This window comes from Ictidomys tridecemlineatus, chromosome 15 (assembly GCF_052094955.1).
Source record: "Ictidomys tridecemlineatus isolate mIctTri1 chromosome 15, mIctTri1.hap1, whole genome shotgun sequence".
NCBI lineage: Eukaryota > Metazoa > Chordata > Mammalia > Rodentia > Sciuridae > Ictidomys > Ictidomys tridecemlineatus.
In genome coordinates, this window is record NC_135491.1 from 40,998,343 (window position 1) to 41,142,521 (window position 144,179).

The window sequence follows — 144,179 nt, forward strand, 5'->3', positions numbered from 1 at the left end:
CAGTTAAGCTTTTTAATGATGGGCACTAAAGCAATGCTGCTGATTAGATTCTTTGCTAATTACCTTCTGTTACTTAGATTGGATGTATTTCAGCAGAATAGAAACATCTATTCATAAATAGTTGTTTTCTTGGTAGCAATATGAAAACATTTAATTCTAAACTTAGAAATTACTTCTCAGGGTTGCACGGTCCAGTCCTCAGTTTGTCAACAAAAGGAATCATGTCCCATCCCAAACACGGCCACATGGCTTCCACCCAGCTGGAGTATATCTACTATATGGAAGGTGGTAAAAAGAATGCAATAGTAATATTTGAGCTGATTATGAAAAACCAAAAAAAAAAATCTGGGGAAAATGCTTTCTAAGGAGAGAATCTGAAATGAATGTGAAAGCACTGAGGTGAGATGAGCTAGTGTTGTAAAATAAAAGAGAAATTTGTCCAAGATGGATTTGAGAGTTAGGCAGGGGTCAGCTGGCAAAGGGAGTGTAGGCCCAAGAAAGCTATCATAAAAATTAAGTCATAAAAATTAAGTCTTAAAATCTGCACCCAATGGATAAAGGGATGTAGAGAGTAAGAGTAAAAATAAAAGCTACATTAGAAGGTTGTCAGAGACTGAATGTATTTCTTCAACATGTATATGAGGAAGCCATCGACGGACAAGTAACTGTAGTTGGAGACAGGGCCCTTCAGGAGATAACAAAGGTTTGATGAGGGCATCAAAGTAGAGTCCAAATCCAACAGGGCTGTCGTGCATTTAAGAGAAGTCACAACATGGGTTAAGAAAATATGTACACAGAGGAAAGGACCCAGGAGGATGAGGATGCAGAAGTAGCCTTTTGCAAGCCAGGGAGAGAAGCCTTAGCAGAAACCAATCTCTGTAGCCTCTTGGACTTGGATATCCAGCTTTGAAAACTGTAAAATATAAATTTCTGTGGTTTAAGGCACCCAATCTGTGTTTATGCTAGCCAAAGCAGACTAATTCAAAGGTTACCCAGTAACTCTGATATGTAATAAAGGTGGCTTAACTTATGTTGATTAATACCCAGATAGAGAGACATAAGCAGGTTTAAGACCAATGTTCAAGATCAAGCTATCTGCCTGCTAATGAACTGGGCAAAGGTTATAAGGTAAAGAAAAATGGCAATCACAGACCTACAGGTATATGGGTGTACCATTGCCTACTCAGAGACTCATGGAGAAGGAGTACTATACAGGGTGAGGCAATTGATATTTCTTTTTATGTTATGTTAACTCTGAGATCCCATTGGGGATATGGTAAACGATTCAGAAATACACATATTTGCAAGTTGCTGTCATCTCTTGCTAAAACACCAATATTCTACTGGCTAATTTCCAGTTATCCAGAATGTAAGACTTTCACCTTGAACTCAAAAATGTGTGCACATGTGCACATGCAAACACAGAGACTCTTTTCACATTTCAGTTGTATTAAACTATGACTACATTCCAGGATTGTTTTATTCCCTGGTGAAACAAAGGACCTAAACTATATTAAAATCTTACAGCCTAGAGGGTATGGAATGAGGAACAAGAAAATAATTAGAATAGAAGGTGCAAAGCGTTGCCCTGGCATTACATACGAATTGGAATGTGGCAGGGAAAACTAAGCTCCCTTGAAGCTCACGTCCTCATTCTCAGAACCTGTGAACACATTATATTATGTGGCCAAAAAAGAAGTAAGATTGTGGACCAGCTGACCTTACAATGGGAGCATATTCGAGAACATGGGTCCTTAATGAAGAAGAGCCAGAAGAAAGGGCCAGGGAGAAGCACCCTGAAATGTGTTTGGCTGCTGCTGCTGCCGTTGCAGATGGAGGTTAGTTGCCATGAGCTCAATAAACACCCTTGGCATCTTGAAGGTAGAAAAATCAAGGGAGTGGATTCTCCATTAGAACCTACAGACAGAACACAGAACATCAGACACCTTGATCTCCTACCAGTGAGAACAGTGCCAGATTTCTGACCACCTAGAACTCTAATCAATCTGTCTTAAACCACTAATATCATGGTAATTTGTTTCATTATCTCTACAAAATTAATACAAACACCTAATGCCGACTTCAAGATCCAGGAAGAATTTCTTTAGGAAGTAGCACCCAAGTTGAAGACTGAATGATGAATAGAAGTTATTCTGTCAAGAAAAATTGAGGTGGGAGAAGCCCAACAGGTGACCCCCTCCCTCCCCCCCGCAAAAAAAAAGACCTGTATTGAGGGGCATATTGAACAATTATATTTACATCATTATTCAGCAAATGCACCAAATAAATAGTTGACAACTCACAATTATGATCTCATTTAGCAAGATCTTCAATATCAAGACTTTATTACAAAGGCCATCATCATGAAGTTTTATATAAAAAAAGATGACTCCTGATTCCACTTTGATTATTCTTCAGATTAGTTCAAACAGTATTCATTTATGTAAATGTATAAAACAAGATGAAAAGCAAAGACTGCAGTGGCTGGGGATATAGCTCAGTTGATAGAGAGCTTGCCTTGAATGCATATAAGTCCGTGGGTTTAGTCCCCAGCACCACAAATATATATATATATATATATATATATTTAAAAATATATATATATATATATATTTTAAAAAGGATTGTAGCTAGGTGCAGTGGCATATGCCTGTAATCCCAGCATCTCTGGAGGCTGAGTCAGGAGGATCCTGAGTTAAAGCCAGCCTCAGCAATTTAGTGAGGCCCTGAGCAATTCAGAGAGACCTGTCTCTAAATACAAAAAGGCCTGAGGATGTTGCTCAGTAGTGGAGTATCCCTGGGTTCAATCTGTGATATCCTCCCTCCATAAAAAAGCAAAGACTACACACAGCTATGTCCAAAATGATTGAACTACAACCCTGTATTCATGCATAAGATGCCCAGAGCATGTTTATTTTATGAAGATAAGCACATACTTGAGAGTGTACTGCATGAATTGGCCTGTGAGAGGTGGACCCCCTGAGGAACAGGAAAGAGGATAAGTTCACTGACTAGAAAAGTTGATGAAGTGATCTGCAGAGAAACAACCAACGAAACACTTAATATATGAAATATTGAAATGAAAGACGTGGGGATGAGAGAAAATAATTTATGGAAATTTAAACAGAAAATAAATCCTCTGGCACAATGAAATCCCATTATGACACATTTGTTCATTTCAGAGTTTCTAATGTACCAGAAATTAAATCATACAATTTAAAATGGAACTTCTTTTAATGGAAAATGTGGTCTAAATGGAGGGTCTTCTCCACTCACACTGGTATTACCAAGGGAATACTGTTCTTGTTGATGCTGCAGTGCACAGAGCACCTGAACTATGATATAGTCTAATAAAAAATGTTTAGCTATTAAGTGACCAAGAAAATTAATAATGTGATAAGCATAGAAAATATTAATATGTGTGCTAATGTTAAGAATTATTATGAGAGATCTGCTATTGTACTCCATCTTTCTTTAAAATTCATGGTAAATATTTATTATTAAAATAATACAATAATTAAATCTCCAAAACTAATAATGAAGATGATTGTTTATTTTTGTTGTTAGGTACAACTGCCTTGACAAAGCCATGTGATTTTAGGTTCAAGGAAATAGAGATGGACTCACATTACTAGCTCTTCTGTACCTCTACCTATGAGAGTTCCTTAAAGGTCCTGGGTTTCTCATGAAGGGAGAACAGGTTATAGACAAAAACAAATGCAGTTCCAATCTCCAGAACCACTCCCAGCCCTCTTAGAAATCAATGATATTCATATCAAAGACTTCCAGTAAACAGTTTAAATGTGTTCAATGTAGGGCTCTATAAATAGACTAGACTCTGCAGCTGATTTTCATATATTACATATTCTATAGCTACTGCTTTTTATCATACATAAAACTGTTGCAGAAACACAGCCACAAACTTACAACTGTGAGAAGCTTATGATCTCTGTGATGTTGATTCTACCAGTAAATTATCAGCTATTTTAATCAATTACCATCTTCTGGTTGAATAGTGATCACCACTTACAAGTGTCATTACCATGGGTCACTTATGGATGTCATGTGATAGATTCATAACTTACCTGAAGTGATATAAAGCCATGTATTTCAGTCCTAATGACAATCCCTTTGTGTAGATATAGTCTGAAGTATATCCCACTTATTTTAGCAGTTAACATGTAAATTCAAATTATAGGTTTACTAAATAAATGTTAGAAACAAGAAAATATCTCAAATTATAGAATATGAAATAAATTTTGAGCAAAGAAGTCATAGTGTTTGAAAAAAACATAGTCATTTTATTGGGCTTACTTGTAATGGAAAGGACACCAGATCCTCAAAGCCAGATGATTTGACTTAGCATAAGTCTCTGTGGTTTTATAAAATTTAAACTGAAATCTAGTTGAAAAAAAAAATGAGCAATAGGGATTTGGAGATGTCTTTTCTTAGTTAGAACATGCAAACTATTAGAAGAGGAAGTTAATAAATGGAGTATGAATTGAAGGATGGTGGGAAGGCAATTATGAATAAATATTATTAATTGTGATACAATAGCCAATGTATTTTATGAGGAGCAGAAGGTAGATCAAGATGAATGTCCATAAATATTATTTAAGCTGATTGACTTTATAATTTTCCAAAGACATATTAAAGTGCATATGTCAGTTCCTTTGGAAATAAATTGTATATGAATTAAACACTTGGTGGAAAGAAACTTTATCAAATTATTAAATGTAGTTATCTGCAGTACTAATAGTACATGTAATCTGATGACAGCTAAGCCTTTTTTGGAGGGGTATGTTATATTTCCCTCCCTCCCTCCCTCTCTTCCTTCCTTCCTTTCATCTAACTAATTGTATATAAAATAAAGCTGATTGTAACACCTGCTCCATGAGGATAGACTGAATCATAAAATACAGATGCCTAGGAGATAAATAATATGCTCTATTATTTTTAGAGAAGCTAATACTTTACAAACATCACCCAAATAGTATGTAAAGGAGCCATTTTGGACATGGTCCAAGTTCAAGTTTCTAAATGTTTTGCTTTATGGCATCCTAGAGTTCAAATATGGTAAATTCAATAAGTGGCAGGGTCGATTGGCATCACTTTAGACAAGGAAAGCATTTTAGCTGCTGTGCTGTCTCACTAAGGAACCTTCTACCTTGGTAGAATCACATAACTTTTCTGTGATTCAAAGTCTTATTTCAAAAAAGAAACTAGAAAAAAAATGTTTGGAGGTTGACTCCCTGTACATGAATGGAAACCGACCACATCATATCATTCTGAAGGACTACACAGTTTTATTCTTTGAACAGTTGTTTTGTAGGTACCTAGGCAGAAAATCTGTAGCCCAAACACACCATCCTTACCTAACTCAAGTATTTGGTGTCTCACTATCTCAAGCAGCATAGAAGCTAAGAACATGAACGAACGTGTGCTTGACTTTTAAACCTGTTCTTTACATCTTCAAAAGACGAACAAAATGTTGCCTTCACAGTAAAAATTGCCTTTTCTGTGTAAATTAAAATAAACACTAAATCATACACACTCAGGGACACGTGAATAATCCAACCGAATTCAAGTCAAAATTAATTAAATTTCAAACTAAGACACTGTAGTTATTAAGTTCACATTAGGCATATTTGAAAGAAAAAATAGAATATGGTCTATGAATACTTTAAGATTAACATTACCTCTATCTTTTATGAACTGTCAGAATATAATAAATCGAATCTCCTTGTCTACTATGATTTATATTTCTATATATTGAAAATATATATATATTCTCCCCAGAAAAAGCCCTGAAAATAGAGTGTTCCTAACTCCATTTTGTAAAGAAGGAAGCAGGAGTAGAATGTGTCCTTTCGATTTATCTTTCTTTGTCCTTTTTCCTTCCTTCTTTCTTTGTTCCTTTGTAAGGACTATATTGTTTCCCCAGCATTGCAATAGTAAGCCCTGAAGACAAATGCTAGGCTGTTAGTGAAGGGATCTGGATTCCAAACAGCCCAATTTGTAAAAATTCAAGTGGCCTGCACCATTCACTACACCTCCTCAGAGTCATTCTGACCTCTCATCCTTCTGAATATATATCAAACAGTTTTTACTGCCTGCCTTGGACTTTTTCACCTTATCTGAGAATTACATGTAAAGTGTGTTGGAAAGGAAATTATCTGAGGCGGAATGAAAATAGATATGTAAATTCCATTTCCTATCACATGCAATACTGCATCAAAGGGATATAGCTTTTCATGTGCTCATTCCCAAAGATATATCAAGCAACAACTAGGCATTTTGAGAGAGCCATGAATAAACAGAGAATGCAATGTTACTGCCACAGGAGCTGATATTTCAGTGTAAGGAGAAAAATAAATAAAAGCAAATTGTCAGAATTAGTATGAAGGCTCTTAAAAAGCAGATGTGGTAAAGAGTGAAGCTGCATGTATAGGGCCACAGAATGAGTCATCCGAAATGAATCTAAAGAGATGACTTCTGAACTGGGCAGTAATTAATGAGAAGCTACCTATGAAAAGAGATAGTAATAGGATGATTGAAAGCAGAGAAAGAAGCACAGACAAAAATCTCTGAATGCCAAAAGTTTCCAAGATGCCAAATCGGTGTGGAGGAGAAATGACCCCAAGTGACCCTGCTTCTTGGTATTGATGCTCCTGGTTAAACCCCACCTTTTGAGTGTGAGTGTGAGCTGTGGCTTTCTTCTCACCAATGGAAAAGCTGCAAGTGTGACCAAATGCATCTTCAGTGATAACACTTGATCAAAGTGTATCTCTGTCTTGGTGGCAGACAGTTGCCCTTGTTTACCTTGTTGAAGAAAGAGGTATATTGGGGAAGCTCTTCTGATGGTAAACGGGGGATTTACAGCCAAACAGAAATTGCGAATGGTCCCTGGCCAGCAACCAGTGGGAACCTGAATCCATTAGTCTTGGAAGCAGGTTCCTCTTTGGCCCAGCTTTCAGATGAGACCCCAGTTTTGGCCAGACTGTTGATTGCAAGCTTGTGGCACATCCGGAAGCACAGGATCCAGCTAATCCCAGTCTTAATTCCTGGCCCACAGGAACACTGAAATAATAAAGGACAGTTGCCTTAGAGCACTAACTTTATGGGGATACTGTTAGAAACCAAGAGATAACCGATGGGTTAGCTTTGGCTGGAGTGTTCTGAAAGGGATTCAGGTGGAATGAGGTGAAGACGGAGACATCAACCTGGGCTTGGTTTTAGAGTGCACTTTGGTCTCCGAATAGGAGTTTAACTTATTCTCAATGCAGTGGACCACTATCAAAGGATGTTAAGAGTGGCCACCTGATCGGATCAGCCCTTTTAGAAAATCACTGTGATCACTGTATGATGAACATTGGTTAAAGATATAAAAACCCATAAAACCAGTAATTCACGACAGGGACAAGTGCTCTGAGAAGTCTGATGGTCAAATTAGCTTTGCTAAGGAAGAACTGAACTCACCTTTGAAATTCTCACAGAATGTGGATGGGCCAATAAGGAGTAGGGGAGGGCTGTTTTCCCAAAAGACAGTGGAATGAGTCAGCTATAACTTTCCTATGTTCATATATGAATATAAAATCAGTGAAATTCCACATCATATACAACCACAAGAATGGGATCTTAATTAGAGTAAGTTATACTCCATGCCTATATAATATGTCAAAATATGTCAATATACATCGTGTATATCTAAAAAGAACTAAAAAAAAAATCTGAGTAACTATTGATGTGGGAATGAATGAACATTACAGAGAGACCAAGGTCATGTTGTGACTATAACAAAGCATCCATATCAAGAAGTAAAATTGATCTGGATTAAGAAGTACTTCACTTTCACCATCATATGAGGAAAAAAATCCACAACCTTAGACTTGGAGAGTCTGATTCTCAGACTGAAATATTTATAAGTATTAATAACAAGCCTCCTGTGGAAGCCCTTCCAACTGCGGCAATGCGATCAAGGTAAATTTTTTTTATCATTCACAGAATGATAAAAAAACGAAAATACTGACTCTATAAGAAATAAATTTGTTGAGAAAACAGATTACGTGCATCATATGAAATATCCTGATGGAGTGAATCACATCAGAACACTGGATTTGCTTTAAACATGTGAACAATAGAAGATAAAATAGAATGGTCTTTAATTTTTTTACCATTTCAGTGTATTGGGAAATCAAACTGTAGGCATTTTCTTTTATTTATTTATATTTGGTAATGAGGATTGAACCCACAGGGGCTTTACCACTGAGCCACATCCTCAGCCCTTTTTATGTTTTATTTAGAGAGGGTCTTTCTCTGTTGTTTCAGGTCTTGCTAAGTTGATGAGGTTGGCTTTAAACTTGGGATCCTCCTGCCTCAGCCTCCCAAGGTTCTGGGATTATAGGGGTGCAGCACCATGCCCAGCTGAGCATTTTCCTTCTACACTGGGTGCAGAAATAGAAGAATGAAGAAGCCAGTAGAAAATCCATAGAAGTAAATATTTGAGAACCTGAATGAAGAAATGCCTCACATTGTACTGTAATAAAAATAAAAAGAATTTAAACAAACCAAAATAATTGCCTCCGCATGTTTGCATTCTTCTTTGTGGAAGGTAAAAAAACTCCTGCAACTATCTTCTGTTTAGACAGAAAGCACATCAAGCCTCATCATAGGTTTATGAGAAACAATGTTTACAAAATATGTCAACCTCATGAAACTAGGACAGTTCTTCATTAACACTCGGGTTTTTGACAGTTTCTGCTCTTGAGAGAACCAAGTCCAGGCATGAAAGGTGGATGGTGAAGGCTTGATTTATTGTCAATAGTGAGACAGTCCATCCTCCTGGTAACTCTTTGTGGTACCTCAGCTATGGAGAACACAAACCACAGAAACCAACAGTATGCACTTCACAATTTTTGCTCCAAGGTTCCACTTTAGACCTCAAATACAGCTCATTTTTTTGTGTGTGTGGTTTAAAGAAAGTTTGATGAAAGAGATTTTGAAGCAACAAAACAAAACAAACAAAAAACTAGGATTTGCTAATCTCTTTCTAAATTGGGTGCTTTGGCTAAGAAATCAAATACCTTACAGTAAATTGTGGTTCATTATGGGACACTTTATAGATTTGTACTGATAATTACATGTGAGTAAGCACCTAAATACTACCGTCAAACTTAATAGGTAATTTTCATTTACTTTCCATGCTATTTAATGTTTATACTATCTTTGTAATTCATATAATCTGATTTTAAAAAAGTAATTTAACATCTTCTAACATAAATGTCTAAATTTAAATTTATGTTATATATTACATTTTATAGAGTCTGCATTAATGATAATGAAAAAATATAAAATAAAATGAAAGTAAATCAAACATAATTTTTAGTGGTGAGAGATCATTGTTATTCATTTGTTAATGTATTTGATATGAATTTTACATCTAGTCACATGGCTGGGATAATGTATGGATGCTAAATTTACTACTAAATTTTATTCTTTTAAATTACAACATATTTTGTTCATTTTCTCATGTAAATATGTACATACTTGTATTCTTGTTTTATTTTTCATTGATAAACTCCAAGTCCCTGATACAGAACCTTTAGGTATTATACACACAACAATATTTATTTTGTGAATGAAATACTTATCTTTGTTATTCTATTGTTTGGATTTTCCACAGATTATTTAACAAAATACACATTTTTTAAACATATGTATGACAGTGGACCAATTTTTATTTCCTAAAATTTCTGTATTCCTAAGAGAATATTTGATACAGTTGGATTAACTGGAGTCAAAGTTTCAGATTCAAGAACTGGTTTTTTTATGTATTTATTTCTTAATTGACACAAGAAGCATATGAATTTCTGGGTGCCTTATGATATTTTTAATGCATCTATAAATTGTATAAAGTTCTAATTGGGATATAAATATATACATATATCTTCAAATGTTTATTATTTCCTTCCAGTTTCACTCACATTGTCACAAAGGACAGGATTTAATCATTTTCCTGGATCGATAATATTCCCTTGTGTATGGATACATCTACTTCAGCCATTTGCTGGCATTAAAGTTGTTTCCATTTTTTGGTTATTATGATTTGTGCTACAATAAATATGGAAGTGCATATGTCTCTTGGATATGCTGTTTTCATTTCCATTGAATATATACCAAATAGTGGGATTGTTGGATCTTATGATGATTCTACTTTTAACTTGTTCAAATACCTCCACAGTATGTTTTTATGATTTTATTTTCTATCAGGGTCTAATTTACTTTAAACTAATTTACATTTCTATCACTATGTGCAAGGGTTTTATTTCTCCAAATCTCCACTAGCACTTACAGTCAAGAATTATTTTCTTTCCTGCCATAATTACATAGGGCTGACATACTAGCCAAACTTGATAAATTATAATTAGAGAATAAATATTCTTGTTATTGTTAAAGTAAACAAACCCCAACTTTAATTTTCATTGTTTATTCTTATTCTTATTACAAAAACATCAAATCACAAATATGGGGCATAAAACAAATAATGCATATTTGTAAGTTATTCTTTCTATAAAAATATCATAGCAACCTGTGAAGAACTAGGTTTGGCAAAGATTTGCAAAAAGTAGTTAAATTCAACATTGCTGATAAATCCAAAGCACCTAAAGAAGATATTTGAATGGTCAGTAAATAAGTGAACAGATAGTCAATATCATTCATCCTTAGGATAACACATATAGAAACTAATATGAAGCACTGCTTCTACTTCACATCCACAGGATGGCTAAAATAAAACGACAATCACAAGTGTTGATAAGGATGTGGTAATATTGAAACTCTCATACATTTATTGTGGGATTGTAAAGTGGTAAAACCACGTTGGTCAAAAAAAAAAAAAAACTCTTCAGATGATTAAAGACAGGGTTACTATTACCATATAACCCAACAATTCCATTTCTGGATATATACCCAAGAAAATTGAATGTGCATGTTCACTCAAAAATTTACACATAGATATTATAATAGTTCCAAAGGGGAAACATCTCACTTACATATAAACTGAAAAACTAATAAACAAATTTTGGTAGGGGCCATATAATAGAATGTTATTCAGGCATGCAAAAGAATGAAGAAGTGATTCATTCCACATTTGGATGGATCTAGAAAACATTATGCCAAATGAAGTTCAAGACACAAAAGATCAGGTACTTTATAACTACAATATAAAGATGGGTCCAATATATGCAAATTCATAAGACAGCACATTAGTGATCATCAGGTGTTGATGAACTATTCTAGAATCAAATAGTGGTCATGATTTTACAACTTTGTGAATATGTTAAAATTGAGTTGTATAATTTTAAAAGGTGAATTTTGTGGTGTATGTGTTATATTTTAAGAAAGCCATTATAGAAATAACAAAAACACATTGTCTACATCTAGGGAAAAAAAACCCCACTGTGGATCCAATTTCGCATTGTACCTAATGAATTCTTTATCGAATCCTGTGCAGTGGCAGATAACTTAGTATCTCCACTGTTACATGACTCTAAGAAGTCAGATGAATGGGACTGTAGGTATGAAGCCATGCTTTAAACCATCATCCTCTAACTTTAAACTTGTCACATATCTCTGGAGTAGACTCTCACGGACACAAATCTACATAGTTTGAACAATCTTTGAAGAATTTTTGACTTTTTCCCTAATTCATGATATGTGTCTTTGAAAAACATGAGAAGTCTATTTAGCCTTAATCAAACCATGAACTGGAGAGGCAAAAAGAATACATCAGGAAAGGGGTATATTTGCTTTTGATTCCCTCCACATATGGATCTTAATGCTGGGCATCCTCCCCCATCTCCACCCCATCCGTGTATCTTAACCTGACTCAGAAATGTCAACCCTGAATTACGCTTGGGTGTTAACTCTTCTGGCCATTCTGTCTTTATTTAGGTCATCATCCCCACAGTACATGCCCCCGACTCTGCTCTGGCTGAGATAGCTTTCTTCCTTCCATCACCATGGTGCTCACAAAGTGTGTCCCAGTTTCCATTGACTGCACAAACTTTGAGAGGAGGTTCTCTTTGTGTGTTGCTTTCACCATCACATTCCTAAATCCTAGCAGAGTGTGTGACACCTGATCTATATTCAATAGATATCTGCTTATGAGATAAAAATGCTTAATGGCTGTAAGGAAGCGTATATCTATTAGAGTATTTGTGCCACTGGCCAATGTCTCAAGTCACTGACTAGTGTCTGATTTGACTGTGGTAGTATGTACCAACAGATAAGGGTCAGACTAATTCATTTTAACCACCTAAACAAGTTTCAAGGATCAACACACAAGTTTTCTCTCCTACATGACCTTTCCCAATGAACTATTAATCTTTCCATAATTGAGCTTTATGAGCACGTCAAGTCAACACTTTGAGAAATGTCAGGCATCTCAAATAAACAGGGACCATCCGAAAGGTGTGACAATGTCAGAAAAGGAGGAAAATGCATCACAGGCATTTCCTAAGGAAGCAAATATAAATTAACAATGACTTTATCAAGATTCCACAAGGAAAACAGATTTAATAATCACCTTCAGCCATTTCTCTATATACAGAAACACTATCTCTTCCTGGTATCTATTTAATTAAATAGTCTTTACACAAAATCAATAATTAGTCACTCTGAAGGCAGTTGAGGGATTTTAAGGTCAGTACAAGTCATAAACAGTCAGCTTTACTAAGTCAAACCAAATCACTGAATAAATTACAAAGGAAACTCAGAGTTGGCGGGGGGGGGGCCTCTATGGAACTTAAAGATGTTTCTAATTTGTATTTGTTATTCATAGGCAGTTGTGACAATCGAAAATCTGCTACCTTAACAAATAATAACATTGAAGTTAACAAACCACTTAGTAGCATGCAAATCATTGCTTTACAGGTAATTATCTTGGACACTTTCCTTCTTGAAAAGTTTGTAGTGACAAGAGTAGCAATGATTTATTACATAAGTATTCTAAACCAAGGATCCTGCTAGGCAATTTTCATAAAAAAATTTCTTATATATGGAAATTAACATCAGGGATTATAATTACACATTTTAGAAAGCAAAAAAAAAAATGGTCATGTTAGGGGAGAGATAACTTCATCCACATTATACAGTTATTAGTGGACAGAGCTGGAATTCATATCTAAGGGTGTTTAATTTGAAAGCCAAGCGTTTTCCTCTAGTAAGTTAGATCAAATGAACATATGAATAAGTGAGTTAAGGAATTATTTTATTTTATGGACATGATTCTACTTTGGACATAGTGGAATAATCACTTTATTTCAATTACTTTTTTAAAAATGTTGTTACAGAAATTTCAAACACTATATATTTGATTAGTCTCCCAGGTAAACGTAATTCATCATCAATACTTATCAGTTCAAGGATCATTGTTTTGTGTATCTCTGGATTATTTTGAGGCAAATTTCAGACATATCTTTTCATCTCTAAATATTTCACTTCATGTGTACAGCACAAGGGCTTTTATATTTTTTTAGTATTCACAATGTCATTTTCATACATTAAATAATAATTTGTTAACATTAAGCATATAATCAGTGTACAAAGTCCACAGGTATTCCATTGATATTGTACTGATTTTATGCACCAGAATCCATAAAAAGCCATATATTTGATTGTCTCTGTTTTCTCTCCCTCTTTTTTATTCCTTTCTCTCCTTTCTTCTTCATTTTTTTTCTTTTTCTCAGAACCTATATTTCCAAGTCAAATTAAATGTGTTCCATATTTTTATCAGCAGTTAGGTCTGGGTCTCAACCTCAGCATTATGGACACTTTTTATGTTATTTGGATATTTATTTGCAGTAGGCATCCACTTGTGTATTAAAAGATATTTAGTAGCATCTCAAGTTTCTACTCAGTAGATGGCATTAAGGCATTCCCAATTGTGACAATCAGTATTAATATTAAAAAATTAATATTAAACAATATTAATCCATAACATTTATTATCCCCATGATGAGATTTTCTTGCCTTTGACCAGTAGGGCCTCTTCATGGACTCCTTACTTTTGACCTAACTGTGGCAGTGATGATACCTTCCTTACTGCTTTTCTGTAAAGAGATATTCCACTCCCATCTTTTAAAATTCCTGTTTAGGTATAGAATAAGACACTTCTCCAAGGAGCTCTTTCTTAAACCAAAGCAACAACAACAAAAAAATCAGTACTTAACTTGTATTAGATATATTTTATTTCTTTGGATTTCTATAGATTCTTGTTTATGCCACTTGGCCAGGACATTAAGGAAAGGAGAAAATATTAATTTTTCTAAGTTTAATTTTAGCAGTTCCTATAAAAGGAAAAAAAAACATTGAAGACATGGTGCATGTTACTCATCCTAATAACTTCAATAGGTAATCGAGAGGGGGAAAAAAAGTAGCCAGTAGAGTACCCAGTTAATAGCTGGTGTCTCAAAATGGTTACTGCATAAAGAAATAAATGATTTCTAGTTAATTAGTCCCCATGACATTAACATCTGTGCTATCTCAGATATCAAATGCACATGGCTTTCACTAACTTCCTTTCTTCTTCCTTGACACTCTATGTGGGATGCAAAGAATGCCACCATTTTGAAAAGGTCATATATCTTCTTTATTAAAGGCACAAAAAAATACATTAATCCGGGTGGCTATGATTTTAAGTTAAAAATAAAGCTATCTGTCCACATTAAAAAAGAATAAGAGTCAAAGAAAATCACATTAATTTGCACTACCTGTAGAACAAATTAGCAAATGTTGTGACCATCTGTGAAAGACACCAGGGCCACATAAGACATGGAATTATTTAATGTGTTAAATCCATTTAAAATGTTTGTATCCTGTTAGTTCTAACATAATTACTATGTTAATTTCTGTGTGTTTTGCATATTAAACGGAGCACACTCTGGGAAGCTAATGGCCGCGATGTCAGCTTTTTATTAAATCACAAAATAAACATGCACAATCCTGCTTCAGAAGATAATTAGTTGGGTATTTCTGCCAGAGTTTAAATATTGGGTACGCTTTGAAGATTTGACTTCCATTTGGGGTGGAGGTGGTGCACAATCAAGGGGGCTTGCTGAGTGTTCACATCCTTCTCAAGGCAGGAGCACATGCAACGGGAAAGAATTCAAAAGTTTCATTTCTATGTTTCAGCCTTTGTCTTCCGCATCGCAGTTATAAAAATGACAAAATGACATTTATAGCATAGTTCTACATAGAACTATACTAGGTATGAGGGGATAGGATAGGGGAATATAAAAACCAGTCCCTTGGTGGAAATCACTTCAGCCAGCCAAGTTTGAAATATTAAGAGATGGAAACAACCCCAGAGAACCTAGCTTTTAAGCAGAAGTCACAGAAAGGCTGACCAGAAAGCATGGGCTTATTTGGGCTCCAGAGAGAACATGCCCATCTGCTAGGTAAAGACGAAAATAAATCATACCAAACAACATCAAAAGCAAGAGCAACACCAAATAAGCCTGTGGAGAGCAGGAGGCTCTCTCCAGTAAGCTCACCTTCTTCTCCCAGTGACCTCATTGGGACCCTGATCCATATAGGGTGCTTCATGCTAGGCCCTGGGAGCATTTAAGGTCAAGATCACTGCTGGAGGGCAGCAGAGTATATGGTCTGTTTTTTCTCATTCACTTCTCATACCTTTGCTGAGCATTAACCTGGGAATTTTTTTTTTTTTGTATGAGGGAAATGTGCTATTGTAGGAACTCTAATGGACTTATTTAATTTAAATGCCATTAAATAGAGTTTATATCATCACAGGAATGTCCCTTTAACTCTGAGACTTCATTTCCATTTGTATTAAGTGGAAGCAATACTAAATCTGTCATATATCTGATGCAAAATCAAGAGAGATAATTTATGTAAAGAACAAAGACCTACTTTTGGCATATGGTATATGCATTATGTGTATATAATTTATATATACTAGAGTTATAATTGCATTGTATTATTTGTTTACTTATCAGTAGTGGTTTTTTTAGGGGCATAGAAATGATTAGTTTTTTGTTTGATTGGCTGGTCGGTACTAGGAATTGAACCCAGGGAACCTCTACCACTGAGCTACATACCCAGAATTTTTAATTATTTATTTATTTATTTACTTATTTAGAGACAGGGCATAGCTAAATTGCTGAGGCTGGCCTTGCATTTGCTATCTGCTTCTGCCTCCTGAGTCTCTGGATTATAGTTGGGCGCCACTGAACCTGAGTTAGTTTCATTTTTTAATGCGATAGAAGAAAAAACTAAGATGGCCAGAAGCAATTTTAGCTTCTTGTGCTAAAAAAGTGTTGATATTATTGCTATAATAATACCAATATATTTTATTAAGTTTCAAAGCGCCTCTGACGTATAAAAATAAGTAATCATTTTATATTTTTATTTTATTATATAATTAATATTATCATTATTCAAATAAGTTTGTTTTCTTTTCCATTTTAGGCATAGTTTACATGTTTTGCACGATTTTAAAAAGAAATCCGGAATGATAGCATGAGTACTGGAGTAGATATATTTAATGATCTGTAACATGAGATCCAAAGTATTAAAGGCACTGACCAAAGCAAGTCGGTGACAAAGGGAGGACAAAATCCCAGGTCTCCTTGTGTCAGATGGTGACTTTCCTTGGAAGAGTGGAGTATTAAGTACATTTGTCCCTTCTGATTGGGCCTTTTTTCCATCTCACTCATCTTTCATTCTTTTTTTTTTTTTTTGTCTTCGTTCTTTTCATTGGAAGAAACTAAGAAATTCAGCAGGTGAAAAGAAAGTTTTCAGAATGAGTTTCATCTCTAACTTCTAGAATGAAGTTAAAACATATGTGGGTTTACATAAAATTTGTACATAAAATTATTCAAAAGCTTTCGCATTCATAAAAAATGCTTATTAATTTTTGTTGACTCAGGATCATTATGGTTTTCATCAACGATTACCCTTGGCTACAATAAAGTGGTGCCCATTGGCAGCATCCTCTAAGTGGATACTGAAGATTCGTGATGAAGCCTCCCTAAACCAGTGGATGCAAAATTAACCACCCTTCTACCAATGTCCCCAAATTATTTCCTTGCAGTTTAAATGACACCATTTTTATGCAAGTTTTCTATTGAATTTTTGTGAACACATTACTCGATTGTGTGGCTTTGGCTGACGGAACAAATTTCTTAAAACTCAGTGTCCTGGTCTGTGAATACAATACCTGCTTTAATACATCTGCTGAAAGGATTTAGAAGATAAATTTGGCCAAATAACTAGCACAAGGTCTAGCACTTACTAAAATTTTAACACCAAGGGGATCCTTCACCTCTGTATCCCAGATTCATTTATTAACACTGTTTTAAAAAAAATATTGAATAAGTCAATTTTATTTCTTGTTCCTTAATGATTTCTAAGTAAATTTCTAAACAATTACCGGCTGCATTAATCTAATCAATACTTCCTTGAATAAATCAGCATAGTAATAAATAATATCACCAGGCAGATTTTTTTTCTTTCTTGAACCTTTGTCCAATTGTTTTAGAAAACAAGTTTCTCTTGATCCTCGCTCCCCACCCCCCACAGCACTTGTCACTTTACCAAATTCCTTTTTCTCTCCAACTATTGTCACCTAAGATTTCCTGAGAAGTGGGAAGGTATTTTCTTTCAGAAGCACAGGGTTAAAATTTAAGGTCAATCTTCACAGATTCTCTGCCTTTGCCCCTGCCCAGTCAAATGTCAAAATTGAATGAGGTTTGACCTCTGGTAAAGTTATTTCTCAACATCCTTTTTAGAATCTCACATAAACAAACTTTGGGCAAACTTTTCTCATTGGTGGCTCTGGCAGAACAGTATTCTCAATAAATGAAGCTTAGCTTCTAACTAGGACTAGTCTCTTAAAATCTCTGGCTTATTTACAGAGCAGTGTTCAACATAGTGCAACATGCTCATGGGACCTGTGGGGTGGGACAGTCTGGGATCAAGGGCATTCTTGGAACAGGGAACTTTCAGTGCTAAAACTAGAAAAGTCGGAGGCAAACCATAACAAGAGAGTCACCCTACATTGGAAATGGCCATGAAGAAAGTAGTTTCTGTGGACAACACTTATTGTCATTAATGGAATCACGTGTTTATTATCCAGCTGATGTGCTCAGTTGAATTTTCCCCAGGATGTGAGTTCGTTGACTACAGAGACTTAGGTTAGGATTCCAAGTACTGAACGATGTTAAAAATTTTACAGAAAATGTCATTTTTTGAAAATGTCACAGGTGATAAAAATCAGACTCGTTTATATCTATCATAAGTTTCAAAATTCAGACTGATGTGTCATCATTGCTAATGTTTTCTATTCAGCCACATACTGCTAATCTCTGTCATGTTATTTTCTACTGACTGAAGTATTTATCCCTGTAGATAGGGCTTTAGATGATTCAGGCTTATGCTAAAAGGAAGTAATACCGTGGGGTCCAAATGCAGATGACTTGAGGGGTGTAATTCAGAGGACTGGCATCCATAGCCCATAGCAGAAGCTTCTAGGTCTTGCTTCTGGTCACTTCATTTGGCAGAAGGGCCAGGCTTCACCCACAGGGAGTTCCTCTCTTTCCATTTATGGCCCACTCTACTGGCTTGGGCACAGACCATGACCATTGAATTCCCTTTTTATCTAATAATTTCTTCCAAAGAAAATAATTCCATGACATGTCTACTTTGAAGCTACTATTCAAAAGTAGGCATGCTTTGCCCAAATTCATTGCAACATTTAATATATTAAATTAGAATTATTTAAATTCAGTCACTGACTATAAGGGTAGAAATGTTCGTGTGGATCTTTAAACTCTTGACATAGAGCACAATGACTGGAGGAAAATAGATCTAAGCACATATTAATTAACAATATTGCATGAGCTTTTGTAAAATATTAAATAGATGAAGGTTTTATTAATTGTAAGGCATAAAAATACTAGAAATCTTCTTCAGTACTTTCTTTTCACTCTTGTTCTTTTTTTTTCATTTTACTTGTTTTAAAAAATGATTACCAATTCAATCAATTATTTAAACTCAAACTGCTATTATTATAGCTTAAGTACTCGTTAAAAGAGCAATTTGAATGTGCCTAATTGCATTTTTTCTTTCGATGAAAATTGTTTATGTGTTATTGAATTCTCTTTGAAGAAATTTTAGGATCTGAAAGCAAAGAAATAGGAAGAACCTTGCATCATGGATTTTATATTTTATCTCTGAAAACTCACTGTGTAAGGTCAGGTTTTCAGTGTGTTTTCCTTAAACCTCTCTATGAAACAAGCTATCACATGGCCTGGCCATGGTAAAGCTTTGCAATTTTCTTTCAACATTGACTCTTTTCAAATTTACAGCAGTGCTGTAGCAATTTTGGATATCAACCTTAATTTACAGCCCATTTAGACAGGGAAAGTTTTACATGAAGTGGTAGTACTGATTCTACAAAAGTGATATTAGTGTCAGTAGGGTCTGTTTTTTCAGGAGTATTCTAAATTTCCTATATGTCCTGAAGTTCAAAAAATGGTTCTGTCACATATCAACTGTGGCCTTGGGCAAGCCTACAGAAATATGTAAGCCTTAGTCGGTTCTTCTGAAAATTCTTACAAATAACACCTCCAGTGCAAGCATTTCCAGAGATAAACAAGACAATATAGATTTATTGCAGAGTACCTGTTCTCAAGGAATGTGAGTTTACTTCTTTTCTCTATTTATTCCTAGAATTGTATACTCTTGCTGAATGCTGTTTCTCATATTTTCTCTGCCTTGAATTTGCTGCCTGTCATCTGCCATTCCAAAAGATGAGCTCTTTTAAAACATCTCTCTTGTATCTTGACTAAGAGAGGGGCTCTTTTTTACTCTGTTCCTAGACTCATTATTAAGCTCACTGTGATGAAATATAGGACATGTATCTGTTAATATTCTATTTCCTTCCTTTTCTATGCTACATAGATGAATCTTTATTATTTTAGAATATACAGTTATTGTCCAAGAGATAATAAGTGCTATGATTTCAAATATTATTTCTTATAAACAGATCTAGTTTGTATGACCATAAAATGGCAGTTTTTTTTTTTTGTCAACTTAGAAAGTATGTTCCATTCTGGCCCTTTAGTATTTTTTAACATTTTATTTTTGAAAATTGACTGTTAAATATTGTGGCAGTACTGAATAAAAATGAAAAACATGAACATACAAATGCCTGCACCACACTCATGTACACACACATACACACACACACACACACATACACACACACACACTCTTTTGGCCTAAGGAATAGAATGTACAGAAGTATTTTATCACACAATAGGCAACACAGCCACCAACAGATATGAAAATTTATCTTCTCTCTCTCTCTCTCTCTCTCTCTCTCTCTCTATATATATATATATATATATATATATATATATATATATATTCATGAAGTCATTGTGTTTTAGATCTAGGGGGACCTCACTGATAATAGAAATTAAATCCACAATTGGGAGTAGGATTAAACAGGGATACACAATCACTTGCTAATTTATTGTGGAGAGAAAGTATTACCTTCTGTGCATTTAGTGGAAAGTCCTGATAATGGCCAACTCGTGTTCTAATATCCCGTAAAGTTTCTGAAGGGCCATTAGATAACAGTACCCTTGGTCTTTGTAACAGTACACAGTGATTAAGTCAATTGGTTTGTTGACAAACACAGAATAATAGCTAAAGCCACTCTTTTACCACACAGTGAATTAAGTTGCCATCTACTATGTGCCAAGTATGATTATTTAAGACATTGGGGATACACTGTTGGGCAATATAGAAAAGAAATCCCGATTCCCATAGTTCTTGGCTTGTAGAGATTCTGAAAAAGAATAGACAAGTAACCTAGAAAACAGATCCCATTTTCACAGATTGGGAGGAAAGCAACACGTAAGATGAAGAATATGAGGGAAGAACTGCTCTAATGTGTTAGGGAAAGCTCTGAGAAAATGACTGCTGAGGTGATAAATGCCAGCAGAGAAGGAGTCAGGCTTCCAAGATTCGGGAAGAAGTGAAATCCAGAGATAGGGAGGCAGAGGGGCAAATATGTTCAGCAGTACTGAATCTCTAGTCTTAATGATCAGACCAGTGCTCTGTCCCAAATCAATTCTGTTTTCTTTCTTACCTGTTTAGAGAAGGTGATTTTAGATAATATTCTATCGATGTGAATCCCATATGTATTGATACTTCCTATGTGACACTGCAAGGACCCATTCCATTTATAACAGGACATCGGGTTTCTCTACATATCCATGATGTTAGGAGTTGGCAGAGGAGACTCTTTGTCATCTGTCATCTCACCCTGTTCCTGCCCAGTGCATTAACATACTGTTTGAGCAGCTGGAACTCTGTACTAATGAGGTCAGTTGCAAATGCAATTCTTGTATGCATCACTTGGCTTTTCATATTGTTCTGGCCCAAGGATTCCTCTCCAACTGATCACAGACTCATTGGGTCCCTCCAGGGCAGCGACTCCATCATTCATGTTCCTCCTTTCTATTGTGCCTTTCCCCTCTATGCTCCACGTTCCTATTCTAGTACCTTACACAAAGTAGATGTTCAATGAATAGTTTCTTTATTATTATTTTCATCTTTTTTTATGATTTCAAAAGAACAACATGAAAAATTGACTTACATCATAGCTTACGATTTGTGAAACATTTCTTTGACAGACTTAGCGTTTCTCCGGGATCCTATTACTTAAGACTATCACTCCATACAGTGTCATTTCCCTTCTCTTTCCTTTAAAAAGCATTTTGTTGAACCTGACCCTTTGGTTCGTATTCTTTCATGCTCAGATCCACCTCTCCTTCAAGGAAAATTCACATGACACCTCTTCTGTAATCTGTTCTCTCTTTTTCCTCAATAGCCCTATAACATGTTGCAGCTGACCATACTATGTTTCCAGTATCTGTTACATCCTGCTTTGTGTAACTTTGTGTAAATTTTGCATATCTTACCTCTTCTGAAGTTTTAAGCTCCTTGACGACTGATGGCATCTCTGAATTCTCCTTCAAACCTCCAAAGAATCCATCTTTCCAGGGACAAACACTAGATTTGTACTCATTCAGAACTGGATTCAAATATACATATTTTTTCTCTACCTTCTTCTTTAAAAGAAGAACAAGAAAACTCAGTGTCCTATGATTATGTAAGATTTAGTTTTATCATCTGAAAACAGTGTGCTATAATCTTCAACTCCTGGGCTAATCACAACACTAAATGCATTAATTAACATATATAAAGACAGTATTGTATGGGATTCTAGTTCTACTAATTATTAACTCTGTGATTAGGAGAAATATTTAACATCAATTAACCTAAGGTTTAACTAAAATAACTTTAGCTATAAATATTTTTTTTAAATGATGTTTCCAACCTTTTAAATTCATTTTGGAAATTAAATGATGATGAACATAAAGTATCTAAAGTACTTAATTCTCAACACACTTAAATTCATCAACAAAGGTAATTTGTTTATTTTGGTTTAGTTTTCATTATTCTTGTATGCCAATTACAATATGGATCTCATGGAGGAACTCACCAAGTACTATTGAGTACTATAGTTACTACTTAAATATTTATTTATTATCATTTATATGTTTGGATGATATGACAGGCCCTCTACATAACATTTGTGACATTAAAGTGAACCCCAAAGATATAGTTGATGCCAGATGAAGTTTATAGGTTAGGCAATAAAATATACATTAAACATATTCTCTCTCTCTCTCTCTCTCTATATATATATATATATATAGTACAGAGCTACATGCATTCTGGATTCTATAGGTAAATAACTCTGAAAATAAAAACAATCAGTTTCCTGAATAGATTCTGGGTCAGAAATCCTATCCTACAGAGTAAATGTGTTCTCCTTTTTTCTACAGGAAATAAAACATTAAATTGGGTAACCCAGAGAGTTTCTACATTTGGTTTAAAAATCAATAAATTCAAAGAATGCAAAGCACATTTACTGGGCAAAACTCTCTGAGAACTAAAGCAAATGGACAAAGGATTCATTCCTAGCAGTTTCCCTCACTTTTTATTGCTTATACAAACTGCTTTTGCAAGATGTACTTCGGACAACTGAATTATGAGCCTTAACTTTAGAATTGTTCATCAATTTATCTTCTGTGACTCAACAGGATCTGACCAGAAGCCAAAGTCATAATTCAGTTGTTCTAAACATATAATATCAAGGGAGAAACATCCTGCAAATGAAAAGTTGGAAAACACAATTCTGTGGAAGCATTTTGTTTTTTTTCTTCCTCTTACTTTATGAAGAAGATTTTCAGACCTTCTAGTCTAGAGTTTGTGTCAGTGGAGAAAGATGAATTTAGAAAAAAAAGTAAAAGAGAGAGAGAGAAGGAACTTTCCAAGTTGATATACCTATTTTATTCCCAAGAGTAAAAATAATTCATTTTCACTGTATGGATAATAACCAGTTGATATTTCACCTCTCTTTTAACTACCTCTTGTCTTATAACTTATCCAATTTCATGTGATTTTCTTTTTGCAATTGTCCTTTAGAAAAAAAAAAGTCATACAATACACACATTTTGTGCATATTGAAATAGCAGACATTTTAAACCAGTAGCATCATTACATGTTAATCCAGTGAAATCAGGAATAGTGAATGTTCTTATTGTTCTTATTGTACTCACTTACCTGTTAAAATTAAGAATACATATTAATAGTTTGTTTCTCTGAAGTAATTAATACTATTATATTGGCATTGTGTGCAATCAATATATGCTAAAGAAAGAAAAGACAGGGAAAAAGGCAATCCCTGATTTCAAAATTAGACATCATCTACTATGAACATCTTATTGAAATTCATCCCTATTTTTTCTTTTACTTTTTTTCTTTCTTATTGTGCTTTTTACTAGTGTTTCTATAATGTTTGTATTATATTTGTATATACTTTGTGAATCCTGTTATTTAAATTTGAAATTATAAGGGTTGTGTTTTCTCAAGGTATTCCTGAAAACATAATTTTCATGTCTGTTTCATGATCTCCTAGAATGTGTTCAGGTGTGACAGGAAAGAGGTGAGTTTCTCCATCCCTTGGACTCCTTCTATCCTCACTTCTTGTTGGAACAATATCATTTAAGCACGGTGATTCAACAAACTTGTGCTAGGTGTGGTCATCAAAGCTTGCAGGAGGAAAGTAGGATGCCTTAGGTGGTTCTTGTTGAAAGACTCCAACTAATGTAGCTAGAACACAGTGTCAGAGGAATGAAATGGGACTTACCAGTCGATGGACAAAGTAGAACAAAGCTGGACTCTAAATGGAAAGGGGAAAGAAAGGAGGAAGAGATTTTCAGCCATAAGCATGTAATTTTAGGTTATTTCTGAAGATTAACTGAACTCAAAGGTCTTCATACCAACTGCAAAATATATGAGCACAGAAACAAATATTTGTATTTAGACAATAGGTTCTCAAATGATTATTCCTTGATTGCTTCTTTACAAACTCTAATAGTCTTTAAGTCCTTTTTAATGTGAGCTAATTCATATTTTGTTGCCACTGAATATTATTTACTTTGATATGTATTTACTTAGTCTACAAGTCCGATATAAGCCAGTACTTTAAAATTGTGTGTGCATATAAAGATGACAGACATTTTTAATGAATGGCATATTGACTTGGAAATGTCATTAAAACTTGTTCCATACATTCATGGAACAATCAAACAAATATCAACCAAAGAAGTGGCATGAATTTATAACACAGACACGAAGTGCACCCATTTCAAAAATCTGTTTTGTGCCATGGTTTAAATTCCTGATGAACGAAAAATGTCAGTCGAATCACCCAGTGCCCAGGAAATGCAGGGAAATGAGTAATTACTCATCATCTGGTCAAAAGCTTTCTCAGCAATCAATGTAAGAACAATTAAAAGGTTGGGAGGTGGGGATGGAGGTTGTTCTTTGAAGGAAAGTGCTGAACCAAAGGGAGAGTCCCTTGGAAATTAATTAGAACCCAGTTGGAAGTCAAAATAAAGATCCTAAATGATCCTGTACTCCCCACCCATGTCATACAAATGGAGCTGGAAATGCATTTTCTGATACCCTCATCCTGAATTAATCATTCCTGCCATGGTACACACATGGCAATTTGCTTCCAACACCATTTGGAGTGCATATTGCACTGGCTTCTTTTAAACTGAGTTGTATGCTTGCCTGTCTTCCTTACTGAATTATAAACCCTTCCAGGCTGAATGTTTATCTGTGAGCAAATCTCTAGTCTGTAGCATAATAGCATAACTGTTCTGTATTTGATAGAAAGCATTTAAAATTAAAATGTTATGTCTTTGAACATAAAAGATTATATTTGAGAAAAATGTATAGAATATCATCTAAGTCTATTTATGATTATTGCTGATATCACCCATTTTTATGAGAAGGGAAGTCATATGTGTTTATATTTGGGAGGAGAAGAAGGCAGACAAAGAGAGAGAACTGGCTCCTATTGCCTTTAAATTTCTTTTTTAAACTTACTCCTCAATATGATATGAAGTGGGTTATATTGAGCAATTATCCAGATATATTAACTTGTTTGCCTTTAATTAAACATAGTTTATATTTTTAAACATATGAGTGATTCAGGACAGCAGATATAAGAATAAAGACTATGATATAAATATAAATAATGAACTGTTTAAAACAGAAAAGACTAAAACATAAAGACCAAACCAACCTGCCACTTACAATTTCAGATTTTTTTTAAAAAGTATTTTTAATTGAATTCTATTTGGTAGATTTGGGCAAAAGCAAATGTATTTCCACTTCTGAAAACAAAGTTACATCCTTCTCCAACAATTAGAATATCAATGATGAAGTAATTATTATTTGGGTGTATTAGGTTGATTTACTACCACCAAACTATGGAGCCTAAGAGGGTTGATATGATTTCTTTTAGCACAATAAATGTGACAAAAAGAATAATGATGTTGAAAACTAACACTTGGCATCATATGATAGCGTACAAAGCACTTGCACATAGTTTGCTAAGTAAAAACACCTGAAACTTGATGAAAAGCACATTTTAAGTGCACCCACTCCCAACCCCCATACACCTATTTACCTATTTACACTATTTGGTAAATACCATTGGATGTGTTAAATAATTTGACTACTTATTACTACATGACGCGTATGTTCATCAAATCATCACATTGTGAACTTTGAATATATATAATTTTTTATCAATTAAATATTTTTAGAAAAGCCAAAGAACAATAAAAATATGTGTTATAATAAAAAATGTATGTTATGTATTAGGCATTGTCTGTCAGGAATAAAACTAGTTTTGATAGATTATGTCATTAATTTTACCTTATTAATGTAGGTAATATTAGTATCCTGAGTTTAACACAGGAGAGAAAACATATCTCAGAATGTTGATTTTCCAAAGGCTACACAACAGTTGTGGGGTTGTGGTAGGCTTTGAACAAGCACATGGTAATTCCACAACCTGCTCTTTCTGGTGCTGTTGTATTTTACCTTCTTCACAATGATACAACAAAAGTTTTGTCCTGAAATAAAAATTTAACGAATATTTACAATCTGTTGGCCTTTTAGCCAAATCTTGAGATGGTATTTTATCTTTGTAAAAGTAATGTAAGTTAAGTAGCATTACACTTATTGTGTGTATGATAGAATCTGACTCAGGACTTTGATAACTCATAGCCAAAAGTAGGATGGTTGATATTCCAGCTGTTGTAGTCTAACTTTGGATCTCTGAGTCTTTTCACTGGTTCTTTGCATGGAATACAGAAGGTTTCAAAAGTAGGAAAAATAAAAAGGAAGTGTCCAGATATAAATACATATATATATACATTTTTAGGTGGGCAAGAATTAGGGAACTTTGATCTAGAAAACCTAGAGACACTATGGGAACACTTTGTTTCAACAAGGAAGGGTCCAAACTCATGATCTCTGCAGTCAAGTTTTAGTAATCCTACCATAAATGACTCAGAAATAACAAGGTTCTTTGTTTCCTTATTTGTTTAAAGGGAGCAATGAACAAGCATATAGTCAATTAGATAAAACTGATTGGCACAAATACAAATATCAAACACTATGGGAGAAATGATAATTGGACATTCAGTCTCTCAGATTTTTTTTTTTTTTACCATCTTTGACCTTGAACCTTAAAGACTAAACTTCCTACAGTGACTAGGGACTATTTTAGAAACAAGAAAGACCCCTGATTTTATATGACAATTGTGAAGACTCCATCTTGTTTTCACTTTGTTTCATTTCTTCTCTTTTTATACCTTTGCTTTATTCTATTGGCTTCAACCTTACTGACTCTTGTATGACCTGTCCTCCGGTATTTCAATTTTAGGTGGTCTGTAAGAATTTCTAGTCGCACATTCTCTTGGTGTATCCTACTTCTGGCTGTGTTGAATTGTGCAGGAGACCTACTGAAAGTCTCCAAAAAATTCAGGTCAGCCATCTACGAAAATGGTGGGTTGTGTTTTCCCAAACCCTTTGAAGTTGGGAGTGAGCAGGCCGAATGGTAAATATTATGTATTAACTTGGAGAGTGTTTGGAGAGGAGAATAATATTTACCTTGATGAACTTTGAGTAAGCAGATTATCCTCTGTAATTTGGGTGGACTTCATCTAATCAGTTTAAAGCCTGAATGGAACAAGAAAACTGGCTTTTCCAAGGAAGAAAGAATTCTCCATCAGGCTGCCTTCTGACTGCACCTGTACCATTGGCTGTCCTGGGTCTCTGCCTGCTGGCTCTCACTGAGGATGAGGATTTGCCAGTTTCCATAATTGCTTGAGCCTATTCCTTTTAATAAGGTTATTTTTATAAAGATGCACTTCCTGTTGGTTCTGTCTCTTCAGAGAGCCTTTGCTAATACAGCACAAGATGTTTTGTCAAGGAAACAAGAGTTGGCATGATACGTCACTCTGGGTGAAATTTTTAAGAAAGAAGTCACAATGCTTCAGTTTATTCTTGAGTCACTGTGATAAAGGTAGATGTACATATGAATTGTCACAATGAATAAGACTCTTAACTTTAATCCACAAAACTGTCTTTGTATTAGTAACTGGGATTCAGGGATTTTCGTTTAGACTATACCAAGTCTGTATGAACTGGTACCAGGAAATAAATTCTACCTAATTCTGTCCTTTAAAAATGAAAACTTTCTGATTTCCCTTCAGGTTTTCCCACCTCAACACTTAATGTGAATAGATTCAGAATTCATGAACATATATACAAATCATAAAAACTTCCAAGATGAACATTTATTTTTTTAACTTAGTGTAACATTATGCCCAGGGTGTTTCATCATTTCAAAGTTTAAGCCTCTTCAAGCAACCAATTATTACCCTTTTTTTCTTTCTTTCTTTCCTTATTGTTTTTTTTTTCACAAAGGGAAATGAGCTGTAGATCTTATACTTCATAACATTATATATTTAACGATGTCCATGAAGAAATATATATTTGCTCAAATGTGATCTGCTTATTATTTGTGTTGTTCAAATGTAGCATTAAAATCAACCTTTTCAGTTTTGTATATGGGAAATGCAACTTTTCACTTTCCAAAATCAAAGGCTAGAAATCACCTGTTCTAATATTCATAAAGCATCTTTGACATCTATTTGCACTTAAAAACATCCTGATATGATAAATATAAGTGCATCAGAGATAAATGGGCTGAATGTCAGAAGTTGAACATTTTAAACAAAAAAGACAAGAAAGAAAAAAATGAGGGGATGTATGTTGCGCTTTGCTTCACATAGAGCATTTGGAAATTTGCCTGACCTCTCATTTTTATTTATTTAAATTAACAGCAGCAGCATTCATTGCCATCTGGCCCCCAGGCACAGTGAGCTAATTAAAAAAAAGAGCTTCAAAATATCATTTAAACCATTTTAAATAATTCACCCAATGCAAGTGTTGAAAAAGCATCATTTGGATTGACAAACCAGAAGAACTAGGCCCCAGGGGTCAGTAAATCTGGATTTAGCTAGAGTTGTGCATTGAACAAATTTGATCAGGACTTCCCTGGGAATAAAAACACTTTCCCAAGGAAGAACTTGGGGTGAGAATGGAAGAATGGCCAAACCTAATACTGAATGAAAATATTTAGGAGACTGCTCACTTTGTCTTCCCAATATAATCTTCAGATTATTTTCCCAATAGTTTCAGATTTTCGTCTTTGAGTCTCTGCATATTAATTCAATTTGGAATCTTATTCTACATTGGAATACACACTGTGAAAGTATCAGCATCCTATTTTCATTGCCCATTCTTTGATTGCTCATTGAAGACTTTTCATTTACTATGAAATGTCTTGAAGCTCTTGTGAAAGGTGATGCTAAAAGAATAACCTTAATAAGTCATCTAGTTCTCTCAGCTGCACACATTTTGGCAGTGAAGGAATATTGCTTTCCACCATCTGTGCAGAATAGAATTTTAATTTTTGCTCAGGGTCAGTTAAAATGTACTTAAAGCACAATGTGTATCTAGGCTTTCATTCTTACTCTAAACCCTTATTATGCATTGTTTGGAATTTAAAGTGGTTGCACTAAAATCTTCTCTCTCTTCTGCAGCTGACATATTGTTCTAATAAAGTTCAAGATACATTGTTTTCAGTAGTAGTTGGTTATTTCATTTTTAGGGCAATTTAAATCTAACAGCATTTTGTGTGGCTCATTTTTAAAATGTACCATGAGAAAGGAATAATTTAAGAATGCAGGAAAATATTATACAACATAAAATGTAACCAAGGGACTTTTGTGTACTAAGAAAAATTTTTCATGGCAACCATTTGAGACATATTATCAATCACATTTTGAAAGATGAGAAAATCAAGGCTCAAAATGGATACACAACTCTTAAGATGTAGAACCCGATTATTAACTTAGGTCAAGGTTGTGAATATATTCTGTGAATTGCAGAAATATGTTCCAGTAATTTCTCTCATTTTTGGTAGACCTGTATACATTTGGATTATGTGACAAAGACTGTATTATGCTCTTTGGAAAGAAAACAACCTAAAACAAGAGACCTTCCATTTTGAGACTTTCTAAGTAAATCTTCCAAGTTTGCACCATAGGAAATATTCTTTATATTAGTGCAAGAATAATGCTTCTTCTCAAACACAACACTGGTTACATACTTCTTTGTTTGTCTCTGTTTTATTCCTGGGTCTACAGGATTTAGTTTAAGTCATTTAACATAATAACAATAATCACTTTTACCCATTTTTACATCTTTATCTCCAACATGCTAATGTCTTTATGTCTTGTGTTTTAACTTCATTGACTGACTCGTATATTCCAGAATATGATTCTTCTAGAATTTGGCTCAGTTCTGATTTCTCTACCTGGTTTTCTTTCCATAATTTTAAAGGAAAGCACTTACTCATTTATCAAATATATTTTGAGGTGAAACACTAAATCTTTGTCATGAATTATGTTCTTTAAAGTGTAGAAAACTAAAGAACAGGCTGAAAAAGTAGATGAAGAGAAAGAGTGAAATTTGTAGTAGGAATCTTTATTCAATAAGTAGATTTTAAGCACTCATTTAGAAAAACCTGTGTGGGATGAAAGATGTGTTAATCTACTTCACTATAGTAACCATTTTATTCCTTTATGCATTCTACAACATCATGTTGTAAACATCAAATTTACACAATAAAATTTATTTTAAAAAAAAAGTTTTGTGAGGGACAATCCAAATGACTCTTGAAAGAAAACAGCAGGAAGCCCTTCAGTAAATATTATGGCAACCTAAGGTAAATAAATTCTATGATCGTAAAGATTAGCTAGCTGTGTTTTGTGAGGGAAGATCATTTTTTAAATTGGGTTTTCATTAAATTGGTAGACATTGATCCAGAAAAATAAACAGGTCATATTTGCTTCCTTTTACACAAGGAAAGATTTTAATAGAAATTCGACGTCAGTTCTAACAAGTGCACTTTAGTTATTGCTAATAAAAGAGAAAAACATGGTTGTGCACATTTCCATCTTAGTACTAACTGTTATGACACACAGACACACGCACTTACAAACACGTGTTCTTTTAAAATACATTTTATTACTTACAAACACAAGGTAACTGATATTATATTTTCTAGATGTTTCCTTTTCTTCTTCTTTTTAGTTACAGTAATAATTAACATTTATTCAGACTTTTTTGTTTGTTTGTTTCAGTGAATGCCCTCATTTTATCTCTGAGAAAGAACACATAATAAAACACATAACAAACAAATAAAACTGAAAGCAGGATGTAATAAACTCTAGAACAATATATGCATTACACTGGGATGGGATTAGCTCCTTCTGAAAGTGGTAGGGTTTAGTGCTAGAGATATGAGTGGACCCTCAGGGAATTGCTTCAGTGGAATTCACCCAAGGACTGACACTAGGAAATAAAAAGAAGAAAGCAAAATAGAAGAAAAGGAAGATGGTCATACCATGAAGGAGAGCTAGAAAAAGAGGAGCAAGATTAAGGTAACCAGAAAGAAAACGAATATATACTTTTCCAAGTGCCTCTACTCCCTGCATCTCTCCCCACCCCCACTCCTCCAAAAAATCTTGCTTATTCAGGGAATCAATAAGAAATCAATGATTTGCAAATGTGGAGGAAGATCAGGCAGACGAAGGTCCATGATGATATTGGGAAAATTCAGAAAGACAGTTGCTCTGCAGAGATGAATCAGTCCCCCAACACCCTTACACACACACACACACACACACACACACACACACACACTTTCTGTTATTGTTTTGGGGCTGTGTATTGTGAAAGATAAAACTTGGAGAAAATAAAGTTAGGGAACATGGGTCTGTGTGTCCCGGGAACCTGAGAGTTGGTTACACAATATAGAACAAAACCCCCAGTATCAGAAATGTCAGTGGGAAGCAATTATAAGCCAGGAGGTCTTTGTGAGGAGAAAGGGCTGCAGCTGAGATGATGGCTACCATTTTTTTCTATTTTACAATTTGGAGGATGAAACCCAGGGGCACTGTACTACCAAGCTGCACTCCTCAATCCATTGTATTATTTAGTTTGAGACAGGGTCTCACTAGGTTGTTGAGGCTGGCTTCAAACTTGCTATCCTCCTGTCTCAGTCTCCAGAGTCACTGGGATCACAGAAGTGTGCCACCACACCCAGATGTTGGCTGCTACCACGTATAAAGAAGCCACAACACAATGTTACTAGGAATCGCAGCATTCAGACAAAATGGATATGGATCTGGGCAGTTCCCAGTCCTAGGTGTGTGACCTTGACCTTGACATGCCGGCATGTCCAGCCTCACATATGGCATCTAGTCCCTTCATCACAGCACTCCACTCCCCTCTCCCAGTTCTGCTTCTCATTCGCTAAGCCTTCTGCCTACTAATCCTTGCTTTGACCTCACACCCTACCCCAGCCTGTGTAATGGATTTAAAATGAGAGGCACAATCACAACCCTCACGTGTAATAAAATATTTTCTAATAGCTGTATTGAAAAATTAAATAGTAGTTAATCTTAATATTTTATTTAATGCAATAGGTCCAAAGCATCAGCATTTTAACATGGAATTTATATTAAATATTGAAGCATTAGCAAGGTATTTTACACTCTTTTTATTTTTTTCATACTAAAGACTTAGAAATGCATCATATGTTTTGCACTTAAAACACACTTCTGTGTGCACAGCCCACATTTCAGGCCCTGCTTCAGCTAGCGAAGCTCCAGTGCTTGCATTCAGCAGTGCCTTTCCTTCACCTCTCCTTGGGAAGTTGTTCTAATCCACTGTAATGGCATAGAGGAAAGCTTCTCTTTCAGGTCAGATTTTTGCCTCCATAGTATATACTCCACAGTGCTCTGCATGCCTTTATTATGGTAGTTTCATGTTAGCAAATTACTCTCAGTGCTATCAGTTTAAAAGCTGTCACTCGCATTAGATTAAAAGCTCTAAGATCCCCCTTTATATGGACAGTCATCCTGTATCCATAGGGATGGGTTCTGGGATCTCCTTTGGATACCCAAATCTGCAGATGTCCAAGTCCTTTGTATCAAAGGAGAAAATCTTTACCACATTCACCTCTGATAAAGCATTAATCTCTAGGACTTGTAAAGAACTCAAAAAACTTAACACCAAAAACAACAAATAACCCAATCAATACATGAGCTAAGGAACTGAAGAAGAAATACAATTGGTCAACAAATATATGAAATATTTGGGGTAAAAATGGGAGTTCATAACTCACTTGAAACTAATGTTTGAAATATGATATGTCAAGAGCTTTGTAATGTTTTGAACAAACAATAAAAAAATAAAATTAAAAAAAAAAGAAAAAGTGTTCAACATCTCTAGCAATTAGATAAATACAAATCAAAACTACTCTAAGATTTCATCTCACTCCTGTCAGAATGGCAATCATGAAGAATATAGGCAACAATGAATGTTGGTGAGGATGTGGAGAAAAAGGTACATTCATTCATTGCTAGACTGCAAATTGAGCAACCACTATGGAAAGGAGTATGAAGATTCCTCAGAAAATTGGGAATGGAACCACCATTTGACCCAGCTCTCCCACTCCTTGGTTTATACCCAAAGGACTTAAAATCAGAATACTATAGTGGCGCAGTCACATCAATGTTTATAGCAGCTCATTTCACAATAGCTAGACTATGGAACCAACCTAGGTGTGCTTCAATAGATGAATGGATTAAAAATTGTGATATATATATATATTTTTTCCAATGAAATATTACTCAGCTTTAAAGGAAAGTGAAATTATGGCATTTGCCAGTAAATAGTTGGATTTGGAGAATATCATGCTAAGCGAAATAAGTCAATTCCACAAAACCAAAGGCCAAATGTTTTCTCTAATATGTAGATGCTAATTCACAATAAGGGTGAGGGGCATTAGGGAAGAATAGCATTACCTTAGATTAGGTAGAGGGAGTGATGGGAGGGGAAGGGAGGGGATGTGTAGATAGGAAAGATAGTAGAATGAAACAGACATTATTACTATATGTATATATGTGACTACATGACCATATGTACTCTCAGTAAAATGAGAAATTATATCCCATCTATGTATGATATATCAAAGTGCATAAATGCATTCTACTGTCATGTATAACTAATTAAAACAAATTAAAAATTATATTAAAAATTGAATAATTAAAACAATATACTATAACAAAAAAGTATATAGTAATTGGTAATATGCATAATTCATTGTTTTTACTATTAAAAAACAGGGTTGTGCAACTACCAAAAAATAAGTCATACTATTCATATATGTTCTATGCACATTCACCTGTGTCCTTTAAATTATCTCTAGATAATTTATAACACCTAATATAATAGAGATACTATGTACATAGCTGTTATATTGTATTGTTTAGGGAATATTGTAAAGGAAAGACTACATAGACTCAGTACAGGTGTACCCACTGTCAGCCTAAGCACACAGTGCACAAATGAGGCAGGAGAAAGCAGTGCCTAAATAAGAAGTGCTGGAGAGAGGCTGAGGGTTCGTGAAATGGTGGAAGATGACAGCAGGCTATGTCTACACATCATTTCATTTGTGTGGATTCAACATAGTGCTCATCATGAACCAATATAAAAGTTTGTTTTTTAGAACTATTTGGAATTTTCTTTCTAGGTATTTTCCATTTGTGGTTGGTTAGTTGAATCTCTAAATAATTATTATTATTTTCTAACCCCTAGCACTTACATAATGCTCTTAAAGAGGAGGTATATCCTTCAATGGTTACTATTATTTAGTGCCTCTGAGCATAGGGTGCAGATGGATGTTACAATTAATTCCGAAATCACTGTTTAATAGTCATGTGTCCTTTGTGTACTTTCTTAAGCTTGCTGAATTTACACAGAATTCTCACCTATAAAGTAAGGCAGACTCACTTGTGTGAAACATTGAATTTTGCCAATTAGGTTTGCTTTGTTTGTTTTCTTTGGGTTATTTATGGATATACAATAGGTAAATGCTGTATTAATTCTCTTATCTGTCCTTTCTTCTAAAAGGCATTGCACTTGTATAATTCTGCTTTTGGTTTGATTGCTCTTCTGTAGATTTCACAGAGCATACTTTGGAACACAAACCAAATTAAAGAGAAAAATGTAACTGAATTTTAATAGTTTTTTGGTGTGGGTGTTGTGAAAGTTAAAGACGCTGATTAAAAGTGTCCATTTCTTCAATAATTTCTGGATCAATATTCTAGATATTTAAATATTTAACATTTTTTCTTTTCTAATATTTTTGGTACTGGGGATTGAACACAGGAACACTTAACCACTGAGATAAATTCCCAGCCCTTTTTAATTTTATTCTTTTAAATTTTGAGACAGGGTCTCACTAAGTCACTGAGGGTCTCATTAAATTCTTGAAGCTGGTCTCCAACTTGTGATCTTCTTGCCTCAACCTGTTGAGTCACTGGGGTGACAGATTTGTAACCATGTCAGCTAGATTGTCAGATATTTTAAGGTATTTTGATCCTTAGAAATAAAAAGATTTATTTGTGAATACGAACTATCATTGGGAGATAGAAGAATCAATCACTTTTGCTGCCAAATGTAACAATATTTTAATGGAAAACATTACATTTTGTTATTTCTAATGTTATAAAATCACAAGTGCTAGGGAGGGATATGATTGACATTAAAATCATTGAAAAGAGGAAGCAATTTGAATGACTCTGCTAGAGCTCTAGCGCACCATACCACATACTAGTTGGCTTAAACAATCCACATTGATTTTCTTACAGTTTGAGAGGCTAGAAGTTCATAATCAATGTACCAGCAACTTCAATTTTTGATGAATGTTCTATTCCTGGTTTTCAGAGTGTTGCTGCCATATTTCTTGTCTTGTGTTGTTAAACAATCTTTTTTTTTCTGTGTACCTGGGGGGAGAGAGAGAGGGAAATCTGGACTCTTCCCTTCTGATAAGGACAAGAACCTTATAATATTATGATATTACAACCTTGCTTAAGCCCTTAACTCCAAAAACATTTGTATTGGGTATCAGAGTTCTGAATTTTGAATATTTCAGTATTACATTTGAGTCCATAATATCCTGACCTCTGTTCTTCCACCATATATATATATTTCTTGATGTGAAATATATTCACTTCCAACAAACCTGGAAGTCTCAATCCATTCCAGCATCAACTCCAAAATCTAAAATCCAAAATTTCATCTAATTATCATCTAAATTAGGTATGGGTAAAACTTGATGTCGGATCCACCCTGAGACAAAAGTCCTCTCTAGCTATGAAGAACAAGACATGTGCTTCCAAGATAAAACGATGTGATCAGTGTAAGATAGGCATTTCCATTCCAAAGGAGAAACGGGAAAGGAGAAACGGAAGATGGTCCCTAGACAAGTCCTAAACTTAGCAAGAAAAATACCATTAAATTTTAAAAGTAATCTTGTTTGACTTGAAGTCCCCCCTCTGGGCCACCTGGAGCAGCAGTGTTACCTCCACACCCCTAGGTGTCAAGCCTGCCCCCTTGGTTCTTTTTTACCTGTGAGGCATTAGGTAGAGACAACCTGCTGAGAATGAGGATATAGCCCTGCCATTTGAGGCCAATAAAGACCTATTCTTGTCTCCTGAGTCTGTGGTGGAGTGGTAACTTTGATTACTGAATTGACTCTGAGTCAGTTTTACCTTATCTTGAAAGAGAGCTCACGTCTGCCACTGGATTTTCCCATTCTGTAGCATCTCAGAAACTTAATAGCCATCCTTCAATCTCCAATTTCCCCCACTCCTTTGTCTCAGCTGATGATGTTTCTTACTAGCTTAATCTCTGGTCTGAATATACTACAGAATAGTTGTGAATTTTCATGGAAATAAAATACACTATATTGCATAAAGTACAGTAAGGTTATAAGTAGATGTTATACATAATCCAAATTTAAAAGGTTCTATAGCTCTAATCCACCCAGGTCATTATTTCCTGAAATTTATTCCTTTACTTAGCATTTATGCATTTTGGGCATCCACTCCATTTCAGCATTGGTAGGTCCTTTGAATTCATTTTAATAAGAAAGCAAAATTCAATAAATAATTGTGAGTAAAGTTCATACCTAAAAGGAAAACTTTAGTGTTTTAATCAGATTGTTTTTTACTGCTATGACCCTTAATGTTCATTTTTCCGAGAAGATGGCAACAATACTTGTTTTACAAAATGTTCCTTAAAGGGCAGGCAGCATCTCTTCGAAGATTTATGAAAGATCCAGGAGGCTGTGGCAGGAAGATAGCAAGTTGAAGACCAGTCTCCGGGTCTTAGAAAGACTCCCTGGTAATTTAGTGAGACCCTGTCTCAAAAATAAAAAAGAGAATGTACTGGAAAAAGTAGTTTAGTGGTAGAATGCCCTTGGGTTTAATCCTCAATGCCAAATTAAAAAAAAAATTGTGCAAATGTATGGTTGATGTCCATAGTGTTTGCCCATGTAGCACAAGAGAGGTGACCTTAGCATGGAAGGTTTGGAGATAGATGTTTCCCAAAATATACCTCTGCACTCAAAGCCCTTGACAGGGTCCCTGTAAAGCACCAGATTTTGAACATGACCATATCTTGACAGACCTGCCAGGTTACATTAGCTACAAAACACTTGTCGGGATTGACCTACTGACCTGATTAGTGGCTTCGCTCAACATTATCCATCTGGAAGCAGAAGCATGTCTGCCAAACACAATGGTCAGAGCTTTGGCACAGCTGAAATGGAGCTGTTCTTTCTAATGGTGCCTTGCTAACAGGTTCATTTACCTCCTAGGACCACTACTTGAATGTTACAGTAATGTCATGCTTAGTGGCCTGGAAAATACATAGGCTTTGGAATGACACATACTAGAGTTTGAATGGATTTGTCTGCTTAATTGCTGAGGGCCATTACCAAGTAGGAATGACGCATCGAAATTTCCTTGCCAAGCGTACCCCATGCTGCTTAGAGGACATTTGATGGGACATTGCATGCATGCTTTAATAAGGTGACCTTGCTCAAGGACCAAGGCGGATCTGGGTTTAGAGCTGATCAGGTTTGAGGAAGTAACCGGCTCCTTGAGTTTAAGGCGTTGCCAGTTTAAGATAATGGGTTTTAGGGAAGTTGGCGGTTGAAGATTATTGCTGGGATTAGGGTGTTCCTGCTGCTTGTTCCAGTTGAGTTCTCGTGAGATTAAAATGGGATTTGGAGAGAGCCTCGTGGAGTAGGTGGTGGGTGCGGGAGAGAGAGAACGCGATTGCCCCTGGACCTGTGTTGAGGTGGTGTGAGAGCGGGAATAAAGAATTGCTGTTTGAACCTACAAAGCTGTGAGTGCCTCGTGATTCTGGTGCCAAGCCGAGACATTGGCCTTGGCACTTAATTGTTCGTCAATTACAGTGCCACCTTCAGGCTCAGATTCTTTTAAATCTATGAAATGGGGACAATGATTTTCTCTCTCATTGAGTTGTTGTGAGCATTAGAGATAGTGCCCTGTGGTATAGGTCAGAAGCATTGAACTTAATCAAATGCTTCACAAAAGAGATCTTCTTTGAGAAAAGGCCACCAAACTTTGGGATAATTATCATCCCACTTTAAGAAGGAAAAAATAAAGTTTAGCAAAATAAAATACTTTACCATCTGTGATACCCTAAGAAGCATCAGAAATAGAATCTGGGGTTAGAACAAAGACCCTAGAATTTAATTTACTACCTAGGAAAATTCCCTTCTGGTGCCATTGTTGTAACTTACTTTCTTCTGTTTGCGGGGACTGGCTATTGATCACCCACCAAATTTGAAATGACCTGGACAGAAGCTTCAGAAAGTTTGCCTAAATATAGCTCATATCATATAAGTTGTGCTCAAGTTCTTTTAAGTATGACAGATAGATATGTGAACAGATTTATTGTGGTCCTTAGCTGCCCTCAACTGTACTAAACTTCCTCTAGAAGGCAAAGTAGTGGAATTACTTGAGCTCAAAGCAATTTACCATTCACTGGGCTAAATGTTTTGCAGAAGAGGTCTCTATTGATTCATTATCCTTAAAGAATTCCCTTTTAAAGGTAGATGAATAAATATAAGAAGCTAAGCTTAAAGCATAAAAATTGGCTGAAACAACATTTTCCAAGGGAAAATGCAGACCTATTTTTTTTTTTTTTTGTGTGTGTGTGTGTGTGTGTGTGTGTGTTTCTGTGCGTTGATCTCACTTTGTCTAATGAGGGAAACTTTCTGCTCATATTCATCCTCTTAAAGATGTGTATAATGAAGATTTCTCCTAGAAAAATTGAGCCACGCACACAGACAAAATGAATGAACCAATGGTGGTATATTTTCAAAGGCACCAAAAGAAGTACTAAAGATATTAGAGGATAAGGTGACCAGAGGTGTTTTCAAAAGAATCACTCAAAGAGAATTCAGATCCAAATGCATTTGGAAATGCAATGTTTTCTCTAAAAACCAGGTATGTGTTTCTCTATCATGAAAGAAAACATCTGGGTCAAAACTAATCATGGTTTTCAAAAAAGTCTTCTTCAATTCAGAAATACACCCACTACTATATCTGCTTTATGAATAGCTATGATCAAACTACTTAACTTCACAAAATGGGAATTAGATAATTAGCTTAACTGAAGGAGGAAAGTTATGAAAGAACAAGGATTTTTGGAAGATTTCAGGCACAAATCTCAGCTTTACTGCTTATTACATATTATCTTATAAACAAAAAAATACTTTTGAAATTAGACTGATATGAAAATGAATTCATGTTATACACAGGAAACTTTGACACAAACATCAGTACAGATGGTTCCTGGCTTACAATGATTCTTCTTAGGATTTTTCTAATTTACGACGGTGCAGCAGTGATAAGTATATGTCCAATTTTGGATTTTGGTCTTTTCCCAAGCTAGAGATTTGTGGTACGATACTCTTGTGATGCTGGACAGTGGCAGTGAGCCACAGCTTTTAGTCAGCCAAGTGACCACGAGGATAAACACCGGGTAACTCTCTGTGTACTGTGTTACTGAGCTGTGATGTTTGATGTTAGGCATATAAAATTAATTCATGTATTATAATATTTTCAATTTAATGAAGGGTTTAACAGGATATAACCCCACCATGTGTCAAGTATCATCTGTAATCATATAGGATGCTTATTTTTTCTTCAAATATTAGCCTCCAAAATTTTCACAATTCTATTATTCTACATCTATGAGAGGAGAAACCTTGATTTTCATGTATAATCCTGGGGCCTCACTTTGCCCTTAGATTAAAGAAAACTAGATCTAGATGCTAAAAGACATTTTAACCCCCTCATATACAGTGATGGTCTTCTGGAAAATTTTATTGAAAATAATTCTAAGTCTATGTGAAGTCTCTGTAGAAATAAAATGCTGTCATTATTAACTGCCAAGATATCGACATCCTGCATACATTTCAGTTCTGGAAAAGATGATTCATAATATTGTCTCCAGAATTAAAAGTTCAGGGTTATGGAATTTGTTAAAGTTTTCACTGGAAATCAAGTTTGAAAATAAGGATGTGTTCCTTTAGTTCTAGTGTAGGAACAAGCTACTTTCATAAATAGAAATTCAAAAAGCCATATGTGATATGCTAAGACCTGTGGTGGACTTAGTGGTAGATATAAATTTGAGGAAAAACACCTGTCTTCAAAAAGTAAACCACTGTCTAATAAGGATTAACAAAGGAACTGTAGACTTATATGGGAATCTCTTCACTAGCATTTGTAATGTCCTTGAGAAACTTCATGGACACTGAATGTCATGCTCACAGAGTAGATATTTGCAAATACATTAGAAAGAATGTCTCTACAAATTATACAATTATTTATGACATTCATATGTAATGAACATTTCACACAAATGATATTGATTGCAACAATTTGTGCGATCTCACTATAAATCATGAATTAGACAATACTGTGATTTTCCCTTGTTCTATTTATAAACTCATTCAGAAAGGTCAAAGAATGTATCCAAAGTCACACTATTTATTAGAGCAATGACTTGAAGTAAGATCTGCTCACCAACAATTTGATTGCCTTTACAGGCAGTTAAATTTCCTCTTGTAAAAAGAGGATGGATGAGTCTGTGATAGAAGGGGGTTACCGGAGTCATGGTTGCCCAGTGAGAGAGTTGTCTCTCTGATTATTTTTTTTTTTTGAGTCTTACAAGAAAACAAAACAAAACAAAAACATATTTCTGGCATCACTGCAAAAAAAATATCAACATATATATTTTAGGTAAATAAATTAAAACTGAAAAATGTCCAAAGAAATCTAAGGTAGTTTCTTAATTTTACAATAGGGAAAACACAAAACAAAAACAAAATAGGACCTGGGCTCAGAAGGAGAGTAAAGCCTTGAAAACTCATCAAAAGCTAATTGATAGCCATCCACCAGGATGTGGGCTCTTTTCCTGAGCTACTTCAATTTTACAACACTCAAGCAGTCCATAGATAATTTCATTTGCAGCTGGGAGGAAAGTTTAATGTGTTGAGAATTTCTAGTCCTATATGGATTGTGGCTTATTTGACTTATTTGATTCTTTGGAGCTTAGCACATTAGGAGACACTAATGATAAAACAGAAGGCAATATTATAGAGATGAAATTAATTTGAATTTTGCTTTCAGGTACATCTTTGAAGAAACTAAGCAAAAAAAAAACAACAATAAAAATTTCAAAATAAAACAACAAAATTTCCAAATATCCTATATGGGCAATAAGTAAGAGTACTATATGCTAAAGAAGAGAAGCTACGACAGAAGCCTATGTGACTGGTAATGTCCAAGGCCATGAGAGCGAAGGACATTCATTGTAGAGAGTGCCTACACAATGACAGAGGCTGCACTGGGAATAAATGAGTGGAGATTGTTGGGAAAATGGCAATGCTGTCAGAATCGAGAAAGAAAATTTAATACATTGTCTGCTTTCTGGAAAAGCAATTGATACATAGACCCAGAGTCAATTAATCTAATAAATGTATTTTTCAGCTTCTCACCTGGCCTAAGCATTTTGCTTGGTACTGTGAATTTGTAATGAATGAAATAGATTTGGGTGCAGACCACTTGACTGAATTCCTATTTCACAAATATAAGCAAGATTGAGTCTCAAATATCAAAGAGATTCCCAGGTTATCAAGGTATCAAGGACCAGGTTATCAAGATGTTTTGATAAATAGTGACTCTGCAGAGTAGAAAATAGTCCTTTTTCTATTAGTGCACAACACAGGCACAGGACTGAGGCTTTCCTGAGCCTACATTTGAGGCCATAGAGCTCCAGCTTGAGGAGGGGGGATGTCAAGAGAAAGGGATCAGGAGACCCTGACAGGCCATGACATGTTTATTACTGTATTGCAAATCCGTCATTTCTAGCTGTTGCTTTAGAAATTGCCTATAATGCAATGTTTCTGGGTTCTGAGGTTTAATTAGAATCTGTTTCTGTAATAGTGTATGAAATGAACTTTATGCTCACATAAGGATCTGAAATAATAAGTAATCATCCAAGAAATTGAATTTTCTGAGGTAAAATAAAAATGGTCATTTAAGTTATAATATGGACCTTAGATTTGGATTAAACTTAGAGACTCTTTCAGCCCCATCATTTCATGGTGAAAGATCTATAAAATAGAGATGGTAGAAGAAGGCTCATTTAAGGTTACCCAGGTACTTGGTGGAATAAGAATCTTTTTTATTTTATTTTATTTTATTTTTTAATTTGTTCTTTTTAGTTATACATGATGGGGCAAGATCTTATTCTCCTGGTTTTCTAAATACCTTTTGTGTCAGGGCATTAAATTTGTCAAGATCATCATTGTTACCACATCTCCCCAAACGATATACCTTTAATCTTTGAATTCTCTCTTTATTATAGCTCGTCATTTGAATAATTCAGGACCTGTCCCATCAGTGACACCCTTGGGAGAATTTGTAGCCCACTGGTCTCAACAATATTAACATCATGAAAACAAAACTAGCTAATTCCTCTTTTTTTTTTTTCCTTGAATCTGGTGAAGGCACTTTTATTAGTAGGGAAAGATGGGCATTCAAAAGAAAAATGGGGCACTTCCCCAAGAATATGGTAAAATCAATCTTAGACAGGAAAAGAACAATATTTGGAACTATAATGTATCTACAGAATCAATTTCCTCTGACACGAAACTCTACTCATATAATTTGCCTATGCCACAGCTTTCAACGTCTTCTAATTGCCAAATAAATTGTCATAATTTATCATTCTGTTCTTCAAGAGCTCCCCAACACAGGCTGATATATCTTTCCTCAATTTTTCCCTATAGCACTAAAATATATACTGTGACTCGACTAAATAGTATTCATGTTGATTACTCATAATGTCCACTTCGACACTTTGAATGTTTTAATTAATCAATGAATATATAGTAAAATAAATTTGCACATTTTATATCTCACTGTAGTTTAACACAGAAACATTTTAGTTTACTAGATTGGTTTTTAGGGTTTTTCATAAAGATAATATTTACATAGATAATTGCTGGTTCTCAGTTGGCACATTCATGCATCAGAATTTAATACCCAAGATGGTATCATTAAGAGATGGAGCTTTTAGGGAAACGATTAGTCCTGAAGGTTACCACCTCCTACATGATGTTTGTCTGTCTTTCTAAAAGAGGTTGAAAGAAAATATCTTGTTCTCTTCCATTATGTGAGCAGACAAAAAAAAAAAAGCTTTTTTATGGAATAGGGAGAAAGCCTTATCTTCTATTTCCTTGATCTTGGACTTTCCAATCTTCAGACCCTGAGCAATAATTTCTGTTGTTTATAAATCACCTACCTTTGGGCATTTCATTATAGCAACTGAAACTGACTCACGTAGAAATTGATAAAAAGAGTAGGATGCTACTATATATGCTACTATAAAAATCATCTGAAACTGTAGAAGCAGCTTTGGGACCAGGTAATGGTTAGAGTTGAAAAATTTAGGAGGTACATTACCAGGTGAGATATCTCTCAGTTTTTATCTTCTTGGTCAGGAAGTATAGAAGTCAGGAAGTATAAATAGAATAAGCATGAAGGTTCATTCATTTAGTTAGTTAATTTCACAGAGGATTATATTAAACCTTATTTTGTATTACTGGAGATCAATCCCTGAGTATCACATGTACTAGGCAAGCACTCTACCACTGAGCTGCATCCTCAGTTCCATAAAGGATTTATTTACTAAAATGAAAGTAAAATCCAGGAAATGTGGAGTCAGCCATCCTAAGGCTTTCATGTGATGAGTTTTTATATTTGTCCTAGAACCCTCTTCTCATGTATTATGTACATTATTTGGAGTGGTACAACTATTTCATGCTGTGACTTGGTGGGTCTGTGCTGATTTTGCCACATTGGGAAACCAGATCTATGGAGGAGAGGAAGTAGTGGTGTATGGGTGGATGCTCCATCACCCAGGTGCCATCACCTACCTATGGTCTCTAACAATCAGACCATAAATGATAACTCAGGTGGGGGCTCAGCTAGAAAGAAAGCCTCAGCCTTCTCAGAGATTACATAAGAGGTCATGAACAGATGTAGAAAGACAGATGACAAGGGCCTTTCATATGAGTTTTCTCATGGAAATGAGGATATGTTAATGGAAATTCGAGGAAAATCCATCATTGTTGCAAAGTTGGAAAAGAACTTGCCTCAGTCATGTGTGTCCTGTTGGCTCATGGAAGGCAGAGTTTGCAAGCTTATAGAAAATCCAGCAGAAGAAATATTTAAGCCAATTGTTGAGGGTGGGGTGTGGTATTGATCATAGTCCAACACAAGAGGAAAACAAATTAAAGCCACAACTTATAAGTATAAAGGAAGCATGATTTAAAGATTTGGAAAATTCTAGCCATATTGCAAAGAACAAACAAACAAACAAAAAAGCTCTTTAGAGAACAACTCCAAGGGTGTGGCCAGGTGACCATTTGATAAGGAGATTAGTATGGAGTATAAGCATGTTGCTTCTCATGTAGACAAGGGAAGAATGACCCCATAGTCTTTTCAGAACTATCCAGGCTGCCTCATCCAATCCAGGTCCAGAATATAAGCACCTTGAAAACTGGACAACTTCAAGGGTCTGCTCTCTGTATTTTGGTGTAACTCTCCCTGGCTGCCCCAGTTGGACTCAATAAACTCCAGACATGGCTTAGACCACTCCTCTGGAAGGCATATACAGTAAACCCTGGCAGGTACAAAGAGTCATCTTTACCAAATACAGAGTGCATAAAACTGTAACTACGCCAAATAATATAAATAATACATGAGAAGAGGTTCCAGGACAAATATAAAAACTCATCACATGAAAGTCTCATCCCTTAGGAGGGCTGACTCCACATTTCCTGGATTTTACTTTCATTTTAGTAAATAAATCCTTTATGGAGCTGAGGGTGCAGCTCAGTAGTAGAGTGCTTGCCTCGCACATATGATACTCAGGAATTGATCTCTAGTAATGCAAAATAAAGTTTAATATAATCCTCTGTGAAATTAACTAGCTAAATAAATGAATGAACCTTCATGCTTATTCTATCTATGCTTCCTGACTGAAGTCTTCCTTCCAAGAAGATAAAAACGGAGAGATATATCACTTGGTTACATGCTCTTTGCTTTCCCCAGACTGTACCTCCAAACTTTTCCAACTCTATCCATTACCTAGTCCCAAAGTTGCTTCTACATTTTTAGATGACTTGTTACATTTAGATGATTTGATTTACATTTTTTGGTGAGGGTGTTGGCTACCTCAACCTGTATCTCATAGAATGCTCCAGAAGTCTTTGAGGCTAAAGTAACAGGAGAGGAACCTCTGAAATGAGCCCTCATTAGGGAATGCCTAGTGGGACTGTGGGTGCAGGGTTACCCTGAAGAGTCCATTATAGGAGAGCCAAGGGCATAAAGCTGCAATGTATAAAAGCAACAGTATGGGTGATATCCTACAAAGCCAGGGGAGTTGAGCCTCCTATTAACCTTGAGAGCTCAATCCCACCCCAGCATGCCCAGAAGGTAGGACTCCAAGTTCAAGATTATTCTGCAGCTCTATGATTGCATTCACCATGTTGAGTTTTAGCATTGATCCAGACCTGTTTATCTATTTCTTTCTTTCCTTCTGTCTTTTGGCAATGAAAATGTCTATCCTGTGATTCTCCCAAAAAGGTGATTTTTTTTTTAATTTCACAGATTCACAGCTGGTGAGGAATTTGCCATATAATAAATTACACTTTTGAGCCTCACCCATATCTGATCTAGATGAAAATTTGGATTTTAGAATTTGATTTGGTGCTGGGACAAGTAAAGATTATGGGGACTATTAGGATGGGAAGGAATATATATTGCATGTGAGAACATTAATTTTTAGGGGAAGAATACTATGGCCTGAATGTTAGTGGTTACAATCACAAATTTCTGAGTTGGATTTTAATACTAAATGTGATAGTATAAAAAGGTGAGGGTCTTTGGGGAGTGATTAAACCATGAGGGCTCCATCCTTGTGAATGGAACTAGTGTCTTTTAAAAGAATTTCACAGTGTTCCCTTGCCCCCTCCTACCAGGTGAGGACAGAGCACATATTCTTATTCACCAAACAGAGAGCAAGCCCTCACCAGACACCAAATCTATTGATGCCTTAATGTATTGATGCCCAGACTCCAGAACTGTAAGAAATAAATCATTGTTTTTAAATGCTTCACAGTAGATATGTTGTTATAGTAGCCCAGGTGGTCTAAGAAAACATGATCCAACTTTTTTTCTGTTAATGCTCTTTGTGTCTGCTCTCTTTTCTTACTTAGCATGGCTAGCTGTATATCATTTTAACTGAAATTTTCAAGAAAATTAACTTGGAATTTCATTAATTTTTCTCCTTTGTCTTTCTTATTTCCAATTTGATTGAAGTCTGCTCTTATTGTTTATATTTCTATTCTTCTGAATACATTAGGTTAGATTAAATTGTTCTGTATCTTTATTTACCTCTGAAATTTAGGTTATTGTTTTTAATGTTTCTTTTAAATTCTCTAATATGCATTTAATGTTATAAATTTCCCATTCTAAACTGATTTTTCCACAACTCACAAAATTCTGTCACATATTTATTTCAATTTAAAACAAGACATTTTAAAAAAATCTCTTGAGAACTCTGACCCGTGTGTGTGTGTGTGTGTGTGTGTGTGTGTGTGTGTGTGTGTGAAATCTGTAAGTATTCGAAGTTTTCCCAACTCTTGGATAGAATTTTGTTGTTTATTTAATTTTGTTTGAGGCAGAAAACATAATTTGTATGATTTCGTATGATTTCTATTCCTTTAAATGTGTGAAGGTGTTCTGTCTCAATCAATATTCTATGTTGTTGGTGAATGGAATGCTCTATATATGTCAACTATATCAAGTTCATTCTTAGTTCAATTGAGGTCAGCTTAATTGTAGGATGGTATGTCTGATTGATGTATCTGTTACTGAAAGAATAATGTTAAGTCTCCAGTTAACAATAGTAAGTTTACCTATTTCTCTTTTCAGTTCTCTAAGTCTTTATCTCCTTTAATTGCATATTCTGTTGTTAGGGATATGCTATGATTTGAATAGGAAATGGTTCCAAAGACTCATATACTGAAGGCTTGGGCCCCAAAGCAGAGATGTTCAGAGGAAGTGTGAACTGGTACCTGTAGGAGGTGGGAACTGGTTGAAGGAAGTAGGTCACGGGGCCCTGTCTTGTAAGCATATATTTCTTGTCCTTGGCTTCTGCCATGAGCTGTGCAGATTTCCACTTCTACATCCTTCTGCCATGCTCTTCTGCCTCACACCAGACCCAAAGCAATGGAACTGGTCAACCACGTACAGAAACCTCTGAAATCTTTGGCCTCTCTGCACCAAAGCAAACCCTCCTTTCTTTGAATTGTTTATGTCCAGTATTTTGGTCAAAGCAATGAAAAGCTACTGTTTCTTGAAAAAATGATGCCTGTATGATGCTTCATTCCGGTGGACCTAGGGTTTAGCATAGATAGCGTTTACAATGTTGAGATATGTTCCTGTTATCTCTACTTTTTCTAGTGTTTTAAACATGAAGGGGGGCTCTATTTTGTTGAATATTTTTCTGCATCTATTGAGATGATCATATGATGCTTGGCTTCTGCCATGAGCTGTGCAGATTTCCACTTCTACATCCTTGTGCCATGCTCTTCTGCCTCACACCAGAACCAAAGCAATGGGACTGGTCAACCATGCACAGAAACCTATGAAACCTTTGTCAATTGATGTGATGAAATACATCTATTGATTTTCCTATGTTCAAACAACCTTACGTCGTCCATGTGATGAACCCTAGTTGATTGGGGTACGCTATCTTTTTGATATGTTTTGTATTTGATTTTCCAGAATTTTATTGAGAATTATTTTCATCTATGTTCATTAGTGATATTGGTCTCAAGTTTTCTTTCTTTGATGTGTCTTTTCCTGGTTTCAGAATCAGTGTTATACTGGCCTCATAGAATGAGTTTAAAAGTACTCCCTCTTTTTCTATTTCCTGAAATAATTTGAAGACTATTGGTGTTAGTTCTTCTTTAAAGTTCTTGTAGAACTCAGCTGTGTATCCATCTATTTCTCCACTTTTCTTGGTTGATAGGATTCTGATGGTGTCTTCTATTTCATTATATTTGCTTGTTGAAGGTTGAAATATTCTATATATGTCCATATATCTAATTATTGATTATATTATTGAGCTGCATCCCTGTACATGGCTTCTTTAAAATATTTTTGTTTGCTTTTGGTATTCTGCAATCAGGATATGATACACCTACATGTAGGTCATTTGTTACTGTTGTTTGGCATTTATCTTATTTTGTATTCTCTGAGGTTCCTGACTAAATGATTTAGTGTGTCCATTCATTCATGAAGTTCTTTGTCACATTTCTTTTGTTCCACTTCTTTCTTTTCCTAACAGTCCAAGTAAAATAAATATATTTTTTATTTTAAAAAAATGTCTATTAGTGTTTGGTAGAAGTTCTGGGTTTTTCCATACTGTCTTGTTTTTCACCTGGGTTGCTCCTTGTGCTTCAGTTTGAGGAGTTGCTCTATCTTCAAACTCACTGATTTGTTTATTGGTGTGTCCAGTCTCCTCATGAACTCAGTGTGTACACTTTTCATGTCTCTTACAGCTACTTTGATTTTTGTCACTTTCTTTTGATTATTTTTTTAGAGTTTCCAATCCTCTGCTTATATTAACCATCTGTTCTTGCCTGCTGTGTACTTTTCCATTAGAGCCCATAACATATTAATCATCATTATTCAAAGTCTCCTATCTGATGATTCTAACTGTGTAATTTCTGAGTTTGGATCTTATGCTTGCTTTGTCAACTCAGACCATATCTTTTCTTGCGCTTCGGTGTGGCTTGCAATTTGTTGGTTAAAAGATGAGCATGTAGTATTGGGAAACGGTAACTATGACCAATGAATCATTAGAATATTTACTTTAATCTGGTTAGCGGAGGGGTCTCATTAATGTGTTGTGAAGCTGTAGTTTCCAGAGGACTTAAAAGTCCTCTGGTGTTCTTGTTTAATTTTTGTGGTCTTCCCTAAGCAACTGTCCCCAGAGACAGTCCATGTCCTGCAGCTTTGTTGCCTTTTAATCCACTATTATTATACTGGAACTTTGATGAGATGATATTGAAGTGTGGAGGCGGACAATTGCAGGTTCCAAAATTTTCATTATACTATCAGATGCCAGTCTGTTAGTAATTTTGTGTGTCTGGGATATGACATGTGCCAGTGTTTCTCAGGGGAAAAAGAAAGGCTCAAGGGGCCTGAAGTTAGGTCATTTGTCTTCTTCCACATTGGACAGAAGTTTTGGCTAGGTGCTTTCCCTTGAAGAAACAGTCTGTGTTACAGAATTCTCTAGGAAAACGAATAATGATCACTCTTCTCATTCACTTACCAGAGCCAAGGAAGTATCTCTCCCAGATACTCCTCCACAAAAACATGGTGGGACTCATTTTCATGTTGGTCCACATGTATCCTCCAGCAATTGATCAAAATGACCATTTAAGTCTATCTCCTCATTATTTCTGTGTCTTCTACTGCAGGTAAGCAGAAGAAGATTTTTCTGAATTTGCCTGCCTTTCTAGGTTTTGGTGTATGTTATCTCTCAGAACTCAGTTCTCTGGTAATTCTAAGAAAAATCATTGCCTTTTCTTTATTTCTTTAGCTCTTTTTATTTTTAGGATGAGAGTGACAACTTCCAAACTGTTTTTTTTTTTAATGTCAGAGCTAATACCAAAAGTCTGTAGATAATTCACATATAAGTTATTTTGTTTGCCTTTTAGTTATGTGGTAGATATGAACATGAGATAACCATTTTTTTTAATTCAGAAAATGTGACCATAAATGTATGTAAAACTTCATATAAATGTATATAAAAATGTATTAAAATTCTACTATTGTGTTCCTGTCACACGAAGTGACTGAATGTTAAAGTTATTACATTCAGAAATTTTACATCTCTTTCTTCACATTTTTATTTGATTTCCAGGAAACTGCATAGCAGCCTGCCCTTTGTGGGATAGAAAAGGAGTCCCTTGGGTCTTGGTTGTCACATACCCTCTGATATTTACTGTGGCATCCTGACTTCTACCAGGTCTCTGCTTATTGGACCACGAAGGTAATGTTTGCTTCTTACCAGTACCAGTGGCATGGCCTCCTTCACCAGGTTTGGTGGCTTTTTTTTTTTTTTTTTTTTTTTTTACAATTTTACTCAAATCTTGAACACACCAAAAATAATCTATTCTTTTGTATATTTCACACTCTATCTTTATATGGCATCCTCAGGTCCATCTTTGTAGACATCCTACATAACAACTTTTGTTCTACTATTTTTGATGCATAAAAGATCAATAAGGCTAATTTTGGAAGCATTTCAAAGTTTTCTTTTCTCTCAATCCATAAACCTGAGGGTCTATCAATACATCTCCCACAGATCAGCATCTAAGAGTAGCTTCTTCTCATGGCCACATGTATTATCCCTAAAGAAAAGGGGCAAACAGTAAAACATCAGGTCCCCAAATGTGTCCTTTCTGTTTCCCAAAACCTAGCCAAGTTCAGAGAAAAATGTGAGCCAACTCGGGCTGGAAAGTCCAGATGAAGCCTAGTTTTCTCATATGGACATTGGGAATTAGGGTAAGTTAGTCTTATCTGTAAAAAGCTACTTTTGTTATGAGTATATCAGAACAGTTGCACCTTGGGATGCTCTTCATATCACCAAACTAAGCAAACTAATGCTAATGATATCACTGCTTCTCAGACTAACTAATATAAAACCCTCCTCTAAGTAGGGACAGGCACAGACCAAAGACCACATCAAAACCTAATTTACTATCTCTTCACTCTGTTATTTTCCTATTTAAATACTACATCTATTGGCTGGTCTCTGGTGGGATGAATTTACAGTAAATGATCATATAGTTTTGTAAATCTCTTGTTTGTAATATGGGTATTATGCTGGTACTTTTTAGATTGCATATTTTTTAAGTGCAGAATCTCTGGTCTTTGCAATGTTTTCATACTTGGAAATCAAGGGGCAAGATTTGGCTTCTTCCTGTTTTCTACTACAATAATGTTGCAGTAAGGTGACGATGACATATTTCCAGTGCTGAAGAGAAAGACATGAGGAAAAATTGGGGGGAGAGGTGATTCTACAGGAAATAAAATAAAACAAAATAGTAGACCCATACCATATAATACTATATACAAATTTCTCATATAAAAAGATGAGAAACTTGTAGATAGTCTTATGGTGGCAAAAATAAGTACATAGCAGTAAAATTAAAATATTTTTTAGGAATTTATTTCACTTATTTTTCTAAATGTTGAATTAAAATTTACTGGTGCATAAGATCACATCCATTCATAGAGTAAAAGTTAATGAAAGCCTTATTGCTTATGTGTTAATGTATCCTGAAAAATGTCAGGCACTACATTGCACTCATGGTAGGTATAAAGGATGGTAAGTGGAAAGCTAAAACTTGTAAAGTTAAAAATCATAATTTTTTTGTTCCTTCAATTGCTTAACAATTCTTCTTATATGACATTGCACTGGATAAAGAAAGGCATAGGCAATTGATACACAATGAGTATCTAATAATTCTCTAATTACTAGACATTGAATCTGAGGTAAGAGTATTTATCATTTGCCCCAAATCACTCCAACTGCCATTTCAAATTTAAATGTTATTGACTTTGAAGCTATTATTTTGCCTTCTGATGTATCAGTGTTGCATTGATACTAAATAGAGCATTGGCTTGGCATTGTGTTAAGCACTAAGAAAGACAAAACTCATGGGTGACAGCATAGGAAGAAATCCTACCATATTACCTCTTCCCCATTATTTCAAAAACCTTTATCCTTACTCACCAATATTCAGCCAAATTATAAAATAAAATCATAAATAAAGAAATATTGCTATAAATCAATTGGGACAAACTCTGTACATGTATGTTGGAGGTCATCTTACCAGCCTATCTTGCTCTTTTCTTTTTTTTCACACAATACATTATTATGGATTTCTCAATGGAGCATTCAATATTCTTCATAATACCTTTTTGTCTTTTATCAGTGCATGGAGAGAAATTACTGGCATTTTCTTGTTTTAAGAAGAAAAGTTGTAATCAGTTTATTTTAGAAGTGTTACCATAAGTGCTTTATTTTCTGCCTGTCACCGCTCTGGGTTGGAGAGAAACACAATTAGTGGAAGAGAGGAATCTGTGCAGCAAGCTTTTTTCACACTTTACAAATGGTTACAAAGTGATAATTAACAATGTGCTAAATACTAGGTGATAATGCTCAACAGAATAAGGTGAAAATTAATTGTCTGAGATACGATATCACTGGAATGGTTCATTTCCTTAAAAGCAATTGAAGCCAACTAAAATTGACAGTGTCTAGTTTTTGAGGAAGATAATACACTATCATCAACTCAATTGAATTGAACCACTCCTAGTCATTACCATCATCTTTCATTCATGCTTCTGTTCATTCAACAAACATTTATTGAATATCAATGTTGCGCCTGGCGTAATGATAGATGCTGAGGATACGCAGAGAACAATAGGCATGGGGCTCTGCTCTCGTGGGAATTCCACTGTATCTGTTGCTGTCACCACTGATATTGTTACAGTTATGTCCAATGTCACTATCATCATCCCAATTCTGTCATCATTACCACCGCCAATGACTCTAGGGACAGATTCTGTGTTTATAGGAAAAGCTTGAGATGGGGAAACATTAGAAGATCCATTAGACATGATAGGGCACTGGCACCCATTCCTTCCCATACTTGTTCTTACCTTTACAACTGAAGATTAAAATTGTATCTCCCTCCATAAATAAGTAAATAAGTACACTTATTTCACAGCTTTTTCACCGCTGTGACCAAAAGACTTGACAAGAACAATTGCAAAGGATAAAAAGTTGATTTGGAGCTTGTGGTTTCAGAGGTCTCAGCCCATAGATGACCAACTTCACTGCTCTGGGCCTCAGATGAGGAAGAACATTATGGTCAAGGGGCGTGGAGGAGGGAAGTGGCTCAGAAAGCAGAGAGAGCTCCACCGATCAGGGACAAAAGATAAACTCCCAAAGGCACTACCCCACTTCCCTCAGACTCATTCTCTGTCTTTCTTCATCTTTTCTGCATCCCAACAAGCCAAGTCACATATCCCCTATATTGATAGATTTCCCAGATATTTTATTTCTGATGTGTTTTGTCCACCAGGAGCACCAGTAAGATAGTAAAAGAAGAAAAAGGTGGTATTTGGGGGATACTTTTTTCCTCTATTCATTTTTGTAGGAGTTACCACTAAAGGTCACAGTTTCTTACATGGGGTTCTTTCCACAAATTCTAACCCATATTATATTTCTTGACTTCTTCATAGCCATTACTGTCCCCCAGAAATATGAAGGTATCCTGCAGGAGTTACCCACCTAGTACCTATCATTTTATTAAATAGTCCTCTTATGAAATTTTACTCAATAATCCCAATTTCTTTGTGCCATTTGGTTCTTGCAAGAACCCTAACCAAGATGCAATATGATATAAAATAAAAACCTCATGATTATTATCTCTTTAGCTTGCTTTGTTTTCTTTCAGAACATTTATTACTTTTTTAGCATGGTTAAATCTCAATTTCTTCACTTTCTGTCTTACTTGCTACAATGTAAAATCTTTTGATGAGTTAGTGGGTTTTGTCTATTACGCTATTATTGTACCTCATCACCCAAAACAATGCCTGGCACATAGCAGGTCTATATACATACATAATTATACACACATATACTTATTTATGAATATGTATGTGTATTCACACATATGTATTTAAATATACTTGATGAAAGTGTATGTAGATCATACACCACTTTTATCATAATATTACTTTCATATTTATTTTTATCTCTTCCGCCAATATCTTTAGAAAATATCTTTAGAAAAACAAAAATATACTCTAAATTTTATTGACACTATTACAAATCTTATCCTAAACATTTCAAATTCTAAGAACTCTAAAATTTTCAAATTTAAGAGAGGTCTGCATGCATGACTTATTCAAAAATGCAACCATGTGTGTGTGATAGATATTTCAAAATTATTTTACTTCATACATTTGTAAGGACAGATTATCTATTTACCTACAACTATTTCAAAGTTTTGAAATTGACTGAAGAGACAAATTTTTTCAGGGAGTGTGTATATTCTGAAGGGAAATTAGAGAAGAGATTATAGCAAAAGAGGAAAATAATGTGCCCATCTGTATTTTAATTTAACAGAACCTTGTAAAAATTACCATTGTAAACCATTTTATATTCATCCACAATCCAGAGAATATTCAGAGGTTGCCAAAAAAAAGATAATTGCATCTTTTAAAATTTTAAGCAGTATGATGTGTTTAACTGTGAGCTATTTTTGAGTATTTAAGGCTCACATATACATTTTTAATTTTGATTGCTCCAGTGAGCCCTGCAGCTTTGTCACTAGAGATATAATTCAGAAAAGCACTGCAAACATAGCTAACTAACCATGTACACTTGCCTGCTACACAATTACACTTGAGATAGTTAAAAAAAAAATCAGTGCTCTTTAAAAAGTAGTATATGCTGCACTAGATCAAAGTGAGAGTCACGGATTCAGAACACCTCCATGATATTCCATAATTATTTGTAATGATAGCAAGGAAACAGCGTTGCCTGGTATGAGTTCTCATAATGTATAGATGCATTCACATGAGTCATCTCATAATTTCATACTTATAACCAACTCACCGGGGGAATGTTATTATTTCCCTAATTTCATATTAAAAACATCTGAGCAATGAAACATTTGAAGGGCTTTTTTGAGATGATTCAGTAAAGGGGTAGTGTAATTACGGCACATAATGTATTTTGATCCTCTCCCATAGAAACTCTGGGATTTTGGGAAGAACCTTTATGTTTTATGATTAACAGAGTTTTTTTAAACTGTAAAATTGTGAGTGGTATTATTTTTGTTATTTTGATGAACATGAAACTATATAACATGAAGCTTTTAAAAAATTGATATACAGCAAAAGAAATAATACTAAAATTAGTATATAGCAAGGGCTGGGGCTGTAGCTCAGTGGTAGAGCACTTGCCTAGCATGTGTGAGGCACTAGGTTAAACCCTCAGCAGCACATAAAAATAAAAACAAATAAAATAAAGCCATTCTGTCCATCTACAACTACAAAAAAATTAAAAAATAATAGTAGCAGCCCAAGATGAATGGATGGTATTTTTGTTATTATTTTGCTATGAAACTGATTCCTAAATTCTGCAAATAGGTTTGAATTATTTGACGCCAAAAATATTTAGTTCCATATAATTGTGAATCATTGACCATTGTGTTTTCCATATATCTGATTTTTTTCTCAAAATTTTCTTGATAATAAAATCAATGATATTTATTGAGAAAGGAAGGTATCCCATGCTTGTGTATCTTCAAAGGCAGCCTTCAGCATATTGATATGCAATTATCATATTGCTGAATCCATCATAAGAGGCAACACAGATGATCCGATTTTTTCCTAGCATACAACTGGTAGAAAACAGCCAGCCTTTGGCTCAGACAACATTATGTTTCAAATCTTTTTTCCCCTCCACCCACTCTATCATTGCTTTCAGTAAAAGCATGTAACTTCCTATCATCTCAACTTCCTAATTCATAAAATTGGCACAGTACTAGATGTTTCTCATGCCTACAAGAGAATTGAAGGATTTGGTCTCTGTGTTAGTCCAGATAGCCCAGATCATACTTGGTTTCCAAGTAACCTTCATGTCAATGTCATATCATAACAAGTTATTTGTCCATGCAACATTAATTGCTAGTCTGAGAGATTCTATCCAGACCAACTCTCCTCCTCTGTGTGTTAACTCAACATCCCTGGCTCTATCTGTGTGCTTCCACAAACCTTGTTTCTTGGGAATCATAGTTTGGAGAGTGAAGCACCAACAAATAAATGCTTCTTTCTGAGATTGATGCATCTAATTTGTGCTCATATTTATTGTTGAAAGACAAATCATGGCCAAACAAATTACAATGGGAAATTGGTGACTGAACTCCCATAATCCCATGAAAGAATGAAAACTGTGCTTTGGTGGACAGCCGCATTATCTACCTCAAATGAGATTACATCTGACAAACAGAATGTTTTTGAAGAATGTTAAACCCTAAAATTCCACACTGATGTCTATCACAAAGTGTTTTTCTTCATATGAAGAGGACATGGCGTTAATTCAAATCATTTTCTGTTGTAACAGGTTATTCTTAGTCTATGTTGCTTTTTCATTTACTATAAGATAGAACCTATCATAAAAATGGTTTTAGAGCTGAGAAAACAATAGATACTGCTCAAAAATGGCAGACTTCAGAACTAGGGAGAATAATTTTGTATTTATGTAAAAGCCATGGTGACCATTTTTCTGATTACACTGAAAGAAAGAACAGTCTAAGACTTCACTTTTACAATGATATGTAGACACCATAGAAAAATTAAAGATGATGTCTCCAAAGTTAATGTGTGAATACTAAGCAATTGCAATAAAATGGAATAAAACATATCTACATTTGGCATTTTAAGTTCAGCATCAAAAATACATAGTTTGAATTCAGACATTTTCTTTTATGGTTTTAATCATTTTTTCCCCAATTCCTTTTCTTGTATTCATGGATTGTAGAGATAAAGAACCCTATGTTCCTAATTTCAGTTGGTACATGGACTAAGAAAAGCAGATGCTGTTGGCTCCATAACCAGACCTATTTCATTGGGATGCTACATTCCCTTCCTGACAGCTGCTTTGGGGTCAGCTGCTAATGGCTAATACTTGCGCCCTTCTTCACCAGAGTACCACCCTTGACTAACAGGAGCCGACTTGCTTAGAAATATCTGTGATGCTAGGAGGTTTTAAAACCCACCACCAAGACAATCCATAGTCAAGGGGTGACTGATATCACATAGCAGACTCCACTTCTTGCCTCTGGAGAGGACTCTGTTGATAGAAAATTATACTCCAGACTTCCCTGCAATATGAGGTCAGACTGGAATCTTGGGGCCACATTTCTGCCTAGGTAATTTTCCTATCCTCACCTCCTCTCTCTCTACTCTGTGTTTCTCCTATGAACACTCTTTCAGCAAAACACTATCACAAGAAACCTTGCCTTTGGCTCTGTTTCAAGGACTGAGCAAAGATGCTGGGTAGACGTGCCATCATCAGGGAAGTTGATATTCTGGTGCCCAGGATCAGCCAGAGCTGCAGTCACAGAAAGCAATCTTGAAAACTTTATTTCACTAGGGTTTGGCTGTCAATTCAACAAACAAGGAAAAAAGTAAATTATAGAGGATTAAAATAATATCTCCAACCCTGGGACTCTGTGTAGCATCACAGAATATCTATGCCCACTGTATCAACAGACTGCATCAGGTCAGTCTCACAGATAAGGGGATACCACTGAGTTCAGATTGCATGCCAATTGCATTAAAATTGCAGTGAACTTTGAAAGGTAGACAGTGAAATTAAAAATATTAAAAATATTTTGATAATATGATTATTGCTAACTTCTCAGATCCCTGGGACAGGAATTCTGAGAAAAGCCTTGTGGAGTTTGCAAGAAGACAATGGAGTATATTCTCCTGCCATATTATATTTGTTGAAGTCACAGTAGATCAAGCTCAAAAACAACATTCTAAGGACCTATAGTCTGTCTGCTGTCCAGAGAAAAGGGATTAGAGTTTTGGACGCATGTAAATAATTGAAAGAGTTACATACACATCCTGACATCTCCCACGGTCACTAAATAGTACCTAGTAGCTGTATCATGAACTTGTACATAAGAAAGAGTTATTGAGTTCTGAGTAATATAAACAGCTGCACTGGATAAAAGCTTTCTAATTAAGTAGAAGTCAAAATTCACACTTTAAAAGTATATTTCACAAATTATTTGATTATTAGAAAATATCTTTTTAATATTTTCTTTAAAAAGTTCACATAAATTCTTGAATCTAAAGTAACATTTTAGTTACTTGACGAAAATTGAGATTATTCTCCCTTCATTATAATGTTGAAATATAAAGGTAAAATCTTTGCAATTAGGGGATACACCAAAAAATGTAGGTTCAAACACCAGAGAGATGTTAACAAATGTCAAAGGACCAAGAACGTCTTTATGCTTTGATTGATAGTGTTGGAGGCTGTATCAATGCAACTTTTAGCATCATCCAGTGGTCAAAGTTTTTTTTTTTCTTGATACCCTCATATAACCAAAGTGTTCATAAACTTGAAGAGTTCCCATCCCCACCCAGACTAGCTGCATCAAAGCCTAAGTAATCAGGATGATTCCTGTGCATGTGAGCTTTAACAAATCTCTCATTCTCTCTGAACTCAGGTTGACTCTAGATATATTGTCAAGAGAGAAAAACTATGAAGACTAATCAATCTATTTTTGTCTCATTTACCTGAAATATGGAAATTGTCCCCTTTTCCAATTTGTGCTTTGTCTAGCAGTGGCAAAATATCTTATATTGAACTAGCTCACCTCAAGCAATCCTTCACAATTATCAGGCTATTTCACTAACACCTCTCTAATCCACAATGTTCAATAATAATAAAATTATGGAAAGCAGATTGAAAATATTTGAAAAGAAAAAGTTCAATGGTTTTGCCAATTATGGGTAATGATTTACAGAGTTTACATTTAGCTGTGGAAAAAACTAATTATCTCTTGAAGCAGCTGGTACTTGTGAAATTGGGATTCTTTTTTCCCACCTGTTCAAATCCAGGACAAGGTAGTATCAGAGTGGAAAGAGATAAAGGTTTGGACCCCAAAACACCTGTGTTTCAACTTGGCAGTATTTTCTCTTTGATATTGGACAAATGATCTGTCTTTTCTGAGTTTCAGAATATTCTAATCATTTGAAAATAACGTTCAATTTTTTGCAGGGCTGATATGAGACTTTAGTAAGAGAATAGTAATAGATAACATATATTGGGTGCTGGCGATGAACCAGCCCACTATGCTAACAGTTTACTATGAATAGATGACTATTTTTAATCCTGGTAGAAGCAAATTTGATGGAAACTCTTGCATTTACATTTTTCAGATGAGGAAACTAAAGATATACAGAGTTAAAATTCTTTAACAAGGAACACAGATAGAGGAGTCAATATATGAGCTCTGACACTAGATAGTATAGTGCTTGAAAAGTGTACAGATTTAACTGTAAAATCCTCTAGATTTGTTTTCAATAAGTTAGCTTTGGAATGTACCATAAATATCATAAATAAATCACAAATATTAGGTTCCCTGTTTTTTTCTCTTACCATTTGGGGATTTAACTGAACTACCACTAACAGATAAATTCTGTCAGTTTTAATTCAAATTTTGCTAGCACATTACTTCTAAACATTTGTTCCAAATGATTCTGATAATATGAGAGTGTTCCCCTTTCTTTTAATGAAATTTTTGTCAATATGTGCAGGAAGCCAATGCCTTCTACGACAATTAGAACTTACATATGTCACTTCTACGGAATGTAACAAAACTGGGGTGGATGGGGGTTTGCTCATGCACCCGCACACACTAGCCTGCATGTGCAAACTTTGCATCTGAGTTCGTCCAACAAATAGGAAGTAAAAAAAAAAAATCTTAAAGATAGATATGTTTAAAATTCAAGATTTTGAATGTTATTTAAAATTTTCGCACACAAGCACTGTTGATCCAGCATCTGTTATGCCATTTGACTATCCAGGATGGATATTAAGTGAAGCACTTGATGATTCAAGTAAAAGATAATCTGATTTTTCCCCAAAACTTGTCAATAATGAATGAGTTTTAAAATTTAAATCAAAACAACGGATTTCTCATGGTACATTATTGATAAGGCACTCTTATTTTAATATTTTCAAAAGACAATGCATTATTTACTGCCTCAACTAATAAGAAAATCTAACATGAATGTAAGTATTAAACTGAAATAAAATGATACAGGACTGAGCATTTCAAACATTCTGCAGGGTGGTTTATTGGGAATTTGGGTAGAGAAAATACATAACATGATTTTTTCCTCAAACACCAAAGAAAAATATACTTTTTACATTGGTCAGTAATATATATATATATATATATATATATATATATATATATATACACATATATATAATATATATCTTCTATATATCTTAAATATATATTGTGGATTTGTGTATATATATATATATATATATATATATATATATATATATAATGTGTATATGTATGTGTATATATACATAATGGCTCAAGTTCTATAGCCAAACACTAAAGTGTCTGATAACATTTGCAGGTGAGGTCCTGTACCTATGCTGACCTGTGTATCCCAACAAGGATGTAACAAGCAACTCTTTACAGGCATAGAGGGACATCAGGACAGAAGATTATTTTAAAGATTTATTTCAGAATTAGAAAATCTACTATGATTTTACTTTTTTCAGAAGTGTTTTCTTCTTTTTAAAAAATTCCTTATCTAAAAATGTTGTATGATTCATAAGAGTGTGCTTACTGAAATTGTTTATTGAATGAATAAATGAACACATGCAGTGTTATATAAAGGAGAAAAGTAGTGGAAGAAGGAAGAAAATTTTCTGGTGAACAAAAAATATCATAAATAAAGATAAAAATTTAGTATCAGAATAGTGTACTTTATAAAGTCTTTGATTTACTTAAAATATCCTTGTTAAAACTTTTATTTATTTAAGTTTAAATTTATGTTTTGGGACTTACAGATTTGCATACAGCTATAAAGGAACTAAATACAGTAATCTTTTGCTGACTTTGCCCAATTCCTGCTAATGGTAACATTTTTCAAACTTATAGTATAACATTACAACCAGGATAAAACATTAATACTAGCCATTCATCTCATGCAAATTTTCTCAGTTTTAATTGTCCATTTGTGTGCCTGTGCGTGTGTACTGAATTTTGTACAAGTTTTTCACCTTTGTGGGTTTGTGTACCTACTGCCACAGTCAAGATAAAAAGCAACTCCAGTATCACAAAGAGACCTCTGTTTTGTGTAACCAAACCTGTGTCCACCTCACATTACTTCCCTTGTCACCAGCCATAACTCCCGTGAATCACTACTCTCCACTTCAAAAACTGTGTCATCAAAAATTATGTATAACAATGGTTTTTTTTTATCTCAAAAAGTTACATATGAATATTTCCTTGCACTTTGCATTCAAAGTGCTGTCTATTAACAATTCAATTGTTTTGTTTTTTATTTGTATGTTTTACATTTTAATTAACTATTCACCTATTAACAGATGATCTTATTCCAATTTTTCTCTATTACAAATACAGCTGCTGTAACTATTGAGTACAGGTGTGGGTGTGGGTGGGTGTGTGGGGTGTGTGTGTGTGTGTGTGTGTGTGTGTGTGTGTGTGTGTAAATGTTCCTTTTAAGAAGGATAAATACCTGGAGTGCTATTTCTGGAATGTATGATCATTACATGTTTAGTTTCATAAGAAGCTACTGACACATTTTCACAGAGTGACTGTATCATTCTGCATCCCCACTGGCAATGCATATGTGATCCACTTTCTTCTCATCTACACCAGTGTTTGATATGCAATGATGTTGCTATTTTTCATTTGCCTGACAGCTAATGGTGTTAAACATCTTTTCATGTAATTTTTTTGCCCTCTTTCTGTCCTTTACAGTAAAATATCTGTTCATATATTTTCTCATTTTCCAAATAGACAGTTTTGCTCTTGAGTTTTGAGAGGATATATTTATGCATATGTATTTTTTTCTTAAATAGAAAAATTTTGCTAGATACATAATATGCAAATATTTTCTCCCAGTCTATTGGTTTGCTTTTCATCTTCTTTCTGTAGTTCTTCAAAAAATAGAACTTTGGTTTTGTGTTTCATCTTGTTTTTAGGTTTGATGAGGTTAAATATACTAGTTGTTGTTGTTATGGATCACACTTTTGATATTAATTCTTCAAACTATTTGTTTAGACATAGATTCTAAAATTCTAAATAGAATTTCCTGCTATTCCTTTATCTAAAATTTTCATAGTTTTACATTTAAATTTCACTTATTTTTAATTGTTTTATTTTATTTCTTTATTTGTTATTTTTAGGTATAAAGGACAATATAGTGAGTTTTGACATATTGTACACACATAGAACATAACAACTTATTCTAATTAGGATACCAGTCTTGCAGTTGTACATAATGTGGAATTTTACTGGTTGTGCATTCATATATGAACAGAGGAAACACTTTAAATTTCAACATGCTATCCATTTTGAGATGATTTGGCATATGATCTGAGGTTTTAATTGTTCTTTTTTGCCTCTGGATATCCAAAAGTTCCAGAAACACTTGTTGAAAACTAGATTTTCTCCATTTAATGACTTTTGTACTTTTGTCAAAAAAATTATTAAAGATATGTGTGTGGGTCTACTTCTGGGTTTTCTTTCCTGTCCTACTGACCTATGTATCTATCCCTCTGTGATGACCTTACTGTTTTGATTACTATAGATACAGAAAGTCTTAATATAGAATAAAGTGATGCTATCCATGGCTAGTGTTTTTTATGAACATCAGATAGATCCTATTGGTTGATTGCATTGCTGAGAACCTTTATATACTTGTTGATTTCCTTCTAGGATATCTATCATTTGCTGGGACATGTTGGAGTTCCCAACAATAATTATTTGTCTATTTCTACTTCTAGCTCTTTTCATCATTGCTCCTTATATTTTGAGGTTCTGTTGTTTACCACATTTAGGATTACTGGACCTTCTTCATGAATAATCCTTTCACCATTATCTAATGCCCTCATTCTTGGTTACAAGTATCTTGGCTTTGAATTCTACTTTATCAGATATTATTTTAGCATTTCCTGTTTTATGAAGTCAATATCTCAATATCTGCATGAATTTTTTATGTCCTTTTACTTTCAACTTACATAAATTATTGAGTTCTAAGTTTTTTAGAAGGAGAGAAGAGTTGGGTTATACGCTGTTATCTACCTTGCAAGTTTTTATTTTGTTTGGTATATTTAGACCATTTCCATACCAATGATACATCAGCACAGATCCGCTCTGAGATTTTCTTTAGGTACCATTAATTCTCAATGGGTGGTTTTATCAGAAATATAATTGTCGTTGGCAGTTACTTTCCAACATCCCTTGAAAAAATATTTTTTTTATTTTTTTATTTTTTTTATTTTTTTTATTTTTTTTTATTGTTGGTCGTTCAAAACCTTACACAGTTCTTAATACATCATATTTCACAGTTTGATTCAAGCGGGTTATGAACTCCCAACTTTACCCCGTATACAGATTGCTGTATCACATCAGTTACCCTTCCATTGATTCACATATTGCCTTTCTAGTGTCTGATGTATTCTGCTGTCAGTCCTATTTTCTACTATCCCCCCTCCCCTCCCCTCCCCTCCCCTTTTCTCTCTACCCCTTCTACTGTAAATCATTTCTTCCATTTGTATTATCTTGTCTTACCCCTCCATTACATATTTCTTGATATATCATATTTCACATTTTGATTCAAGTGGGTTATGCACTCCCATATTGCCCCTTATACAGATTGCAGATTCACATCAGTTTCACTTCCATTGCTTTACATATTGCCATCCTAGTGTCTGTTGTATTCTGCTGCCTTTCCTTTCCTCTACTATCCCCCCTCCCCTCCCCTCCCCTCCCCTCTTCTCTCTCTACCCCCACTACTGCAATTCATTCCTCCCCCTTGTATTATTTTTCCCTTTCCCCTCACTTCCTCTTGTATGTAATTTTGTATAAACCTGAGGGTCTCGTTCCATTTCCATGCTATTTCCCTTCTCTCTCCCTTTCCCTCCCACCTCTCAACCCTGTTTAATGATGGTCTTCTTCTTGTGCTCTTCTTCCCTAGTCTGTTCTTAATTACTCTCCTTATATCAAAGAAGACATTTGGCATTTGTTTTTTAGGGCTTGGCTAGGAAAAAATATTTTGCCACTCTTTCTGGACTCCATGATGGTAGCGGAGAAGTTCATTGACATTTGAAATGCCATTCCCCACAGGTAATGCACTGTTTTTCATTATTTTGCCAAGTGAAGCTAGTCAATCTTTAAAAAACAAATACCAAATGACCCCTTTGATATAAGGGGAGTAAACAAGGACAGGGTAGGAATGAAGAGCTTGAGAAGAAGATTTACATTAAACAGGGATGAGAGGTGGGAGGGAAAGGAAGTGAGAAGGGAAATCGCATGGAAATGGAAGGCGATCCTCAGGGTTATACAAAATGATATATAAGAGGAAAGGAGGGGTAAGACAAGATAATATAAATGGAAGAAATGATTTACAGTAGAAGGGGTAGAGAGAGAAAAGGGGAGGGGAGGGGAGGGGAGGGGGGATAGTAGAGAATAGGACAGACAGCAGAATACATCAGACACTAGAAAGGCAATATGTCAATCAATGGAAGGGTAACTGATGTGATACAGCAATCTGTATACAGGGTAAAGTTGGGAGTTCATAACCCGCTTGAATCAAACTGTGAAATATGATGTATTAAGAACTGTGTAAGGTTTTGAACGACCAATAATAAAAAAAAAAAAGAAAAAAAAAGATTCTTTTTTTTTTAACTAGATTTCAAAAGTTTAATTGATGTGTGTCTTCGTGTTGATTTCTTTGGGTTTATCCTACATGGGGTTTGCTCACCTTCTTGGACCGTAGGCTGGAATTTGTAAAGTTTTTAGTGATTATTTCTTCAAATGCTCCTTTAGGCCTATTATTTCTCCTCTCCTTTAGATACTCCAATGATATGAAAATTGCAATGATTTTGTATTATTGTCCTCTAGGCTTCTGAGACTCTGTTCAATTTTTTTTCCAGTACATTTTCTCTTTGTTGTTCAGATTGGCGAAATTGAATTGATCTGCCCTAAAATTCACTGTTTTGTTCATATGTCATCTCCATGCTACTCTTGCACTCATTTCGTGAACTCTCTAATTATTCCTGTTATTGCGTTCTTCAGTTCTGCAATTTCCATTTGGTTGTTTTTTACATACTTTTTATTTATTTGCTGTCATTTTCAATTATTTTCAAAATTTCATAATTGATTATTGAAACACTTTTCATGATGGTGGCTTTTAAAATCTTTGTCCAGTAATCTCACCAACATATTCATCTGGTTATCTTCACCAGTTTATCATCTTTTCTCATGCAAGTGTTTTCTCTTCTTGTTGTTTAGTAGGATGCATGATTTCTATTGTCTTCTTGATATTTTTGCCTATTGTGTTTAGAGACTGTGTGTTGTATTGAAGAGGTTGACTTTAGCAGGCCATCACCCTGTTTACGCTTAAGATACAGGCCATAGACTTCATGTGTGGTTTAGGATTTCAATGGGAATGTTTCTATTCCCATTGAAATGTTTAATTTTTTATTCCATTTGATTTTTGATACTGAGGAATGAACCCAGAGGTGCTTAACCACTGAGCTACATCCTCAATCTTTTTTTTTTATTTTTGATTGTGAGACAGGGTCTTGCTTAGTTGCTAAGGCTGCCCTCCAACTTGCAATCCTCCTGCCTCAGGCTTCTGAGTTTCTGGGATTACAGGGAGGGGTCATCAATGTCCTGTCCAATGTTAGTTTAATATTCAGAGCTCTATGGTGCTAGCTTGAAATGCTTGGCTTTTCAGATTCAAGTGTTGCTTCAACTGGTACTGACTATGAACACAGAGCCAGTATACCCATCCTGGGCCACTGGGTGTCTCCTCATGGGGCAGAGGTGTGGTGGGTTCCCTATCTTTTTTCCCCTTCCCCACCCAGCTGCCTGTTGTCTCCACAAGGGCAGGAGTCTCAGGACCCTCTGAGCTAGAGACAATCTTCAATCCTGAGAATTTATTGCTATCAGGTCATTCTTGTTTCACCCAAGGTCCCAGTGCCTCTGGACAGGGACAGGATCCTAGGCCTTTCCACTTTCTGCATCTGAGACCCTGCCTTTGCTTGTGCCCTAGCTCTGGTGTTTCTGGGTTCCAGTGCAAGTGCTGGGGCAGGAGAAGGAAGGTGATTCTCAGGACAAAGAGGCTCCCAAGTGGAATTGCTTGGTGTGGCTGGGTCTCCTGATTCTACCCAGGATTTCTCACTGGAGAATGGGCGTCCCTGTTCCCACCAGTTAAAAGTGTACTTTCCTGAACACCTGTTAGCAGAGCTCCTGGCAGTGTTGGTGTAAAAACCAGGGGATGTGGCTACAGGGTCTCTGTCCCATCCAGTGGAGAAATGAACCTATCTGGGCTCCCATCCGTGGCCACCCTGAGGGTGGGAAGTGCCAGGTCTGGATATCCTTCTGCTAGGTGGACAGGAAGGGGTCTCAAGATGCTCTGATGCTAGGCTGCTTATCAAACCCATCCAACTATCTCCTACCACTGTTTCACAATTTCCCTTTGGTTGTTCTCTGTTTTCTTTACAGAATTTATGTTGTACTCAGCAAGGAGGAGCAGCGAAAATGATTCTGAACCATCTAGTCTAAATCCAAAGTTCCTTATTCATTTTTACTCTTAAAATGAAGATTAATATTATTTTCCCCCATTTAACAATGGGAAAAACTAAAGTTCAAAGTCACATGGTATTTTGTCAAGGTCATGGATTGATCAAGTGGAAGCAGAAACACCTTGATCTGTTATTGTTAAAGGAAAAACTCTCTCTCAACACCCTCTCTTTGCAAGTGGAGCTAGTATAATGATATAAAGAAAAAGAGTTAAGTTCTAAGGAAGTATTCTTTGGGTAATATCATGCATCTGAGGATAAAAGCATGTATGTGTTCATTAAATTGAGTCACAGTGAATTCAAAAGCAGGGAAGATAAATAGAAAACAAATACTAGCTGGGAACAGCCAGACAAAGGCATGGGAGACAGCTGTCCAACATAGAACAGCTGCATTTGAAGGGTGAGGTCTTGGCATTTTGTTGCTGCCTCCTTGGTCCCTGGGTCCAAACTGATTTCAGGAAGACTAGCACCAAATATAGGAGAGGCACTTTGGACTGGGAGCTTGCCAGAGGGCAAGGACAGCCAAATTGATTTGAGACTGTCTTCTCAGTCTGGGAAGAGTAAAAATGGCTAACTCCTCTGCTTTGTCTTTGTCTGCTAGATATTTGAGATGCAGACAGGAGGGCATTCTGGAGCTGACAACACCAACAGTAATTACTGAAGAGACACTCTGTAAAGATATGCTTTGTTTTGTTTTGTTGTCTTCAAATACCAAAGGCAAATAATGAAGTGTTTACGAGAAGTGAGAGATCATCCCTCATTCCTTTTCATGTTGATGAATTCCTGCATAAGTGAAAGAAAAAGATAATCCAAGCTATTGAGTAAATATGAATCAGTTCCAAATACAGATACCAGGAAAGCGGAGGTGTGTGTGTGTGGGGGGGGGACGGCGGCGTGCAGGTAAATGTGAGAGGAGGGAGATAGGGGGAAAATCTAGAGGTGGGCTGATAGGGACAGGGAAGGAAACTTCAGATCTTTCCCCCTGCTGTGTGACAGGTAAAACTCGGAAGCACTTTTGTTTCTCTTTACATTTTGTATTTCATTAATGTAAAGAAAATCTTATAACATAATGTGGAGGTATAGTCCTGCAGCTTTAATCTTGGTAGCTTCCAAGGATGAGGTGGGTGCCTGCCAGTATGACAGTGCTTAGCAATTCTTTCCTCCCTAACACCAGGATTTGATGCAAATTCTGATCACACAAGGCAAATGTGTCTAATAGAAATGCTGTGCTACAGGGCAGTAATATGTGTAATGCAGCAGATACATGAATTCCATAGCAGGAAGGGAGAAGTATAGGTAGTATTCATGAACTCTTACCCAATGCTAGGTACTACATAAAGTTCATGTGTGCAATCCTTCCCTCCATTTCCTTATTCTGCAATAGGGTTAGCCCATTATTTGATGAGCAAATATCAAAGAAAGTTTAAAATTTCATAGTGAAGCGTAGCTGGTAAGTGAAGTGATACAGGTGAGATTTGAATCTAGGACTTTTAATTCCTATTTTTATTTATAAAAATATTAAATATTGAATGAAAGTATTTTTCTTTGATTGAAAAAACCCTAGAATATTTAATATAACAATATAAAACATATATATATAGGAAGGAGAGCAAAATTTTTAAAAAAATACAAGAAAAAAAAATTGACTTTTGGATGTTTTCCCTCAGAAGGGCCTGTGGTTTCAAGAATAAAATTAGGGAGCTCAATAGAACAAAGTATGGGAAAAATCAGTTGTGGTGATTAGGATTATAGCATTCTTAAGTGGTAATTTTTGCTCACCAGATTATATCCTTTCTATAAACTTTCCTAGACTAGGCTGTATGAATTAATAACTATTGGTCTTTACACAAGTTTATAAGTGCTCTAGAGGAACGTGACACATAACAAATTAAAGAGAAACTTCTCATTTCTTCCACCTCAGTTTCTTCCATAATGCTCTTTCCCCTGATTCTTCCTCCTCCTGTCTCTTTTTTCTTCTTATCCCTCATCATTCTCACCAGAAAGACAGGAAGCGTATATCATAAATGACTGACAGTTAAATACAAAGATGAGTCCTGGTGCCATTAAACAACCTGCCTCAAATCTCAGTTAATAAGAGACAGAGCTGGGACTTGTACCTGGCTCAGTGTGCATCCAAATCACACACATTCAAACATAGCTCTTTGCTACTCTGATTCTAGCCCACTTATCCAATTTTGCCATTTTAAGGATAGAGATATCAAACCCTTTGTTACCGAATTACTGAATAATCCAATTTAATATGAGTTTGAGAATTGCTGACATTTAAGCCTAAATATTTCTCAAACCTTACCGCCAATGCATCCCAGTGGACTTTGATAAAGCGGTCTCTATTCTTTGGGGATAGAAATTTATGTCAACCCAATCTACAGGTCTGTCATCTCTGGGTCGGATGCTAAGTGGGAGACATTATGGACAGGGAAATGTGCAAACCAGGAAGGGAGACCACGCCAGAAAATGTGGATGGGCTACATTTATAAAGACAAGTGTTGGTTTTAGACTCATCTTCTCTAATGGTTCTTTGTATCTTTTATCTGTTTCTCATTACATCAAACAAATTAGGGCAACACTATTTTGTTTTGCTTTCTCTTCTTATTTTTGTCTTCACATGACTTCTTTGTCTACTCTCTTGCTCTCTCTATTTTACACTTTGCATACTTAAAAACAAGTACTTCTTGGGGCTGGGGATGTGGCTCAGCGGTAGAGTGCTCCTCTAGCATGTGCGACGTGCTGGGTTCAATCCTCAGCACCACATAAAAATAAATAAATAAAATAAAGGTATTATGTCCAACTACAACTAAAAAATATTTATTTTTAAAATGCCTCTTTAAAAGCTAGAAGGGTAAGACATGAATAAGAAGTTAGGGTTTGAAGATTTTAATATACTTTCCATTTGTTTCAGGGTTTCAATGAGAGTTAAAATTATGTTTTAGGTTTTTAATGAGAGTTAAAATTATGTTTGCAAAGAGAGGTCATGATACATTACAAACTGTTGGTCCTCTGAGTTCATTTAAACTCTATGAGCCTCAATTCACATCAGACAAATAGAATCCATAGTTCTTATGAGCCTGGCAAGCAATTGGTACACACTATGCATCCATCAGACTCAGTTTCACATGGAGAGAACAAATCAGGAGAATTGACATGTATTGATTAGGAATGCACCAAAATATGATTTCAAAGATGTGGGAATGGACCTTGTACCCAAACTATTAAAGCCTTTTTAAAATGAGGTCTAAAATATGGCTAACAACCAATCACTTTTTACAGAGGATCATTAAAGGTGGTGTGGATGTGCAAATATGTATTTGGTTTGGGGAACATTTTGATATGCACAAGGTATTGACTTGAAGTCTATAAGAGCCAAAAGACCTTTATCTATCTATATTAAGATATTCCCTTCATAAGTGAAAAAAAATCCAGAAAGATCTGCTAAGTTGCTCCAAGCCAAAAATTATTCAGCAGTAAAATGTAAAACAGGTTGTAGAACTTTATCCTCTGTAAACCAGACTAGAGATGATGGCACATGACCTTTCAAAACAGAATCAGAATAGTAACAGCAATAATAATTAATACTTACTGTGCATGAACAATAGACAAGGTACTATCCTCAACAGTTAGTTTATGATTAAAAGCATGTTTAATAATACTTTTTCCTTATAAAATAGATACAAGTTTGTCCTTTTATTGCTGGAGATCAAATAATCCAGTTTCTTCATTTGATGTATCTAATTATGTCTATGTCATTAATTGACCACATCTTAACTGTTTTTAGTTAGGAGGATACAGGAAAAGTAATATTGCAAAAAAATAGTAATAATGTTTTAAACTTAAAAAAAACTGATTATTTTGAATCAACATACTCTATTATAAACACATCTTATTAGATTCAAAATCTATTTGTTTCTAATTACATGATGATATTTACTATTAAGCTCTGTGGGTCAGGGTCAAACAGATTTTCTGAACTATAAACTATAAACAAAGGAAAGAAAAAGAGCATTTGGCATTTTCATTATTGAGCTCTGAAAACAATTTCAGCATGTTGAACATAGTTCCTTTGGAAAATTAATTTTAAATGGGAAAGGCATTCTTCCTTTGGTTACATTGCTGATTATTTTTAAATGTATATGGCGTTGCTGCCATTCACGATAATTACATGTCAAAAATTTCTGCCGTCCTCTATATTCTGTTCTGTCATCAAGATGTACCTATTACTATTTTTTAACATAACATGCTCATTTGTATATATGTATATTAGACATGCAATCAGGAAATATTGTATTAACTAAAGAGCTCTCTAAATAGACAAATTTATCTGTGTTAATATCAAATCATGTCACATTTTATTTACTGGGATAATAGGGCATGGATGGATGCATGTTCCAGGAAAAAGAACATTACATTTCAACATGGTTATTGGTGGTGAAGATGTTAATGGGTAATGTAACAAGGGGGATTTTACATGACTTGGGAAATCTACGTGACGTGAGGCAAAGTTAATTTCAGCCCTGCCTCATTAATCAGATCTGCCGCCAGCTAAAAATTGTCACCTAAGTACATTGTGCTTTCTGCTGTGCACTACTGATGAAGATACTGACATACAAAACAGAAGTAATTGGGCCTGGTGCTAGGAGGAGGGGGGATAGGATGTGCAGGAATAAATATGTTTATATATGACCTTTCTAAAGAATTGCTTGAGGCACCTTGGGTGGTAACTGTCATTGCTAATGGAGACTATGGATTCAAGGCTGTTTAAATAGTCCTGCATGTGAACTGCTGGGAACTGGAATTAACTTCAATAGTTCCTACATTCAGGCCTTCATGTTGAAACCAGGGAATGCCAGGCAAGATCTGGATCTGGGTAAAGTAAACACTAGGATGTGGAAATGTTCTCAGAACATCATTGCTTCCAAGTGTTAACAGGTACAAATATGCAAACATGCAAAAAGAATTCAAGATGGATAAGGGAGTTATTGATGCCATAGTTTATACAGAATACTTCCACATCCATGGTTTCTACTGTTTTTACCTCAAAATGAGAAGGAAAATATTATTTACAATTTAAAAATGAGGTGCACATTGAATGACAGTAAGGTATAGTCCTTACATCACCAGACTGCTATCTGCACAAAAATGATTTTTAATTTTTCTGTTTTGTTTTGTTTTCTAGGTACTGGGGATTAATCCAATGGGTGTTCTACCCTTGAGATACATCCAAACCGCATTTTGTGTTTACTTTGAGTCAGGGTCTTGATAAGTAGCTGAAGCTGGCCTTGAATCTGTGATTCTCCTCTTCCCAAGTACCTGGGATTATAGGCATGCATCACCTGGCTGAATTGAGTTTGGGAGCTCCAAAAATCGTGCTCTTTCCAATGAAGAGAGTTCCAAAAACTCTACTGATTTATTACTTTCAGATAATACAATTTACAGTTCCTAAGTACATAGTCCAATAGGGTTAGGTAGGCACATACTTAACCTAGCCTGTACTAAGATCAACCTGGAGAACATTTTTCATCAACTTGAAAAATTCTCTCATCTTTCTTTGAGGGCATCCCCTAACAAGCCAGAGTTTCAGGCTAAAGATCCTTTTATTCTTTCTAAATACTTGACTTTGAGACCATCATATAAGGAAAATAATACAGAAGAAATGTTTTGTAGCTGATTTGGCCCAGTACATTGTGTGTAGAGCCACCCATGCTGCTTCCTGAATTAATGTGTGGTTGATTTTCGTTGCTAAGGATTCACCAAGTAAATTTGTATATACCCCAAGTTATTTGTACAAAACTCCCCTAAAGGAAGTTTTGTTTGTTTCTATTTTTTTTGATTTTATGAATAATGCTGTTATTAACATTCTTCAGTGTGTATTTGTAGGGATACATCTTTAAATTTTTCTGGGATATATTGTAGGCATATGAATGTAGGTGCTTGATCTTTGATAGTGTTAATCGATATGGAAAGGCATAAAAGTTGTATGTATTTATGGGGTACTAATGTGATATTTGGATACATTGTATACTTAAATCAGAGTAAATATTGTATCTACTCAAAAACTTATCAGATCTTCATGGGGAGAATATTCTAAATCATTTCTTCTAGCTTTCTAAAATATTCAGTACATAATCCATCTCTGTAGTCCCTTTACTATGCTATAATACTCTCGCACTTCTGGCTGTAACTTGGTATCCATTTATGAACCCCTCCCCATGCCTCTTTTGCTCCTACTCTTCAAGCCTCTGGTATACTCTATTCTCCTCTCAATGGCCATGTAATCACGCATTTCAGGTTTATATATGAAGGTGATTGATGCAGTATTGTTTTTCTCTGCTCAGCTTATTTCACTTAACATAATGTTCTCCAGTTTACTTTCTGTTGTTGGGAAGGAAAGGAGTTCTTGTTTAGGGCTGAATGATGTTCTTTGGTGTAGATGTACCACCTCCATGGCTTATTTTTAAGTTGGGCTATTTACTATTTACTACCAAGTACTTGCAATTCCTTGTACATTCTGGATAGTAACCTCTTTCAGATGAGCCATTGGAAAATGTTTTCTCCCTTTCTGTACGTTGTCTCTTCACTCTGACCCATAAGGTTATTGCTGAGAAGTCAGCTATTAGGCAAGTTGCCACAGCCTTTTGTGATTTTGTTTCTTTTCTCTTGCAAACTTGAAAATCTTGATCTTTTGTCTTTGAGACTTTCATTATAATGAGTGTGTGGGGTAGAGGTGGCTGATTTAAACTGACTGTTGACCTCTGATACTTCTGTACCTGGATATTTTTCTATATAGGTTCAGAAGTTTCCAGGTATTCACTTTTTGAAAACTGCTCTATTCCTTTCATACTCTTCGGTGCCTCCTGAAGCCCAATAACCTGAATGTTTGCTCTTTGAATGTTGTTCCAAAGTTCTCATTAGGTATCTTCATACTTTTCATTCTTCTTTTCTCCATGTGGTTTAAATTTTCATCTTCCTAATGACTAATGATGTAAATCATCTTTTCATGTGCTAATAAACCATTTATATATCTTATCAGGCATGTGTTTACTCAGCAAATTTTTAATATTTTTAAAAATATAATACATATTACTATCTCCTCTAACATGTTTGATCTTTATTTTTTAACTGATTTGGGGCAAACATAAAATTTTACACATTTTTTGATGCACATAATATTGCTATAAGACTACAAATTTAAGAGTTATTATCAATTAGACCCCATGTGTTTTCTATCAAGTTATCTATTTATTATTCAAAATATTTATTTTGCATGCAGAATAACTGGCATATCAATGATAGAAAAGAGACTGGATTTAATCAAGTATTGATGAGAACTAAAGGCTACATTTACTATTTTGTATGGTGATGTTTTGATCAAATTTAATATTACATAGACTAGCTTCTTTCTCTATAAATAATTACATATTTTGAATCCAAGAATTTTTAAGATACATTCATATTAGGAAATGAGATCTGTCCTTGCTCTTTTGTTTTGTAATATGAGGAGAGTCAGTAGAGGGTATGTTGGGAGTATTCCTGGAAGTAGCTTTTAAATGGAAAGACCAAACCTAATTATATTTAGATATGCTGGTAAATCACATAACCATCTTTTAATTTAAACATAAATTAAATACATCCTCAATTCTATTTCCCCTTATGTGGTTGACAACAATGTCCATAGCCTCTCTAACACCACTTGACATGAGATGACAGGACAAGACAGAAGAGGCAGAGTACTGGTAGTCTTTGTTAATTGTGAGTCTAAATATTTTCAGTATGAAAGATATTCAAAGCCCTGGCACCATGTGACAAGGTTGCACCAAGTTGCTACCAGGGTGTGTAGATCATAATAAAAGTCCTAGAGCTGGAAGTATATGGTCCATGAAGGAGAAAGTCAAACTATATAGAGAACTTACTAAATATCAAGATTTTTTTCTAACATCTAATCCTCAGCAATGAACTTAGTTAGTTCTTAATATATCACAAATGCCAAACAAACAATGAGTCTGATTTTTATATTTTAATTCAAATAGCTGAATGATAAAAGCTTAGCATTGGTAGAGAGCAGGACAGAAAAAATATATACTGATTGAGTCTTTTCTTATTATCTTACCAGGAAGAAAGTGCAGAGGTTATATTCTATTGAACGCTTAGAGTGTATAAACCAGGCACCTTTTTATCTACAGTTATGTGTCATCTCACAACGTTTGTTAATGTTGTGCTAATGTTGCCATTGTTGTTGCATTTATTGTCATTAGCATGATTATCATTATTTTTATTATTATTTTTCCCATTGTCTTACTATTTCAATGGTGTAATGAGGAAAATTACAGGCTACAGACTATTTGCCCAATGTATCCCAGTTAGTATGCTGTGGAGTCAGCACTGTGACTCTCTCAGTTAAGAGCCTAAACTCAAAAGAAGGTGAAGAGAAATTGCCTTTTCTTTCTTAATGGAAAAAATGTAAAAAATAGAGTAAAATGTGCATAAAGAGATCTGCAATGGAACAAATAGCTATAATAAGGAATTCCATGCAACTATTATACCTGTTAAGAACCAATTATTGTCAGCACTCCAGGGGCCCCTGTATACTTGGTATTATTACTTCCTCATAAAATTAAGCCCACCATGACTTTTGTGATAATCATTTATTCTTTTCTTTGTACTTCAACTTACCAACAAACATATTATTATGATCTAAACATTATATTTTTCCTAGTTGGAAATTTACATAGGTAGAATCTTTTCTACCTATAGAATACCTTCCTCTTTTTGCCCAATCTAAGTTAAATTATTCATTTGCTATAGGTAGATTTGATTCATTCTTAATTTTTTTTTCATATATTTTATGTCTGTTGAAACTTTTTGTCCTAGATTTTGACTATGGCAGCAAAAGTGAATATAAGCATTCATGTACATAACATATCTTGTGGTGTTAGTGCGAAAGTTTCTACAAGGGATGTTGTCAGGGATGATGGTTCATTGATTAAGCATCTTTAAAGTTAGAAGGTCTTGCCAAAGTCTCTACTTCCTTTGTTCCTTTGTTCCTTCCTTCCCTTTTCTTGGTTTCTCTCCACAGGATACATTTTGGCATTATTATTATTACCATAACTGTCCTACCTTTTATCTGAGTTGTTCTCTCTCACAGTGTGGTTTGTCAATTAGTGTACTGGTAGAAGTTAATTATATATAATTTATATTTATATTTAAATTAGGTATTTTTCTTGCTTTTCCTTTTCAATTTGTAAGTGATAAAGGTGTTGCTTTTTGAATAACAAGCCAAAGGGATATAGATTTAGGTATGTTGACTGACCACTCCATAAAATTCAGGGGTCCTTTCTGCTGTAGAATTGTGGAACTTGACTATCAAATGCAAGATCCTCTGATGTGAATTAATAGGAAGGGAGTACTTTCAGCAAGGAAGTATAAGGACTTCTAGAATGCTCCAATAAACATTCACATGTGAATATGACCTGCATTTCTGACACTTGAAATAAACAGGAGTATCCTGGTTAATAAGAACAGTGTCAAATATACATGTATGTACATGTACAGATGTAACCAGACTAAAATGATGTATATGTTTTGAGAAACTGCCAAAATGCAACCCTGAGAGCAAAGCATTTTTTTAATGAAGTTAAAACAGAGTAGGACAATCAGAATATTTTGAAGCATCAGTCTTTCTTGAAAAATTCCCTAAATGCTTTCTAAGAGAGAGCTGTAGGCTATCTCATACTTGTTCATACTTCACAAATTAACACAAGGAAGACTAAATGGACAGCCACACTCCATATCACAACTAGAAATGATACTTGATTATAATTGAAGTATAACTTCAAGTATACTTGATTTATAAATTGCAATCAGGACCATTCAAAGAAACAATGGCTAGGACAGGGACACACACACACACACACACACACACACACACACACACACTCACAATCCACATGAAAAATAGCTATTGAAATTAAAGATGGATATCCTATAGAAAATTCGGGAAGAAGTTATCTTTCCAATATTCGAAGGTTGCAGATAAAGGTACATGCCATTGGGTACCCTAGAACTAGTACATAAAAGAATCAGTAGCCACATTCTGGATCCATTGTTTGTGCCTGGATTATTGTAATGCTCCCCTGACCCCATTCCTTAGCATAGTCATCACTGTGATTTTTAAATATGCAGTGAGCATCATAGTCTTTAAGGTGACTCCTAAGTCATAAAGAACAGGTTCTTGATAGTACAGTAGCAGAATCTTATGAGATACAAACTTTGAAGTAGGCTTAAGTTGGTTCTGAAAACCTGAGATCCTAGACAAATTTTTAAAAACCTCCTCTGCCACAGTTCCTTTGTGATTTCTGCAATAATTGAGTTACTACAAGTGAAGTTCTCATGAAATCGTCTCTCAGTTTACTTACTGCTCAGTCACTGCAATTTCTTCTTTTTTCCATATCTTCTTATTATTCCTCTTCCTATTGTTATTGTTTCTGCTATTTCACTCTCATGTTTTAAACTTTCTTAAGTCCTCTTATCAGCTGCAAGATGGATTCCCAGCCCCTGGTATAGCACCCTGATGTATAACTATGGGCTATCTCTCAAGTCTTCTTCTACTCCAGTCCTCATATTGTTTAGTGAATTCCCCCATGACTTTTACTGTTCTGAAGTCTGCTAAAGTCCCATGCATGAATATTTTTGCAGATGTAGGGCACCTCCCTGCCTTACTGTCCTCCATTCTACAGCACATTGGGTATTATTTTTTTCTATTAAATCCCCAAGGTAAAAAAAGAATCCTGCCACCAACTTTGATAAGTCAGTTTCTGCTGCAAAATTTGAATATTACAATATATGATATTTGTAGGGATTCTGACCGTGACAAGGTACAGGGAAACATTCCCCTGGTGAGAAAATTCCCAGGGGATAACAGGCATTCTGTTTCCTACCCTTAGAATGCCCTGTAACCTCTCTTAGGATCTAATATAACTAATATATGTGCTATGTCCAGTTGATATGGCAATACCCTGAGATGACTCTGTGCTAGAGTCTCATCAAGCCTCCACCTTGATTGTAGCCACATATCTCCTGGGGATAGAAGAATGTGTTTGCTAGATAACTACAATGTTTCACCAAGCCTAACAGTAACTGCAGACAATGGACTTTCTTGAGAACTGCACAAAGCTCCTAACATTGCATATTGTAACTATGAAATGTAACTGCAGAAGAAGCAACCTTACTGATACTCTAAACAATAATGGGGTTATGGTACTAATGACCAAATATAACCTATTGATATAAATAAACCTGGCCACTTGGACAAAGAGCCACTCTGCCACCTTCCCTGCCTGTACACCTTATCTCTGTCTCCTCTTTATTATTATTCCTTACAGATAGTTGTTGTTTTTATGACCTTTTCAAGAATGGACTGCTAGCCCTTGAAAGAGAAGGACTATGTTGTCCAGCAGAGCAGCTGACCATAGGATGCATTCAATGAATCTAATGCTTTTCAAACTGAGAAAATGCTTGAAAAAATAGAAGATTTCCTCACAAAAAGAGGCATCCATCATTAGACTATATCCCTCATGTATAATCTCTGATATCATCCTATTTTCTCAAGTCAGAAGAAACCCCAGATAGTCCATCCCATTCTCTATTTCAGATATTTTTTTTCTCACAATACTCAGATATCCTTAAAATTATTATACAAATGTATCTATTAAGTTGTCTGTGGTAACATTGTTGTTTGTTTTGTTTTTGTCTTTCTCTATTAATCTAAGTTATTTAAGGATAGGAAATATTCTTAATTACACCCCCCACCTCCTTCTGGCCCCACACTTTTAGGTCAGGTCTTACCTCATAGTAGACACTCCATGAAGCATTGCATAATTTAAAATTAAATATTGATAGTCATAGTTAAATACATACTGCACTACTTGACAAGGATATCTTGGAAATTAATTCAGCAATGAGGTGGAGATTTGAATCACACGTTACCAAATGCTAAAAAAAATTTTGTTTTAGCATGACCTAGAATCGCCCTGCTGAATTCTAGCACCACAGAGTGGATAGGAAAGCTCACACTGAAATCTGTCCTACCCAACTCAGCCAACCTACTGCTTCCCCAGTACATTTCCTTTTTGCCAATTACAGGACTCATCTGTTCTCTCTGCCATTTAGTTATTGAGCTTTTCTTGGCCAGGCATGCCACCCAGGGCCAGCCTAGACATTAAGCTGACTGTCTGGCCTTCATTAGCTGCGTCTAATCCATTCCCCAGAAAACACCCCCAGGCCATAAAATGCATCTGTGTGTTGTTTTTATTAGGTCATCTGATTGAGCAGATGCTGATGGCTCTAGAAAAGGAGTATCTCTCCCTGCCAACCTTAATTTGTTCTGTCTAAGTTGCAGGCTGGGCCCATCAATAGTGCTATTTCTGTGTTTTAACATGGTGCCGCAGACCACATAATGATCCTGTATTAGAAAATCTTAAAAGTTAGGGCCATTTCTGAGAGTCACTGAATGACTCTCTCTTTTAACATGTCACCGTTTTGGAGATTCCATAGGCATTAGACTGAGGTCCTCAGTCCTACGTCATGCTCCATTCCCCTTCCAAGATCCTTCTGAAATGTAAGTTGTTACCTGGGTTGGTCAGCTTTGCGTCATTGTGACCCAAATGCCCAAGGAAATGGAATGAGAGGAGGAATATTTACTTTGGCTCTGGTTTCAGTCCATGGTTTGCTGGCTCCTTCACTTTGAACCCGAGAAAAATCAGAACATTATGGCAGATGAGGGTGATGAAGGAAAGCTACTTCACTCAAGGCAGCGGGTAAGTTGTGGTGGAGAGGATACACTGGGGAGAAGATACAGTTCCCAAGGAAATGCCCCCAGGGATTTGCTTTCTCCAGTTATGTCCCACCTGCCTTCAGTTTACCTCCCCCAGGACTCCATTCAAATTATTAATCCATTAAATGGATTAATTCACTGGTGAGATCAGAGCTTTCATGATTCAATCACTTTGCAAAAGTCCAACCTCTGGACATTGCTGCATAGGGTGAGGGGACCAAGCCTTCAACATGTGAACATTGGGGGGACATTAAAGAACCAAACCATAACACTACCTTTCAATCACCAATCTTCATTCTTCCTCAAGCGATTCTTTAACAACAAAACATGTTGATTTAGGATTTTCAGTAGCAACAAATATATCTAAATACACAATCTCATAATTCCAAGATGAAAATGGAGAAGTTTTTTTCATTGCTTCTCCTTTATGATGCTTAAATTCCCTTGGAGAGGTCCCAGGTATGTATGTCCTATCTCTCTTTGAATACTCCATTAATCTCCCTGTTTTAAGGTTGTTGGTTAACTTTTGGCAAGGAAGGGATACAAGGAAACAGACATTCGATGTCGTGATTTTTCTTTTTGTATATTAAGGCAAAATCTGCCTCCTTATAGCTCTTTTAATGGTTATTCCTTGCATCTCATATGATCCAGATCACCTTCCTCCCAATAATAATAGCTCTCCTCACCCAAAATATTTTGACATTTCTTTTCCTAGTTATTTCCCAGTTACTTTGTCCTCAGACATGGAGATCAGACTATTCCCAGTCCCGTGGGGGCATTACAAATTCGATCTAGGAGTGAGAATACCTCTGAGTGATGTAGTAACTGGGACTAAAGTCTGCCATGTAGGTTAACATCATGATGATTGATTCAAAGAAACCATGGGATGCTTTCTTTTAGTGATAGAAAATCAGAAGATGAGAATATCCTTATCCTCTTCTGTGCCTGCCTCCTTCTCTAAAACCCACATTGATGTTACTAGGCTCAGGGTTTATTTTCATTCCATTTTCCCTTTTCAAAGTTCATCAGAAGCAGGCAAGAGGTGGCTAACATTCAGAAGGATACCCAGGGAGCAGTGGGGGAGAGGAAAAGGAGCCAACCCCGATTTCCCTCCTATTTTATCCTTGCACTGAGGGTCAATGGCCTCAGATCCTCCAACCAGCTGGCTTTTCAGAGGATAAAATGTTGCTCAGGATTAAGGCCTTCACAGAGCTGCATTAATTATTTCAGGCCACTCGATCTTGCACTTTTTTGTTAATTGGTATCCTAGTGGCTTGAAAAAGTCATATAAGTCCAGTGAAATCTGTGTGCAGCAAGCTTGCTTAGGGGGAAAAAAAAAATTCAATGTGGCATGGCTCAAAGCCCCAGAGGATCGATAGGAGTTATCTGGGCAGAGATTTCATTGTATTTATATTACACACCTTGCCTCGTTCAAGCTGTTGCCTGGTTTTCTTGATCTGACATGTGGGAGTGAGGACAAAGCCAAGGTCAAAAACCATGAGGTAAGCTGAAGGCCAGAGGCATTTTGCAACCCTGTGTTGAGCATGCAAGGAAGAGAGAGTCTCAGGATGGTTACTCAGCCCCAGCAATATTTAGCAAACAAACAACAACAACAACAAAAAAAATGCTATTTTTATCAAGGTTGTGTGGCAGCAAATCTAGCATGAAACATGCTCACTTTCTATGACACAGTTTTCCTTTTATTATTTTAGGCTGAAATATAACTTTCTATAATCAGGTCAGATCAATTCATATCAGTTCTCCATTTCCTCCTCTCCAAACCCTGATAGGTTCTGATGGACAGTAACTATGGAAAGAGAGGAATAAAAACTGAAATAAGTGACTTCAGGAAAAAAAAAAAAAAAAAGAGTGACCAGCTCTCAGTGTGTTAAATCATATATTAACAACAGATATTAATACAACGAAGGGTTCAAATGAGCATAATAGGCAAGAAAATCTAAATCTTAATATTTAACTTCATGATGGAAATCTGCCTTGAATGGACAGAACCTTCATTTTTATTTTTTCTTTAAGTTTTCAGGTCATTTAATGATTTTCACTTTTTTTTTCCTGCTGGTACTGTTTTTTTTTTTTTTAATGTGCTGAAAAAGATAGCTAAATGTCTGTTTACGCAAACAGAAAAGATTAATGGTACACCCAGTTCAATAAGAACAGCATATATTTTTATCTTACTTTAAAAAACCTCCATTTTTGTATTTGTTTCCTGCTCCAGGACCTACAGTGACTTGCATTCACTGCGGCTGTGCTAATACAGTAGTTGCTAGCCACATGTGGCTAATGAGCACAAGAAACGTAATTAGCTTGACTAAAGGAACTGAATCAGGCAGTTGAATCTAAATGAGCTGTAAGTTCAAAATGCAGACTGAATGCCAATGACTTAACATGAAGATGAATGTAAACATCACACACACAAACATATGTATGTTGAACTGATAATAACTTGGATATGTTAAATGAAATATGTTATTAATATTAATTTAACTCTTTTGCTTTATAAATGATCTCTAGAAATTTTTAAATTAATTATGACTCACAATATATTCATATTGTCTGATGTTGTTCTAAAGCATAAGTTTGAATTTTTATTTTACTTTAAAAAGCCTTCTAAGTCTAGGTACTCACTTAAGCTATCATTCATTTGTTCATTCAATAAACACTTGAATGAGTATCTATTCCATTCAGGTTCTGCAATAGTTTTTGGTATTTAGAGAAAAGATTTAGGCTGGAGACACAGATTTTGGAGCTGTCAGCTAAGGAAAAGCATATGTAAGTTTGTAGAGGGTAGAATATTCCATGGTCTTAATCAATATTTAGCTTAAAATTCATGGTAATGATGTCATCATGAAAAAAATGTGGTTAGTATTATTTGTAGAAATCTAATTCAATGAGCTTCTTAGAGCATATTGTTAGGATGTACTAAACTCAAGACACATACAAAGATTAGGCGGCAGGACCTCAAGTTAAGTTTTTTTAATTTATCCATGAAGATTATCAGCCTTGAAACAACTCTGGGTAGAATGAGAAGGGGATATTCACTAGAATAAGAGCACAGTCACACAGAGCAGGGGGGGATTTTGGATCCAAATGATTAGTCTTGAAGAATGATCCTGATTTCAAGGGTTTAGTGGAAGCACAGAATCCCCCAGTCTATGGGAATGTATATGGATTTGGATTGGAAATCAAATTCAAATGCAATGAGCTTTTGAATATCTTCAAAGAAATATGAGAAATAAATCAAGAGATGAGAAATATGAAAATTAAAATGTATCCAAATAACTTTTGCAAATAGGGCTTCCTCCTTGCAGTGGGAGGTGCCATCACAAACAATAAAGACGTGTAGTCAATTGTCACAGGGGAAAAAAAGAATAAAAAAAAGGAGTGAATATTGGGTGAATGCTTCAAATTTATTTGATTAGATGAATGTCATTATGTAGGCAGTCATTGTCTGAAGAAAAATAAAACCTCATTAATAAAGTCATGTATTAGGAATATAGACGGTGATTTAAGGGAATAATTGGGCAATTTTTATTTTCTATTTTTGTCACTGCTGATTAAACTCAAGAGCACTCAGTCACTGAGTCACATCTCCAGCCCTATTTTGTATTATTTAGAGCTAGGGTCTCACTGAGTTGCTTAGTGCCTACTTTTTGCGGAGGCTGGCTTTGAACTCACCATTCTCCTGTCTCAGTCTCCAGAGCCACTGGGATTACAGGCATGTGTCACTGCACCCAGGTTTAACTGGGGGAAATTTAAATATGAAACTCCTCCCAGAAGCCTGGTCTCAGCTCTATGAAGACATATTGACCAACGCATGCAACAGATCTTTGAGGAAGGAAGCCAAACTCTTTCTGGGGACATAGAGGCTATGATTATTAGGAAGTGCTAAAAGCACTGGCTGAAAGTTTAGATAAACAAGAATTGGAACCACCACAAATAACCAGGGGGGACTGGCATTTGTTAGATTCTGAGAGATGTTAAATCCATAGAAAAAGGAACTCTTAACATTGACTATTTCAGGCTGCTCAGCAGAAACCTCAGTGCTAAAGATGGGGCAAAGTCAAGTCAAGTCTCCAATATTTAGTGATCTCTACTTCTATAGCAGGCATCTTCAAGTGGGTTCACTCATTTAATCCTATGAAATAGACTTATTGAAGCATTTTTCACATCACAAAACTAACTTTCAAAGCTTTTTAACCCAAGCCTGAAATGTGTTCTACTGAGGATGTTCTATACCAATTGGTTTTCTTTTCTCTTTCTTATGAAGAGTTAGAGGAGTAGATAAAGCAAAATTTACAAATGTAGTAATCCCAATTTTCTATGCAAGGTATTAAAGTCAGTTTCTCTCATATAGATGTATATATAGAGAGAGATAGATAAATAGATATGTATATGCATTACTTAATATGAACAACAATTTAATTGATGTAAAGTGTTGGATGTTTGCCCCACCATATCCTTCTATCTGATGGCTTGATGGATTTTCAGCATCTGAAAGAATGTACTCAGGGATGCACGAGTTAATCAGGACTTCTTAGCTTCATTTGGATGCTTTTCTAATAAAGGCAGACTTGGAAGTAGACTAATGTTCTACTTCTTTAATAGCTTTCCAAACCTGCTTCACACTAAAATCACCTGGGGAGCTTTTTTAAATAGCTTTAATGCTTATACCCCATCCCCAGAGATTCTGATTTGATTCGCCTGGGGTTGGGAGGGTACACGGATATTTTTCAAAATCTCTCCCAGTTGTTCTGGGGTGTTAACCAGAATAAACCCATAATGCTAGAGTTAATGACTTTCAGAAAGTGGAGGTAGTCAAAATCACTAATAGGGAGAACACACTTTTCTCACTTGGAAGTAGATTGTATTGTATTTTAGATTATATATATGTAATTGCTTCCTAGCAAATCCAGGAAGAATCTGACCTCAATTATGAATGAGCAGAGACTTACTTGATGCACTACACATCTACTGAATTCTTTCCACCATGTAGGACAGCCCCTCTTCGAAGCCTCAGAAGTCAGGGCAGAGCAAATGTTCCCTGTCATTTTGTTAAATCTGGGGTTGGCATGGCTTACTTGATGCAAAGGACTGCTGGTTAGCCAAGACTTGTTGTTTTCCAAGGAGGGGTTGAAAACGAACAAGAGGGGAAAAGGGTATTAAATGAGAGTACAAGGAAGAATTGGTCAAAGAAGACCAGGGAGCTTGGAGGAGTTAAATATGGGAGATGTTCCCTATAGATAACCTCCAGAAGTTCTAAACTATGAAGCATGATCATCCTTCACCCACTGTGGATTGTAGAAGGAATAAATTCATTTATAGTCCAGACTCCCCCCCCTTTTTTTTCCTGTTGCTTCCCCTTGCTTATCTTTTTTTTTTTTTTTTTAACTTTTTCCTATACTGATATAGGCTTCTTTCAATTACTTGGACAAAAATGTATAATAAATCTGCATCAGAAGATAATGTGTGTTCGATATTGGAGTGAAGTTCATAAAAGTTCTAAGAGAAGTCTGATGATCATCCTGATTGTCAAGTTTTCTCTTCATTGCTATCTGTGGAGGTAGAGGTGAAGCAGATGATATGAGGTGGATTTCCCTAGTCCTTGATTTATGCCACAATGAGAAAGCCTCCTCCAGGATTGTAGTGATTATGTAGATTGCAGCATTCCCATGTAATGATTTAGAGGTCCAACAGCTTGCCCAGGTTTCCACCATAAGGAACTGAACCAGGACTCAAACCCCAGTCGGTCCAAAGGGTGACATCTTTGTTGGACCACCTGTGATGTTCCTTTTCCTTAAATCCCTTTCATTGCAGGCCAGAGAGAAAACAGACAGAGCTAATTGTGGTATAATAGACTCCTCTTTGTCTGCCATGTCTTCCTCCAAGGGAACACAACACAAAATACCCGAAACATTGAGAAGACACAGAAAGAAGACCCTGGGCGGGGCAAGAGACACTATAGTGAGGTTGTCTCCTGAGTTAAAATAGGAGAAAGAGGAAGCACAATGTTTGTGTTTCCAGCCTTGTTCACTCCAGGGCCTTTCATTCCCACAAAATCAGTGCTTCTCTCTTGTTTTCTCTCTACACATTTCAATTATTCTTACTACTCTTACCAGTTTTCCAGTTTTAATAGGCTTAAGATAAGGTAGATGGCTTAGAAAAAACACAGGTTTTTGAGATTACACTCTCTAATTTCTGAGTTAAGTACTTTCCAGGGGGAGCCTGAGAAAGCCACATTTTTAACAAGTTTCAGGTGATGCTGCTATGGCAATTTAGAGACCAGCTTCAGGGGTTAAACTGTGGTTTCAAATTTGGTCCAACAGTAACCTCTTGTGGCAGTGTTGAAAAATGTCGGTTACAACATGGCGCAATGATTATTCTGGGGGGGGGCCAAAGCAGGAGAATCGCAATTACAAGGCCAGCCTGGGCAACTTGATGGGATCCTATCTAAACAAATTTATAAAGTAAATTTGTAAGTGCTGGGGATATAGTTCAGTGCCAAAGTGTTGCTGGATTTAATCTTCAGCGCACTAAAAAAAAGGGAAAAAAAATGTTCCTGTGTGGCACCCTGGCCAGCTGAACCATAAGGTCTGGAACAAATGAGTGTTGGGTCCTTCCCACTTTTTCACACTGAGAGATTATTAGACATGCAAGTTCAATGTGAGTCCAGAGATGCTTACTTGAAATCAGTCACCCTATGTTTTTTATCTTACTTTCCTTATGCCACTTAATGGTATGACCAAAGGGCTTTTCCTTTTCATGATTCCCTGAGTTTTGATAGATTTCTTTTTTGTATGATAGAAAAAGCAAGTCTCTGAAATCAAGCATGTGTGGATGTAATTCCCACATCTTTTATTTACATGTGTATGAACTGAAGGTGACATATTTATTTCATTTTATTTTATAATGAGTACATATCTCTTTCACATACTGTCTAAAATGTATCTAAATTTAATATTATTTCTGAATATCACAGCAATAGTGTTAATTTTTATTCACATATCCCATAAATGTAATACCATAATTGTTTATAGTATATCATATTCTGGAGTTGGGGAAAATATGTTTTTATAAAACAAGAAATGTAATTATTCTTTTTAAAAAGATCCATGTATCATCATTCATAGCAATGTTAACAAAGATGAAAAGATGCAAATTTACACAGCCTAGATGACCTCATTCTCTTGTTAATGATTTCAACGGAAGAGTGAAAAACGAGAAAGAAATTATTTTAAAGCCAATTCCAGCTCCATGGTACCTGTGAGCCAGCGACTCAATTTTAGGACCCTCATTTGAAGCTGGAGAAAATGAGTTTTAGGAAGTCTGCACTACAGCATCAGATACAGCAACAGAGAATCGTACTCTTCCCCTGCCTTTAGGGAAGGACAAAAACTGGGCCTCCTGCTTATTGTAAGCCACACAGATATTTAAATTAAAGATGTTAGGAATGATAGTGGACTTGTAGAAGGGAGTAAGTCCTGCAGGACTACAGGCCCATTGCTTGTGTCAGGAAGCTAATGGATTGCTTCTGCCGAGCAGGAGTGCGGGGCCAGGTAAGGGACTTGACCTGGTTTGTCTGTGCAGAGCACAAGTTTTCTTTAATACCCAGTTGTAAGCTGGAGTTTCACAGCAGCCCTAGGAAGTTTCTTTCCAGGTAACTCTGAACTGCAGGAAATGGTGCTTTAGTAACCCAAATGCCACAAAATTGCCTTAAAATGATCTGAGAGGCAGCCTAAACCTGATACCACCTGGGAAACCCAAGAAATATGCTGAAGGGTAAAGAAAGAAGGAGATTTAAAAACTTTCCCTAGGTTACTTGCCTGATCTCAACCCTCACAGCTATCTACTCAACAATTATATACTGTTTAGATATATGACTTTATAGGATCATTTTATTTAGAATTCTGAGGCTTTAGGAGGTAACAAATAGATTCACACTGTTAGAAAAGAGTGGTTGAGGGATGATTTGAACCCAATACTTCTGATGGCTGAGACTTTTTTTTTAACCACTCCATGGGCTTTGCACAAATGTCAGGCAATTGAGTATCACCTGTGCTGTAATCCAATTGTTTATTTTTCTCAATTTTTTTAGTATAACATATTTTGCCTCATTCTAAGTAATATTATCTATTTAGGCATAGATTTGAGGCTTTGTTGCTAACTCCCTGCCAAAAACAAAAAAAAAAAAAAAGAAAAACTAAAGTAAAAAATATACACCATATATTTTGTTTCTAAACATATTGACCCAGCGTGAAGGTTCTTTAAGGAATGTACAGCTTTGCCATGCTGCATAACCAGTATCTCTCTTCTTTTTCTTCTCCTCCTCTTCCTCCTCCTCCTCCTCTTCCTCCTTCGCCTCCTCCTCCTCCTCCTCCTCCTCCTCCTCCTCCTTCTTCTTCTTCTCCCTTTTTTTCTAGATCCTTCCTCCTCTCTTCCTCTAGTCCCCAGGAAGCCAACTAATTTCTGTTTGGGCCTTATTAGGCCTCCCACCATCTTCACGTGCTTTTTTGTGCTTCTTCCACCCATATTTGATTGCAAATTAGGTCAACACCTCCACAGAGCCCTAATTGATAGCCTCCAGTTCCCTAAGAATCTTTTGGAAGAAAATAAAAGGTAATTCAGGAGAATGATGATGATAGACAAAATTATAAAGACTTCCTGTGTGCCAGATTTGGTGTAAGCACCCCCTTCCCTTTCCAACTCTTTTAAACCTCTCCACAATTTCAGGTAACCCTGATCGTGTACCCTATCTTTCAGATGAGGAAATGGAAACTAAGAAATGGTTGTCTCCCACTAAGAACACCTGAAGGGGAGTAATAAAGCCAGTATGGGGACCTAGATAATCACTCTTGAGCACAAACTTTTAACAGCTTTCCTCTAAATTTGATGATTTGAAAAAAAGTTTCCCTTTGGTGAGTATCTCGCCCCCACAGTTTTTCACTCAGTTCTTTAGATTTTTTTTCTTTTCTCAAAAAGTCACCAGAAGGAACACCAGCCTGACTGTGAGACTTGATGCTTTGATTTCTGAACATGATTTCAGCCTGACTGTGAGACTTGTTGCTTTGATTTCTGGATGAATGTCCCAGCACACCTCAGAACTTTCCCTTCCCAAACCTGACCATGGTCTTGCCTTATATAAAAGAACATTCGTTTCCAACGGTAGAAAGGAAGCTTTCTATTTATATAAGTTAAAAATGGGGTCTTTCCATTGCAAACACCAAAGTTAAGAGTAAAGAATATGTAAGTACCAGAAAGTTTTGTGTTGTGGCTGGATGCATGATCTAAGACTGAATCTGTATCAGTATCAGTTGGAGTCCCTGGCTCACTGCATTGCTAGAAAACCAGTCGCGTAAGGAAGAAGCCAAATGTTAACTAATTTGTATCTTGAGAAATAAACAAAAACAGCACAGCAAGTAAATTTGCCTTTGTCCTATATCTCAGAGAAAATCTGGTGAACTGGAGCACCATGGCTTTTGGAATTAAGGGGATTTCAGTTGATACCTGGCCACTTAGGGACATTACATTACCCAGTCTTAGTTCCCTATCTAAAAATGGGGTTATGAGTCCCAGAGGGATTTGGGAGGAATTTACTGTGTGGGAGGTCCATTTAGCACTCGGACATGTGGAAGAGATTTACCACTGCCCCTCTCCCAACTTTTTCCCCATTGGTAACACAATCACTCCACTAAAATCCACCTCCCTCAAGTACAGGGATTAAGCAAACATCTGCAAAGTCCCTGACAGATTTAACTGTCCCTCTCACACATGTTCCTTCAGCAAATTTGAAAAGACCTATAGCAACCTGCTTCTCTCAGATCCCAATTCTGTGAATCCATCCCAATTCTGTAAATCCTGGATAGAGAAGTTTCAGCACCAATTATAACACAGGTCATCACAACAATCCAATCCTTCCTTAGGAGGACCAGAATTACCAAAGTGATTAAACTAATAAAATTCAGCACCTTCTCTGCTTTCTCTCTGTACCTACTGAGGTCTTCCATTTCCAGGGACTGTGCTTCTGTTTCCCCAAGGCTTGCTGTCTCCCAACTCCTGGTCTGTGTTATGAAGTTCACATTAGCTTCTGATTTCCTTTACCACCACCTTAGCTTTCAGTACCTGCTTTCTCTATGTCATTCTTTATTGTCCTCAGAATTCCTTTGTTGGAGACAGGGGAAGGGAGAAAGTTAATAATAGAGACAGTGACCATGTTCTTTCTCTATTTTTCATATATATATGTATATATATTTTTTTTGGGGGGGGTTACTGGGAATTGAACCCAGAGGCACTTAATTACTGAGCCATATCCTCATCCATTTTTTTGTATTTTATTCAGAAACAGGGTCTCACTGAGTTTCATAGAACGTTACTAAGTTGCTTAGTCTGGCTTTGAACTCACAATCTTCCTGTCTCAGCCTCTCAAGCCACTGGAATTAGAGGTGTGTGCCACCTTGTCCAGTGACTATGTTCTCTTATGTTGAGATGTGGAAAGATGAGAATGAGAATTTACCTCTTGGTACATTTGTCCTGTTTTATGTGTCAGTTACTTATAAATTTGCTTCATAATATCCTACCCTTGAGTAAGCTCTTGAGGACGTCATCTTCACCTCTTATACTACCTCCATTCCTGACAAAAGTTGACCTGGAGAAGCTAGTCATTTCCTTTTATCCTTATCTTAGAAGCCAACACTAAGTTGGCCATGAAAGTTTTGGGTGAATGGGTGCAGGGTGACATGATTCTCTCTCCATCTATGGATGGTTGGATCAGACCTTTCTTCCAAGAAGGTTTTATTATGTTATTTGTGGAATTCAGACTCCTTGTTCTGTCAGGCTCTGTTTTGAAATCAGAGGAGATGTGAAGTCAGTTTATGGCAGTTGTATTTGTTCATATGTGGGCTGAAGAGGAATAGTCAAACTATAGAAAGAAACGAGAGAGGGAAGGAAGGAGAGGAGAGTTAGAAATGAAAGAATAGATTGTTCATGGAGGAATATAGCTGCCTTCAATCCAATGGAGTGTTGTATCATGGTTTTCAGCTCAAGTTGGGTTCACCGAATTTTTCTGCACTTACTAGACCCCGTGAGAAGCCTTTCTGTTTTGTTTAAGCTACTCTTTTAGGATTAGGGCCCCTATTTCAGGCAATTTCAGAACGAAATAGCATTAGATGCAGAGAGGACAAACCTGTAGATTTGGTTCCCATAAATTTCTAGCACCAAAGAATTATGTTAGAAAAATAGGAGACCATTTTATCAAAGGCCACTGGCATGCCTTGGCAGTAAGCACTGAGAAATATTTAGCTCAAATATCAGCAGTTCTCAAACTCATACTAACTTGGATTGTTCAGTAATTCAGTAACCAGGGTTTGATATCTCCATCCGTAAAATAGCAAAATTGGATAAGCAGGGCTATACTTGAATGTGTGTGATCTGGATGCACACGGAGCCAGGGACAAGTCCCAGCTCTGTCTCTGATTAACTGAGATTTGAGGCAAGTTAAGTAACTTATGGCACCAGGACTCGCCTACCATTTATGTCAAACTGACATAGGTTGCTTGACTTTGTGTTGAGAATTATGAGGGATAAGAAGAAAAAGAGAAGGAGGAAATAATAGGGAGAAAAAAGCATTAGAGAAGAGGCTGAGGTGGAAGGAAGAAATGAGAAGTTTCCTCTCAATTGTTTATGTGTCACCTTCCTCTAGAGCACATACAAACTGTGAAGACAAAGGGCACTTAATCCACATAGCCTACTAGGAGGCATACCTTTCACTATTTATCTATTTATATTTTATTTTTTTAGTACCAGGTTTTGAACTCAGGTGCACTCAACCACTGAGCCACATCCCCAGCCCTATTTTGTATTTTATTTAGAGACAGAATCTCACTGAGTACTTCAGCATCTCACTGTTGCTGAGGCTGGCTTTGAACTCTGGATCCTCCTGCCTCAGCATCCAGAGCCAGAGGGATTACAAGTGTGCACCACTGTGCCGGGCTTCACATTTATTTATTTGGCCTATTGGTGTAGTTCTTTCCTTTTTACTGTTTATTTTTTCATGTGTGTGGGGTACTGGGGATTGAACCGAGGGCTATTTTACCACTCTGTTTAATCCTAGACCATTCTTTAAATTTTATTTTTGAGAGAGAGTCTCACTAAGTTGCTGAGGATGATTTCAAACTTGAGATCCTCCCACTTCAGCCCCCTGAGCCACTGAGATTACGATTGTGCACCATCATGTCCGACTGGCATAATTTATTGTGTTGTTTTAATTTCAGCATTAATTATTTCACCTTGTGCATTCTTTTTTTTCCTATAATTTCATTGGTATAGAAATATATCATTCATGATCATGGCTAATGAGTCCTGACACACCCTAACTGAACATATAGGATACTGTGAGTTTTACTCAAACCTGAAAGTTCATTCACTGCTCTGTTTTAGAAAGATCACCTGAATGTATCCATTTGTTATTTAAGAAACTTATTGAATACATACTACCTGATTTGAAATATTTTCTATTATTTAATACATTCTCTCTAGCATTTCTAACTAACAAAAGCCTCAGAATATGTTTCATATAAAGGAAATGTGAAGGCGACAGGAAGAGCTGAAGACCTCTGGAGAAGCTTCTATGTTAATATAAAATAATGTGAAATAGGATTTGATGTCCTGATATTGCTGTTAGACTTGTCTGTAGCCCTATTATTACACTGGCTTTAATTATAACTATTATCCACCCTGTCACCTTTTACCAACTTTCCCCATTTTATTTATTTTTTTTCTCATATTAGGGAAAAATAATTTAATCTTCAGTCCTTATTTGCATAAAAATTTGAATTGTTTGGAACTGAGACTCTAAGTTTCAGTTCATCCACTAATTTTGAAATTCATTAATGAGATTTTTACATAATCCTTTTAACTCTATTGTTTCTCACGTTTTTTTTTAATCCATAAAATCGAACTAAAAGCACCCATCTTATTGTGTTTATGTTGCATGATCGTATGTGTGTGATATCTTATTGAAAAAGAAATGCTAATATAGCATTTCATATATATATATATATATATATTATGTATGCACACACACACACACACACACACACACATACACATATATTACTTGAAAGTTGACACAATACCTTTATTTTATTTATTTATTTACATGTGGTGCTGAGGATCGAACCCAGGGCCTCGCACGTGCTAGGCCAGTGCTCTACGGCTAAACCACAACCCCAGCCCCACATTTCTTATTTTCACTGTTAACACTATTCTAATTGTTTATTGGTAATGATAGAATTTTTTCAGGTTATTTTTATTTAGTCTCATTTTTTTGTTTTCATTCATCTGCTATCACATTAAGTTAAAATAAACTATTAAGAATTATGTGACCTTTGAAAGTTTCCAGGGAATCTTCTTTAATCATTCTTCATCTTCTTCCTCCTTCTTGCCATCATAGTCTGAGTGTGAAAATTTCGGGTAGTGTGAATTTGAATGGAAAGCATAAATGCAGAGAACATTGGAATCATTTGGTAATAAAAAAAAAAGTCAAAATTTTGCCTTATCCACACCTGCACACCATTGCCAAAATCTCCTATCACTTTAGTCTCTGTGTTTGAGAAGTGTGATATTGATTACCATATTGCAGAAGCCAGCCTAGCAGCCCACGCCCTCAGGAGAATTGCCGATTTTGGCAGCACATGATGGATGACTGACAGCAGGCACCCAGTCCTTTTTTTCTGACAAAGCTTTCATTTGACATTAATTCTCCATCTCCTCTCCTGTTAGCAGCTGCCAGTTTCCAATCTAAAGCCCAAATGCCAATCAGCTACTAGTTATTTTTAATTAAGACCGTTAACAAATTTCTCTCACGTATCATGCATGGAAAAAAGGGGAATCCTTTTATTCATAGTAGAATTTCACGTGTAAATTGCCTTCATCACACTTGTCTGGCAGTCCTGTAGCGTGCCAGGGAAGAGCATCACTTTTTCTTGTTCAGTCATGCACGGATTCCACACCTTGTTTCTTGGATACACAGCCATGATCATCTGTTTTTATTTGTATCTCATTAAGTCTGCAGCACCTGGGTATTGACCACCCCAACCTGTGATCTCCATTGAACATGACAAGATGGCACTAGTTTCACTTGGTTAGACTCTGAGGTGGATCTACAGGAGTTACTTACAAAAGAATTATTCCAGTATGGGTAATGGTGCTTCATAATGACAATGTATTATGATCTGATAATGATCAAGTGTCATGGCTCACTTAAATATAAGAGTTAAAGCAACTTAAGTATATAGAACATAAAAATGTGAAGCCCCTTTGATGTATACAATAACTTCCATTTTTGTTTTCTAAGAGAATTTTAATTTTTATTTATTTATTGGTAGCAGGGATTGAACCTAGGGGTGCTTAAACACTAAGCCATATCCCCAACCTTTTCTAAATTTTATTTTAAGACAAGATCTCCCTGAGTTGCTGAGAGCCTCACTAAGTAGCTGAGGCTAGCTTTGAACTTGTGATCCTACTGCCCAAGCCTGAGGAAAGGCTGGGATTACAGGTGTGCACCACCATACCCAGGCATTTTCTAAGATAATTCTTCTAAACACTTGAAAAGTTTACATAAACATGGGGAGAAATTGCCTTTTAAAAAATTTTATGATGTAGTCAGGACTTTGTAGGAATACACAAAGTGGAACTTTCTTTTTTGAATTAAAAAAAAAAAGAGAGAGAGATGTAATCTGGAACATACATTCATTATATTTAGAAAATGTTTCCAAATTTGGTTCTGGGCTTGAAATCCAAAAAACACTCCTGATAGTTGCATTCGTACCTAAAGAATGAAGAAGTGAGGGAGGTCCTTTCAGTCTTTGATCCACACAGTAGATATTTAAATATTCATGCCTATCCAAAAGAAGACAACTCTGCCAGGCATTTAATCACGCCAGCCAAACACTGCAAGAGTGCTTCCATTCGGGGTCCAAGTGCCTGGCTGGCGAGTTCTGCTTGAACTTGAGATAAATATGCATCTACAAGATCTATAAAAGTTTTCAAAAGCCAAATCTGACTGTAGCGCTCCCCTGGTAAAAATCTTCCAAGGGCACCCCTCCTTGAACACATTATTGTTTGGGTCTCTACAGATTCTAAAACTCCCTGGTTGAATCTCCTTCTGCCTCCCCTTCCCCGCTCTTTCCCTTTTAAAACTTGACTGACATCAGAACATTTAGAATGCATGGCACTCTTCCATGTTCTTTACATGTATTATGTCATTTAATTCTCACAGCATATGTGTTTGCAGATGCATGAACTGAGTCTTAGAGAGGTGCTGTAATTTTCCTAATATTATAATAGCTGGCAGAACTACAATTGGATCCCAGAGATTCTGCCTATGCTTTTGAGGATTTTATTGCATGGTTACTCTGAAGTTAGTCACACACACACAAAGCATAAAGCATCATTCTAACAATGATTCAGTACCTTGTTCAGTTCAGCTTCCAAAAGCTTGTGCACAACCCCTGCTTATGTAGTATCTGGTTTTGTAAATGTTCATGTCTCTTTCCCTCAAAATCCCGTGAAAGAAGGAAGTACCCTTTATTTTTGTACATCGAGCATCACAGGAAGGACACAGATTATAGGCTGAATAAACAATAATATTTTCCCATGAATAAACACATGTCTGTTGAAGGGATAAAAATGCAAAATCACAGCGAAAGCACAGGAATTCAATGTGAAAAAAATTCCATAATGGACAATTTTATAGAGAGCAGGAAAATGCTCATGATGTACCTGTCACTTTCACATGGAATATTGTATTTGATCTTCAAGTCATTCATAATATATTAAGTTTTCTCTTTGTTTGCTGAATAAGCCCATTTAAATATCTTAAATATCTATTGTTTTTTTTTTCTGCACCTACACATGAATAAAAATATATCTGAAAATTTATATTCCAAAATATTTAACATTATTTTTTGGCAGATAAACTTAGAGAAGCTTTCCTTTTTTTTTGCTCTGTTTATTGCCCTATTTCTTGAGTTGCATTATCATGCTGAAGGTTAAAGAAATCCTCGCAACAGGAATTTGAGTATCAGACATGTAGCATTGCAAGAGCTTCTGTATAAACAGTCATATAACAAGTCTGCAATATAAAAATGTAAGTGTATACCAAAAAGAGAAATTTAGTAGCTATAGCATAAAAAATGGTAGTTTATACTATGAGATCGATGACATCAAAAAGTTAAAAAAATAACAACAGCATAAGGAGAGACAGACAAAATACCTTTCCTTGCTTATTCATTCAAACCACTAAAAGGTTTATGCTCTCACACATAGTCAATCACCCTCCTCCAAGAAAATATTTTGAGATTGCTATTGGGGATCTGAATTTGAGAAGCTGCAAATTCTTTCAGCACATTCTCATGGGATTTCTATTCTGCACTCAACAGTACTCATTTCACATAATTTATTACATGTCATCTATACAAAAACCAGGGGAGTGGGTACAAGTATGATTAGCACTTTACAGATGAAGACATTGAAATTCAGTGATTGATGTAGTTTCTGAAGATTATCATTAAATGGGTGAGTAAGGAATCTGAGAGACTTTAGTCTCTAAATTATGTCAATGGAGACCAAAAAACAAAACTACAACAGTCCTGATTATGTAAATGATGTTGTAGATTCAGAAATGAGAACCACTTCATTGAGCTGGAGGAACTCAAAGCATAGATGTTGATTTTAGCATCAGTTAAAAACTCACAATTCCAATGGAGTTGGTTTCTTATTGGCAACTTTTATTTCATTTGCTGGTTATTCTCTTCTTCACATTTCCTTCTTTCTCTCCCTTTACCAAACTTGTGAAATAGTGATGATCCCAACAGAAAACATTAAGCACACACTTTTGGCATTTTTGTAGAAGGATTAGCTTGAAGATAGGCAGCAGCTTCTGTCTCATGGTCATGGAACCACAAGAAAATATGGGAAAGGAGTCTGAGAACTCTGAGGCAGCCATGTTGTGAAGAAACTCAAGTAGCCACAGAGACAGGCTACACGGGAGAGGGTAAAGGAAGAGGGATAGAAGAAGAGACATGGGGGAGATACATAAGAGAGACTGCCACAAGGTCTTCAGTTAATCCACCTTCTGCAGGACTCCACACATTGTGTGCTTAATTAATTCCAGGTGCTCCTGGAATTAATCCCTGATTACCTGGACCCTAAGATCATTGAGATCTAAAGGTAATAAGGTAATAATGAATGAAGCTACCAAGTTTTGGCATTGCTATTTATCGTACCATAGTAGATAAACAGAGTTGATGTCTCCAGATGAATATTCTTTCTTTCTCTCTTCTCTTCTTTATCTCTTTCCTACACTGCACTTGTTGAACCTGGCTTTGCAAGGACACTCATTCCAAGATGCACTTCCAGCAGTATTGAGAGACTATAAGTTTAATAGGGGTCATGGTTTTTACATTATTGGCAGGATGAAGGGGGAGTATAACACTAAAATTTGAAACTGAAAATAAATTGTTCACACAGAAATACTTCCGTTCAATCACTCGGCAGACCATCCCCATGTCTCTGAGTCTGTCTTTATCAGTGGCACACATTGCTGCAGACTGACATAAAACAGTCTCTCACTGAGACTTTGATAATTTAAAATCTGTAGAAAAAGATGCTCTGGAGAGCCTGAGTTCTATTTGGTGTATCTCCTTAATTCTGAAGCAATTTCTCTTGTCAAGTGAGAATTTCAAAGATAAATAATATTTCTGAAGATCAACCTCTTATATTTGCAATAAATTCTTGTAGGATTCATTTTATATCAATCATACTTTTTTGGGGGGTATAATGGGGATTGAACTCAGGGGCTCTCAACCACTAAGACACTCCCCAGCCCTATTTTGTATTTTATTTAGAGACAGGGTCTCATTGAGTTGCTTAGCACCTCGATTTTGCTGAGGCTGGTTTTGAACTCATGATCTTCCTGCCTCAGCCTCTCAAGCCATTGTGATTATAGGCATGCACCACCATGCCTGGCTTCCCTTTTAAAACTAGTGATTTTTAATTAAGTGCAGCAGATTCTCATTTTATACATATGTTCAAATTTATTTAAACTGTTGCTTTCTATCTTACATTGTTTTTATTTGTTTATCCCATATTAGGATCATGAATTATATATTACTTTGATTGATTGCATATCTTGGCTACTGTGAATAGTGCTCCAGTAAACATGGGAGTGCAGAGATCTTTTCAACATAATTCCAATCATGAATGAATAAATAAAGATAATGTGTGTGTATATATATATATATATATATATACACACACACACATACATACATACACACAGACACAATGGGATATTATTCAGCCATTAAAAAGTGTGAAATCCTGCAATTTTTAATAATATGCATGAGTCTGGAAGACACTATGTGAAGTGAAATGAGTCAGGTGCATAAAGACAAATATTATGAGCTCATAGAAGTAGCGTTGAACAGAACTTACCAGATGCTGGGGAAAAAAGTTTGTGGGAAATTGGAAAAGTTGGACAACTAGTGCCAAGGCTCAGTGTAAGTTCTATTGTCCTAAGGAAGAGTGTGGTGAGAGGTACTGCATGTTTCAAAAAAATATAGAATCTAAATATTCTCATCACAGAGAAATAGTAATATTTAATGTGATGTACCTGGAAACTATCTTTATTTGATCTTAACACAATGTATAGATTGATGAAAACATCTAATTTAACCCATAAAATGTATTATTGTATGTCAATTAAAGATAAAATCTAAAAACTCACATTCAAAACAAATATAAAATTAAAACCCTGAGTAGAATATAGAATTATGGAACATGGAACTCAGAAGATAATTGTTTTAGTTAGCTTTTGAATGGTTGGGAGCAAAATACCTGAAGGGCACAACTGAGAGGAGGGAAAGTTCATTTGGAGCTCATGGTTCCGGAGATCTCAGTCCTTAGATGCTTGACTCCATTGCTCTGGGCCCAAAATGAGTCAGAACATCATGGAAGAAGGGCATCATGGCGGAAACCTGATCTGCTCAAGGCAGCAAGGAAACAGAGAAAGAGAAAGGGAAAAGGCACTGCAGGAAGAACAACCCTTCCAAGGCACACCCCCAGAGACCCACCTCCTCCAGTCATGCCCCAACTACCACAGTTACCACCCAGTCAGTCCATTCATACTATGATGAACGGATTCGGTCATGGCTCTCAAAACCTAATCATTTCCTCTCTGCATTAACAGGTGCTTTAGGGGGACACCTCATATCCATACTGCAACAACTCAATCACTATCTACTCCAACCTCTCATTTTCAGATGAGGTAAATGTGTGTATGTCTGTCTGTCTGTCTATCTATGTGGTGCTGGGGATTGAACCCAGGGCTTTGTGCCTGAGGGGCAAGCATTCTACCGACTGAGCTATATCCCCTGTCCCTATAGATGACTTTTTTCAGGTCACAGGATCAATAATGCCACTGACTATATAGTGCATGGGTCTCTTCACCTCACCACGACTGACATTTGAGGCTGAACCATTCTTAGTGGAAGGAGGCCGTGTTGTGCATTGAAGGCTGTTTAGCAATAGCCATGACCTCCCACCCACTATATTGCCACTAGTCTCTCCCCTTGTGACAAACAAAAGTGACTCCTAACTTTCCTAAATATCCCTAGTTGATCAAAAATCATTTCTGGTTGAAAATCACTGCTTTATACAGTCGAATGTATGAATTCTTTCTACTCCCTTAATTCTCTCTTGCTGTCCTTGTCACCCAGCCTGAAATGAGAATGTCCCCAACAGAGACAAATTAGGATATGCTTTCTTTCTTATAAGCACCAAAGTGTGGTAGATTCAACAAAACCAACACTTCCTTGAGTGCACTGGCTAAATGGCCAGGCAAAATCATCTAGAGGTCAAGCCTTCTGTCGGCTCCATACCCCTTCAGAACTCTCTGTTTGTGGTCTGCTCCTCTAACAGTTACTGAGCAATAAGTGAAGTCTGATACGTCAGTGCCTATTTTTCAGAGAGGCAAAAAATGTCAATCCCCATTCTCATCACACAGGGAAGAAACCCTTTTACACATAAAGACATTCTGCTTGTTGACTTCAGAAACATTCTTCTCAATTTAACTTGTTTTCTCTAAAGATGGCTTGAAGTTTAAGCAAGGCTGTGATTTCCCTATTGTGGAAAAATGTGTGCCATTTATATTAAAGTCTTCAGACTCACAAAAGAAAGCAGATCTGTAAAACGACTTTTGCCTATTCACAATTCATGTAGCCACTGGTTCAAGAACTCCCTATGCACCAGATGTCCTGCTGTGAGTTTAGGTGTTTAGAAGATGCAATACTGCAATAACAGAGCAAAATCCACAGACGAAAAAGAACCAGGGCCATGAGAGAAAGATGTAAGTGGAGTCCTTTGTGCTAACTGCTCTGATAACCTTAGCCTCCAAGCCCTGAATTCAACATGTGAAAAGGGACCCTAGTGAGACAGAAAGTTTGGTGGGCACACAAAGTACAAGCGATTTTCTAGGCCAAAGGCACTTCACATGCCAACAAAGAAAGGCGTTAGAGCATTCTTCTTTACTGAAATAAAGAATGGCTAGAAGACATTTAAGGAAATTATGCATGGAAGAGAGGCTTATAACGGAAAAAGCCAGAAAAATATTTTGGTTTCAAATAGATATTTCTTTTTTTCCATGTCAATAAAAATTTTCACTTTCCTTGGGGGCATTGAGAAGTCAATAGAGGTTCAACCAGGATATGATATGACCAGGTTTGGGATTTATAAAAAAAAAAAATTCTTTCACAGCTATAAAAAATATCAGGCAATAACTATAATAATGGTCCAAGGAAAAGATGATGAACATCTAAAATAGAGAGGAAGTAGTCAATGCCAAATGAAGACGAAGAAGATACATAGAGAAAACCATCTAATGATAGCCTAAAAGATTTGGGTTGCTAATTAGATATGAGAATGAAGTAGAAAGAGACCTCAGGGACTATAGAAGGGGGTTTAGGACTGAAGAGGATGCTAAAATAATACCTGTTAGTCATTCTGACTTTGAGGTACCTGTGAGGTACATAGTTTGAGATGCTCAATGGAAAAAATCAGATGGAATGGCTGAAACTCATGGGAGAGACTGAAGCTGGAGATGGAGAGAAATTGAAAGGATAACCCAGCAGGAGTCAAGTCCTGGACTAGTAACTCAAAACACAAGCACTTCCATGCAAGGGAAGCTTCCTTTCCCATTGAAGGTGATGGAATCCAACTTCAGGGTTTCTGCACATGATATTGTCTCTGCCAGGAAGCCATATGTACATGTGATGTTTGGATGTGAGGTGTCCCCCAACAGCTCATGTGTGAGACAATGCAAGAAGGTTTAGGGAAATGATGAGGTTACGAGAACCTTGACCCAATCCGTGAATTAGACCTCTGACGGGATTAACTGAAGGCAGGTAGTGTGTGGCTGGAGGAGATGGGCATTGGGGGCTTGCCTTTGGGGTACATGTTTTATATCTGGCAAGTGGAATCTCTCTGTGTCCCCTGATCATCCTGTAAACTACCTTTCTCCACTGTACCCTTCCCCCACCATGTTCTGCCCAAACTCAAGGCCCAAGGAATGGAAATGGCCTTCGATGGACTGAGACCTCTGAATCCACGAGCCCCGAAATAAACTTTTTCTCTCCTATAATTGTTCTGGTCAGGTCTTTCAGTCACTGTGGTGAAGAAGCTGATTAAAACACTGCCAAACATTGGTTTTCCGTGTTTATGATTTCAAATACTACTCCCTGTATAAACAAGTCCCTTTTATTATTCTGTCACTTGCCCCTCTTTGATTCTGCCATTGAATACTTTGTAACGAGGGATTGTATAACGAGTGGTTTCTTTCCTTGGCCACCATCTCTTCTAATGAATCATAAGCTGCTTGAGAGCAAGGATCACAACTGTTTAATTTAGGGACAAATCCACCCTGTGTCACACTGTGGCTAAATAGAATAGTCACTCAAATACTCGGTGAATCAGTGAGTATTGGGGACATGGGTCCATTAAAGACTAAACCCAGTATGGTGGTTGGGGTAAGACTGGTTTTACACTTTACCCAAGGGCAATCCCAGAACTACCAAATTTGATTTCTCAGTCCAAGAATTGACACTTTTTGACCCCTCTTCTCTGCAGGAACTCCGATGCTTTTCTAGGAGCTATCAAAATCAACTAATCCCATGGTCACTTCTTTGGTTTTCTGGTTAATCACAAGACTGGGCTTTAGTCACAGTATAGATTTGAAAAGACATTTGTTTTAAACTTGTGTGCCACAAATTCCTGTCTTAGATGAGGGATTTCAAGCAGATCAAGGAGCAGGAAACAGGTGCTAATGATGGAATAGTTATTCTTCTTGATTAGTGGAAGAATGAAGCTGCAATCAAGTAACACTAAATTCAATTTCCAAATGACACAGTGTGTGCTTATAAAGGTTATGTGTCACAGGATTAAATTGTTATTCCCATATTTTTAAAAAGATGTTAGAAGTGTTAGAAGGTCAGCAGAAAGGAAGATCTTTCAGGCCTAGGCTGTAGGCAGAGGAATCTATTTGCTAGGTGCTTTCTGAGATGAAAGTCCATGAGATAGATGCCCCAGATTCTTAGGGACCCATTGCCTTTGTCCCCAAGAGAAATCCTGATGCACAACACTGAGCTTCCTCTTCTCTGGCTTTATCAGAGCCACTCTCCTTTCTCCTGCCTGACCCATTTATCTTGTCAAGTCTCTGCCCTGGTAATGAGTCTCTGATTTATTTAGGCACATAAAACACAACTTATAAGCAACATTTTGTTCAGAAACTGAGTTCTAAATCTATTTTCCTCCTCTTTTGAGTGAAAGTGATATTACTTAAACCTCATAGGTAGTCATGCAGGTTAAACAAAATGCTTACAGAAATTTTCCATTACAGAGACAGTATTATTTAATCTAATTTGGTGTGATATCCATGCCATTCGCAATGCCATTTTAAGTGTACTTCTATGTATAGATTACAGTTTGATCTTAGGTATTCACATCAGAACCCAAGCATTACTAATTAAAATTAACCACAGGTGAAAAATATATCTTTCTCTCTCTCTCTCTCTCTCTCTCTCTCTCTCTCTCTCTTTCTCTCTCTCTCTCTCTCTCTCTCTCTTTTTTTTTTTTGGTGGGGGGTACTGAGAATTGAACTCAGGGGCACTCAACCACTGAGCCATATCCCCAGGTCTATGTTGTATTTTTATGCAAAAACAGGGTCTCACTGAGTTGCTTAGTGCCTTGTGGTTGTTGAGGCTGGCTTTGAACTCGTGATCTTCCTTTCTTAGCCTCCTTAGCCCCTGGGATCATATGCATGTGCCAGGGCACCCCGCTAGACAAGATATCTTTTCATGAACCCAGCTCATTGTGTCACATTTAGCCTACTATCGACCTTCCCTTCCTTAGCTAGGACATCACAGACATGATGACTTTGGTAGATGTTCTTCAAGTTGTATTTCAGATCAGCGTCCACAACTCCAACAACCTTACGTCACTATGTCTTCAAAACCGTAGTCATGTAATGAACATTTTCTCAAGGCCTGCTAGGCTATGAACTGGGTTAAGTGGTTCAAATAAAAGTTGACTCAAAGGTAATTCTAGCACACCGGGGGTAGGTAGATGTGAGGAAGCTTTTGTTGAAAGAAACATATCTTCTTTAGAATTCTCTTTTAAGTGGAATAAATTTATATTCATCGTACATACAAGGAAAAAATAGCTAAGACACGTGAAGAGAAACTAACCCCAAGGTTACCAAGAGAAGTCCAACATAGCCTTCTGGGCCCTAATCAACACTTTTGTTCAAATCCCAGAGAGTTTCATCCAGTCCTAAGTCCATGCTGAAGACATGGGCTGTAAGTTCAAGTTTTCCTAGCAAGAAGTCCATGAACTAAAAGGTATCTTCTTGGTTACTCCAAGTTCAGAAAACTCTAAAGTTCACCAGAAAAGGTGAAAAAAAGTTTATAGGAAATGTGTTTTTTTTTATTTATTCATATTTTAATTAGTCTATTAACATGTGGAAGTAATGCTCTTAAATGGGACCTTGGCAGGGAAAGCACATTTTAAACAATAAGAAACCAGGGGAAACATTGAACATAGCTATTATTTTTGGCAGCAGTCTTTTCTTACATCTTTTTTTCTTTTTTTTTTTTTTTCCTTTTTGTTTCTCCTCTCTGGTAACAAAAGGGGAAAAAAAGTTTAAATGAGAGAAGATTGCACAGAGTTGGGGATTAACATTTAATTTACATAATGTCAGTGTGTTAAAGACTATGTAGGTGCAGTAGTATAAAATATTCTTAGTTAAAAAGCAGCTCAAAATAGGAACCTCTTTTATTTTGCACATTTTACCAAGTTCATTGTGCGGCTAAGTTAAAAAAGAACACCATTTTCTTAGCAAAGGCAGCACAAGATATGCACAGAGGTATGTAATTATTTAGGAAGAAGAGTAGTTCTCATCTTGATTCACTGCTCAGGTGATAAAACAGAGATATCATCCATGATATAATTTGACCCTCCTGGCTCATCAGAATTGTGAAGTCCATACAGAAGCAAAACAGCAGATTTTTTAGCAATACAAAGGCGCTGATGTTGGAGACTCTTGCCTGTGTGTGTTTTAAGTAGAATCATCAAAATCTCCCTCTGAGAAAGACACAGCAGGCTGCATAGTAGCTCTCCCTCTTGGATGCCACTAATGCTCCCCAGCAGCTTTCACTCAGAAAAAGCTTTTGCAGAGAGACCACAGTGCATTCTTCTCTACCCAGCATGCTTAGCTTAATTCCTGCAAGGGAACAGCATTCTAGGAGACTGAATTCATAAGTGCAAGGACTCAACAATGAACTACGCTTTTTCTGAAACCCAGCTGTCCTTCAGCCAGAAATCTTTGGCTTGATTTTTATCTCAATGATCCTGTTTGGGAGTAAGGGAGAGGAAGAATGAGAATCCATTGCCCAAAGTTGAGGTCTATCGTGTTTAGTGCATACAACATGGGATCCCTAGTAATAACAGGGTTCAAAGACAGTGAACAAAGACAGTGGGGGAAATGCTTCTTCAATCCTTGCATTTTATTTCCATTCAAATATAGGAAATTCCACCTTTGTGACCTTTCTGTGTTCCTTCCATGCCTTTACATTTTTCATCCTGGGGAATCTGGAGTGACAAGCAGGTAGATAAATTCATGAAAAATGGATATGTTCAACTCCACATTGTACTTCTTCCCCTCGAGGTTCAAATCCACATGTGTGCAATGGTCTGTCAGTCATGGTATATAGATGGACCCTATCCAACTTATTAGGTCTTCCTCCCTGAACCATGGCTGACCAGGATTGGCTTAAAGCAATAGTAAGCCCCCCTGACAGAGCTACTGTCACATCTTCTCTTCTAATTTAGCCTTAACTGGTTACCAATGACATATCCCTTTGTATTTTTGTTGTTGTTGTTGTTGTTGTTGTATTTCAGATTATTCAGGATGCATGTTGGAAAATGGATGTGATATATAATTTATTATCTGGGAGATGATAATGTGCCCACTTGATAATTTTATGATAGAATTCAGATGAAATAAAAACATCAAAAGCAACTTATACAGTATCTACAAAGGAGTATTCAACTCTTACTGGATATACTCACAACCTCCCATGCCCACAAAAAAATTATAATGTTGGCTAGAAAAGAGTCCTGGTGTCTGGACTATGCTTTCTAGACAGGGATGTCCAGAATGATGGTTTATAGAGATGATTCTATTCACTCTACATGTGGCCCATCCTTCCTGGCTCTCCTAAACAAGACAACACAGTTCAATGTCTGGCAAATAGATATGTAAACATTTGCTTGTTTCGTTCATGTCCACCACATCAGTCTTTCCCCCAAATCCTGGGTCCTTCCTGGTGGGACTCTAGGTCTGGAATTTTGTCATTCTTCTTTTTCCACTGGGCAATTTCACCTGACTCATCTTTAAAGCCAAAAATTTCATGACTTTTCCCTTGTGAAATTTTATTGCTTGTCCTTACCTCTCTGTTCTTAAAACATTTTTTTATTATAAATATTAAACTCATGTTAATTGTACAAATTAATGGGATTTCACTGTGATATTTCTATAATATGTATATTGTGCTGTAATCATATCGATATTCCTAGTGTCTTCTTTGCCTTTTCCTATGCAGCCCCCACTTCCACTTCTAGCCTCCACATTCCTTGCTCCCCATAACAGTACCTCTTCTGTTTTTTGTGAATACACAGACACACACACACACACACCCACACACACACACACATATATATATGTGTGTGTGTATATATATGTGATATATATATATCACATATTACAGAAAACATGCAATACTTATCTACTTCTCCTTCTTTATCAGACTCATTTCACCACTTAGGGATGATCAATAAATATATGAAAAAATGCTGAACATCTCTATTGGGGAAATGCAAATCAAAATTACCTTGAGATCCCACTTCAACCCAGTTAGAACAGCTATCATCAAAAAATAACAAGTGCTGGTGAGGATGTGGAGAAAAAGCAACCCTTATAAGTAGGAGGGTAACATAAAATGATATGGCCAGTAAGAAAAAATTATGGATGCTCCTCAAGAAAACAAAAATAGATCTACCATGTAATTCAGCTGAACTGCTTCTGGGTGTATACCCCCCAAAATGAAGTCAGCATACAAAAAAGATAACTGCCTACCTATTTTTCTTGTGTCACTATTCACAATAGCCAAGATGCAGAACCAGCCTAGGTGCACTGATATCTGTTGGTGGATAAATAAAATGTGGCATATATATACAATGAAGAATTATTACAACATAAAGTATGCAACCATGTCATTTGCAGAAAAATGGATGGAACTGGAGATTATCGAGATTTTTTTTCCCTATCTTTACAATGCATTCATCACATTTTAACATCAGTATAATGTGTTATAGATTGAATTTTAGGTGGCCTACAAAAACTCTGATGATGATGCAGGAATGTTTGGAGGTAAAATGACTGGACTGTGAGAGTTATAACTTTATCAGGTGGGTCCCTGGGTATATGCAAATGAGGCCAGGGAGGTAGAAGGGATCTCTGTTACCACCTGCACCCTGTCATTCAAGTGAGTCCCACACTCCTAACATGACCAATGTCAACCATGTATCTCAGAGTCCCATTGCTTTCTCTTTCTGTTTCCTGATTGCTTTGTGCAGAGCAGCTTCCCTTTGTCACACCCTTCTGCAATTATCTTCTGCCATTATGTTCTGCCTCACCTCAGGCCCAAGCAAAGAAGTTGGCCCACCATAAACTGAACCTCTGAAACCATGATCCTCAAATAAACTTTTTCTTCTCTAAGTTGTTCTTGTCAGGAATTTTGATCACTGTGATGAAAATTTGGATAACACATTATACAATATTTTTTTCTTCCTGACAAAGTTATGACCCTTAGAAAACAGGGACCATGAATTCATCATTTCTGTATCTATAGAAAATAAAAAAAATACTTGTGACTAAATATATGTATAAAGAATTGCACAGATAGTGCTAAAATAATCTAATTTGGATTACAAATTGTAAAAAAAAAATAAACAATCTCCTGTTTTCTTTTGAGACAATAATTGTTCCTGTTAACCTGGAATTTGCAATCCTTTGGCTTCAACCTCTCTAGTAGCTAAGATTATAGACTTGTGTGGCTACATGTAGCTATAATCTCCATTATTTAAAAAGAAAGCCAAAATCTTGTTTAAAGCTCAGATCATCAAACCCTTTGCTTTGCCTTGGTCTCCTTATATCCCTTTGCATTTATGAAGTTGTTAATTAGTTTCTTCTCACTCTAGCTTTATGGTTAACTATTGAGTATTTGTGTTCATAAACTAAATGATGTGGGTTCTTATGTGATCAAATTATGTACAACTGATGGCAGAATGTGTTGTAGGCTATTTACAACAGCTCTGTGAAACTTGAGAACTATTTTTAGCAGAATTCCAATCAGGAAAAAAAGTGTTTTTTCTTCCCCCAGACACTGTCTAGTGAAAGTAATTAATTTTATAGGAAGAATGCATTCAGCAAAGCAAAATATTTTAACAAACCCTAACAATAAAATAATAGCTAACAATTATTTAGCAATTATTATATGTTGGACACTTTTTAAAACAGTTCACACATGCTCATTAAATTGTTTAATCCTTATGACAATACTGATAGATGTTTTTAATTTCCCCACTTTGCAACTAAGCAAATGAGGCCAGGGAGGTAGAAGGGATCTCTGTTACCATTTGAACCTTGTCATTCAAGTGAGTCCCACGATTCCTAACATAACCAATGTCAACCATTATTGTAAAAAGAAAGCTCACACAATTCCAAAATAGCTCAAGCATTTTATTTGCAGTTTTCAAACACCATGAAGGGCACAGATCTGAAGCAGTACTTAATCTGTCCTTTATTCCCTTTTATCACTTTCAGGTGTCATAGTGACTCCAGTATCACTATCTTCATCCCCATTTTACCTCCTGGATTTATTTGCCTTCTGTAAATACTTCCCAATCTCTGCTCTATGCATCTCTTTTCCCTTTCTGAAACACACTAAAGTCCAGGGGGACAAACAAGCAAGACAGATCCCTCCTTGCTTCAAAAATAATTTATTTAGCAGTTTTCCCAAACTAGTTAAACTCAAGCATCACCTGAAAATATCATATCATCCTCGAAACTCATCAGCCCCTCAGTTTATTAAATATTGGTTGTATATTGTCTGGGTTGCTTCACTCATCCTAGCACTTTGGTTTCCCGAGACTAAGAACATCATTTCCAGTACCACTCAATCCCTTTGTTCAGTTCTCAAAGCAACACAAAACAAAGAATACTCACAAGATTGATCAAAGTGTACAAAGAGGAGAGAAAATCCATGTGATTTTGTAATTATGGTTGTGAGATTGTTGTAGGGAAGAACATAGGATCTTCACATTGTACTATTTTACTGTAAATATAACATCATATGATAATTTTTGTGCAATACTATATATTAATATATATAATACTAGATACATTGTTTTAGTCAGTTTCTAGCTGTTGAGACCAGGAGAACTGAGAAGAACAATTAGAGGAAAAAAATGTTTACTTGGGGCCTCACTGTTTCAGAGGTCTCATACCATAGATTGCTGACTCCATGGCTTAGGGTCAGAGGTGTGGCAAAACATCATGGCAGAAGAGTGTGACTGAGAAAAATGTCTGAGGACATCATGCCAGAAAGCAGAGAGAGCCTTCCACTCAACAAGAATAAAATACATAGCTCAAAGCCATACCTCCAAGGACCTCTCTCCTTGAGCCACATTTGCCTGCCTACAGTTACCACCCAGTTAATCCCTGTCACAGGATTAATGCACTGATTAGGGTAAGATTCCTATAACTGAATCAGGTGAACCCTGAACTTTCTTGCATTGTATCACACACGAGTTTTTGGGAGACATTTTATGTCTAAACCATAACATTACACATGCATACATATTCACCTGATAACTACATATATACATACAAATTATATTTTTTTAACTATCAAATCTCTAGACAATGGGTCAAGTATGTCCTAACATAGTGAAAACATTTTGGAAATACACATATGAAGTGTAGTTGAGATTCCAGACGATTTGAAGTCAAAGAATTACTATTAAGCTTCTGTTTCTTCTTTGTGCCCTGGCTAGAGAACATCTCTTTTTTATTATGATCATACATATAGACAGAACAGGAGTATGGTAATATTAATACATGCATCATTTCTTGTGGGTCAGCCAATGAATTTAGTGTTCTATATATGTTGTCTTTTTGTGTTTCTTTTTTCTGTGTAAAGAGAAGTGAACTTATTGATCAATTACAAATAGGGAATCCATGATTCAAAAAGGTTAAATAGATTATCTCTAGGTCAAAGTGCCAGAATTTCAATCTGAGTTTGATTCCAAAGTTTATGGTCTTAACCATGATGATATTATTTATTGATTATCTCAAGGAACCTGTTGCAAAATTAGCCAAATATGATAAACAATCTCGGTTCTCCCTACCTCCTGCCATTCTGTACAGAATGGAAAATTAAAACTTCATATTTATTCCTTGTGACGAATTGTCCTTGTGGAATGGGAGAAGAATTTTGCCAGTATTTATTTTATTTATTGTTTTCAAATCTACCACTGCACATTCTGAATGCTTTTCCTGTTCTCAGTCTTCTATGTCATGAATCATTTTCATATCAACTAATAGTATGTCAGGGGTATTTTGTTTACAATTATTTGTGTCTTGCCAAAATAGGGATTGCTGTCATTTCACAGTATAATCTTGGGGTTGAGATGCTTACATTACTTGGCAACTATATTCCCAGGTGCAAGGCAATGAATTCTCAAAGAAATTTAACAGGAGAACAATATACTCCTGGCAACGGTAGTCAAGACAGCGCATTGTGTTTCTTTCTCCAAACTTAGATGGGAGTCTTCCCTTATCACTTACAGTTTCTATCATTTAAATTGGCTTATAGTATACAAAACTATACAAAAAGTAACAATTAGAGGAGAAATGTGGCCTTTTTAAAGTTGTATTTTATTTTTGATTGACATAATTTTTATACATATTTGTGGGGAGCAATGTGATGTTTCAATACAAGTACACTTTGTGTACTGTTCAATTCAGGGTTATTAGCATATGTAGCACATAAACATTTATCATTTCCTTGGGGTGAAAATATTCAAAATCTTCTCCTCTAGCTATTTAAAAATATATGATACATTATATAGTTAACTATAATCACCTTGCCTTCCTGTGAAACAGAACACCAGGACTCATTTCTCCTATCTTACTAAATCTTATACATTTTTATCAATTTATTCTTTCTGTCTGTTCATCATCCATTTTCTCCTCAAGATATCACTCTATTACTATATACTTATTTGTGGCAACTGTCTCTAGAATAAGAGTATATTAACAATGTTTCAATTAATGACAGCCTTTATTTATGGGGTATAATCCATTTAAATGATTGACTAATATTTTACTTGCTGTATTCTGAACATGTAGCAAATACTGTACCCATTGTAATCTTAAAATATTGTCTAGTGATTATAATGCAATTTCTGTTTGATTATCTATCTCCACCTATCAATCTTTCAAGTGATATGTTATATCATTACTGATTAGAAAACAGTACCTCACCAGGTGAAGTGGCACATGCTTGTAATCCCAGTAGCTCAGGAGGTTGAGGCGGGAGGATTGAGAGTTCAAAGCCAGCCTCAGCAAGGTCAAGGAGCTAAGCAACTCAACGAGACCCTGTCTCAAATAGAGCTGGGGATGTGGCTCAGTGGTTGAGTGCCCCTGAGTTCAATCCTTGGCACCAAAAAAACAAAACAAACAACAAACAAAAAACACTACCTCAAGAGGACATGTCTAAATTCCATAAAATATTATGATAATAGGAAATATTTTCTTTCCTGTAACTGTCAGATTAGGTGGTTTCCATTTTTAATGGCATGTTCCATTTCATTTTTTAACTATTGGATGTGCGCAAACTGAAAGGCTATGGGAAGGCCCCACAAATCTACCAAATGTCCAGGCTGCTGTTCGAGCTGCTCTGCCACCTGGGCCACATGATCCAGAAGAGTCAATAGTGTTGGAAGTGTTGGTGGCAGATAGAGATGCTATCTGGAGATGTGAGAGTTCCCTGTACCTGAATCATGGTGTACACTGTGTTAGTCAGCTTTTTGTCACAGATAAGAAATTAGAGGAGGAATGATTGACTTTGGGTTCATGGTTTCAGATGATTCAGTCCATGGTCAGCTGGATCCAAGGCAGAAACATCATGGTGAAGGGCATGGTGCAGGAAAGGTGTCAGCTCATGGCAACTGGGAGGCAGAGAGAGGGGCAGGAAGGGAGAAAGAGGCCAGGGAGACGGTAAAGCCCTTATAGGGCATGCCCCCAATAACCTACTTCTTCCAACTAGGTCCTACCGCTTAGTGGTCTATCCTGCTATTGATGGGTTAATCCTTCAAATGAATTAATCCACTGATTAGGTCAGAATCCTCATGATCCATTCATTTCCTAAATGTCTCACCTCTGAACCTTGTTGCATTGGGGACTGTTATGGTTTGGAAGTGAGGTGTCCCCCAAAACTCACATGTGAGATCATGCAAAAAGGTCCAGGGAAGAAATGATTGGGTTACGAGAGCCTTAACTCATTCAGTGAATTAATCACCTGATGGTATTAAATGAGTGAGAGCTGAAGTCTGGTGGGATATGGCTGGAGGAGGTGGGGTTTTGTGGGTATGGATTTGGGGTATATATTTTGTATCTGGTAAGTGGAGATTCTCTCTGCTTGCTTGCTGATCATTATGTGAGCTGTTTCCCTCTCCTATACTCTTTCACCATGATTATCAGCCTTACCTTGAACCTGGAGAAATGAAGCCAGTCTTCTATGGACTAACTCCTCAACTATGAGCCATCAAATAAATCTTTCATCCTCTACAATTGTGCTGGTCAGGTCCTTTTGGTCACAGCAGAAAAAAGAAAAACTGACTAAAATAGAAATTATGCTTGAGTTTGGGAGGAACATTCCAGATCCAAACCATAATACAGTTCTCTGCATTTGGAGCAGAAGATTATATCATCATTTGCAGATTATATCATCTGTTCATTCAATAAATAACATTTGATCTTTTTTCAGTCCTTAGTAGAGATAGAATGCTTCACCATCAGCTACCAAAGTACCATGCAAACCAAGCTGGCCATTAGGAACTGGGTGTTGCCTAGCCTACCAAGCCATAAAGTTGGAGATGTATGCTAACATTCCATTATCAAATGGTGGTGGTATATATGTAATGTAATTGGCCTGAACAGACTCTGAAGGCATGCTGTCTTCCTTCTTCTGACCTATACCTCGGACCCCTTGGGAGTTCCCTATGATCAATTGAAGGAAAGAGAAGATTCAAGTTAATTTTATATATGGTTCCTTAGGACATCCAGGCACCACACAAAAGTGGACAGCTGCCCCATCATGGTTTCCCTTTGTGGCATTTCTAAAGAACAGTGGTGGAAGAAAGTTCTTATAGAATATTGAAATTCAGGCAGCAAAGCTGGCTGTGCATTTCCTTGGAAGGAAAAATGACCGTGCTTGTGATTGTATAGCTATGAGAATTTGAAGAAAACAGTTGAAAATTAGTGATAAAGAAATGTGGGGAAGAAATTTGTGAACAGATTTCACTGAAAGGGAAAAAAGAATATATTTGTGTCACTAGTGAATGCTCACCAAAGAGTGATCTCAGCAAAAGATAATTATAACAGGCAAGTGAACAGGATACCCCATTCTGTAAATATCAGTCTCTCTCCCATCACTCTTGTTATTATCCAATGGGCTCACCACTAATGTGGCCATGGTGGCATTGAAAGAGGTTTTGCATGAGCTCAAAAATATAGACTTTCATTCCATAAAGCCATCCTGACTATGGACACTGCTGAGTGTCCAATCTGCTAGCACAAAGGACGAACTGATACCATTCTCTAGGGTGATCAGCAAAAGGCCTAGTGGCAGCTTGATTACATTGGACCCCTTTCATCAAAGAAGCATGTTGTCCTTGCTTGAATAGATCATGACTCTGAACATAGATTTGCCTTCCCTATAATGTCACTACTAGAATCACCATCCATGGACTTCTAAAACACATTATTCACTATCATATTATTTGAATCAAGGAACTCTCTTCAGAGCACAAGAATTGGGGCAATGACCCCATGATCATGAAATTTATTAGTTCTATTAGTCAGTTTTCATCATTGATAAATACATGAAAAAAATCAACTCAGGGGAACAACAATTTATTTTGGCTTATGGTTTCAGAGGGTTAGGTGTATGGTCCACTGGCTCCGTTTTCTTTTGGCCTGTAGTGAGATAGAGAGAAAAAAAAATCAGATGAGAGAAGGAGAGAGAAAAGGGGCCAGGGACAACACACAGTTTCCATGGATATGCCCCTAAGGACCCACTGCTTTCAGTTATGTACCACTTCCTGTTATTTTGAACACCTCCCAATGGCACATTCAAATTTTGAATCCATCAGTGGACAATGCACTTATGAGCTTAGAGGCCTCATGATTCAATCACTTCCTGAAAGTTCACTTCTGAACACTGCTGCATTGGGGACCAACCCTTCAACCCATGAGTCCTTGGGGGGCCTTCCAGATCCAAACCACAACATTAGTCTTAGAAATTTCTCCCACTGTCCTGCAGTGGATGGCTTGACTAAATGGTGGAAAGATCTTTTGAAAACTCAGTTATAGACCCTGCCGGGTTACGGGTTACATGATCTTGAAAGGTCCTTCACAAGACTGAAGATGCTCTGTATCCACATTCATTATATAATACTATTTCTCTGATAGCCAGGACAGTCCAGAGCTCAAATGACAGAAATGAGAGCAACACTAATCACTATTATTCCTGGTGTCCCATTCCTAACATTTTTTTTTTTTTGCTTCCTGTTCCTGAAATTTTATGCTTTGCTGACCCAGAGTTCCAAAGGGGGATATCTTCCATTAGAAAACAGAGCAATTATTCTATTGAAGTAGAAGTGAAACAGCCACCCAACTACTCCGTGTCTCTGAAACAATAGGCCAAAAAAGGAATTACGGCGTCGGCCAGGGAGATTGATACAGACTACCAAGAGGAAATCTGGCTACTACTTCACAATGTAGGTAAGAAAGTATATTTAGAACACAGGATATCACTTAAGGTATCTAATATTATTGCCATGCCATATGTATGACAGAGGTCAGTCGAAAGTGCAACAACCCAATCCAGGCAGGATTATTAATGGCTCAGATCAGAATGATAGCTTGGCTTATCCTGAAAGGTAAAAATCCATGACCAGCAGAAATGCTTATTGAACACCAAGGAACTACAGAATGGATAATAGAAGTAGTAATAAATACTAGCTATGACCAATTACAGAAATGAAGGATATAATTTGCATGAAAGTGTCTTATTTATGATGAATAAATTTTTGTGCGGACACATTAAGCACATGCTTTATTTTTGTTTTTTGTTTTGTTTTGTTCCTCTCTTATTGACTTATCACTTAACATATGATGCACTGACTTCATATCAGTACTAAAGTGTTGCTAATTTTATACCGGGAGTATTAAGTCATGGAATATCAGGAGAAGAATAGGCACCATTCAAGGACTTTACTTCTTCTTCTAGGGCAGGGATTAAGGTGCTTCTGGTTGAACCCAGGATAGTTGTACTGAGTTAGGGAGAGTTATGACCTTATTGTCATCTTTATTCAGAGATTAAACACAATTTTAAAAGATGTGTGTAGGTGCCAAATTGACAAAGGATGGACTTGTGATGTCAACCTGAGTGGGCTAAAGAATGCCCAGGTAGATGGAAAATCACTATTGCTGAGTGTGTTTATAAGGGTGTTTCAGAATGAGCTCAATGTTTGAATCAGCAGAATGAGAAAGAGGATCCCCCTTGACAATGCATCACTTAACCTGTTCAGTGCCTGAAGAGAGTGAGGTCAGATTTCCTGTCTCTATTTCACTGCCATCTTCTGCCCTTGGACGCTGGTGCTCTGCTCCTTCAGCTTTCCAATTCAAATTGAGACATGCAACAATGACCCTCCAATTCCAGGGGTTTGAACTTGGACTGAATCACTTCATCAATTTTCTTGATTCTGCAGCATCTAGATGGCAGATCATGGGACTTCTCAGCCTCCATAGCCATGATTTCTGTAATATCTGTTTTTTATCATCATCATGATCTATCTGTTTATCATCTGTCTCCTATTTATTATGTTTTTCAGAAGGGACCTGACTAATAAGCCTTGAAATCTACAAAAAAGTTTGAATCTCAATTTTTTTGGGGTATTCAGTGTGTGGTTCTTTTGTAGTTTTCTTGTTTTGACATCAGGTATAAAACAATGAAAAATATGTTATTATGAGAAGTAACTGAATTAAGAAATTGCAAAAGTTGACCCACAAAACCTTCTGAAATGTATCCATAGTTGCTTCTATTGAGGACATATTTCTCTATTTTTATACGATGCTCTGGATGGATCCCTAACCTCTTTTTGTTAATCATCATTGCAAAGAATGTCTTGAAGTCTCACATTGGTGGCCAAATACAGACTAATAAAATGATGTTTGACTAAGTTAATGACAGCTGGTTGAATAATAATATCAGTTACCCCTTCTCATATCTAGGAATGCAGTGCAGAATTGCATGAATTAGGAATCAGAAAGCAAAGATGCAAACAAAGCAAACAAAAAAATTTATCTGGGTTATAACATTCACCACTAACTGGTCTTTATAAATTATGAGATTTTTTTAAATCTCAGCTTTCTCATTTATATATTTAGCTTAGTAATTCATAGAATTAAATGGGAAAATTAATAAAAATTCTCCAGGATAAGTAAATCACAATAGAGCTTGATATATTCTAACTTTTATTTCCACATGTTTGCATATTAAGTTAAAACAAAATTAAGAAATAAATTTTCCTAAAATATTGACATAGTGGTATGGACTGAATACATGGTTTTGCATATTCTATTTTGCCTTTATACTTTTCTATACATCCAAAACTGTTATAAATTAATATCTATGGATTGTCCAAAACACTGCAGAAACATTATGCTTTTATTTGCACTACCTTTGCAATATTGTTATAAGGTTTGTAAACTGATTTTGTATATTTTCTCATAATGATCAGAGGTACATATTACTTCTTACTTTAATTTTCATGTAAGTTTTAGATTTTCTTATTTTTTTATATTATTTTATCTTTTAGTTTCCTAGAAACATCTTGCTTGGATTATTGTAAGTAAACAACATTTTTAGAAATTTCTATGGAGCAATACTGTGTAGTAACTTCCTCTCAAGTCACACTCAAAGGGAAACTATTATTACTATAATTGCTATTCTGCTTTAGAACACAAAGCAAGGTCAATGTGAACAGGAAGACATTGTTTAATAGCTGATGATCAGAGGAAGAGACCTTAATGTTAAGTATTTCATTTAGAAAAGGACTTAGGAAAGCTTCCTTATAATGATTAGTTAATGCGTTAATTTTATACTTGGGAAGAAATGTACATCAAAAAAGAATTATATGATCCCCAGTGACCACACATTTAAAAAAAAATCTTAATGAATGCTAAGCTTTCAAATTAACTCATTGTTCTTTGTCAACTCAGTCTGTAGATTTGTCAGAACAAAAAAAAAATGTAGGTCATTTCAAAAAGGAAAGAAAAGTAGATAAGCTAAAATTTGTTTTGGTTAGGCCTTATTAACATCTATCTCTTAAAAACACACCTGTGAAAATTTAGAATTGTAATTAGAAAAATCACATAGATATGTCTTGGTTCTGCAGTAGAAATGTGGCCATTTAAAAATAATCCCAGCCATATTCAAGTCAAACTATCATTTAGTATTTTTTAAAGGGAAATAAATAATTCAACAAATATTTACTATCTTTCTTATTATTTTACTCTATTATGAATAAACAAAAGAAAAGAAGCATGTGTAAATATTACTTTATTTCCCCCCAAATAAATTACACTTAAAATATTTGAATACTTGCTTATAGAAAGATAAAATTACAAGATCTTTATATCCAAAGATTTAGTTGGTCCATTTCCAGACTTTACCACCCCAGGATTGTAGAGGTTCACAAAGGTAGATATGATTTGGGGTAGTATTTTATAGTATTTTGAAGATTTGATTTTAAAAATTCATTGTTTTCATCATCGGGGGGGGCAAAATTATCAATCGTATGTTTTTTTTTTTTCTCTCTAATGATAGCAGTATACTGAGTTCTTCATGGTGAATGAGAGCTTTAACTGATACACACAATATGTAAATATAAAGTTTAAGTTTATTGTTGAATAAGATGTGCTGGCTTTCAGACAGGTAGGGTACCAAAATAAATAAATAAATAAACAAACAATTACACTAAAAAGGACATAGGTGGATGTAGAAATAAATAAATTATTTTTAAGTGATTGGGATATGAAAGGTGATATGGGACATGGGCACAATGCATATAACCAAGTCCCCATTTTATTGAGGAAGCAATGACAGAGAGAAAGCCAGAATATAGTTAGACTAAGATAGCTGAACCCTGAATCGAGGGTTTCCCAAGCAGAGATTATAGCACAAGGGAACCACAATGTTGTTTACAAGTGAAGGGGGGAATGCTGAGAATGATGGAATCAAAGCCCAATATAGCCATAAGCAAAATCCAATAGTGCATCTTCTTAGGATTCTGCTCTGGCCAGCATTTCTATCCAAAGGAAATTCATTTTTTGAATGAAGGTCTTAAGAAAGGATTCAAAACAGTGCTGATGGATAGCTATCTTATATTCCAGTATTGGATATAAATTTTTATCCTAAAGGTCAATCTCTTTATTAACTAGGTCTATATTAATGACCCCTCTCTGGAAAAGGAATAGCAAGGTCAAAGTCAATGGCATGAATGGTGTGAGAATCTTGACTGAACATTCACACCTCAGCAAAGAGCTGTGTGCTTTGGGGAGCCATAGAGATTATTCATGAATAGAATCAGGGGATCTCATTAAATTTACCTAAAAAATATAGAGCTGAAGCAAATTAGGCAGGTGAGCTGATAGTTACCCCTTGGTACATTGGATATAGAATTATGCTACAATACTAAAGTCCAGAAATAGTCTGATTGGAGAAGAGGGACATAAGGATAGAACATGTTTAAGTATAGAGAGTTCAGATTTGACCCACTCAAAAATTATCCTATACTTATCATTTTCTATAATTTTGTGACACTAGAAGAATAAGACTTGTTAATTTCCATTATTCAAAGGGATTTCTCTTAATACAAGGTATATATGAAAATATTCTGAGATTACAACAGGGTGTTACAATTAAGAGTCACAAAGGTGTATAATCCACTGCTGTTCCTGGAAGACATTTATCACTTAATAATATGCTGGTGCATGAAAATAGTCAATTCAATAAAATATTTAATGCATGAAATAATCAACAATTAACTGTATTATTGGAGAATATTCATATGCATAATTTAGGATATACTTGTTTCTATTCTATTGTCAGGATGCTGAGATTAGTTTGTTTTGTTATATTCTTGTATTGCATCCTCTCTATGATTCAATTCTATGAGTAACCTTGATTTGACTCACACATAGATTGTCTCTAACTACCTTACCTTGAATACAAGTAAGACTGAAATCATGTTTTTGTCTTTGATTCTCCATCTTATCATCTTATGAGCTTATTCACGCATAATCATCCAATAGTAACAATTTTCCAGACTTCCCAATCTTAGATTTTATGTTCTATCTGAGGTTTTCCTTTTAGTTTCCCAAGTCCTGCTTCCAACTAGTCCTCCATTGTTCTTCATTTGCTCTTCATACTTTCTTGTTGGACCAAAATTTACATCAGGAGTTTCCAGTTTCCTTTTAAACAAGTAAATCCCATCATAAATGGCTCAAGTTCATGGTAATATCTTTATTTATGGAACTATTAAGGCATTTTTAATATTTCCAAGGCTAAGAAGATGCTATGGTTGCTGAAGGTAGGAGAAAAGATGCAAACCAGCACTTTTAATGGATTATCATTGAAGACAATTTTACCAGTTCAGCACTGAGCACTGGTCACTTGAGCCAAACTACATGTTTGGGTCGGATTCTACACTGATGGATTAATTAAAATGCAGGGATACAAATCTGAGAAGATCACTCACTTCTATTCCCATCTAAAACACTTGAAAGGCTATTCATTGATTTTGGGATATTCTTATATATGATCCAAAATGGTCTATACAATCTTGCTCCTATGTATCTCTGCATCAAAGTACATCCTGTATCAACTCTCTCTTCCATACACATGCACACACAGCACACAAACATGTGTATATATGTGTGAGTTATTTCTTCAATCCTAAATACACCCATCCTTTCTTAGTTCCTTGAACTCGTCATGAATTTTAGCCATACAACTTCTTTTTCGGTGATATTTCTCTTCCCCGTACTTCATAATAATTAACTCTCCTCATTTACAGACCAGAATTCAAGCAAGATTTTCTTAGGTAGGTATTCCTACCAGGTCATATTCATTAACACAAACCGATTGTCCATTATGTGGCAGGAGCTCTCTTAGACACTGGTCTCATAGCAATACAAAAACTGTTCTAGTACATATTCTCATTGTAACGCTCCTGTGTATTACTAATACTGGTGTCACTTAAGTTTTATTAGTATAATACTTTAATATTCTTCACTCATCCTTATACTCTCTGATGTAAGGAAATATGGTTACACATGCTCTTTTTTTTTTTTTTTTAGTCAAAGCTCACAGTACTTTGACACCCAATATTTGCAGAGTAAGTCAATGAATAAACTACTACTCAGTGCTCCAAGGGTAGAAGAGTAAAGAGCATCTGTGGTTTTGACAAGTTCAGAAAATGCTGTCTATCAGCATTCATGAGTGAAAGGTTTACCTATTTATATACCACCCTCTTCTAAGCTGATGAGGGATTAGACAAAGCACAAAAGCAAATACAGAGACATATGCCTGGAGAGAAAGGGAGCCTCCCTCAGAACCCAGCCATGAGCAGACTCCAGCCCTCTTTGATCAATAAGTTTATCAGCTTAGACTTCCTGGGGTCTGCAGGACACTTTGGATATTAAAAAGATCTTACTTTGTTATAGTGCTGATCAAATTTATCAGCAGATTGCCAGATCCAGCCATCTCTGCGTTCAGCCAAAGTCTCTCCTCTAGAAGATGACTGACCTGTTAATAGTTCCAGGAGTCATCCTAACAGAAGAATCTTTCTTAAACTCTTTACCACAATATTTTCTGTTGTTGGAAATATTCATAAGCTTCTCTTGATTCCTGTTCTGATTCTATTACAATTTTGTTAATTTCTCTCTGTATAAATGGCAGAATTTTAGATTTTTTATTGAATAGAAAAAAGATAAGGTGTTTGCTGACACACAATAGATAGCCAGTGTTTATTTAAGGAGAGGGATGAGTGAGACATAGGATGAGGAGCAAAAGAGCTGAGTTCTTGCCTCAATTCTGCTATAATTGCTTTAAGGATCAACCTCAACTTATTCCTTTGCCATGAGTTAATGTAACATATCAAATGCTTCTATAGTTCTGATTTTAACAATCCTAAATAAACCTTTGTTGTTTATAATTTGAAAAATTTGAAACATTTTACCTCCTATAATTGAGAGTCACAATTAAAGGAAAATAGTGGCCTTCTATAGGTTTGTTTTACACGATTAAAACATGAACTTTATTTTAGTGTTTAAATTATGTTATAGGTTCACTCTTCTATGCATTTTCTTATTTTAGAGAATTTAGTATACACACACTTATTGCTTTATTTTGCAAAAGTGAAGAAATTCAGAACAGCAAGGAAATTCAGAATTGTTGAAATAAGACAAGTCACTTGCAGTATCATTAAGTTTATTTCATTTCCCATTCTCATTACTAACACTGTCAAAATAATAGGTTCAATTTGTGTTATGTTCTCATTACAACCTTGAATGAGGCATCGGAATTTTAATGCCTCATATTTTCAAAGAATTAGAGATCATGCTGTATTCCATTGACCTTTTCAATATTCCATATAAATGGATTGCTAGAAATCACCTTTGATAAAATGTGTTTGTACCCCCTGCTGTCTGTACATCTTTCCCTCTTTAATCGGTAAGGAAAACTGTAGAAACTGTTAAGAGAGATGCAATGCCTCTTTGTGTGCATATATGCATCTGTATAAACACATATACCCACACATACATATACACATGTATACACACATATGATACTGAATATACATGAAATAATTTGTATAATTTATATATGGGGGCATTGCATCCTGACGTTTAGAATGCATTCAATATATAAAGTTCTCCATAGTTAACTTAGGGGAACTTTCTTATTCTCATTTACAAAACACAGGCTTAAGGTTTGGATTCAGTGTTTGTAGTAGATTAATCATAATTGCCTACTACAATATTTTCTATGTTTAAGATATAAAGAAATAATTTCATCTGAATTTGCTATAATGGATACTATAAAGAATGATTGCTCATAGTATGTAAAATTCATACAGAGATTGCTAAGAGGTTATTAATAATCTAAACAATATATTTTTATTAAATCATCCTCATTACAATCCAGGTATCATTGATACCTAGAGCACATGAATGAGGAAACTGAGGCACAGGGAGTTTTACCCATTTCCTAATGCCACGTAGCCGCTGATGGACCTGGAAATAAATAACCTAGAATAGAAAAAAGAGGAAGAATCTCTATTGTGTATTCAGTGTAATATCAGGATTAAAGGCATAATATAAAGCTTGATTCACTTTCCTGGAGAAAAAAATATATATATCAAGTGCTAATTTTATCATACAAATGTAAATTTATTATATTGTAATTTAGACATATTACTATTATTTTTTATTATTTCATCAAGATAAGTGCTACAATATGCAATAAAAAGATGGAAAGAAATCAGGTTTATAGCACTTTAACCTCTTGATCAGTGGATAAATCATAAAACTATAAATGGGTAGACAGGAATGTCACAGGATCTCTTGCCATGTCCTGTTGCAATTAAATTCAGAGCCAAGGGTTTTTTCATTTGTTACATTAATTGTAGTATATTATCATTTTCTACTTGATTAAATGGAATATTTTGGATGGATGTCAGCCCAAATTATAGTAAAAGAGCAATACCAAAAAGCCTTTGTACAACTTTATTTTGAGTAAGGCTTCATATTCATAATTATCCAATTGCATGTAATTTATACATTTACTTGTAAAACTTCCTTATTGTTGTTTATACATTGAAAATAAAAGTGGGTGGGTATTGCAGAGGGCAGTTTATATATGTTAAATTGTTCTAAGGAAATTTTTAGTTCCACATTTAATTAAGAAGGCTAAGATACTTTTGTTGGTAAAAATCATTCAACTATTTTTAAAAATATTTTCAACAATCATTCATTGCTGCATGATTGTACATTCTTTAATATTTTAAAACTTTAAACTAAATTGACCTTTCTTCTCTACCACACCTAATATACACATGCATATTCTACAGACACCTAAAACAGATTTCTAAATTTTAATATAGATTTTAAAGACTATAATTTCCCTTATCTTCTTTGTGGAGTTTGAGGGCTTAATTGTTATGTTATGGCTGCACTTATCAGAAAGCACTGAAAAGTGCTAATTACTTTGTACTTTGGTTAGTTATGAATGCATGCAAAATTTAACTTTTCCCCTAGAAGCAAATAAAAGCCACATTTAATATGTTACATAAGAGTAGTGGGATGGTTAAAATAATTAAACCAAAGGCACTCATACTCCAAGTTTCAAACATCTATATGGAGCATAAAAAAAATAAATCTTGGAAAATTCCATAAAAATATAGTAAAGCATAGTGATTTTAATGAGAAAAAAAATCATTGACAGGAAATGGGAAAAACTGTGTATGTGGCTGCATTTGCAAGTGTGTACACATACATAATGTTTGGCTGAAATGATTGGAAAAGTAATTGAATAATTGAAAATAAACACAGAAAGGACTTTTTTTTTAATCACCTGAATCACCTGTTCCAACCATTTCTCTGGTGTCTTTATCCTGTGCATGTCCCTGTTCTTGAATCCAACAGAAAGTCTGTGCTGACAATGTTTGTGAGAAGACATACATTATTTGGGAAACATCATGACCTGAAGTGGTTTCATAGTATATTTAATTCAACTACAATTATTTCTAAAATATCTGTTGTACTTAACTGAAATGTACCACATGACTAATATATATGTTTCAATTCATTAACTGCTACAACATTTTAAACATCTATTGCATTGTTTGTGTACTAATTCATAACAATAAATAAAAAAGGCAGGACATCTTTGCCTTCATGGAGATTGTATGTCGTAGTGGAAGTTGGGCTATGTGATGTGAAACACTGATAAATAATGAGGAGAAAACATATAACATGCAAAGGTCATATGCTGTGACTCAGACACAAACCTTGGTAGTAGAGAAATCATTGCCACATAATAGATTGGAGATCTGGGAGTCTTTCCCAAAGTCAACAACTGTATGAATCAACACATAAACACGGTTGAACCATCCTTGCCTCAGCATTCATTCTACTATTGCATTTACACCATAATGATGGTAGGGGTAGTGTGGTCTTCTGAAAAAAAAATATCAGGTTCATTATGTTCTCAACATGAAAACTCTTAAAATGATTCAGGACAAGTCTCAGTTCATTTGAGGCACTTCAACTCCAAATTTATCATTTCTGGGTCTGTAAATGGTTCTTGACATGACTTTCTTTTTATTTTCTTCAATATCTTTTCCATTCTCCTCAAAAAAACAAAAATAAAAATACTGCCATGTCTTAATTCATATTCCCAATTTTAGCATGTGTGTCTGTTTATCTTTCCTTTTAATTGGCAAATAAATAATTATCACATATTATTTATGGGGTACAATGAGATGTTTTAATATATGCACACATTGTAGAAATATTAACTCAAGTTAGTTAACATATCCATTACCTCATCTACTTTGTGCGTTTGTATGTGTGTGTGTAAGAATGTTGAAAATCTACTCTTGTTATTTTGAAATATACATTAACATTTACTTTGGTCACTGTTTTAGTTGCTGACCAAAATACTAAGCAAGAACACCATGGAGGAAAGAAAGTTTATTTGGGGCTATTACAAAGGTCTCAGTCCATAGACTATTGACTTCATTGCTCTGGGTGCAAGGTGAAGCAGCATATAATGGGAGAAGAACCCAGTGCAGAAAAGTTGCTAAGCTCATGGCAGATAGAGAAGGAGCAGGGAAGGAGCCATATGAAAGATGAAGACTTTCAGGGCATGCCTCCAGGGACCCACATCCTCCTGCCATGGTCCACCTGCATACAGTTACCACTCAGTCAGGCCATTCAAACTAGGATGGACTGACTATGTTATAGCTCTCATAATCTCATCATTTCACCATTGAATATTCTTGAATTAAAAGGAGCTTTTGGGGATACCACATATCCAAACTATAACAGTCACCATATTGGTCAAGAGGCCATTAAATCTTATTCCTCTCATTTAATTGTACCCTTTGACCAACATCATCCCTTTCCCCATCCCCTGTACCCCACCTCTGGTAACTCCATTCTATTCTCTGCTTCTATGGACTCAACGTTTTTATATTCCACATACATGTGAGATCCTGGAGTATCTTTCTTTCTATGTCTGTCTGATTTCACTTAGCACAATGTTCTCCCATGTATATTTAGCATTATTCAAAATAGCCAAGATACAGCAACTGAAGTGATCATCAACCAATGAATGGGAATGTGGTATATATTCACAGTGGAAAGCCTTACAACCTTTAGAAGGAGATTTTCTCATTAATGCTTATATTTAATTTTTATTGATTTTTTAAATAAATGGCAATGGAATGCATTACAATTATTATTACACATATAAAGCACAATTTTTCATATCTCTGGTTGTATATAAAGTATGTTGACACCAGTTCGTGTCTTCATACATGTACTTTGGATAATGGTGTCCATCACTTTCCACCATCCTTGCTAACCCCCTGCTCCTTCCCTTCCCCTCCCACCTCTCTGCCCTATCTAGAGTTCTTCTGTTCCTCCCATGCTCCCCCTCCCTACCTCACTATGAGTCAGTCACCTTATAACAGAGAAAAATTTGGCATTTTTTTTGGGGGGGGGTTGGCTAACTTCACTTAGCATTATTTTCTCCAGAGCCATCCATTTACCTGCAAATGCTATGATTTTATTATCTTTTATTGTTGAGTAATATTTCATTGTGTATATATGCCACATTATATTTAAAATGAGAAAAAAGATATGAATTTTTTATATATTTTTATTAGTCCATTGTAGTTTACATAATGGTAGAATTTGTTACATATTTATAAACATACACAATAAAACAATATAATTTTGCCAATATCATTCAACAACATTTCCCTTTTTCATTCTGCCCTCCCTTCCCCTTTTCATTTTCCTCTATTCCATTGATCTCCTTTAGACTTTCACAACATCCATCCCACTTTTTGTTTCCTATTTCCTTTATAGCTTCCTGCTATGAGGGAAAATATATAACCCTTGACTTTTTGAGTCTGGCTTATTTCACAGAATATAATGTTTTCAGGTTTCATCCATTTTCCTGATGTGATTTCATTTTTCTTTATAGGTGATACACACACACACACACACACACACACACACACACACACACATATATATATATATGTATATATATATATATATATATATATCACATTTCCTTTATCACTTCATATGTTGATGAATACCTTGGCTGGTTCCATAGCTATAAATGGGTATGCATGTATCCCTAGATTATGATGACTTTAAAGATATGAACTTAAAAATAACATATAAAAATATGAAAGGGGAAAAATTCACAGAATGGCATTCTCATACAAGAGAAAAGCTTTGACGATCCCACTACAGCATAATAATAATCGTTAGGACCTACCAATATGCCCTGATTTCCAATGCATTTCAGTCCCAATAAACCCATCATAAGCTGCAAATAATATTAAGTTGAAAATATATTTAACATAGGGACCTACTGAATACCTTAACACAGCAATACAGCATGCTGAAGGGTATCGATTGTTGACCCTCATGATCCTGTGACTGACTGGGAGCTGTGGCTCCCTGCCCCTGCCCAGCATTAAAAGCCTGAAGAAACAAAGAGCCATTTTTATTCAGGGACCTTCTAGGCATTGAGAAGGCAGGTGTTTTGTTTACATACATAGTAGGCAAAGATATTGACCTGCCATTTTCTATAGCTTCAGTTCTCTCCCTCTGTTTTCCTTACTCTTCTGCTTCTTCCATCCCCTCTTTACCTATCTTTTCCATCTTTTATTCAGATGTTCACATGCCAAGTTTCAGTGGTATATGTTTTAATTATTCTATCTCGTGCACCACTCTTTTCCATGAAAAGAGCAAAAATCCTAAGTCTGATAGGCATGGGACAGGGGAATTATTTTTCTTCATAAAGGAATAACCTCTTCTAGATATTTAAATGCCAAAGTAAGTCAATCAAACTATAATTGACTCTAATTGGGACTCCCACAAGCTCTTTATGTTTTAAAAAAAGTACCTAGAGTTAAGGAGAGGTGAAAAATTCACCTGACTTTAAGTATTGAAAAAATTCTGATATTTCTAAGAAAGCATCTCTAATTCTGAATCAGGAAAAATGATTGTATAGCATCAGCCTCACCCTGTCAGGGCTAGCACCTTATTTTAAGTCAACAGATAGCTTCCATGTTTTAACTCTCAACCAGAATTTTCCAGGAAATGATATAAAGTGACACATAAATTTTGCTATGTTTAAAGATCTAAGTCATACAGAATTGTGATTTTCCTAATGGAGAGTGTGTGATGTAAACAATTTTTTATTAAAAATGTGCTTTCCATTGGAGAATTGGTAGTTTCTCCTAGTAGAACCTCTAAAGTGAATTGTAGTTGTTGTTTAATTTAAAACAAACATATCCTCTTGCTTTGACATAGAAAGTTCTTAAATATAAGGGAGGCAAGTATTTCTGTCTAGACTTGAGCCTGAACTTCCCATGCATATAAGCCAATATAGATTTTGTTACGGAGTAAAATTTTTTGAGATTGCATATAACTTGTAACATCTATGTTTGGTAGAATAAAGGTGATTGACAAGAATTAGTTGAATATTTCAACACAGAGAGGAGAGAGGATTTTGAATATTCTCAACACAAAGAAATGATATATGTTTGAGATGAGAGATATGCCAATTATACTGATCTGATCATTACACATTATATATGAATTGAGATGTCACATTGTACCCTATAAGTAGTACAATTACTGTATCAGTTTTAAAAAATGAGAAATTTAAAAAATTTTAAAAGACTGTCAAATAAGGAAATGTATGTTTGCCCAAATAGGTGCTATCAATTAATATTCTGATATCTAATCATCTAGATTCTCTCATCTAGATTCTCACCCTTCAAACATAACTCTGTAGTGGAAGAGCATATAGAAGATTATGCCAAAGCCAAAGAGGATCTGTTCAGAGAGAGGTGGCTTGCATGTTTATGCTACAATGCAATCTGGGAAGATAAATGATGCCAACATGTTTTGTTTTGCCATTTTAAAAGCCAAATATGTTCACATAGAATAATTTATTTTTCTCTTTCTGATAGACTACAACAGAGATAGTTTGTTTTAGATGTAAAGATAGTAATATACTCCGTGTAAATAGGTGTACAGAAAATGAACACATGTGAAAAGTTTCTAATTACTAATGATCAAAGTATTTGCAAATAGGAGTTATGATAAAAATCAATAGGAAATAAGAGTGTTCCACTCTAAGTAGTAAGTGAATGCTGTTGGATAGCTGAGTAGCTGTCTACAAGAAGAGGATTTTTAGAATGCACAGTAAGGACAACAATATCTTGATCAGCATTCTTCATGTGGGGACTCACTAAATGTGCTAAAATCACCAGAAAAAGGAGAAAGCACTGGCCTGTTACAAGTTTAAGTCGAAGAATGTGCTACTAGCACTATGTCTAATCATGATCCTAATAGCATTACCTTTCACACAGTTGAACACACCTGCTTATGCTATATCCACTTAGAGGAGTTGGATGAATTCACTAGTCAATGTGTTTTATAACTTGTTCCAGGAGACCTTTCACAATCTTGAGCAAGAAGTTGGATAACTCTAAACACGAGACACGTTCATTGTGAAACTAAAAAAAAAAAAATGCAACTATTGTTCAGTACTGCATTAGAATCAGTTGATATTGTCTACCAGGTACAGACTACTGAGAACCTCTGTCCTAAAGTTTATCCAAACATTATCTTAAACCTCCTTTTCATGCATCTTGGAAAGGGGAGCAGATCATTTCTGAATGCACAATTGTAAATATCTCTTTGCATAAGCACATTAATGATCAAATATTAGGTTACCCTTTTGTGACATTTCCTGAGCTTTAATTTTTATTTAATTGAAAGTATGTTAGAACTGCTGTAACATTTAGAAGCAAGGCTCTGGGAAGGCCATGCGTTCTGTCTCCTTAAGTACATATTTATCCAGCAGGCTAACATTTTGAGACAACTGTGCCAGCTGTTAACAAGATTTTATAGGTTTAATGTTGACACATGAAAATTATAACTTATGCTTTATCAATTGTTGTCATAGGTGATGATTAAGAAGAGACAAAATCAATTGTGTTTTTCAATTAAAAAGATGTACCACAGCGTACAATTTAACCAGACATTTTTCTTTTTCTTCTTTTCTTTTTAAATTTTCTCTCATCTCAGCAACATGGGATTCATATTTTTAAAAATAACACACAAAAACAAAGCTTGAAATCCTCAGAAAATTCTATCTTTCCTATTGATTGATGGAAAGCATTTATATCTAACCTTAGTATCCTCCAATTCTTGGAGTTAAGGACGTAATTCCTAAAACTTCACTAGTAACTGCCCATTATATATTTAAAATGTCCTCACCAGCCAAACTACAAAGCCCCTAACATTGGCTAAAATCTTGGGAAAATTTTCCATGTACTTCAGTCCTCTCATTAATGTGGTAAGCATGTATCAATATTATCATTTAGCAAAGGAGGAAAATGTACTTGGAAAAAGCACTAGCTCATCAGGATTCAGGATTTGATGCTTGATTCTCCATCTTCAAGTTCAGTGTTTTTTTTTTTCCCCCACTAAAAACAATCTCTATCTTTTGATGACAAGAGGGGTGTGTGTGTGTGTGTGTGTGTGTGTGTGTGTGTGTATGTGTTGGTTTTCAGGAAACTCTAGTGATCCTGCCTGTGTCTTTATATCCTAAGACATCTTGTGTAATTAAAATATAATACTGCTACATGGGTATGTATGTTTTTCTTCATTTTAATAACACAAAGAATACTGAATCCCACAATGCATTCAGTATCACGTTCTTGTTTATTTTGCTGGTCAGCTTACTTGTTGAGAATGTTTCAGAGAAATGAACATTGAACTTTGGATTATATTTAAGCTACTCTGGTTAAGATACAATAGCAGATTGTATCTCCAGCACAAATTAAATCTCAAAAATATTTGACTTCCAAAAATGGGTATGAAGCAAAAAAACCAATTGAGCAGTTCAAGACTGAAACTCAATAGAATAAAGGAAATGCTAGCACTTAGGGATTTTTGACTACCATACTCAGTCCAGTGATATAATGTCCTCAGTGGTGATTTTTTTTAGATATTCTGTCTCAAATATCCATACACCCAGCACTCTGTTTCCTTTACTTAATATATTTACGATTTATGTTCATTTTTACTTTATCATCTATTGTGTAATATATTCTAATGTAATACAATGTATAGAAACTTGCTCTTTTTGAAAAACTTGGTGTTATTTTATTCACTATGTTATATATTCCATACTTTTTAATCTTTTTGTACTTTGTTCCAAACTCTAGAATCTAGAATTGTGCCTAACACCTATATCTCAGTAATGATTTGTCAAATTGATGTGTTGCAAAGGAAGGTAGAAAATGATTCTCATATTGGGAACTATTAGAGATTCCACAACTTTCATATTGCCTTATTCAGAATCTTAAATATTACAGATAAAGTGTCCATAACATCATCACCAATTCTTATTTCACATATTTCATGTCACAGGTCAGACTGCTTTTCTTTCATCTACTCTCATTCTCAAATATGTTGAAAACACTGTCAAAGGCAGTTCAAAAGTGGGGGTGGATAGCCTGGTGAGTTTGTGAATAAAGTTTTTCTCATTCATGTGATCTCTTTTATTAAAAAGGTCTCCCAAGCTTGGACCCATGAGCCAGGCTTAATTAAAGTTATTTGCTTTTAGCTTAGAATATGAATTGCCCCTTCTCTCTTGGAGAAGATGGAGTCTACCACTGACAGCAGAATTGAAATCTAGGGGTTCTATTTTCCATAGAATTTGTCCCTTTGTCCTCAAATGAATTGCTTTAATTAAAATAACTTAGTGACCTTTTTCTTGCTCTCTTGGCTGTAGGATTCTTTTTTTAACAAGGCTCAGATTTGCCCTTGGATAGTTAGAAATGTTTCACAGAGATATTCCTTTTCTTTCTCTTAAGAACACCTTTTTTTTTTTTTTACTTCTTTTTATGATGAATGGCTATTTTAAAGGAAGTCTGCGATTAGTACGTTAACACCACAAACATAACAGACTTCAAAACAGCAACAGCAACGTTCTCCTACATTTGAATCTTTTGCACCTAACACTATATATGTGACTTAACAGGACCCAAAACATGCTTGATGAATGAGAGAAAAAATTACTTGTATGATTTCTTATAGGATGATTGAAATGACTGCAATGTAATGAGACTACTTTTAAAACAGATTGGTTTAAAAAATACTTTTACAATATATGAGATATGATTACCCCAGATAATGAAAGTGGCTAGATTTACTAAAGACTTAGTATTCATTTATTGAATCAAAAGTATTTGTTGAACCATATAATATGCCAGTCTTTGCAGTGGTTATTCAATACAACAATAAACAAAGACTTCTTTTCTCTCTTTTGCAATCATATGTTCTTATGAGAGAAATAGACATTAACCTGAAAATCACATATACAAATATATATATATATATATATATGTGTGTGTGTGTGTGTGTGTGTGTGTGTGTGTGTGTGTGTGTGTAAACTCAGTGAAATAATAAAGACGTTTATATCCACAGAACTCAACCTAAAATGGAGGTGGATGGAGGGTGGTATCAAGGAAACCTCTCTGGGAAGGTGGCATTTAATCTGAAGAAGGATTAGTCGTGGTATAGAAATCAGAGAGGAGAAAATTCTTCCAGACAATGGAAATAGCAGGTGCAAAATGCCCAGGAGATGTCCCATTTGAAGAATGATGGACAGCAAGGGGAGTAGCCAAAATGTGAGATTATAGATAATGTGGATTAGACAATGCAGGTTACTGAGGTCCTGGAATTGGAATTTAGCCCTAAGACAAATACCAAAAGAGAAATTGAGGCTGTTTTCATTTCATTTTAAGATGTTTTCACCGTCTGTGGACACCATTGGATTAAAAGGAAACAAGAATGGCAGTCAGTCTACCAGATGTAAGTTTCTTGCCAAGGTGCACACGATGTAATGTGATGTTGGGGATTTAAAGACTAGCTGAGGATTTAATGTACATAGAGAGTTTGGAGCATATTTGACACTTTACTAAAAAAAAAACAACTTTAAGGAAATCATAGATGTGGTAAGGATTAAGATTCTGCTTTGAGCACATTACATTTAGCATTGCTGGGAGAAATCCAACACGGATGCCGAGTAGACATTTTTCTATTTACAAACCCACATGCATCTACTCAAACGAGGGTCAGCAGCAGACAGAAGGGATCCATACTAGAGATAAAATTTTGAGAATCAATTGTTTATAAATAGTATTTATAGCAAAAAAGACTGAGAACTGCTGGCAGAAGGGTGGAAGGAAATCCATAGTTATGTAAACATCATAGAAAGCACTGCTTTGGGGGGGCTTGAAATGGGGAGTGGCAACAGAATATACTCATAAATGAATAATGTAGGATTGGGGGAGAGTAAGTAACATGACAAAAATGCATAGTGATAGAATTAAGACTTCAAGTCAGCTTTACAAAAAAAAAAAAAACCTAGCAACTCCAAATTCTCATCTCACTATATGATGAAGATTTGAATACTAATATCGGATAATTGAAGTTATTTCTTGTGCAGAAAGAGCAAACTAATCAGAAACTAGCTTCTTGAAGATGTGTAGATAGGTGTAGATGTATTCTTGATAGGTGTAGATGTACTCTTATTAGAAGGTATATTAGGGTCACACCTTCTCCAAATTAGTCACACTCTTGAATTTCTTACAGCTTTTCAAAAGGTCGACTCTGGAATTTCTCTTATATTTTAAAGATTAGATCCATTAACTAGCAAGGAGTTTCTGGACCATGGAAATGGAGTAAATGTGGAGGAGGACAAGTGTGGAATAATTAAGAAACATGACACATAGATTTCTACACAGAAAAATAACCTTTTCAGGTAAGGAACCTTGAATGAGTCTGTATAAAAAAAGCCACCTCTCTGAATCACTCTGTACCACATCCCGCCACCTGTTCTGTCCTAAAATATATACAGCTTTGTTGGTTTGTTACTGCTTTCCTTGCTCATTAATAAGCCCAAGAAATGTCAGAACTTTGCCCTGTTATTCATTCTTCATTGACAGCCTGTAGCAGAAAGTCAACACTTGGTGCTCACTGAATAAATAATAGTTGAATGAATCATTCAATGGATTATTGGTATAAGAGAACTTCAGAAATGACCCAAGAACTGACCACTTATACAAACCTCACAGGGCTGAATAGGGTAGAACTAGGATAGACATAATTTCTCAGAATAAAGTCCATGTGTAAAGCGTGATGGGAAATTCCAGTATTGATTGAGAGTTATCTAAAGAAGCTATCCAGTTGATTACAGGATGTGTGTACTTCAGAGAACAGAAAAAAGTACTGGTGGCCAGTATGGGTAATAACGAAAGGGGGAAAATAGCTTTGCCATGGCATATCTCTTTTTCATCTATCTTTTCTCAGTAATAAATGTATTCATCGAGCTTCATAGAAAGTCCCATGCCTTAAAATTTAACATTCTTTTCTTTCTGCTTAATTTCTATTGTTCCACTACAAATGAGAAGAGATGGGCAAATTTCAGAATATTTTATGTGCATCAGTCTACAGTTCCAAGTAGTAGTATTTAAAAAGGTACTCTGTGTTCTCTATTCTGTACCATTGGTCTACCAGTTTATTTTGGTGCCAATACCATGCTGTTTTTGTTACTATTGCTCTGTAGTGTAGTTTAAGGTCTGGTATAGTGATGCCACCTAATTTACTCTTCTTGCTAAGGATTGCTTTGGCTATTCTGTATCTCTTATTTTTCCAGATGAGTTTCATAACTGCTTTTTCTATTTCTATGAGGACTATCATTTGAAATTTGATTAGAATTGCATTGAATCTATATAGTGCTTTTAGTAGTATGGTCATTTTGACAATATTAATTTTGCCAATCCAAGAACAAGAGACATCTAGCTTTTCCACTCCTTGGTCTATACCCAAAGGACTTAAAAACAGCGTACTACAGGGACACAGCCACATCAATGTTTATTGCAGCACGATTCACAATAGCTAAACTATGGAACCAACCTAGATGCTTGTCAGTAGATGAATGGATAGGGAAACTTTGATATATATACCCAATGGAACATTAATCAGAATTGAAAGAGAATAAAATCATGGCATTTGTAGGTAAACAGATGGAGTAGAATAATATAATGCTAAGTGAAGTTAGCCAATCCCCAAAAACCAAATGTCAAATGTTTTCTCTAATAAAAGAAGGATGATTAATAGTGGGTTTGGGAGGGGAAGCATGTGAAGATTAGACAAACTCTAGATAGGGCAAAGGGGAGGGAGGAAAAGGGAGGGGTAAGGGGTATAAGAAAGATGGTGGAATAAGATGGACATAATTACCCTAAGTACATGTATGAAGACACGAATGGCATGAATATACTTTGTATACAACCAGAGATATGAAAACATGTGCTCTATATGTGCAATATGAATTGTAATGCATTCTGTTGTCATATAACAAATTAGAATAAAAATAAAATTTTAAAATAAATGAATAAATTAATTAATTAAAATAAAAGATACTAATTAGTCTGGCATGGTGGCACATAACTCATAGCCTGCAACTTGGGAGGCTGAGGTAGGAGGATTCATGGTTAACCTCAGCAATTTAGCAAGACCCTTAACATCTTAGTGAGACCTTATGTCTAAATAAAAACTAAAAAGAGCTGGAGATGTAGCTTAGCGGTAGAGCACCCTGGATTCAATCCTCAATACTGAAAAGAAAAAAAATTACCAATTAGTAATATACTAATTAAGATTGAACTTTTCCAAATATGTCATTGTTTCTTTAACTGATCAAAGATGTGTTTTACAACTTCTCAATTTTATAAATTACTTTGAAATCTGTGTCTATGGATTGAGGGATTATAGCTGTATAATACCATAAGGGAAATAAATCTTCCCATAAAGCCCATTTATAACTTTTTTGTCCTATAGCTGAAAATTCTCCAAAATAAATTATTTTAGATGTGGCTAAATTATTAATATGTTTCCCAGAATTTCACTAAAAAAGGAAGTTAATCTCACCTTTAGTATAAAAAGAGATATTATTTGTATCTCTTCAAAGAAATCTTTCTCTTGATATGTTTATAGGTATATGATATAAATAGGATATTTAGTGACTCTATCTGTCTATCTCATGAAGTAGTGATTGAATCACTCTATTTATGTTTCTCTGGTATTTGTTGTTTCTCTAAAGTACACATCCACTCAGCCTCAGCACTATTGATGCTTAGGTCCAGGCTTCTTGCAGAAGGCTCTCTTCTACAGGAACAATGGTTACCAACGTCCTTGACTGTTACCCACTACAGACAGTTTGCTCCAAGCCCCAATTGTAAGAACTAAAAATATCTCTAGACATTGCGGAATTTTCCCTGGAATGGGGTAAAATTATTCCAGGTTGGGAACCACTGCAAAAGAATAGTGTTTCCTGAAATGATTCCCAGACTCATGGAGAGTGTCTTTCATATTGAAGCTCTCTGGTCACTCTCAAAAATTAATTAGACAATAATCTCTACAGAGACTGGGAGTACACCTCAGTGACTGAGTGTATTCCCTTGGTACAATAAAATGAAAACAAAAATAAAATGAAAACAAAATCTCTAGGGATGGAGAGAGAAAGAGAGAGAGAGACAGAGAGAGAGAGAGAAGAGAAGAGAAGAGAAGAGAAGAGAATAGAATGTGTGTGTGTTACAAATATGTTTGATGATTTGATGATATTGAGGGAACTGTAAATTAATATGCAAATGTACCATGACATAAGCACAAAATGGAACTCAATCCTCAGGAGGAACAAAGACTTTGATTCTGTGAGTTTTAAGTATATTTTTTTTGTGATTGCTGCTGCACAGAGTAATACACACACACACACACACACACACATATATATATATTTACAATTGAAAAGCATGTTTTATTGGATTTGCAATAGATAATTAATATCACACTCTGAGAACTGGACTGCTAGTTAAAATGTCGATTATTTCTGTAAAGACTCAGTGCTTAATACAAAATGAGTGAGCAGTCAATTAGTCTCCTCTCTGTTTTTTCTATTCCTCTTTAATTGTTCTCACCACCCCTGTCCCCGAAAAATGAAAATAGGATTATCTTGGCTATTTCACAGGAAAGCAAAGTAAAGGGAGCTTGTGATAATGCTTTCAAAACACAAACGTCACTTACGCTATTGGGTCATTATTATTATTCCCATGATAATTTTTTTTTTAAGATAGTCAAATTCCACTTCATTCTCCTTTCTTATGAGCTGCCTTCACACACCGTCCAGCTGTGGCATATGGTCAGTTCCTGACTGTTGTGAATGGATTAGCCGCGTCATCGATTACCCATGTGCACTGGGAACTGACTCATAATACAACTCAACAGCTGCTAACACATCTGTCTTCTCCCACTCACCACGGGATCCCCACAGAGACTTTCCTCTTCTACCAGCTCATACAACTCTGCTCATTTGCATTCTCCTCTGAAATCACCCAGCCTCATGTGGGCCTCCAACCTAAGGATGTAAGGGAAAGGCAGCCGACAGGAAGTCAGTCATCAGGCACCTTTCCAAATTCTCTCTCCTCATCATGTTGAGGCCTGAGAAATTGCCCTTTCTCCTACGACAGAAATAGATAACTTTTGTTTGATGAACCACATTTTCCCTACCAACATACATATTATTATCTCTCAGAATAGGACAGAATTGTGCAGGCAAAGAACAGGTGGAAGACATTCATCATTATTTCAGAAAAGTACCCAAAAGAGAAATCTCTACTTTATATATAATTTGCTGTGGCATCTTTAAAACATGACCATAAACTTTTTGTCAGCCTCTCACTTCGAATGGGGGACTGTACTCTTTTATCTTGGATCCTGGCTGCCCTGAGAAAAGAGCCAATCTGCCCAGAATGGCAAAGGGACATTATGTGAGTTCCAAGCAGGTCAGAAAGATGCTGAGGGTTCTGAATGATTTTCTAGACATCTAGAACTAGAGAATTGAGCCACAATGGGTCAGTCTGACAGTCTAGATGCCCTGATACTGTGAAGAAGCCCAAACGAGTCTGCTGGGACATCTATGGAGAATATCTGAGACTACACAAAGAGACAGAGATGACTTGTGAGGCCCCATCTACTACCGTCTGTTTGCCCCCTATAATGTCAACATCTGAAACTCTTAGCCTAACCTTTCCTAAACTCCTAACCTTTGGAACTAGGAAAGATAAGAACATGATGGTTTATCCTGGAACATGAAGTTGTTGGGTAACTTGAGAGGCAACAAGTAGCTGGTACATCCTGCTATAACAACATACACACTATCATTATTGTTGTCTAAGAAGCAGACTCTTCTCTGATAGTAAAGAAAAAGCATGCAAAGACCCAGTAACTTAACTTCTTCTCGTTTAGTGATCAAGCACATATTCACTATGAATTATTTATAGGCCAGTTTGATTTCTAAATCAAAACATGCATTTCCTGCCCTCCTGGAAGACAAAGGACATAGAAGAGAGACACATGGTAAGTGAAAATAAGTGAATGAGTGAATAACTATTAATAAGCAAATAATAAAATTACTAATGTGGAAAAAAATAAATTCATAATGAGGTCATATGCCAAGAAAATATAACCTGGTCTCAGGGTAGGGTGATTTGGGGAAAGCAGGTAGAAGTAAAGTGGCCTCTCAGAGTCCTTCACTGTGTCTCCGGATCCAGCCTTTGAAAGGTTAGGACCTTATCTCCTAGTTCTCCACTGTTATATCCTGACGTCTCAGTTCTCCACTGTTTCAATCAGCAACACAATAACATGACATGTGGAGATACATAAAACCCATTATGTGAACTACAGCTCCAAGCTTTCATGAACTCCTGGATCTCCGGTTTTTTATGCCAACATTTAACCAATTAGGAAATTAAAACAAACTCATAAGAAAAACAAGAGAATAAACCTTTTATCAGATAAAATTTGAACCTCAGGCTCCACAAATTTGATTATTGCTTTGCCTCAGGATAGTGACGAAAATAGTCATTGACTTATTGGAACTTTTGTACCATCTGCTCATGTTCCTTCTCATTAGTGCCTAGCAGCAAGAGCCTATTTTATTTGATAAATAATAAATTCAGTGAACCTCTGCCATTCTAAATGGTGTGAAGAAGCAAAATAAGACAAGGGGAAAAAAAACTGAACAAGTGTGTGCCCTTCAGAAATTTATACTATGAAAATACGAAATCTCTTGTCCCAAAGACATATTTATGTATTCTGTAGGAGTTTATTAAACACCTATTTAGGGGCCTATTACTAGTTGCTGGGTGCTGAAAGAGATACCAGATAAGTATCAGATACTGTCTTTGCTGCAATGCTGCATCTTTTCTTTCTTATTGAAAGGATTAAGATAACTTATCATGTAATTTCATTCCAGGTTGCTTTTCCATTATAAATTTGCCATGTCTTAAGCCAAGGTTGAACTTTAACTCCTACATTCTGTTCTGATTTTTAAAATTGTTCCTATTAAAATTTCTCTTCCCTTTTTATCATTGCTATTAACAACACTAAAGAGATTTTTTCATTTTTAAGCTTCCGTAACTTGTAGACGTCTTCCTAGGAGGCATTTTAGGTAATAGTTAATGGTATAGACTCTGGATTCAAGAATTTTTGGGGAAACACACCTGGGTTCTAACTATTTGATCATATGTACATTTTAAATCTCTCTCAGCCTAAATTCCATCACTTGTAATTCAGTACATAATATTCTTTAATGCGTGTGATTCAATTAAAAATTAAACTCAGAACAGCACAGCATTTTATACATACTAAAGACTCAATAAAATAATGCCATAAAATTATAGCAATTTTATTTTAATTGGCACTTAAAACACCTCTTTCAGATAGATAATGGTAGTGTTATCTTCCCCATGTCATTGAAGACAAAATTTGGATACTACCTTATTTGCCTATGGCCACCTAGTAAGCTGAATAGTTGATATTAAGATCCCAGATTTCTGATTTCACACCCAGACATAATTTTATAATTCCTGACATGTATTATTTTTTTCTGAATTTTTCACATCTGTCTCATTTAGCACTATGTCTATGAATAATAGTGATATTAAAATGGATTCTACTGTCATATAACTAAAAAGAACCAATAAATACATTTTTAAAATGAATCCATTTTTGTCCTCTTTCATCCATCTTTCACAACTGTGCAAAAACTTCTATAAGCTCTTGTTCTAATTTTTTTTTTTTTTTCCGGTTTCCCCATCTATGCCTTTGTGACATTACCTGGTCCAAGCCATGGCCATGTCACAAAGACAGAGGTCAGAGTTGACCCAATAGTTTCTTGTGAACACTTGTTTCCCACTTTCCCATGTGTAATATGATATGATTTACTTATTGGTGGCCCAAGAAAGGCTGATGCAGCATTGCTCTGCCTGTTCTTCTTCTCCTCTCAATGCCTCTTTCCCTTTGCATGTGACAGTAGGCCTCAGATTCACTGGCCTTCATTCTAGCACCAGCTTGGTATTTCCCCTGCCTATTTCCTTTCTGCCCATCCAAACCCTTCTATGACTAGATCTTCCCAGGAATTCAGTAATACACTTGAAATCATCTCTAGCATGAAGATGCTCCTATCCCTGACCACACAATCCAAATTATTCTCTCCTCACAGTTGCATGCTTATCTTTCTTTTTCTTGATAACATATATAGTATTGGTTATTTCTTATTATTCCTTTTCTTCTCCCACTAACATGCAAGAACTAGGAAGCTCATCAAACTCACTCATTACCAAATGTGCCTTATGTAGAAAAGCATAAGGCATAGAATAGGTTCCCCATAAATATTTCTTAAAATAATAGTTAATTGTGATTTCTGAAATTTTTTGAGATTGGGTCCACTTACACTAGACATTTTCTGCAAATGTTCATTTCCAAGAAGCAGGATATCAATTTAAGTGTCTCTCACAATAGATACTGAAGGTCAACAGAGAGCAAAAGGCCTTAGCATAGTAACATCCTAAATGGTTTTGTGTTCAGAAACAGTAGAAATCATAACAGAAGATTGAATGTTTATTAATCAATGCTGCTTCAGGAATATTTATATCTGTCCTATCATTTAATCTCTAGGACACTGCTAGAAGAAGATATTGTGTCCCCATTGCACAGACAAAAATACCAAGGAAAACTGTGTCCCAATGTCTCCTTATTCCCAAATGATAAAGACAGGGTTTAAACCCTGTTGTATCTAACTCAAAAGACACATAATATGTGAAGTCTATTCCATGGATCAACCTCATTTATCCTCAGTGTCTGTTCATTATTCTCAATGACAAATATTCTTGCTAATTCTATGAGAATGGTGAGAAACTGCTCCTCTCTATATCAGCAATGTATCTGTTCTTGGAAACTGGTAGAAATTATTCTCAGAGGATGAAGTAAACTAGTGTCATGATCATCCCTACATTTTTAAAGTTCAATATTTTTGCAGAAAGACTTAGGTTTCGTTTTGCTACAAGTCTTCTTCTTAGGGGACACAAAGACAGATTGAAAGTAAATGTCTCAACACCAAGTGATCATTCCGCACAGAAGCTCCAATGGGACAGAGGGGTTCAATGTGGGGTGTAGTGAAGGGATTGTGTCAGCAGCTCCCTGCTGAGCAGGATGAATGGAAGGGCCTTGCGAGGTTGAACACTCATAATTGGGGTCAGCACACTGCATTTATTACTATTTTCCCTTCCTGAAAGGCCCTTTCCTATGGTTTCATTGCATTTCCAGCTCCTTGTATTTTAAACATTGAGTGAAATGCAAATGTGACATTTAAACTTTCAGAGGGACATTGAAAATGAACAGCTCTGTGCAGAGAGTATTTGGTATGGATTGGTGGGGTAGCGAGGAGAGAAAAGGTTATTACATCCAAAGGAAATTTAACCGAAGAAGAAGAAAGACAGACAGAGAGAGAGAGAGAGAGAGAGAGAGAGAGAGAGAGAGAGAGAGAGGCACTAAATTCCTCACATAAGTGAGAAAACACAGTACAAAAGAGTATTGAAAACGAATCTGTTCCCTCCTCAAATCATCTGAAGAAATCATACACTGAGAAAGTCTAAGAAGTTTTTTTTCAACCAGGGAAATGTAGATCATACCCTTTGAGGGGTTGCTTAATGAGACACAGAGGTTCTGCGAGGGAGGAATCTCAATCCCTTTTGACGAATAATATTTTAATTCTCTGCTATTAATGCAAGAGGACTTGAAAATATTGCTTCTGTTGTTGGAGATGGGGAGGGAGGGTGATTCTTATCAGTGATGATTATAAGTAAAAAACATATGTATACATATGTTCGTATTTGTAGAAAATACCTGTGTAGTTTGTAAATGATGAAAGAGAATGGGATTATCAAAACAGTAGGCAAGTTGTAGCCCAAGGCTTTTGGGACAGGGAAGAAACTGCAGCAAAGTACCTATAATCAGAAGTAAAACTCCTATGAAGGTGAGGATCCCAGAAGAGTTCAGCCAGTCACCCATTAACCATTAAGGAGGACGGTTTACATGACCAGGGCTTGGGAAGGGAAAGAGAAGGACTCTTCAGTGTGAATGGTGAGGGAGTTGGGGGCCGTTCCAATGAAGGAGTTTCCAGCTAGCCAGAGGTCAGCATCGCATGGCCACATAAACTTAATTGAGTGGATCAAAAGAAACAAAAAAGAAATTTCTCTTAATTCTCTTGCTCACATTCCCAATGAAACACTCATTATGCAAAATCAGCCTACACACATTACTACTCTGCCTACACTCCAGCTTGGGTTCTGTCTCCCTCCTTTCCTCTTTCACCACCACCCTCTGCTTCTGTTCTGTGACTAGGTTAATGTTAGGATCACACTTCTTCAAGAAGTGGAGTCTCTGCCTTTTTACTTTTAGACTTTATGCAGCATGGAAACAAAAGAAGCCCTTACAAAGACATAGCTGAGAACATACCGGGAGGTTTAAAGTTCAAAAGAAACATATTTACACTATTTACACTGCCACAATCTTCCACAGAGTGGGAGGCAGTCTTTCTTTCCTACCAAAAGGAAAAAGCAGACACAGCAGCAGAATCAAGAAAGCTCCTGTGCTGGTCTATGGAAGCCCTTCAAAAGATCTACCAGTGATGCACTTCAAACTTCAGGGAGTGATGCACTGAAGCCTTGACACAGCCCACATGTCTTTGCATAAATGTCACTGGGTCATGAGCTGTTGCAGGGTCAAGTACTAGGCCCAGTCATTATGGGTCCCATGAGAATGGAGCCTTTGGTGGTAGTGCACATCATGTGCTTACTTGAAATGCCTGGCGACTGGTCTGCCTTGGGATTTTCAATTCACAGGGGCACAATCCTGCATCCAAGTCCTTGATGTAAACTTCCATGCAATTTTTCACTTCTCAAAACTAGGCTCTTTCTCTTCTAGGAAAGAGAAATCTAAGTTCATTATTTCATCTTTCTTCAGCTTGCAGCTTAGAGATTGGTAACATCCTTTTCCTGGAGTCAGATAAAGAGGGAGTGACCTTGCCAGATGTTTTCTTTTACAAGGAATCCTGTGATCCTAGCCTTTCAGGGGTTTCCAGGTAGCAGACCTAGGGTCCAAATGGGTTTTAAGGAAATGGATAGCAACCCACATTACCACTTGCCTACCCCATGACCATCCCATTGCTTTTAAACAGTTCTCAGATTTGAGGCCAGGGCCACTCATTTTCTGTGTAGCCTCAGATGAGTCTCTTCTGGGTTTCCTTTCATGTAAAATAATATTAACAGTAATTGCACTTTGTAATGTATAGTATGGTTATGAAGATGAGGAAGAACAGTGTATTATATATGTAAATTATCATAAAAGTTGGCATTTTCAATTTTACAGGTCAAATTGTCAGGTGGTCTGAAGCTACTGGCCCATCTGGTGTGTTGGTGCAGGACCTTGGTGCCTGCTAGAACTTTACAGTACTGTGTGTGTGTGTGTGTGTGTGTGTGTGTGTGTGTGTAATTTTGAGTTTCCACTAGACCTTTCTATTACTGTTTAGCACCCAAATCTCTGGTTAACCTGCTCCATCTTCCATTTGCTGAATGGCAGCAAAATAAGTTATGAATATCAACCTTCATTCTAGGCGGTCACCATTGATGACCTGGCTACTGTTTCTTTCATCCAGCAGTTTGTCTCATCATCTGATCTGAAGATCTTTGTCTTCACTTTCCTATGTTAATGTTTACCTCTGGTGCTTTCAACTAAGCAGTTGTTGAGAGAATGGTTATAGTGTAGCTGAGGATTCTAGAGAAGACCATTCAGGCAAAGTCAATTTCCAGTCACTCAAAACAATGGGAAGCTGAATGTTTCACTTTTCTCTATTTCTAGGTCTTTATTTATTCAGGCTTCTTTACATATAGTAGTTGAAAAAGATTGAGAAATTAATCTCTGTGAGTCTCAGTTTCCTCATGTCAAAAAATATGAATAATGATAGTACTTATCATAGTGTAAAACACATTGGAGAACGCATATAGAAAGAAGTCAGAATAGCACCTGACTTATAGCAAATGAGCAATACACTTTGCTATTGTTATTGGTAATAACTCAATCATTTTCTTATTAATGAAGTTGATATTTAGTTCATGATCTAGTCTGTTAATAGGCTATTCATTATTAGTCAAAGAAGTAAAACAGAAAAGAGCTAATTTCTCCTGGTACCCCAGTGCTTGGGCTCAATCATTTTAGATCTATTTGGAGGAAGATGATGAGCTCTACTTGTGCAATTGATAAAAGACTGGTGGTGGAGATGGTCACTATCCAGATGTTTCCGTCCATGTGGAGGGAACTCTAGCAATTTTAAATTTCTGGCCTATTTCTTCTACCCCTCATTCAATGATTCCCAAG